Source organism: Macaca fascicularis, chromosome 14, assembly GCF_037993035.2.
Source record: "Macaca fascicularis isolate 582-1 chromosome 14, T2T-MFA8v1.1".
Lineage (NCBI taxonomy): Eukaryota > Metazoa > Chordata > Mammalia > Primates > Cercopithecidae > Macaca > Macaca fascicularis.
Window position 1 is genome coordinate 27310175 of NC_088388.1, and position 144179 is coordinate 27454353.

A 144179-nucleotide genomic window follows, 5' to 3' on the forward strand; every position below is an offset into this window, starting at 1 on the left:
ACTTCGATACACATTTTACAGGTGACTCAGTGCTTGGTGGAAATACAATGCAATTTGGGGTATGTTAAATTTCAGATAAGTTGGAAGACAAGTACTATGTAAATTTGAGTCCTTACATTTATTTAGTTAGCACTAGAAGCTTAGGAAGAAAATATCAGCGGAGTAAAACAATTACAGCATAAGTGCTGAAAAACGTGGTATTTATAGAAGGATAGAAGAAGAAGGTAAAAATGATCAGTCAGAGAAATAAGTGTAAATCAAGAGAAGGTTATGATACCACAGGTATCAAAAAACTGTATTGGGTTAAGATGAAGAGAGTGGCTAATTGTTGCAGGGATGGCAGAGAACTCAAGTATCACTGTAGTTGAAATGTTCATTGAATTTTTCAGCACGGAAGTCACTGGCTTTAGGCTAGCAAGTTTGACAGAATGTGCAAGGCAGCATTTATATTGGAGTAGATTTAACAGTGTTAATAGTAACAGAAGACATACAGACTGCTTGGATAATCCACTTAAATTTTTTCTGTGCCTTGGAAGTGCAAGTTACCAAACTTCATTTTGAACATGGGAGAGGTCATCTCTTCTCAGGCTCCATATAAAATAGCAAAAAACAAATGGTTTAAGAACGTCATCAAGTTGATGAGAACCAATGACAAGCAGTCCTCCAGGCTTAAGATTTAAAGAGATGTTGCCTGGCATGGTGGCTCACGCCTGTAATCCCAGCACTTTGGGAGGCAGAGGCGGGCGGATCACCAGGTCAGGAGATCGAGACAATCCTGGCTAACACGGTGAAACCCTGTCTCTATTAAAAATACAAAAACTAGCCGGGCGCGGTGGCGGGCGCCTGTAGTCCCAGCTACTCCGGAGGCTGAGGCAGGAGAATGGCGTGAACCTGGGAGGCGGAGCTGAGATCGTCTCACTGCACTCCAGCCTGGGCGACAGAGCAAGACTCCTTCTCAAGAAAAAAAAAAACAAAAAAAAAAAACAAAAAACAAAACAGATTTAAAGAGATGCTTGTAAAAGCAAATAGGTAACTAGTTGAGTGACAAGAGTATGCATATGCTTTCAATATGGGCAAACATTAACATGGACTTAAATTCTAGTGTATTTCAAAAAAAAAACTATGCATGTTAGACTTTTTAGTGTAAAGTCTAGAAAACGTAGATTCAAAAAATAAAATTGATCATACTTAAATTATATAGTCCATTTTAGAATGTAACCCTTTTTAAACGTAGTTCAGGAAAGCCTGAGTTCTAGGAAATGAAGGAAGAAAAATTAAGATGGAATTTACAAGGATAAATTAATCGGGAATAAAATGAAATATAAAAACTTTATAATATTTTATCAACATTAAAAAATGTACAGTTTGTATTGAACTAATAGTAGACAAATTCAGAATGAAACTTCATCAAGCATTTGGAGATAATGAAGGAAAAAATTTTAACATTTCTGCTTATGGAGGCTGGAGAAACAATAAAAGAGATGAGAAAGAAGATGGTGTCTACAGAGAGCAGAAAATGAAAATCCAACATTTCTGTCACCAAGAAATTTAGTAAAGTAAAATACTAGTGCAAAAAAACTAATTAAAAGAACATTTGAAGAAATCCTGGTCAGTCTTATTAAGTCTATTCTGATGATTTAAGATTTCTCTTGATATCAAGTCACGTAAAAAAACAAATCTCTTACCTGTGAATTACTCTTTGTTAAATGATGCTTCATAACAAATAATTTCAAAGTCTCAGTGGATTACAACAACATGTATCTTGCTCAAAGGTTATGTTTTTTGTAGATCCTCTGCTATAACTTTTCTGGGGTGTAGAGTGGGTTAGCTCTCTGGCTCTTATTTCTGGCTAAGAAACAGGCTTTTACTTGGTGGTAGGCACAAAAAATATAAGAGCGAGAAGCTGAACCAAATTTCTTAATAACAGTAAAATCCTTTGCTCAGCTGCATCATATATAATATCCTTTCACATTTCACTGATGAAAATAAATTATATGGTCACAACCAACTAACAGTTGGTTATAGGATTATCCCCTCTTTGGGGTAATAAAAGACAGTGAATGTTTGTGAGTGATACACTATATCACATTAGATATAATCCGGCAATGTGTTTGAGTTTTAAATATATAAAGAAGTTACCTTACATATATGCTTTTCTATATATTCCATATTGTATATACACATACATAGTTAATATTGAACTAAGAGTAGACAAATTCAGAATGAAACTTCATCAAACATTTGGAGATGATGAAGTAACAAATTTTTAACATTTCTGCTAGTTAAGGCTGGTGAAACAATAAAGAAGATGAGAAAGAAGACGGTGCCTATAGACAGCAGAAAATATATAAAATAACAATATATACAATAGGGAATATGTAGAGAAATATACATGGAAAAAGTAACATTGAATCTTCACAAAAAAGAGTTAATTTACTAAATAAATGCATATCTGGCCATCTTCAGAATTTACTTACAAAACAATGGTATCAGAATGACATGAAACTGTATATACAGAGTTCCTGAAAAATAATAATTCTAAATTAATTATTTTATTGTTTATGAGAATAAACAGTACAATACATAAAATAGTTTAGATGAATTACTTCTTAAATAATCTTCACAATAAAAATGTTGAAGACATATGTCAGAGTGTATTAAGAGGTAAATTGAAGTAACTTTTGTAGGCTGGCATAAAGGGATCGTTATTAAGCTTTGAAAAATAGCAGGATATGGAATTTTAATTTAGCAGTGCTGAAAATGTAGCTGCAAAACAGGATGTTGGTGAAAATAATAATATAATGGTAGAAATCTGGCTGCAAATTTCATGCTAAGTAAATCAAACCCAGTAATTAAAGGGGGTAGGGGTTAGGGATAGCATAAGGAGATATACCTAATGTAAATGACTAGTTAATGGGTGCAGCACACTTAGATTGTCTAGGGGAAGTAATATTATAGTACATTACAGTTTTAATAATGAATTGAACATAGAAAAGAGATTACTGGTAATTTGAGAATATGAGTTTACTTACAAATCTCAATCTTTGACACAAGCAGACAACAATAATATGCATTACTTTATAAGTAGGGAAATAATTAAGAATACTTAATGAAATTAAAACTAAATGTTTTAAATCAAAAGTTTTTTAAATTCACAATTTTGCTGAGTAGCAGTTTGAAATGAGAGCAGTTGCACAGTTGTTCCAGTCCACATCTCAATTGGCTAAACTTGCTTGAGCTCACTTGGACATCTGAGGTGGGTTGGTTTGGTATGCAGATTTATAATGCCCTCAGTGGGGATTTCTGAGAGAAGAGATCCACATGGCCTTTCAACCTAATGTCCCCAGAAAGTCTCATTTTGTGAGTAATAAATCTTTTGATATGTTCTCGATGAATGTTACAGACTGAAAGTTTGTGTCCTTCCAAAATTATTATTTTGAAGCCCTAAAGCCAAGTGTGGTTGTATTTGGAGATGGAACCTCTAAAGAAGTAATTAAGAAGAAATAAGGTCATAAAGATGGGCCCTGTTCTGACAGAATAAGTGTTTTTCTAAGAAGAGACACCAGACAGCTTGCTCTCTCTCTCCCTCCACACATGAGCAAGGAAAACATTTGAGCACAGGTGAGATATTGACACCTAAAAGCCAAGAGGTAAGTCGCCATTATGAAACCTACCTGGCGGTACTTTACTTTGGGACTTTTCAACTCTAGAATTTTAAGAAATAAATTTCTGTTGTTTATGCCACCCAGTCTATGATGCTTTGTTATAGCACCCTGAGTAGAATCATACACTGAGTATGGGACATCATCAGTCCTGAAATCCAGACAAAATTTTGGGTGAGGAATCTATTATTTATTTATTTTTATTATACTTTAAGTTCTAGGGTACATGTGCACAACGTGCAGGTTTGTTATATATGTATACATGTGCCATGCTGGTGTGCTGCACCCATTAACTAGTCATTTACATTAGGTATATCTCCTTATGTTATCCCTACCCCCTACCTCCTACCCCCTACCCCCACCCCACAACAGGCCCCGGTGTGTGATGTTCCCCTTCCTGTGTCCAAGTGTTCTCATTGTTCGATTCCCACCTATGAGTGAGAACATGCAGTGTTTGTTTTCTTGTCCTTGCAATAGTTTGCTGAGAATGATGGTCTCCAGCTTGATCCATGTCACCACAAAGGACATGAACTCAGCTTTTTTTATGGCTGCATAGTATTCCATGGTGTATATGTGCCACATTTTCTTAATTCAATCTGTCATTGAGGGACATTTGGGTTGGTTTCAACTCTTAGCTATTGTGAATAGTGCCACAATAAACATACGTGTGCATGTGTCTTTATAGCAGCATGATTTATAATCCATTGGGTATATACTCAGTAATGAGATGGCTGTGTCAAATGGTATTTCTAGTTCTAGATCCTTGAGGAATCACTACACTGTCTTCCACAATGGCTGAACTAGTTTACAGTCCCACCAACAGTGTAAAAGCATTCCTATTTCTCCACATCCTCTCCAGCACCTATGTTTCCTGACTTTTTAATGATCACCATTCTAACTGGTGTGACATGGTATCTCATTGTGGTTTTGATTTGCATTTCTCTGATGGCTAGTGATGATGAGCATTTTTTCATATGTCTGTTGGCTGCATAAATGTCTTCTTTTGAGAAGTATCTGTTCATATCCTTTGCCCACTTTTTGATGGGGTTATTTTTTTCTTGTAAATTTGTTTGAGTTCTTTGTAGATTCTGGATATTAGCCCTTTGTCAGATGAGTAGATTGCAAAAATTTTCTCTCCATTCTGTAGGTTGCCTGTTCACTCTGATGGTAGTTTCTTTTGCTGTGCAGAAGCTCTTTAGTTTAATTTGATCCCATTTATCAATTTTGGTTTTGTTGCCATTGCTTTTGGTACTTTAGACATGAAGTGCTTGTCCATGCCTATGTCCTGAATGGTATTGCCTAGGTTTTCTTCTAGGGTTTTTGTGGTTTTAGGTCTAACATTTAAGTCTTTAATCCATCTTGAATTAATTTTTGTATAAGGTGTAAGGAAGGGATCCAGTTTCAGCTTTCTACATATGGCTAGCCAGTTTTCCCAGTACCACTTATTAAATAGGTAATCTTTTCCCCATTTCTTGTTTTTGTCAGGTTTGTCAATGATCAGTTGGTTGTAGATGTGTGGTATTATTTCTGAGGGCTCTGTTCTGTTCCGTTGGTCTATATCTCTGTTTTGGTACCAGTACCATGCTGTTTTGGTTACTGTAGCCTTGTAGTATAGTTTGAAGTCAGGTAGCATGATGCCTCCAGCTTTGTTCTTTTTGCTTAGGATTGTCTTGGCAATGCGAGCTCTTTTATGGTTCCATATGAACTTTAAAGTAGTTTTTTCCAATTCTATGAAGAAAGTCATTGGTAGCTTGATGGGGATGGCATTGCATCTATAAATTACCTTGGGCAGTATGGCCATTTTCACGATATTGATTCTTCCTATCCATGAGCATGGAATGTTCTTCCATTTGTTTAGGTCCTCTTTTATTTCATTGAGCAGTGGTTTGTAGTTCTCCTTGAAGAGGTCCTTTACATCCCTTATAAGTTGGATTCCTAGGTATTTTATTCTCTTTGAAGCAATTGTGAATGGGAGTTCACTCATAATTTGGCTCTCTGTCTGTTATTGGTGTAAAAGAATGCTTGTGATTTTTACACATTGATTTTTGTATCCTGAGACTTTGCTGAAGTTGCTTATCAGCATAAGGAGATTTGGGCTGAGAAGATGGGGTTTTCTAAATATACAGTCATGTCATCTGCAAGCAGGGACAATTTGACCTCCTCTTTTCCTAATTGAATACCCTTTATTTCTTTCTCCTGCCTGATTGCCCTGGCCAGAACTTCCAACACTATGTTGAATAGGAGTGGTGACAGAGGGCATCCCTGTCTTGTGCCAGTTTTCAAAGGGAATGCTTCCAGTTTTTGCCCATTCAGTATGATATTGACTGTGGGTTTGTCATAAATAGCTCTTATTATTTTGAGATACATCTCATCAATACCAAATTTATTGAGAGTTTTTAGCATGAAGGGTTGTTGAATTTTGTCAAAGGCCTTATCTGCATCTACAGAGATAATCATGTGGTTTTTGTCTTTGGTTCTGTTTATATGCTGGATTATGTTTATTGATTTGCGTATGTTGAACCAGTCTTGCATCCCAGGGATGAAGCTCACTTGATCATGGTGGATAAGCTTTTTGATGTGCTGCTGGATTCTGTTTCCCAGTATTTTATTGATGATTTTTGCATTGATGTTCATCAGGGATATTGGTCTAAAATTCTCTTTTTTTGTTGTGTCTCTGCCAGGCTTTGGTATCAGGATGATGCTTGCTTCATAAAATGAGTTAGGGAGGACTCCCTCTTTTTCTATTGATTGGAATAGTTTCAGAGGGAATGGTACCAGCTCCTCCTTGTACCTCTGCTAGAATTCGGCTGTGAATCCATCTGGTCCTGGACTTTTTTTGGTTGGTAGGCTATTAATTATTGCCTTAATTTCAGAGCCTGTTATTGATCTATTTAGGGATTCAACTTCTTCCTAGTTTAGCCTTGGGAGGGTGTTTGTGTCCAGGAATTTATCCATTTCTTCCAGATTTTCTAGTTTATTTTCATAGAGGTGTTTATAGTGTTATCTGATGGTAGTTTGTATTCTTGTGGGATTAGTGGCGATATCCCCTTTATCATTTTGTATTGCTTCTATTTGATTCTTCTCTCTTTTCTCCTTTATTAATCTTGCTAGTGGTCTATCATTTTGAAATGAAGGAAAAAAAAAAATATTAAGGGCAGCCAGAGAGAAAGGTTGGGTTACCCACAAAGGGAAGTCCATCAGACTAATAGCAGATCTCTTGGCAGAAACTCTACAAGTCAGAAGACAGTGGGGACCAATAATCAACATTCTTAAAGAAAATAATTTTGAACCCAGAATTTCATATCCAGCCAAACTAAACTTCATAAGTGAAGGAGAAATAAAATGCTTTACAGACAAGCAAATGCTGGGAGATTTTGTCACCACTAGCCCTGCCCTACAAGAGCTCCTAAAGGAAGCACTAAACATGGAAAGGAACAACCAGTACTAGTCACTGCAAAAACATACCAAATTGTAAAGACCATTGATACTAGGAAGAAACTGGATCAACTAATGAGCAAAATAACCAGCTAACATTTTTTTTTTGAGACGGAGTCTCGCTCTGTCGCCCAGGCTGGAGTGCAGTGGCCAGATCTCAGCTCAGTGCAAGCTCCGCCTCCCGGGTTCAGGCCATTCTCCTGCCTCAGCCTCCCGAGTAGCTGGGACTACAGGCACCCGCCACCTCGCCTGGCTAGTTTTTTGCATTTTTTTAGTAGAGACAGGATTTCACCGTGTTAGCCAGGATGGTCTCGATCTCCTGACCTCGTGATCCGCCTGTCTCGGCCTCCCAAAGTGCTAGGATTATAGGCTTGAGCCACCCTGCCTGGCTCCCTGCATTTTTCAATGCCTCTCAGGTACAGTTTGCTTTCCCTAGGATAGTCCTGAGGAATCTCAACAGCCCTGCTATCACACTCAATCTTTGCAAGCAGCATCTTAACCCCATCCGGCATTCTTGAAAAAAACAGACATGGGCATTACATTCATGTTGTCCTCCTCAAGGAGATTCATTTGATAAACTCATTCAGTACATACTAATACTCACAAATGATCTCAAAAAAGTGGATGGGGTGTGGTTTTGCCCCATGCAGAAGTGCATGTGACTTTCAGTAAATTTCTTGGCATCATTTGATCCTCAAGGGCTACTCCATCTTAGAAAATGTCAAGAAAGTGTTATTGATCTGCTCAGAAATCACATTTTAATTATAATTATAAATTCAATATCTTTGGAAACATTTTGGATTCTGGAGGCATTGCTTTTCCCATATACAAATTTTATGTAATTCTATTATTCTATTACTTCAAATCAGCCCACTTTAAATAGACAACCCCTCAAACAATAGGTTCTAGAATCTGCACATTACAATATAGTAGGCACTCCCTTGCAACACCATAGAAACTTTCATTAGTGACCACCAGAGACTGCTTCACCATACAATTTTCAACAAACTCTCTTCATGCTTACTAACATCTCTAGATCACCTGCAAAGGCTACGAATTGCCCATGGTTCCTATAAAATAAAACTACCCTCTTCAGTCCCACATTATATAACATAGAGTGAAAGACAGCCACATATTGGGCTCTTCTGGAGATGGAGACTCTTGCAGGCTCTTCATTATTTATGGCTGTATTTGGAAATATTAGGTCATAAACTTGTATAACCATCGTAACCTCCTATTCAAATGGAAGTGTTTCCCATAGAATAGAGCCCAACCTAGTCACTCTGGTGTATACCACCTGTATAAAGGGGTGATCTAATCTCTCCTCAGTTCTTTTCCAAATACAATGATGCCAAATGATGTCATTCATTTCCAAGACTCTTTGGCCACCTGTGGAGCCCTTTGAGATCATGAGTGAATAGCAAAGGTAGTTCATACACTTTACAGATGGCAGTGCCACCATCACACATGATGATGCTGAGTGGAGGGCCACCAATTTTTACCCTTTAACTAGGTTAGGATAACTGATAAAGGAAGGGACCCAAGGGTTGGCCTGGTTCCCAAAACTTCAAAAAATCATTTTAGCATTGGATATTGTGCCCATTTTACAGTCTTGAGCCACTGAAAATGGCCCTGTGGTCTGTACAATGGCAACCATTGCTTATCCGGTTTTTCCCCGAGGGGTAAAGAACTCTAAGAATTTATTTCTTCACAGCTACCCAACATATAAATCAATGTTACAGATCTATCTGGGTACACTAAAACCAAAATATAAGGCCTCATCAGGACGGTTCTTACACCTTCTGAGCTTCAAATCTTATGCTATTGTTTATATTTCTTGAGTAAAGAATGCAGTAAAAACTTGAAAAAAAAATTCTCCTTAAATGCACACTCTGTTTTCCCAGTGTCCTCACCATGTTGGCAGGTTCCAGGAATTGTCGTCTTCAAGGAAATTCAAGGCATGATTACAAGAGATCAGTCTCCTAGCAGCAATAACTTTAAATAAGAGCAGACAATCAAGATTGAGTGATTGTGTGGCCGGATCACCTCTTGGATATTGTGCATTACGAGCCAGCAGGCATTTTACCAGCAGAGTAGTCATTCTAATTTCCTGCTTTCATTTTGGAAATATACTTTACAGGATTAGACTCTTCTTTAGTGATTGAACATGATAAAATACCCTAGTGTTATTAGATCTAGATAAAAAAAAAAATACTGTTTTTAAGGAATTTTAGGTAATTAGTTTTATTGAGTATCATGATATCATTGTAGAATCGGCTTTTCTGTGTGACTTTCAAATGTAATTTATTAATATATGGATAAGACAGTATACAATTTGTGTTGTAACTTAATTTTCTCTTATATATTTGTATACCTATGCAGAAAAGAAAATTATAATTATCATTTCTGCACTGTGTATATAATAGAAATAAATATATTAAATAATAATGCTGATATATTATTAGGACCATATTACATAACAGAAAATAAATAAAATAGAGGAAACTCTCTTTTCATTTCTTTAGCCCAAGTTAAATTAGCATCCATAGCTCAGCATTTATGATTGCCATCAAGGTATGTATTTAACGGACTAGCCTACTTTTTCTTTAATTTAACATTACACTATAAAATAGTTCTCATTTATTAGATTTCAGAATTGCCATATAAATTTCTGCATAATATATTATTTATAGAGCTCCTTACAAATATTTTCCTATAATAACACGGCTCATAGAAGTGACAGCTGTGACATACTACCAGCATCACAGGGATTCATTATAGCTGCAATTTTTCAGGGTCGCAGATGTGGTATAGAGATAAAAGGGGGTATAAAATTAGGAGAATATAGCCTCACAGTTTATTTTGATACACAGTTTTATAACAGGGAGTATTTTTAAAACCACTCCCCTACCAATGAGTGTGAGGATGTACTACAATTTTCTCCCATGGATATTGACTTCCAAAATTTTATTGTTTTAAATTCACCTGTTTAAATAGGCAAACACTGCATAATTTATTATTATTATTATTATTATTATTATATTTTATCTTTAATTTTTAAAACAAAACCCAGATAGTCAAATGCTGGGTAAAAATAAACCATTTTGCTTGTCTTGTTTTTGTTTATATTTTTGAGTTAGATTGTTGTCCAGAAGTACTGTACCGATTACAACTCCTTTGATCCAGTTTAATGCATGAATCAACATCAGATAGCTTTCTGGAGGAATAGGTATTAGAAGTTATTATGCTACTTTCTAACTCAGTTGGCAAAATTGACACCCTGGGATAATTTATATTTCTGTGATCACTACTGCTTCTAGGAGCAGAGCACATAATTTAGGCCTAAGCCAAGCAACACACTGTATCACTTATATTCATTGGTTGGTTAAGAGAACAGTATAAAGTAAATCTATCAGCATATATGCCAGTACTATTCACTGGGAATTCTAGACTAAAAGTACTTACTGTTTGTTGTCAGTGACTTGGGATAAATGTAACCACTAGAGCTGCTCTCTGTCATCGAGAGGCTCAAAAGAGAGAGACTTTCTAAACCTGAAGTCAACACACAGTAAGAAGTGCTGAAAAGTATTGAGCAATATATCCTCTGTCCACATGGACCAAAACAAAGCAAAATAAATAAATTACAACTTAATGAGGGAACAATTTCTTGTTTGTTTAAGTCAACTTGAATAGAGTTTGACTTAATGAGAAAATGATTTCTTTGGTTATTTGTTTAAGTCAACTTGAATTGAGTTGGGTAACTTTCAAGTAAACAAGCTCTAACTAAAGTTTACTGTGAAGAGCATTGTTAAGTATCAAGTCAAAAAATCCAATAACTGTACTTGGAAAGAGTCTGATAAATGGAAGAAAAGATCAACTATGTGTTTCACAGTAAGCATAAGGTCAAGATAACCCAACTTTTATAATGTCATTCTTTATGCCCTGATGGAGGAGTAAAAGGGCATATGGAGAGAGCTTCGCTTGGGTATATCATTATGGTCTGCTTTTTCATTTAGCATTATCTTCATGCCAAGATTTTTTTTTAGTGTTCAAAGAAAATGGAATAGTTCCCATGTCCCAATGTAAACATGATTTTTATCTAGATATATAAATAGAAAAAATAGGCCCACCATAATTCTTTTTTTCTTTTTAGTTTCTTTACCATTTAATTTTTCAAGAACGATTCCTTCCAAAATCACTAAGATAAATCTTTTAGAACAAAAAATAAATAGATGCTGTTGTCCCCAAGTAGACAGTTGCCATGAGACATGGACCCAAATATCCATATAAAATAACTGACTTTGGAAAAAATCGACGTTATTTCAATTCAAGAGTGTCATTTATGTTATATCCATCCAAATATCGACATAGCCATCCATCTATCTATCCATCCCTGTCTGTTTGTCTATTATATCTATCTTAATTATACATTTAAATATTTTTATTTAAATATCTTTACAGTTATAATGTTTTTCAAACATTTTAAAATAAGCTTTAGAAGTTAAAATCATCCTCCTTTTTATTTCACTCTTATTTTGTTCTTATTTCAAAGTCTTGATACAGTTTCTAAGTTAATTCCCAAAAGGGATCCTTCTGTCTACTGTGATTTATGTCTTTTATTTTCACTTTAAATGTAGCATCATTTTATTTAGCAGATCTTATGTTCCTGGCACTTCTGCTAACAATTCTCTATCTTGATTTAAAATTACCAGAATGTCAGAAAAATAAGCTGTCTGAAATTTGCACCATTTTTGTTACCTCTCTTCATTTATATTTTTGCCCTTTACCTAAAAACCCACAAAGAATCTGAGACAGAATCATAGCTATATTTTTATAACTAACTTTGGCTAATTTTGAGTTTTATTTTAAAATTTGTAGCATTTTAAACTTTAGAATTGGGTAGAATTGAGAATTAAAAACTGGAATTGATAGACTTGGGTACAAGTTTTTAAAGACAGAAGTCTAAATGGAGTAGTCTTGGCTAAATCTTTCTTTTCTTTTATCAATTTTATAATTATTTAATACCCTGATTTCTCTACAAATAGAGTTTTGGTGTTTTGGACCTGAAGCAGTTTTTATTTCTCTTTGGTTGAGGCTAGTTAAACTTAATCATCTATGCTTATATAGAATAATAGATATTCCTTACCTTATCCCTGTTTTCTTATGCGAGGTTTATTCATGTTATTACTCAAGTGCACAGAATAGAGGAAATTATCTTATTATTTTATTGTGCTAATTGTGACTTTGTCAATCAAAATATACAAAGATTATCATATAAAATAAGAAGTAAAATGTGAGCCGGAAGGGGACACACTAAAAATGACTTTCCCCCACTCTTGATATGCTTATACATGTTTTAGTTGTTAATCCTGTTAATAAGAGATGATAAGACTGATGGGGAGTGTGAAGGGGATTGGAAGCAGATATTGAGAGGAAAAAAGCATCTACTGTTTGTAAATTTGCTAAAAGTTTCCTTATTTTATGTTGTTTGTCATGATACCTCTAAAATTTTCTAAGTTTCAATGATGAAAACCGGTTTCTAATTCTGGAAATTAGCCCCAAGAGTCTGGGACAGTTACAGCCACAGAGAAATGAACTAAGGGTATGTAGACAAATAGGCTGAAGGCATGAGGAAATTTTAAGGAAAGATGAAGAAGATCCCCAGTTGTAAGAACAAGAAAAATAAGCAAGTCCACTTTCTCTAATCTAGATGGATCTGCTTTGAGACAAAAGATTCAAAGGGCATCAGCTTTCTGAAGGCAGCAGTTGTTTCTGTTCATATTTATACCTCTTACATTTAATGCAATGCTACCAAGTAGTAGACACTCAAAAAAAAAAAAAAAAAAAGGTTAGTAAAGTAAGCTATACATGACTGGGTCAACCTGAATATTTGTTCTTTAGATAAGCAAACTGAATTTCAGAGACCAAAGCAACTTGAGGTTTGCAGCAGAGTTGGGACTCCCATGTAGGCCTTCTGACTTTCTGTATGGCTTTCATTCCATTCTGCTTGGAATGTGGCAGGCTCATTCATTTAAAAACTGGAAATGTTATTATATATTTTCTGATGTTGATTGTTACTAAAATGTTCATTCATTCATACTTTCTTTCTCAAAGGCTTTAGACCCATCTAGACAAATCTTTTAAACTGTTCTCTCCTCAATAATCACTGTCAAAATCGTTAGAGGCAATGATGCTGTCCAGGGCTGCTTGCAGTAAAAGGCTTTGGTCAGCAAACACTTGCCATTGTCATACTTCTGAAGTCATATCAGTTAAACATTCAATCTAACTAAATACATTTTTAGCCATTGAATATAAGTATAGACTCTTCTGTAAAATGTACATTCTCCTTGAATTTTGCACTTAATTGCATGATTGTATAAATCTTCTACCACCCTTCCATGTGTGCCAAGATTAAGAATGTCATATATTTACATCAAAAATAAAAAACAGAACCAGAGATATGAAGTGACTTAAATAAATAAAATAGAAGCTAGTACACCTAGAACTGCTTCTTCTCCTCAATTTCATTCCAATTTTTCTTCAAAGTATTAGTTATGATAAAACTTCTGTATATACCCATAGATTGCATAAATATGATTGAATCTGGAACATTTCTTTATATACCATAAAAAGATACAGCTTATCAAATAATAGCTTATCAAAATAATAATGAAGTTATTTATTCTTCAAAGAATTGTCACCTTACAATTTAAAAATGTCTGCATATTTCTCCAGTGTTACAATGTTCTAATTTATTTTTAATTAAAAATATTAAGTATTTTTATTTCACCTAGATTCCTTCGGGTTAACACAAAATAAATCTTTGTGAATGTAAATACTTTTAGTTCACAAAATGTTATTGTGTGATGCTATTTTCTCAATAGACAAAGCTTACAAATACTTTAAAGTTGTTGTTGCCAATTTTCTACAGCATTAAATATTAAAAGAGCTTTAAATATATTTTCATATTTATTTAAATTAGTAAACTTTGCATTTTACATCAGTTTTAGGTTCAAGCAAAATAGAACCAAAAGTGCAGAGTTCCTACATAACCCCTGTCCCCACATATACACAACCTATACCACCATTAACATCCCACGGTGTCTTTTCTATACTTTTGAGTTGGAAAACAATAGTGTTCAAAAATTCAAGGAAACATATAGATTTTTATTCCTAAACATGTGAAAGAAAACTTCTACTCAAAATGTTAGTTCACACGTTCAAAGCAACCCTTACTAAGAAATCAGCACACAGAATCAAGAAGTTTTATAAAATATACAAATCATTTGAAAGGAACAGTCAGGGAAAAGAGATGGATAATTATTAGAAGAAACAATTAGGAGTAGTTAGGAACACAGTCACAACATTGTTTGTCTTGTGCTGAACACTGTTGTAAATTTTCCAATTATACTACATTGCTAAATAGTTACATCGAGACCCGGCTTTACACTTTTTAATACAGAAGGGATATTTTAAACTGTAATTTTGTGCTCCTATTCATCATAAAGTTGTGTTATATGTTTAAATATAAAATAAATCTTATGCCTTCCTAACTTTTACCTTCAATAAGAGAAAAAGATCATTGGCAGTATCATCAATTTTACCTTAACAAAACAAAATAATTCCATATTTCATATTTTTTTCTGTCTTCTGCCTGCTTCTAAACAATCTGTATCCTAATAGCCTTGTGGTCACAGAATATAGGCCCCAACATTTTACAGTATTTCTTTAGCAATAATGTAACAAATGTTAATATATTTTCTGAAAATTAATGAATAGCACATGGAAGAGTTGATATTTAGTGACATACAGTCCTCCATAGAAAGTTTTGTCAAGTGTCTTTCAAAACAGTATCACCCACCTCTGAGATTTAATGCCAGCCTTGAATAAAGGGCTTTTTCGCAGATTACGTCCAAATTCTCAACGTTTCATTGAGTTGTAAAGTACTTCAAATATGCAAACTAACTAATATTTAGAGTTGGTAAAATACAGAGAATCAGAAGTTGGATATGGTAGCTCTGTTGAAGTTTTAGGGGCTAATGAGTGATGCTGTATTTGACCTCTCAAGCTTATAATCCATTGACAGTTTCTAAATTAGGGTTAATAGGTATGTGTGTGTATATATATACACACACACATATATACATATATATATACACACAATAATATATTATTCTGATAAAGTTGATGCTGGTTAATATGACTTACTGTAAACATTAAGTAAGTTTTACAATTTGAAATCCACCCTCCTACTAGTCAAAGGCAGATCAAAACTAAGAAAAAAGGAAAAATAAAATGGGGAAAAGGGCCAAGACATAGTCAGAAACTGTGTTCCGAGACAGCAAGAAGATCTCATTAGACAAAAGGAGAAAGCTCCAAATTACCACTTATTTCCTTCAAACACAAAAGTGTGCTAGAATAATTCACTGGTATAACTGGACGTGGTTATTGTCTGAAAACTATATCCATGGTAGAGGAGGATTTGTAATAAGTTTATGAAGAATGCTTGGATCTTACATAGCCTTCATAGCTATAAACAAGAAAGGAGTTCAGAAAGAGAGGATAATATCTATTTCTTCTATCTCTGTGAATAATTTTTAAATGTTTTCAATAACATGGAATTCTCAAAGAACAACAGACTCATAGATCTGTTTATTTAACATCTTCAATAGAACAGTTAATTGTCATATCAAATTAACTGTCAGAATCAAACCTTTTAGTTTTTTATTGAAGTATAATTTACATAAAATAAAATGTACAGATTTTTTAAGGGTGCATTTGATGAGTTTTAATAACTGTGTGTGTGTATATATATATATATATATATATAAAACCAGTACATTGGTCAAGAATTAGATTATTTTTATCCCATGACATCTTTCAGGTAAGCACTATTCTGATTTCTTATTATTTGTTTTGATTATTTTAACCTGTTCTAGAGCTTCATATTAACGAAATAATGTAACATGCACTCTTTTGTATGCCTTCTTTGACACAACATTTTTAAAGATTTTTCTCATATTATTGAATGCAATGGTAGCTTGTGTCTATTGGCTGCAGGTTAGTATTCCATTTATTGTATACATAACACTGTTTTCATCTATTCACCTGGAAATGAGCACTTAGATTTTTTTTTCCCACTGTCTGTATATTTTGAATGAAGTTGCTAGAAACATTCTTGTAAAAAAATGTGGATAAATTTTTTCGCTTATGTTTAGTAAATAACAAGAAGTGAAATGGCTGAGTCATATGATAAATGTTTTTAAATTTAGAAGATGTTAGATGGAAAAGATTTTCAAAATCTTCTCCAAGGTAGTTGTATCCATTTTAATTCCTACCAGCAAGTCAAGTGGCAGTTTCAGTTGATCCACATCATTACCAGCACTTAATATCAGTCTTAGTTAATTGTAGCCATTCTAATGTGTTGGTATTGTATGCTGATTTAAGTTTTATTTCCCTACTAAGGATGCTGTGTATCATTTCATGTGCTGTTTTTGTATCTTTATTTTTGTGTGTATGAACTTGTGAAGACCTGCACAGGTCTTTTGTTAATTTCATATTGGGTGATTTTGATTTGGTTATATTGTAGATGTAAATATCAGATATACACAATGTTTCTTTCTTCTAGTATGTTATCTTAAAATGTTATTAAGTGAGCAGAATTTTTTGAAGAAAATTAGCCACTTTTCTCCTGGTAATTTTTGTGTCCTCTCTAAGAAATTTTTGCGAACCCAAGTATCCTTCAGTAGATATCTTTAAGGCTTTATAAATTTAGCCCTTTAGTTTTAGTTATTTTTTCCTATAAAAATAATATGTGTGGGGCATAAGGTAGAATAATTATTAAAAGAGTAGTTATCAAAGTGTTCCTGCATTATTCGTTGAAAAGACTTTCTTTTCCTTTTTTAAGTGCTATGACATTTTTGTAAAAGTTAATTCTCTATATTAATGTGGCTTATTTGCAAACATGCCATTCTATTGACTTAGTTCTCTTTTTGCTCCAAGTTTTTTTTGTTTCAAGAATTTTTCCACTTCTTTTGAAATTTTAAGTATATATTTTTAAAAATATGAATTTATACAAAAAATGGGTATAATTTTGATTCAGTCAATGTTAAATATAAAGATAAATTTGGAGAAAAGTCATATATTAAAATACTGAATTTTGAAACAAAGTCACAGCAAACATCATACTGAATTGGAAAAAGTTGAAAGCAGCCCCAGTATGAACTAGAACAAGACAAGGATGTTCACTGTCACCAGTACTATTCAATGTAGTACTGAAAGTCCTAGTCAGAGCAATCAGGCAGAGAAATAAATAAAAGGCATCTAAATTGGAAAAGAGAAAGTCAAATTATTTGTATTCACTAGTTACATAATCTTATACTTAGAAAGCCCTGAAGACTCCACCAACAGATTTCTGGACTTGATAAACAATTTCAATATAGTTTTAGGATAGAAAATTAATGGACAAAAATCAGTTGTATGCCTATACACCAACAACACTCAAGCCGAGAACCAACCCATTTACAATAGACACACACACACACACACACACACACACACACACACACACCCGCCGAGGAATGCATTTAACCAAGGAGGTGAAAGATTTCTACAAGAAGAACTACAAAACATGGGTGAAATAAATTACAGATGGCATAAACAAATGGAAAAATATCTCATGATCATGGAATAGAAGAATCAATATCATTGGCGTGACCATACTGCTCAAAACCATCTACAGATTCAATGCAATTTCTATCAAATTATCATCATTTTTTACAAAATTAGAAACAGCAATCCTATGAAACAAAAAAGAGCCCAAATAGACAAAGGAATCCTAAGCAGAAAGAACTGAGCGGGAAGCATCATATTACCTGACTTCAAACTATACTCCAAGGCTACAGTAAGCAAAACAGCATGGTACTGGTACAAAAATAGAAACATAGATGAAATGGAACACACTAGAAATCCTAGAAAAAAACATGGCATACCTATAACCAACTGATCTTAAATGAAGTTGACAAAAATAAACAATGAGAAAAGGATGCCCTATTAAATGGAACTGGGACATTTGACTATCCACATGCATAAGAATGAAAACGGACCCCTATCTCTTACCATATACAAATATTAATTCAAAATGGAGTAAAGACTTAAATGTAAGACCTGAAACTATGAAAATCTTAGAAGAAAGCCTAGGAAAAACTCTTCTGGGTATTGGCCTAGGCAAAGAATTTATGACTATGACCTGAAAAGCAAACACATCAAAAACAAAAATAGTCAAATGGAAATTAAATGAAAGAGCTTCTGCATATAAAATAAAATAAAATAAAATAAAATAAAATAAAAATCAGCAAACAAGCATCCTACAGAATGGGAGAATATATTTGCAGACTCTGCATCTGATAGAGGATTAATAGTGAGAATCGGTACAGAACTCAAATCAATAAGAAAAAAATTAACATTGTATATCTTCTTTTTGGAAGCTCCATCCCATGTTGTCATGGAATCAACCATGACCTGGCTGATGGGAATCAACCAAGTCATGGAATCAACCTAAGTGTCCATCATTGGTGGTCTAGATAAAGAAAATTTAATATATATACACCATGCAGTCATTAAAAAAGAATGAAATCATGTCCTTTGAAGCAACATGGATGGAGCTTCCAACAAACATATGAAAGCCACCAACAAACATATGAAAAAATGCTCACCATCACTAATCATCAGAGAAATGCAAATTACAATGCAAATTATGTGAAAATGTCTTTTATCTTCTGGTATCAATGTGATACCATCTCATACCAGTCAGAATGGCTATTATTAAAAGGATGAAAAACAACAGATGTTGGCAAGGCCATGGAGAAAAGAGAATGATTATACACTGTTAGTGGGAATACAAAATTTTTTAGCCACTGTGGGAAGCAATTTGGAAATTTCTCAAAGAAATAAAAATAGAACTAACATTTGGCACAGCAATACTACTACTGATTACCTACCCAAAGGAAAATAAATTGTTACATCACAAAGATACCCTCACTTGTATTTTTATTTCAGTGCTATTCACCATAGTAAAGATCAACTTAAGTGTCCATCATTGGTGGATTGGATAAAGAAAATGGGATATATATACACCATGGATTACTATGCAGTCATTAAAAAATAATGAAATCATGTTTGTTGAAGCAACATGGATGGACCTGGACATTATTATCTTAAGTGAAATAACTCAGAACCAGAAAATCAAATACTGCATATTCTCACTTATAAGTGGGAACCAAATAATGGGTACATACAGACATATGAATGGAAATAATAGACACTGGGGATTCCAAAAAGGGAGAGTGGGAGGGAATGAGGGTCTAAAAATTACCCCTTGGGTACAATGTTCACCATTTGGGTGATGGGTTCACTAGAAGTCCAAATCTCACCATTATGCAATATATCCTTGTAACACCTGCATATGTACCCCAGAATCTAGAATAAAACATAAATAAAAATAAGATATTGAGTTTCCATGCATGAACATGGTTTCTCACTCTACTTATTAAAATATCATTTAATCTTCCTATAATATAATCTACAGTTTTAGTGAAGATGAAAATATTATCATCTGTGTTGAATATATTTCTAAGTATAGCATCTTTAACAGTTTCGTTGAGGTACAATTGATATTTAAAAACTGCACTTTTAATATACAGTAGTTCTTCTAATTATCTATGGGGTTATGTTCCAATAAACCCACCATAATTTAAAATACAGTAAGTTGAAAATGCATTTAATACACCTAACTTACTGAACATGATATTTTATCATAGCCTACCTTGTATATGTTCAGAACACTTACATTAGCTTATAGGTGGGTTAAACTACAGTTGGGTGAACTTCTTAACAAATTGTGAAGTCCACAATTATGTATTGCTAAGTATGTTGTACAGAACACTTCTAAAATAATTTATTCATCTCGCATAGATTAAAGTTGTATAATCATTGAGTAAAATTTTGTTCCCCATTTTCCTCTCTTCCCAGACCGCAGCAACCACCATTTTATTCTCTGCTTCTATAAGTTTTACTATTTAGATACCTCATATAAGAAGAATCATGCAGTATTCATTACAGTGTTGCTGGCTTAATTCATTAAGCATAATCTCAAGATTTATCCATGTTGTCACAGATGGTAGAATTTGTTCCTTTTAAAAGGGGAATAGTTCTCCATTGTGTGTATTTGCCATGTTTTCTTTATCCATTTCTCTGTCAATGGACGTATAGACCATTTCCACATCTTGGCTATTTTTAACAATGTTGCAATGAACATAAGAGGGGAAACATCTCTTCAAGATCCTGATTTCAATCATTTTGTATATTTTGTAAATATACTCAGAAGTGGGATTGTGGGATTCATTAACAGTTGTAGTTTTGATTTTTTGAAGAATCTCCATATCATTCTGTATAGTGGCATCACTATTTTTCATTCCTACCAACAGTGTACAAAGATTCCAATTTCTCCACATCATTGCTGACACTTACTTTGTGTATATATGTGTTTTAATAATAGCTGCCATAATAGATGTGAGTTAATATCTCGTTGTAAATTTTATTTGAATTGCCCTCGTGATTATTGGTGTTGAGCATATGTTCTTATGTCTAGTGACCATTTATATGTTTTCTTTGAAGAAATGTCTATTGAGGTATTTTGCCCATTTTTGAAGCTTTTATTTTCTGTTGAGTTGTCATCATTTCTTATACATATTGAATATTAACCACTTTTCAGATCTGTGATTTGCAAATATTTTTCTCCAATTCTGTATGTTAATTGTTCATGGTGTTATCTCGTTTGCAATAAAGAGGTTTTTCTGTTTGTTTTATATAGTCCCACTTATCTATTTTTGCTTTTGTTGCGGGTGCTTTGGTGTCATATAAAAAAACAATTGCCAAGACCAATGTCAAGAAGGTTTTTCCACATGTTTTTTTCTAGTAGTTTTACAGTTTCAGGATTTATGTTTAAATCTTTAATCCACTTTGAGTTGATTTTGTGCATGGTGTAATGTAGGTGTCCAATTTCGTTTTGTTGCCTGTGGATGGCCAGTTTTCTCAATACTAGTTCATGAAGAGATCATAATTTCCCCATAGTGTGTTGTTGACATTCTTGTTGAAGATCAGTTGACTGTATGTGGGTAGGCTTATTTCTGGACTCTCCATTCTGCTCAATTTGTCTACTGTTTTTATGCTAGTATCACACTGCCTTAATTCCTATAGCTTTCTTATATATGTTAAATTCAAAAGTGTGATCCTTCTAGGTTTGTTTTTATATTTCTCAAGGTGATTTTGTTTATTTTGGATTTTTTTGGTTCCACGGAATTACAGGATTTTTCTCGTCTGTTTCTGTGAAAAATGCCACAGGAGTTTTGCAAGACAGCACCGATTTGTAGATTGCTTTGGTATTATGAACATTTTAAGAATATTATTTCTTGTAACGTGTATAAAAGAATATATTCTTATTTCTTTGTGTCTTTAACTTATTTCAAATGTGTTTTGTAGTTTTTAGTGTGCAGGTGTTTAAGCTTATTGGTTGAATTTACTCCTAAGCATTTTATCCTTTTTGATGTTATTGTAACTGGAATTTTTTTATTTTCATTTTTGACAATTTGTTGTTAGTATATGAAAACACAGCTAGTTGTATGTTTATTTCATATCCTCCAACTTTACTGAATTTTATACTAGTACTAAAACGTTTTTGATGTAGTCTTCAGGTTTTTCTACATAAAAGATTATATCATCTGCACACAAAAATATCTTCATGTTCTTCGTTCCAAATAGGCATCTTTTATTTATTTATCCTTCACCTACTTGCTCTGGTAGGACTTCCAGTACTACGCTGAATAGAAGTAGTGAGAGTGGACATCCTTGTCTCATTCCTGAACTTAGAGGAATAGCTTTCAGCTTGTCACCATTGAATATGATGTTAACTTTGAGCGTATCATCTTTGACTTGTATTATGTTGAGGTACATGCTTTCTATACCTAATTTGTTGAGAGTTTTTATTGTGAACATGTTGAGTTTTGTGAAATGCCTTTTCTGGACCTATTGAGATGATCGTATGGTTTTTATTTTATATTCCATTAATGTAGTATATCACATTTTTTGATTTGCATATTTCAAGCTCTGCATTCCAGGAAAAAATCTCATATGGTCATGGTGAATGAACCTTTTAATATGCTTTGAATTCAGTTTGCTGGTGTCTTTTAAGGATATTTATATCTGAGCTCATAATGGTTATTGGTTGGTAATTTTGTTGCTTGTAGTGTCTTTAGTGGGCTTTGGTATCAGTGTAAGCCATGACACAAAAAATGAGTTCGGTAGTATTGCCTCCTCTTCAATTTTTTTGAATCTCTTGTGAACGGTGGCCACTAATTACTCTTTAAATGTTTGGTAGAATTCACCAGTGAGATCAGTCAAGTCGTGGACTTTTTTTTGTTTGTTTGTTAGGATGCATTTGGTTAATGACGGAATCATCTTACTCTTATTGGTCTGTTCAGATATTCTATTTTTTCATGATTCAGTCCTGGTAAGTTTCACGTTTCTATGAATCTGTTTCTACAGTTTATCCAATTTGTTGTCATATAAATGGTATTAGTAGACTAATGTTTATTTCTGTGGCAAAAGTACTTTATTTATTCCATTATATTTATTATTTCTTTTTGTTTTTGAACTTGGTTTTATTTTGCTCCTCTTTTCTAGTTTTCGAAGGTAGAAGCCCAGATCATTGATTTTAAACTTGTCTTCTTTTAAATGTAAGCATTTTAATCTTATAGTTACCTTATGAGCATATTTTAGCTTCATATTATTAACTTATATTTGGTGTTCCTTATTTTTTTATTCAGAACAACTACGCATTAGTCTAGAGACATTATTTGTCCTATGGGAAATTTAGATGTGTTACCTAATTTTGAAATAATTTGGACTATCTTGCTGATGTTCATTCCTTCCTCATTGTTGCTTTGGTCAGAGAACATATTCTGTATGACTGAAATTTACTGAGGCTTATTTCATAATTATAATGTATTTTGGCAACTGATACGCTCTTGAGTAAAAGAGTATACCCTCTTTCTGTTGTTGGAAGTGTTTTCCACATTTCAATTATGTCAAGTTGATTGATATTTTGATCTAAGTCTTTTATATTCTTATTGATTTTAATCAACTTTATTAAAATGTAATCTATATACACTTACATCTACACATTTTAAATATAAATATTTATTATTTTAACAAACATATACAGTTACGATCAAGATATGGTACATTTCCAGAACCTCAAAAACTTCCCTCTTATTTTCTTTAGTGAATCCAAATGCACCTCACTCCCAGACCTCATGAAACCAACTGATCTAATTTCTGTCACTAAAGGTTAGTGATTTTTCTTTTCTACAATTTCACATACATGTGTAAACTTTCTGTAAGATTCATTTTGAGGTTAGTCTATACTGTATTTCTGTATTAGTAGATTGTTTCTTTTTACCATTGAGTATTCTATTATATAAATGATATAATATGTTAATCAATTAATCTGTTGATAGATATTTGGATTGTTTTTAGTTTGGGGCTATTTTGCATAAAAGCTGCTAAAAGCATTTGTAAATTAGTCTTTTTGTGAAAAAAAGGCTTTCATTTTTGTTGGGTAAATACATTGAAGTGAGATTGCTGGGTTCATGCTGGGTTCATATGACTTACAATTGTAGAAAATTTTATCTTGTTTTTAAAGTGCTCTAATAATTAGTACTGTCTTAGAAAAAATAAATTCTATATGTGTGCTCTTCAATAAGTAGCCACTGCCCTCCTGTGGGTATTTGATTTTTATATTTAATTTAATTTTAATTTTAATTAACCAAAATAAATTTAAAATTGAGTTCCCTTTTGTCTTTTCTTTCTTTCTTTCTTTCTTTTTGTTTTGTTTTTTTTTTTTTTTTTTTGAGACTTTGAGACGGAGTCTCGCTCTGTCACCCAGGCTAGAGTGCAATGGCGTGATCATGGCTCACTGCAAGCTCCGTCTCCCTGGTTCACGCAGTTCTCCTGCCTCAGCCTCCTGAGTAGCTGAGACTACGGGCGCCCGCCACCATGCCTGGCTAATTTTTTCTATTTCTTTTTATTTTATTTTATTTATTTATTTTTTTTAGTAGAGATGGGGTTTCACCATGTTAGCCAGGATGGTCTTGATCTCCTGACCTCGTGATCCACCCGCCTAGGCCTCCCAAAGTGGGAATTGAGTTTCTTAATTAAACTAGCAACATTTTAGTGTTCAGTAGCCACATGAGTCTAATTGTAACTATACTGAACAGCAGAGATTATTGAAGAAAATTGTATTGGATGGTTATGGTCTATATAACTAGTTCTTATCATGATATTTAGATTAAGGAAAAACAACCCCATGTAGATTTTTTTTTTTTGTATATTTTAGCTTAATAACATCTGAGTAAAAGTACTCAGATGTTTACTTTTTAACTATTATAATAATATTCAAATTATTTCGATCACCAAAGAAAAAGGTGTTGAGTTATTGAAAACTGTAAGATCTATGCAAATGAAGGCTGGTAACCATGTTTAATTAAAATCATGGATTTGACCATTGGTCTCTGGACAGTTCACGACACACAAGAGCTTGACCCAGAGCATATTCCACTTATTATGCTCTGTCGGTTACACGTTCCATACTCGTAGCCTACAACACTAAAAAAAGACAAGAAAATCATGTCATCTTCTCAGGCTACTGCTTTCCTCCACTCTTAGGAATTCAGGGGTCCCTTACTTTTGATCTCAAGGAGATCCCAGAGGAGTGAATGTGTATGAGAGAACGAAAAATGAATCTTCCCAATGTTTCCCTCAGGTTTTCAACTAAGTTCATCTCATGATCATTTCTAAAGTGTCTGAAAATGTATTTGTATATTTAATTATTATATTTTAACTAAATTATTTTACGTAGGCTCTGGGATCAACTGGTAGGGTTCAAGCCCAGGATACTTCCTTGCAATGAGATTTAGAGTAAGTAATTTGAACTCTCATTGCCTTAGTTCCTTCATTTAATATGAATAGCTAAATAGTGCCCTTCTTAAGGCAATAAAGATTAAGTGGTTTATGCATGTTATGCACTTAAAAATGTGTTTACCACATAGTGATGATTCAATAAGCATTCAATAGCCATAACTATTTTTAATAATATTTTAATTATTTTAGATAGTTCACTGTAGTGGTATGACTAATACAGGATTTAATATTCTATTACATAAAATGTTATGTTTATTATATAGCATATCAATTTAGAGTAATTAATATAAATATATTCATATGTTTTGATTATTAAAGATTTTAACTGTTGTCTGCTATGTCAAATACACTAGAAATTTTATTAATATACATAAAAATGGTTGGATATAGCCTATAAATTTCTCAAACATTGATTTCATACTATACCTGTAGAGAGAAGGTAATTAATTCTGTAACTCAGAGACAACCACTGTCATTTATTAAGACTATCCTACTTCCTAAATATTGTGAAGATTGGTAATGAGAGTCAAAAATCTTGGGTTAGAATCCAAAGCCTCAGATCGTGCTTCTCGGTCATTTCAATTGTTTGAATTTTACTCAACTGAAATAAGGCTCCTCTCCATGTGCATCCCTTTCTTAAGTCTAAGGCTTTAAAACAAAGTTATCCCCATGCTGGGTAGAATTGCTTTCACTCTAAATCCCAGAAGTTACATGATCAGAGCTAAGTTACACGTCACTGAGAAGAGTTTATCTAAATGGATTAAAAAGTAACCTGCACATTACCAAGTTAACATTATTGAATATATTAGTGTTTACAATGCCTTTATTTTTTTTTTTTAGCCATGAAGGGCAAACAGTGCCTTCATTAAATGTGTTCCTTTAATGACATCTTTAATCTACATAATAATTGTTTGCTTCCTTAAGTTTCTTCTCATCAGCTGAAAGTTTAACTTTGCAAATGGAATATTCTCAGAAGAGTGGTACTGTTAATAGCGCTGAATTCCTAACAAAAAGACACAAGAAGATCTTGTGCAAATTAACCAGGACCCAGGAGGAAGGCCATGCTCATGTAGGTACTTAATTGATTTTGTTAATGATGATGATACACTTCATGAGTACAAGCACCAATTAGGGAGAAAAGTAACTTGCCATGGTTTAGTAAGCAGAATGTTCAAGAAAGCAAGGGATTCCAGGGAAGATACCTTAATAGTGCAAACTACCCATTTTATGTTCCAGGAGAGATGTGAATTGGCATTTCCCTTTTAATCATTTACAAGTAACCTTGAAAATCCCAAGATTAAATGCCTAAAGAATCTCTAGATAATGCTAGAAAACACCTGACTAAAAATCCACAGCTAGGTGAATCTCAGGTTCGGGTAATGCTCCCTTGATCCTGCAAAAAGGTGGGTTTTTTTTGTTTGTTTTGTTTTGTTTTATGGCATATTCACCACAGGTTAGCTTTTGTAGGAGATTAAAATGTCTGTGTTTACTAGAGTATCTTCTCTAATTCCATAAAAAATAATTATCAACGTAAATGGGCATTCATTTTTAAGAGAGCCTTAGAAACAAAGTGGTCGTCAGTAAAGTATACTGAATTCAGCACACAAAATGTTTGGGATTTAGTTAATTAAGATTTATTTAGCACTGAATTGAGTACGGTAGATATCCCTCCAAGGCTAAAGCACTCATTCCCCAGTTGATGAAAGTTGATTTGCCAGTTCCTGAAGCCCTTTTCAGGAATTTTCCTTAAGTGGAGGAAACCACCTCACCTAAGATTATGTGCAGTCCCTGGAGTCACCCCATGTCTAATGATTGTTTTATGTAAGTTAAAGACCAGGCTTATTTTTGTCTCAGTTGGAGTATTCTGCTCCCTTTAGGACTGATGAGGCATCTGTTCCAATTTTACCCCAGTTCAATGTATCTGTCTTCCCAATATTATTTCTTATACTATTCACAGACGCTGTTTCCAAATCAATCCCCAATAAAAGTACCAAATATAAATTCAAGACTTTCAGAGTCTGTTTTCTATGGCAACTAATCAACTACTGCATTACTAGGAGAGGTCCTAGGAAGCTGACTTTAACCTGGATTACTTACCTTCTAGTTGGCAATGAAGACTTCATCACGCGCAGTAGGTGAAGAACTAAAAGATCTTGATATGTGATTGAAGAGCATTTGCTAAAACTTTCCATGGTAATGAGCTAGGATTAATACCTGTGCTAAAGAATGCACTGGTAAGTGCAGTATCTCAAGATAAGTTTGGAAGTAATAACAATGAAGTATATTGAATTGCATAGCTGTTTCTAAGGGCCAGTGATGATGAGAGGAGAAAAAAAATTATGAGGGTGATTAACGTAAAGCAGATTGAGAAAGCCAGAGGGCTTCTTAGAAGCATATAAAAGAACAGGGAACAGAAAGAGACTGAGAATCTGGACCAAACCTTAATTATGAGACTACAGATCTCCAAGAAATGTTGAATTGTTAATTCTGGCAGTTCTGCTATACCAAGATGAGGACTCCGATTGAGAAAGGGTAGATACCTAAGGTTTAGGATGAAGCGTATGGATTGATGCACTTGAAAATGGTAAAATCTCAGTTTTTCTCAAACCTTCTGAGATTACAGAAGTTTCTCACTCCTCCCTATTAAAGTGAAGATGTACTTCTTGCTTTAAGATGAAGCAAAGGCTTATCTCTCACACAACACAGGTTTCATTCAGGATCTGGCTCTAACTCCTCTCTGGTCCAACAGATTTAAACTACAGCCAAGTCATTTGTAACTCAGCAGACAAAGTACTGGGCCTCCTAAAGGAAGGAAGGACATTACATATGAAAACATTCAGAAGCTAGCCAGGCAGGGTTTGGGTTGGCTGTGTATTCCATGAAATAGTACATTGACCCCCTTGGCCAATAATCTCATGTTATTCAGACTGTATGAGCTCAGAAGGTGTGGGTAAACACAACATAGTTTCTGTGTTTACCTCAGTGAAATTTTAGATTTCCAGTGGCGTGAGGCATGCTAAAATAGTCCATTAAAGTAACATACACGTTATTGCATTTTGCATCTCTCATCACTAAGAAGGAAGCACGACTTCTAGTAGGCCCATCTGGGTTTCAGAAGTAGCATATTTCACAATGTTCATTGTGCTCTATCCATTTGCCAAGTTACCAAGAAGTCTGTCAGCTTTGATAAGAACCAGATAAGGAAAGCACTCTTCAGCAGATCTGGGCCGTCGTTGTGCAATTAGCCTTAACAGGTTTAGGGAGCTTACACAATTAAACCTTTGTGTCATCACAGAAATGCCAAGATAAGTATTATTTTACTTCTGTTACATGTGAGGAAATTGAGATCCAGTGATAACGAGAAGTGAGTTCATGCCATATTAATATGTATTAGAACCAGGATGTAAACATGTAGCCTTTTTAATGGGAAATACAAGAGTCATGTCACTCTATATTGCTACGAGTGTGAAGTGTGATTTTTACCATGTTCATAGAAAAATAAAACTTCATCTGGAACTCAAAAATGTTGACTAATGAGGCTGATAATACAGAATAAATTAGACCATAGGTCAACTAACTATGGCCCCGGGGACCAAATTCACCTCTCTACCTATTTTTGCAAATAAATTTTCTTTGGAACACAGCCACGTCTATTTATTTATGTATTGAGTATGGCTGTGTTCATACTACAATGACAAGTTGAATAGTTGTGATCTATAATTAATGACCTACAGAGTGTAAACATGTAATAACTAGCCCTTTACAGGAAAAGTTTACCAACCTCTGTTCTAGATCCAGTCGTGGGATAATAATCACAGAGTAGAGGTTGAGTAGAGGGTACTTATGAGAAAATTGGGATATAAAAAATTATACCATGAAATAAAATTCCAAGTATTCTTAGCTCTGTCCCCCCCCACCCCCCCCCAGCTATTTTTGCACAGCTAGCACAGTGCTTAGCATTTAGTACACCTTAAAAATACTTGTTAAAACAGCTGGGGATAGTGGCTCATGCCTGTAATCCCCAAACTTTGGGAGGCCGAGGCAGATGGATCACCAGAGGTCAGGAGTTCAAGACCATCCGGCCAACATGGTGAAACCCCGTCTCTACTAAATATACAAAAAATTAGCCGGTGTCGTGGCGGTCACCGTAATCCCAGCTACTCGGGAGGCTAAGGCAGGGGAATTGCTTGAACCTGAGAGGGGGAGGTTACAGTGAGCCGAGATTGAGCCATTACACTCCAGCCTGGGCTACAAAAGCGAGAATCTGTCTCAAAAAGAAAAAAAGAAAAGAAAAAAAAAAAAACTTGTTAAAACAATGCTAAATAAAAATAATAGAGCTCTGTAAGGGCTTTGAATATAGTAATGCCATGATTTAATAATTATTTTTTAAAAATTATTCTCCAACTATTTTCCTACTTAAATTGCAAAGGGGTGATTTCAGAGATATGAAATGCTTGAAAATTCTTATAATAGTTCAGACAAGCAGTAATAAATTGGTTTGGAATTGGCAGTAAATTAAAGGAAATTAGTAAAATATAACATTTTGGAAAAAAAATAAAGGTCACTTTCAGTTGATTGAATGTGAAAGATATATTCCTGCACTTTTACCTCTAAAGATTTATGATAAATATTTACTGTGTTTCTTTCGATGGTATGACTTTATATTTGAATTTTGTAGAAACTGGCTGTTAGTGAAGACTCCTGTTGTCTTTCTGATCTACTGGGTGTTGCCATAAGAATCCACAGAGTTCAGAAACCACTATTAACAACAATGCAAAATTTTCTTTTATTGGTGACACATAAATTGAATCTACTTCTAGATGGCTTGGTCAGAGACTTCATGGATTCACTTTGCCTTTTTGTTTAGCACTTTCCAAATAATCTTTCTGCTTTTTTGTTGTTGTTGTTGTTGTTGTTGTTGCTCAAATTCAACTTCTATTATTTTTGTAAGATGATCTTCCTGAACCTAAACTTAATTGAATTCCTCTGTGTCTAAAACAAGACTTACAGAGAATACATTTATAGTTTATTGTGTTTAAACAGAAAGAAAAGTCAAGTAGCATACAAAAATCTTAGTATTGAATGTGTGACGTGCTATTTTTTCTTTCTAAATCCTCTCTCTCCAAGAAATATGCAAAAACTAAATAAAATAATAACTTCTATTATTTTGATGATTATGCAGCCTTTTTTATTTTTCTTAATATGTGCTTCTCTTTTGACAGATAGCACATAGAGATTTGCCATGGCAAATGGCATATACTTTTTTTTTTGAGATGGACTCTCACTCTGTTGCCCAGGCTGGAGTGCAGTGGCACAATCTCGGCTCACTGCAAGCTCCGCCTCTTGGGTTCACGCCATTCTCCTGCCTCAACCTCCCAAGTAGCTGGGACTACAGGCGCCCACCACCACACCCGGCTAATTTTTAGTATTTTTAGTAGAGAAGGGATCACACTGTGTTAGCCAGGATGGTCTCAATCTCCTGACCTCGTGATCTGCCCGCCTTGGCCTCCGAAAGTGCTGGGATTAGAGGCATGAGCCACCGCTCCTGGCACTTTTTATCATTATTTGAATATTATTTTCTCAGATAAAAGCAGTGAGTTTTATTTTTTACTTTATTGAGAGAATTTTGAATCCCTAAGCTGTGTACACCACCTTAGTGACTTTATTCAAAGCTTACCAATTCATTTACTCACCAAATATTTATTGAGTTGAGCTCTAGATACATGTAGGATGTAGCAGTTGATCCTATTTTAAGATTTAAATTCAAGAAGAAATGTTAAGGAACAGTTGGACAACTTTTAGGTTTCCTAGGCACATAAACTCTCTAAGAGGAAGGGCTTTGATGAATTGTGAAGCATCATAAGAAAAAAAAGACAGGTTCACAGAGGAACTATCTGAGACATAGTATGTAGTTATAAAGATCTCAGTGTGTTTGGAATTGTAGAACTTTGAAATAAGAACTGAAATAATAGAAAACCATGTCTTAAAATAAATTTTTAAATCGAGTTGTTAGAAGTGGTCCAATGATAACAAAATGAGATTGTGGTTTAAGGCAGTGAATTTCTGAGATTGACACCCATGACCATTGCAGCATTATTCACCATAGCCGAAAAGCAACTCAAATGTCTACAAATAGATGAATGGATAAACAAGATATGATATCCACATACAATGAGATTTTATCCAGTTTTAAAATAAATTCTGATACATGCTACAACATGAATGAACTTAAGCAACATTATGCTAAGTAAAATTAGACAGTTATAAGAGGACAAATGCTGTATGATTCCACTTACATAAGGTATTCAATGTAGTCAGATTCGTAGAGATAGAACATGGAAAAATGATTGCTAGGAAGTTGAGAGAGGGGGATATGTGGATATAGTGCTTAATGGAAACAATGTTTCAGTTTGGGAATATAAAAAAGTAATGGCGATGAATGGTGGTGATGGTTGCACAATTTTGTGAATATATTTCATGACACTGACCTGTACTCTTAAAATTGTAAAGGTGGTAAAATTTATGTTATGATATTTTACCACAACTTAAATATTACAGAAAAAAGTCAATGAAAATGAGCACATTGTGTAACTTCGAGATTCGACTGTTAGTGTTTCATCTTTGTGACAGTTGGGAGAAAAGAAAGAATGTGAGTAGAACAAATAGTTATGAATTAAAAAGGCACTGTGACCAGGAGGTGTGTAAAATTCACCAAGAAGAAGAAGATGTATCTAGATGCTGTGATTCTCACATGAGTTGCATAGAATGATAGTAACGGTCTAGAACCAGCAATATGGTTGAAAGGGTGCACCAGGTGTACCTCCTGGATCGATAATATGTGACATGTTAAAGAAAAAGAAGCTTGCCTTTAGGAGCGCTAGAGGGTATATGAATTAGGAATGGTATAATATAAACTAATAATATAAACATTCTAAGTTACAGTGACTCTACTGGCCAGGGCTCTCTAGAGGGACAGAACTAATAGGATAGATGTATATGTGAAAGGGAGTTTATCGAGTATTGTTCATATGATCACAAGGTGAGGTCACACTATAAACTGTGGGCAAGCTGAGAACCAAGGAAGCCAGTTTGAGTCCCCAAACCTCAAAAGTCAGGAAGCTGACAGTGCAGGCTTCAGTCTGTGGCCAAAGGCCTGAGAACCCCTGTTTTTCTTTTACCTAATATGAAGAGCAGTAGACATCTGAATACATGAATGCCATCCCAAAATCAGACACACTATTTTTCTCAGACTTGGATTTCATCTTCATTGTGCCCACATGTTAATAAAAAGGCACTCAAACTATAGCCATGACAATTACACTCCTAAGATTAAACAGAATCATTCATCTACTTTCTATTAAAACATGTAGGGAAAAGCAAAGTAAATTATAATAAATGGCCAACTAGTGGTTGGTTTTAATGCTTATTATCAATCACTCTTCCCTATGATATTGTTAACAAGTTAACCTTGAGTTGTTGGTTAATATCTTTGCCCTTTCTGATTCTGATTTTTTTCTCAATTTTTAGCACTCTTTAAATTTTTTGCTTTTGACAATCAATAAAATAATATATTATATTGATCACATCTTTGCCAGAGCTAACAAATTAATTTCAGAGAATTTATAATTTCAATTTGAAATTATTCCAACATAGTATAGAAGTATGTTATAGAAAGTTAATGACTCCCAATCTCAGCTTTGCCTGATAAACAACCCCCTCTTATCCTTCCCATTTACTTAAAAAAATTATTTAATTATTAGTTATTTCAACTATCCCATTGTTAAGGTTTCCATCCCTCCCTCTCACTGGATGTATCAGTTTTGATTGCATTAGTTTGCTGGGACTGTCATAAAAAGAAAACACACACACACACACACACACACACAGAATGGCTAGCAAAATTAATAGAAATTTATTTTCTCATAGTTCTAGAGACTGGAATTTCAGGATCAAGGTGCCAGGAGGATTGGTTTCCCCTGAAGCCTCGGCTTGGCTTGCAGATAGCTACATTCTCATGCCACTTCACACAGTCTTTACTCTGTATGTGCACATCCCAAATCTTTTTTGTCTCTTCCTTTTCTTTTTAAGGACACCAATCTTATCCAATTAGGGCTTCATCATTACGACCTCATTTAACCTTAATTACCTCTTTAAAGATCCATTCTCCAAATCCACTTATATCAAGTATTAGGAATTTTAGCATATGAATTTTGGTGAAACACAGTTCAGTTGGTAAAGGTGGTTAAAAGGTGTCTATGGAATAAAAGGAATCATTGCTGGAGTCTGTCAGCTAAATTTTATTATGCATGTCATATACATAATGGTTATTATATCTGCCACTTCTGATTTTTATTCTGAAGACCAAATTTTTCCTTTCTGACTCCTGGGTCTTACTTAACAGTTCTTTTTCTTCTCTTTTTTCTGCCAAGAAAGTCATCATAAGAGAAGGGGAAGGTATGAATATTGGCAGCTCCAGCAAAAAGCACTGAATTAATTTCTGTTGCTCATGGACTATTATAATTTCTTAAAAGTAAGAAACTTACAGAAAATTATTATATGCTGTTATTTTGGAATGTATAGTTTAATAATATACATAAATTTGAAGTTAAAAAGGTTTATGTCTTGCCTATATAGAGGTAGAAATAATTTGATAAAAAATATTTTTAATTAAGATAGATTATCTTAATACATAATATTGAATGCCATTTTTAAAAGCTCATAGCATGAAGAATTTCAGAATTTGCTAAAGTAATCTAAAGTAAATAAAATGTCATTATTACATATATCAAGTTTGTTTGGAAATAAACTTCATCTCTTGTCATGCAATTAAATGGTAAATAACATAATTTATATAATGAATAAAACACCTTAAATAAAAGAGACTTACTCTTTTTTGTCAAATATGTCATCTCATAAGTTTTAAAAGACTGGTGTAATAACATAATTTCTCGAAAATGTTATGTTTGCTAGGAAGTGAAATGCTTAGCCCATATCTGAGAAAGGTGTTAAAAATATTTCTCTCCCACTGTACATTATAGTCTTCATGCCTATATTTCAGAAAACTTTTGTTTGAAGAAATGTCAAGTTAAGGAATCCAGTAAAGAATCATATTTAGTAGAGTCAAAATCAAGAATAATATGTGAAAGCCATCCAATAAATTATTTCTATTGAAGAACTTGATCTTTGCTTTAAAATGACAAAAATATTATGCATTGGATATATATTGATAGAACAACCTCTTTGCCTTGCCTATACCCAGAAACTTTTATTACTATTTATTTAGCAATCAAAGGTTATTTTCGTAGTTATATTATTATCTGAGACTGGACACACATCAAGGGCTGGTTCAAGAGATCATGAGAGACATGTCTGATTGAGCTTGCTACCTCAGGAGAAAGCCAAGACAAATGATAGAAAACAGGAGAAGATGTCAATATCTTGGTTATGAATAAGAATTTTTAAGTTAAAAGAAATTTTTTTGAGGAAAATGCTACAAATATACATGCATTTTGATTTCTCCTCAAACTAAACATCAGTAATCAGAATTAATCAGAATTATAGAGTGCTTAGAATTTACTTCAGAAGCAGTAATTTATTTGGTATCATTGCAAGTTGCATCACGACCAAATTTTTAATGTTTTAAAATTTGGAATATTTTTCTTAACTGAGGCTTGAGTTCACTCTAGATTTGATCAGGATGCAAATATGGAAGGGAATTTTTTGAACTGTTGTGATAGCAACATATACTGTTCTCCAACAGATATTTTAATGACTTCTTTCCATGATTTTTTTTCAGTCAGAAAAGATTTATCTAAAAGCCACAATGAAGAAACTAGGGAAAATGAAATATAGTTGGTACAACAGCCATTTAAGAAACGATAGCATTCTTTCATACTGGTAGACCTCTAAGGAGCTATAAATGTCACCTCTAGCAGAGACACTATTTATTACAATATAAAACTATAGCAAAGACTCCCAAAAAGAAGTTTTATTTTTTAAATTGACACATACTAGAATCTCTTTGCTATGCACATACAATCCTCTCATTACCTCTCTCCCATTGCTTCTCCAGAATCACAGTAGCAGCTTCATAGAATCTCTATTACATTTCCAAAGTATTGTCAAGATCTTTGAACTGGAACTGATTTATCTGAAAGGCATGTTGACATTTATACACCCTTGTCAGTTAAAGAGACACTCAAACTTTTATTGTTTCAATGTTACATTTGTCTTTTTTCTCGAACATTTCAATTATTGAAATATTTTACTTGCAGGAAGAATTCCCACTGACAGTAAAACAAAACCATTGTGTAATTATAAAGAAAAAGACTATCCTTAATACTCTTCACCCAATGCAAATAGGACAAAAACTACCAAAAAATCCAACTTATATGGCCTTTATGCGTTTTTGTTTTTGTTTTGCTTTGTTTTGCTTTGTTTTAGAGATAGGGTCTGAGTCTTTTGCCCAGGCCAGAGTGCAGTGGCATGACTGCAGCTCTCTGTAGCCTTGAACTCCTGAGATCAAGGGTTCCTCCCACCTCAACCTCCCAAGTAGTTAGGACTACAGGCACATGCCTACATGCACAACTACTTTTTTTGTTTCATTTTGTAGAGATGGGATCTATGCTGCCCAGGTGGTCTTGATCTCTTGGCCTTGAGCAGCCCTACTTCCTCGGTCTCCCACAGAGCTGGGATTACAGGTATGAGTCACTGAACCTGGCCCATTTACAGCTATTGTAACTGCATAATCAAGTCATTATTGTTAAATGTAAAAATATAAATAGATATATTCAATTCAAAAAGTAAAATAATAAATTGAAATAGATCATTGATAAATGGAAAAAAATTAATATTCCCTTTGATTTTGGGGGATGTTCTGGTTAAAATATATTTTCCAGAAACCATTGCAGTGAAATTATATTGTTTATTACAAGTAAATATTTGGAGAAATTTTCTTATTACTGTTTATTTTGATCATTGTGTTTTAGACTACAGATTTTTTCAAAATTTTTGTCAAGAACTTAGGTCCCATTTTATTTATGTGATGTGATTTGAAAAATATTCAAAATAATTAATTAAACTTAATTAAACATGAAAGAGCTAGGTTATTTCCACCTATACTTCCAAATTTCCTGACAACTAGATTGAACAAAATGAAGAGATATCATCTTAGATTTTGCATCCAAAATAAGTGGACAGGAAGAAGATAGTCTGTTGCTGGAAAACAGAACAAAATTGTATATTTCTTAGTTTAGTAAGAATAAGTTTTGTGGAGGAGAGTAATAAAAAATAATTTGGGGATGAGTGGAAGGTTGGAATTAATAAATGAATTAAAATTTGAACTCGTTCACAATAAAAATATTAATTTCTATAGAATCGTAACTTTAAGAAGACAGACGACTTTAAGGTTTTAAATAAAGAAGTGAATCCCATAATATTAATAGGCATATTTGTTGTATTAAATGGTATACTTTGAATTACTGATAAATCAAGCCAAAGTAAAATGTGCTTCCTTCAATAATGTTGAATAAATAACACACTACAATTTAATATGTTTTAATTAAGCCATTCTTAAGTTGATTTTAAGTGTCATCAGCAAAGAATTTCCATCAATTTTAGTAAGAAATACCAATTGCTAAGAATTATTAATAATTATTAATATTAATTTGAGAAAAATGTATTTTTAAATCACATATTTTAAATTGTAAGCTTCATATCATCTGCAAACAGAGATGATTTAAATTATTCATTTACTACTTGCATGCCTTTTATTTGTTTGTTTATTAATTAATTTTCATCTACTTATTCTGGCTAGGACTTCCAGTACTATATTAAATAAAAACGGTGAGAATAGCTTTTTGACTTGTTCCTAATCTTAGAGAAAAGTAAACTTTTCAACAATAAGTACAAGGCTAACTGTGGGCTTGTCATATATGTCCTTTACTGTGTAGAAGTATGTTTCTTCAATATCCAATTTTTGATAGTTTTTATCATAAAAGGATGCAAATTTTTGTCAAATGTTTTTTCTCAATCTATTGAGAAGAATGTATTTTTTTCCTTTATTTGATTAATGTGGTATATTATGTTTATTGATTTGCACATGTTGAACCATCCTTGCATTCCAGAGATAAATCTCACATAATCATAGTGAATAATAATTTTAATGTTCTGTGGATTTCAGTTTGCTAATATTGTATTGAATAGTTTTGTATTATTGAAATTTGTAATTTTCTTGTAGTGTCCTAGTCCAGCTTTAATATCAGGGTAATGCTGGGCACATGAAAATAGTTTTTAAGCATTCCCTCCTTTTCAATATTTTGAAAAAAATTTTGGAAAATTAAGGATTAGCTCTTCTTTGAATGTTTGGTAGAATTCAGCAATGAAGCTATCCAGTCCTGAGATTTTCTTTGTTGAAAAGTTTTTTATTACTGACTCAATCTTCTTACTTATTATTTATTTATTCAGATTTTCTTGTTTCTTCATGATTCAGCTTTGGTAGCTTGTACGTGTTCAAGAATTTGTTCATTTCTTCCAGGTTATCTAATTTTAGGGGGTACAATTTTTTATAATCTCCTATTATCCTTTGTACTTCTCTGGTATCATTTGTAATGGCTCCTCTTTCATTTCTGATTTTATTTCAATCTTCTCTTTTTTCTTTGTTAGGTTTGATAAATGTTTGTATATTTTTTAACATAAAGGAAAAACTTTAAATTTCATTGATCTTTTCTATTGTTTTTCTCATCTGTATTTCTCCTTTGATCTTTGTTATCTTCTACTTTCTGCTAAGTATTTGCTTTATACTATACTATATATTACATATATATACCATGTACTATGCTATATTATATATATAAAACTATATGTAGTGTATGTGTGTGTATATGTATACTCTATACTATACTATATACTATATATAGTGTGTGTGTATATATAGTAAGTACTTGATAAATTGATCCTCTTATTATTATAAAATAATCTTTGCTTCTTTTTCCAGTTTTTTTATTTAAAGTATATATGTATTTCTTTCCAACAAAAATATAGATAGCCTAGTTGCCTTTTGGTTAATATTTGCATGGAATATATTTAGTCATGCTTTCAATTTCAGTCTATGTATATTCTTAGTGTAAATTCTTACATCTGGCTTTTAATTATCCCTTCAGCCTCTGTATGTTTTTTGATTTTAGTATTTAATAGTTTTGCATACAAATAGTTATTAATAGGTAAGAAGTTATTATTGTCATTTTGTTAATTATGTTCTGAGTGTTTTATAGTTCCCTTGTTTCTTTCTTCTTCTCTTGCTGTCTTCCTTGGTGATTTGATTAGTTTCTATAGTTATATGTTTTGATTCCTTTTTCCTTATCTTTTGTGTTATTAATATAGTGTTTTGACATGTGGTTAGCATGAGGCTTACATCACATATTTGTAATAACCTATTTTAATCTGATTACACTTAAGCTCAATGACATACAAACTCCCTATCCTTCTGCTGCTTTTGAGGCCACAAATTAAAGATTTTTAAAATATACTGTATCCCTTAAAATCACTTTAATGACAGTTATTTTAATAGTTTTGTATTTTAACACTTATCCTAAAAATGTTATTTGCACAGCACCATTACAGTACTAGTATTTGGAATTTCACTAAGTACTTACTTTTACCAGTAAGTTTTTATATTTCCTTATGTTTTAATATTACTTATTATATTTTTACCAGCTTAAATACTTCCCTATACAATTTCCGAGAAGACAAGTTTAGTGTTAATTAACTGCTTGAGCTCTTGTTTCTCTGAGAAAGTCTTTATCTCTCTTTCATTTCTGAAGGACAGATTCACTTGGCAAGTATTCTTGGTTGGCAGTTTTGTCTTTTTTTTTTTTTTTTTAACACTGTGAATATATCATCTCACTCTCTCCTGGTCTGAGAAGTTTCTTCTGAAAAATCTGCTGATAGTGGATTGTCTATGTTTGCAAATGACATGACTTTATTTAGAGAAAATCCCAAAGACTCCCTAAAAACCTGTTAGAGCTAGTAAACAAATTCTGTATAGCTGCAGTATAGAAAATCAACATGCAAAGATTAGAAGCATTTCTATACATAAACAATGAACTGTCAAGAAATAAGAAAATAATCTCATAAAGCATATAAAAATACTTAGAAGTAGATTCAACCAAGGTGAAAAAGTGTGTACACTAAAATCCCTAAAACATTGATTAATCAAACTGAAGAAGAAACAAATATATTGAAATATTTCTTATTTTATTAGGGTCCTCTAGAGGGACAGAACTTATAGAATATAGGTATACATGAGAGGGAATTTATTAAGGAGTATTGACTCACGTGATCACAAGGTAAAATAGACTGTCTGCAAGCTGAGGAGCAAGGAAGCCAGTCCAAGTCCCAAAACCTCAAAAGTAGGGAAACTGACAGTGCAGCCTTCAGTCTGTGGCTGGAGGTCTTGAGAGCCCCTGGCAAATAGCTGGTGTAAGCCCAAGAGTCTAAAAGCTGAATGTGGAGTCTGACATTCAAGGGCAGGAAGCATCCAGTACAGAAGGAAGATAAAGGCCAGAAGATAAAGGCCAGAAGACTCAGCAAGTCTGCTCATTCCATCTTCTGCCTGCTTTTTCTAGCCATACTGGCATCTAAGGGGACGGTGCCCACACAGATTATGGGTGGATCTGCCTCTCCCACTTCACTGACTCAAATGTTAATCTCCTTTGACAACATCCTCGCAAACGTACCCAGAAACAATGCTTTGCATCCTTCATTCCAATCAAGTTGACACTCAATATTAACTATCAGACTTTTGTTAATAAATTGTAACAATATTTATTATTAAAATGTTCAGACAACTAAAAGTAATCTACAGATTAAATTAGACCCCTATCAAAATTCCAATATTTGTCACAGAAATAGAAAAAGCAATTCTACAATGTTTATGAAATGATAAAAACATTCTGAACACCAAGGCAATATTGATTAAAAATAACGAAGCTGAAAGCATCACACTGCCTGATTTCAAAGTATATTACAAAGCTATAATAATCAATACGTAAATGTATTGGCATAAAAACATACACAAATGCAACAGAGTGGAGGGTACGGAAATAAATACATATATCTAAGGTCAACTGATCTGTAGCAAAGGTGCCAAAAGCATATTCTGGGGAAAGAAAAGCCTCTTAAATAAACGGTGTTGGGAAAATTGAATATACACATACAGAAAAATGAAATTGGACCTTTATTTCTCACCATATAAAAAGCAACTCAAAATGGATAAAATACTTAATGGTAAGAATGGAAACTATAAAACCTTAAAACCTAGAGTAAAATATTCTTGACAATTGCCTTATCAAATGTTTTGTGGCTCCAAAAGCACAAGCATAATAGCAAAATTAGCCAGATAGAATTATATAAAACTACAAAGCTCTGCACCACAAAGAAAACTATCACCAGAATGAAAAGACAATGTATGGAATTGTAGAAAATATTTACAGGCTACACATCTAATAAAGAGTTAATATACATAAAATATAAGGAACAGAAACAATTCAATAGCAAGAAAAACACCTAGCTCTATTTAAAAACATCCTATAGAACTGAAAAGACATTCTCAAAAGTAGAGAGAAAAAAATAGCCAACAAGTATGTAAAAAATACTCAACATCACTAATCATCAGAGAAATGGAAATTAAAACCAGAATATGATGTAATCTCACACCTGTTTAGATGGCTTTTATGAAAAGACATAAGATAAGAGTTTGCTAGGATGTAAAAAAAAGGGAGCACTTGTACACTGTGGGTATAAAGACAAATCAGCACAGCAGTGATGAAAAATAATATAGAAGCTTTTTAAGTAATTTAAAAAAGAACTACCATATAATCCAGCAATTTCAATTTGAGATCTACAGATGGCTTCCCACTTAAAATTATTTAATTTATGATTTTTGTTTACTTTATGTTTGGCTTATCAGGGTATTAAATTCATTTTTAAATTATGATATTTTCAATTTACTATGGATGTGTTAAGATATAATTTTGCCATAAGTCATACAGCATATGTACATCCAAAGCAAATGAAATCTGTATGTGAAAGAGATTTCTGCACCCCTATGTTCATTGCAGTATTATTTGCAATAGCCAAGATACAGAAACAATTTAAGGGTTCACTAGTAGATGAATGGATAAAGAAAAGATGGTATATCTATGTAATGGAATACTGTTGTGCTTTAACAAGAAAGGACAGTCTATCACTTGTGACAACATGAATTAGTCTGCAGGTTGTTATACTAAGTGAAATAAGCCAGGTACAGAATAGACAGAACGGCAAATACTCACTTATATGTTTATGTGATCAGGAACTGTGTCCTGACAAAATCTCATGTTCAACTGTTATCCCCAATGTTGAAGGTGATACCTGGTGGAAAGTGATTGAATCATAGGGGTGGTTTCTCATGAATGGTTTAGTATCATTCCCTTGATGATTTTCTCCTGATAATGAGTGAGTTCTCATGAGATTTGATTGTTTAAAAGTGTGTAACACCTCCACTCTAAGCTCTTGCTTTTGCCATGTGATGTGCTGGCTCCCCCTTTGCCTTCTACCATGATTGTAAGCTTCCTGAGGTTTCATCAGAAGACAAGTGGATGCCTAGTGCCATGCATCCTGTATAGTCTGTAGAACTGTGAGCCAATTAAACCTATTTTCTTTATAAAGCACACCTTCTCAGGTACTTCTCTGTAGCAATGCAAGAATGGCCTAATGAAGAAAATTGGTACTAAGAATGAGTAATTGCTATAAAGATACCTGAAAATATGGAGGCAACTTTGGAACTGAATAAAAGGCAAAGGTTGGAAGAGTTTGGAGGGTTCAGAAGAAGGCAGGAAGATAAGGGAAAGTTCAAAACTTCCTAGATACTGGTTGAATGGTTGTGACTGAAATGCTGACAGTGTTATGGGCAGTGAAGGCCAGAATGTTGAGGTCTCAGATGGAACTGAGATACTTATTGGGAACTAGAACAAAGGGCACTTTTGTGATGCTATAGCAAATAACTTGGCTGCATTTTGTCTCTGCCTTAGGGCTTTGTGGAATTTTTAGTTTGAGAGTAATGATTTAGAGTACTTGGCAAAAAAAATTTCTAAGCAGCAAAATGTTCAAGATGTAACCTGGCTGCTTCTAACAGCCTATGATCATAAGCATGAGCAACCAATTGATCTATAGTTGGAACTTTCTTAAAAAGGAAGTAGAATATAAAAGTTTGAAAAGTTTTCAGCCTGGTCATGTGGTAGAAAAGAAAAACCTGTTTTCAGAAGAAGAATTCAAGATAGATGCGGAATAATCACTTGCTAGAGAAATTTGCATAAGTAAAAAGGAACCGAATGTTAATCACCAAGACAATGGGGAAAAGGTCTCAAAGTCATTTTAGAGACCTTAGCAACAGCTCCTCCTATCACAGGCCTGGAGGGCTAGGAAGACCGAATGGCTTTATAGGCCAAATGGTTTCTGCCCTGTACAGCCTAATGATATTGCTCTCTGTATCCCAGCTACTGCAGCTCCAGCTGTGGCTCAAAGGGACCCAGGTACAGCTTGGAACACTGCTTCAAAAGGTGCAAGCCATAAGCCTAGGTGGCTTTCACATGGTGTTAAGCCTGCAGGTGCACAGTGTAAAAGAGTTGAGGCTTGGGATCCTCTGCCTAGATTTCAGAGGATGTACGGACAAGCCTGGTTGCTCAGGCAAAGCCTGCTGCAGAGGCAGAATCTTCATGGAGAACATCTACTAGGGAAGAGTGGAGGGAAAATGTGAAGTTAGAGCCCCTACTCAGAGTCCCCACTAGAGCACTGCCTAGCGGAGCTGTGAGAAGAGTGCCATTATTCTCCAGACATTGGAATGGTAGATCCATCAACATCTTGCACCCTGCACCTGGAAAAGCTGCAAGCACTCGATGATAGCCCATAAAAGCAGCTCCAGGGGCTAACCATTGCAAAGTCACAAGGGCAGAGCTACCCAAGGCCTTGAGAGCCTACCTTTCATACCAGTGTACCTTGGATATGGAACATGGAGTCAGTCAAAGAAAATTATTTGGGTGCTTTAAGATTTAATGACTGCCTTGCTGGGATTCAGACTTGCAAGGAACCTGTAGACCCCCTTTTTTGTCATTTTGGAATGAGACTATTTACCCAATGCCCATAACCCCATTATATCTTGGAGGTAACTGATTTTTTATTTTACAGGCTCCTAGGTGAAAGAGACTAGCTTACCTCAGATAAGACTTTGGACTTTGAACTTTTGAGTCAGTGCTGGAATGAGTTATGACTTTGGGGATGGTTGGGAAGGCATAGTTTTATTTTGCAATGTGAGAAGAACATGAGACCTGGGAGGGAGGGACCAGGGGCAGAATGATATGGTTTGGCTCTGTGTCCCTGCCCAGATCTCATGTTGAATTGTAATCCCTAGTGTTGGAGGTGGTATCTCCTGGTGGGAGATAATCGTGGGGATGGTTTCTCTTGAATCGTTTAGCCCCCCCATCCCCTTGATGCTGTCCTTGCAATAGTGAAAATATATTCCCAAAGATCTGGTTGTTTAAAAGCATATATGATATGGCTTGGATCTATGTCCCCACCCAAATCTCATGTCTAATTGTAATCCCCAATGTTGGAGGTGGGGCCTAGTGGGAGGTGACTGGATCATGAGGGCGGCTTTCTCTTAAATGGTTTAGCACCTTCCCTCTTGGTACTGTCCTCATGATAGTGAGTGAGTTCTTGTGATACCTAGTTGTTTAAAAGTATGTAGCACCTCTCAGCCTACTGTCTCCCTCCTGCTATACCAATGTGAAGTGGTGGCTCTCCCTTTTCCTTTTACCACAATTGTAAGCTTCTCTGAGATCTCATCAGAAGCCAGGTGGATGCCTGGCACCATGCTTCCTGTACAGCCTGGATAATTGTGAGCCAATTAAACTTATTTTTTCTTTTTTTAATAAATTTCCCAGCCTCACCAGGCATGATGGCTCATGCATGTAATCCCAGCAATTTGGGAGGCCAAGGAGGGCAGATCATGCGAGGTCAGGAGTTCAAGACCAGCCTGACCAACATGGAGAAACCCCATCTTTACTAAAAATACAAAATTAGCTGGGCATGGTGGTGCATGCCTGTAATCCCAGCTACTCTGGAGGCTGAGGCAGGAGAATCACTTGAACCCAGGAGGCAGAGGTTGCAGTGAGCGGAGATTGTGCCATTGCACTCCAGCCTGGGCAACAAGAGCAAAACTCCATCTCAAAAAAAAAAAAAAAAAGAAAAGAAAAGATCACCACCCTCAGGTATTTCTTTATAGCGATGCAATTATGGCCTAATACATGTGTAGAACAGAAAAATGTCTAACTCATGGAAGCAGAGAGTAGAATTGTGGTTTCAGGGACTAAGCATAGGGGAAATGGAAATAAGTTCATCAATAAGAACAAACTTTTAGTTAAGGAGCATAATTTCTAAAAATCTATTATACAGCATGGAGAATATAGTCAATAATAATAAACCATATACTTGAATTTAGCCAAAAGAGTAGATTTCAAATGTATTCCTCACAAAATAGCAGTATGTGAAGTAGTATGTATGCTAAATCACTTGATTTAACTATTCTATAATGCATATATGTATAAAAACATCAAGTTATATATCATAAATAGACACAGTTGTTACTTGTCAATTTAATTAATGTTTTAATGAAGAAGAAAAATATAAGTTCATGAAACCTAAAATTTGAAATCAAGTAAAAATATTTACTCTCACACTGAGTTACGAAAGCTTCTTTAAAACATTATTGCATGTTAAAAATAATCTGAATGTGATGTAGGTGGGCATATCTAAATTCATAGACATTGCTATTACAAGAATGAACTCTCTAATAGGCAAAGCTTTCACAAGATTGTTACATGATTTGAGGTATCTCTCTTCTGAAAATGTTTTGGCAGAAACCCTTGGTTTGTATGCAATAGCATTCCCCAAACTTTTCTCCCTCACCACCTCACCAAATAAAAGCAAGTAAAAACAAAGCTTGTTCTTATATGCTTCTAGTACCTAGAGTATCTATTGTACACTTACGGCCAATGAGATGTGAGGGAAAATATATAAAATATGGTGAGAGGGGTGTAAAAAATAAAGAATATGTAAAGAGAATACATCTCTCTTGCTCTTTCTTTCACTTTCTCATTCTCTATCTCTATATCCCTCCACTTACTCTCTTCCCCTTTTTCCTGAATTTCCCACTGCTTTCTGCCATTGCATACAGTGAAGTATGTGTGATGTCTAGACATCCAGTGGCCACTAGAGCAAATATTAGATCAAAGTTGAAATGTTCAGAGAGAGACTGAACAAGCAATCTTCTATTTTAAATTTATTGTAGGATTAGATAAGGAATACTTCATATTGACATACTGTGGTTCTTCAGATATCAGATACTTTGTTAATTGCCGCTATATCCATTCCTAATATATACATAATTAAGCAAATATTGGATATTGATCTGACTTATTTTTGTTTTTAATGAAAAAAAATTCCCACTGCAGTGTTTTTTATGATAGATGTTACATCCAAAGCTTCCCTTAAATTGGGAATCCACCATATATCTATATACCTATATCAATTATTATATACAAAAATATATACATATCAACTACTGTACATATACATACACCAAAAAACACATATACACATTATATTTCCTATAAGGTGAAATTCTGTGGAAGTAGGCAGTGAAAAATTATTCAAATTAATTATTTTCAAATAGTGCCAGATAGTCATATTAAGTAACTATTTCATATAATTGAAAAATTCCTAAGAAAAATACAAGTCTAAAAACCACAATAACTAAAAAAACTTTTCACATTGACCTTATAACATTGTTAAAATATGAAGAGTTACTTAGATTATAAAAGTAGAACACAGTAGAAAGTTCTAAGGTATTGACTACAGATAGTAGTCAAATGAATGTTCATCTCAATTTTTCTACATTTTCTCAAATTTTTAGCTTTATGAAACTTTCAGAGAAATGTTTTCACTTCTAGCACCGTACCCCCAATTTATTGTGTAATTCCAGAAAATAACCAGATAATTATATGATATTATATGTTTTGTGAAGTTTGATATTTTTTAATTATTTTGCTAGCTGAGTAACAGAAGTTTATACAATGAGAACTATAGACCATTTAAAAAAAATTTCTCTGTTTATTCCACTTAAAATTTTATTTTTGGCTGAGTGCGGTGGCTTACGCCTGTAATCCCAGCCATCTGGTCCCAATCATGTTGAAACATGTTGAAACCCTGCCTCTACTAAAAGTAGAAAAATTAGCTGGGCACGGTGTCCACACCTGTAATCCCAGCTACTCAGGAGGCTGAGGCAGGAGAATTGCTTGAACCCAGGAGGCAGAGGTTGCAGTGAGCCGAGATCTAGAGATTGCACCACTGCACTCCACCCTGGACAACAGAGCAGTACTCCGTCTCAAAAAATTTAAAAAAAAAAAATTTTTTTTGATTGACATTTACATTGATTCACAGCTGACAGTTAGCTGATATACTCAAATTATGTGTAGGTAACTTTAGTAAAATTATTTTAATTAATAGAGTTAAGAGTATTTTATAACACACATGCCCACTAGTACATGCATAGAGCATTTCGGTGCATGAGTCATTGATATCTCTAAAATAATATTTACCTCATAAAGTTGTAAAAAGTAGCATTTTTCAAAACATAAAAAGAGAGAGATACATCATATGAAGATTTTATTGTTTGGTTCATTCTCCCTGACACAGATCATGCAAAAGCGGATAATGTATTATCAGGTAGTTGTGGAAAAGTCCAAATGGAAAACAGCATCTGGCTATATGTATGCAGACCCTACTTTCAATAGCCAGATGCTCGTTTTGTAATGCAATTGGATTTGAGCAAAAATATAAGAAGCCCACACATTCTCCTTTCAGAATTTCATACTTTTATATTAGAAAATAGAACAATTTGTGCTACAATATCCCCTAGATTTTAGGAACCAGAGACCCACTTAACGTATTATGTCTATACTTGTCCAATTTATTTTATAGCTCCCAATTGTCTTAGGGGAACACCCGGTGAAAATATAAATAGAATTGTGAAGTAATCTCATTTCTTTGTACCTTGTAGGCCTAGAATATGTTACCTTAGTTATATAGTAAGTATATCAAATAAGTATATTTTTCAAAATTAGGATATATGTTGACTTTATAGCTGCAACACAAATTCTATGTACAGATTTCAGTGAATAAATAATTAGCACAAATGCAATAAATGAGCAAGGCCCAGTGGAGAATATAAAAGAAAAAAGGATAGATTACAACTTATTTTAAGTGACATCACAAGATAGATAAAACAAAATCGCATCATGCAGAGTAGAAATAGACTATGAATCATATGGAAGGATTCCATTTTCAGCTTTCTCACAAACGAGCTATGTGAAAGTAAACAGGTAAGTTGACCTCTTCAGGCCTCATTTTCCTCTGATCTAATGAGATTGAGTAAAAGGCTACAAACTCTAAGACTATGAAGCTATAACATGAATACCAATGACAAGCTATGAGAGGCAGTTTGTGGAAAGCATTAAAAGTGCACTAAAAAAGTTCGGGAGAAGAATCTGGTGGACATTAAGGAGAGTGATCACCATAGCTCCAGGACCAAAGGATTCCTGATATTTTCCAAAGGTCGTCTTTGGAGCACAGTAGAGAAATCAGGCTAAGTAATAGTATCAGAGTTGGAAATGAGGAAGGAGCAAGGCATTCCAGGAAACAAGAGTAGAAAAAACTGGAAGAGCAAGATACATATTTATTACTTAATAAACAGAACATTTTAAGAGAAAGAAGAAGTTCATCAGGGAAAGCAGGGGGGATAAAGATGGATACACAGACTGGAGAAAATAGTATGTGGGAGGCTTTCAATGTCATGGTAAATCAGCATTTTGAGAAATATCATTAACACTTTCTTGTTTCCAATTCATAGCTGAAGAAGTAATGTACCTTTTACATTATTTTTTAAGGGCAAGATATGTCTTAAAAATCTTGTGTGCCTCTAATTGTTTTTAAAATAATAGGACTCTTCATCATCACAGGAGAGTATGTGAGAAAAATATTGCTTTTATTGTGACCATATCCGCAATTTATCTGGATACAGGGATTATTAGTATTATTCCTTAAATGATACTCAGGAAAAAGAGTCCATAATTAAAACTTATATCTCCTAGTAACAATATTTAACAGTACCCATTTTTTTTCTAAACAAAATCTGTGTAAGATTCCTTTTTCAAGAAATGTCTTTAAAATGTCAGTGGCTTTATTAGAGTCAGAGACTTTGATATGATAAATTTCATAGATCATAAATTAATTTTCTCTCATTGACTCTTATGTTCGATTTATGTAGATGACAAGTACACTAGAAATAGATGGCTATTTTTCAATTTTCTGGATGTCGAAAACCTCAATTTGGAATCTGGGAAAATGTAAACAAAAACTTCCATATTTTCACCTCCCTCTACTTATAAAAAATCAGAAAAATTTAACATTAATTGATAATTTAGATAATGTGTGAGGCAGGCTAGGATTCTGCTCAGTCTGCTATGAATTTTTAGGTCTGCAGTGATGACAATATTTTGTCATAAAAAGAAGCAGAAGAGATTAGGAAACACAGAGACAGCTGATAAAATGGATTACATGGATACAGCTTACATGTAATATTAACCTTTTCTGTTCAAATTGCACCCTATGCTTTTTGATTAGAGCTTTTAATACTAGTGATACAATGGGAAAGGGTGCTGAAATGAAAGATACACACACATGCATAAAACAAATAACTGGTATAATAATTATAAAATGATATTTTCTATCCTTTATCATTAAAATATATATGGATACATTCATAGTTAATGGTAATGGCAAGTTTGTATAAACATGAATTCAAAATAACTTAATACTTTATTTATTTATTTATTTATTTTGAGGCAGAGTCTCACACTGTCACCCAGGCTGGAGGGCAATGGCATGATCTCGGCTCACTGCAACCTCTGTCACCCAGGTTCAAGTGATTCTCCTGCCTCAGCCTCCCAAGTAGCTGAGATTACAGGTGCCTGCCATCATGCCCAGCTAAATTTTTGTATTTTTAGTAGATATAGGGTTTCCCCATATTGGTCAGGCTGGTCTAGAACTCCTGACCTCAAGAGATCCACCCTTCTCAGCCTTCTAAAGTGGTGGGATTATAGGTGTGACCACTGCGCCTGGCGTCGAAATAATTAAATACTTTTAAAAAGTATTTATTCGAGTTCTACTTGGGACCCTGGAAAAAAAAAAAAAGATAATTTAGTCGTAACTTTGAGGTCTTATGACTAGAACTCATCTTACGGGGACAAGACACTGCAAAGACAGTAAAAATGGATGGGAGTGTAGAGAAAGAATCTCATCTGGCATATGGACATTCCATTACTTTATTATCAAAACGGAAATAAGAAATTGGATGAAATTGGCTGGGCACGATGGCTTACACCTGTAATCCCAGCACTTTGGGAGGTAGAGGTGGGCGGATCACAAGGTCAGGAGTTTGAGACCAGCCTGACCAACATGGTGAAACCCCGTCTCTACTTAAAAAAAAAAAAAAAAATTAGCTGGGCGTGGTGGCATGTGCCTGTAATTCCAGCTACTCAGGAAGCTGAGGCAGGAGAATCACTTGAACCCGGGAGGTGGAGGTTGCAGTGAGCCGAGATCACACTATTGCACTCCAGCCCGTTGACAGAGCAAGACTTCGTCAAAAATAAATAAATGTGTAAATAAATAAATAGGACGAAGTCTATACTGGGGAGTTTAATATGACAGATGAGACAGAGGAGTGAAAATGCAGATTGTGGAGGAATATGGTAAATTAGCCAACTACATGCCTATTCACTCTATACTCTAAGTAAGCTAAGGGGTTTGGGTGGAACTGTAGGTGACATTTCAGGAGAAGTCTTAGCATGATATGAAGATTTCAGCCCTCACACTCTCACCCTCTTTACACCACTAAAATAAAATTTGGGTAGAGTTTCCACCTTCAGAGTAGACAGCGAAATACAGCAAGGAGACTAGGCTAAAGTTCAGTTTTATACGACATTTCAATTCAGCAAGCGTATAGTAGAGTTGCGGTGAGATTCTATGGACATATAAGGGCAGGAACCTTAATCCTGGCATTCTGAACACTGGGAAATTTACAAGGCCTACTCAAGGACAACTGACAAACTGATACATTTTTCAGCCTGTTATCTGAAATGGCACAGGAAATCCGTATGGTTTAGCATATCTTTGAAAGAACAATAATGAACCCATCTTTAAAGGGCTAAGCTAAAATGTCTGTCCCACATTCAAATTTTAGGAAGTAAAACAGTTCTATTCCACCAATTTTGAATTGAATGTAATTTCACAGATATTCAGTTATTTTTACTTCTTTTCTGGGCTCACCCATCCACCACACAAATACGCAATAATGTTTATGATTCTGTTGGTGTTCGCTCTCCTTTGATGACCTCCTAACTTCGCCTCCTGTTTGCTTCACTGCAGAGGGCAAGAGCATGACAACAAGAAAAGAAAATAGACTTCAGTGTTAGATAGATTTTGGGTTTGACTTTCAGCTCGGTATTCACAAAATGTGAAACATTATGGAAAGTTAAGAACTAGGCAATGTTTGTTGAGAACTGCTGCCTCTCATTGTCCCAGGTATTTCGTAGAAACAAAACTTACCCTAACAACATTAAAAGGTAGGTGCTATTGTTTCGAAGAAAACTTGGTCACAGAAAAACATCAACATTAAACATTAAAAGATAGGTGCTATTGTTTCTGAAAAAAACTTCATCACAGAAAAACATTAACATTAAACATTAAAAGGTAGGTGCTATTGTTTCTGAAAAAAACTTGGTCACAGAAAAACATTAAGTAATTTGAACAAAGTTAAGCAGCTAGAAAGTGGGAGAGTCAAAATAAAGCCTAGGCCTTTTAAATCTACAGCACCCTTTTTATCACTGACCTTTATTCATTAAGCAATCTGTGTCTCAGCTTCTTGTATACACAGTGAAGATAATGATGATTACCTCCTCAGATATTATATGGAATAAATAATATAATGTGCATAAAATTTACTGGCATGTGAAAGACACTCAAAATATTAATTCATTCTCAATTCTTTCTACCAATCATAAAATATTTAGAAATAAATACAAACTATATTAAGTAATCTGCTATGCAAAGGTATCCAAGAGTACTTTTAAGAGAAGTTCCTATTTTTTTTTTTTTTTTGTGAAGAAGAAAGCTATGCTAGGATAGTATTTACAAGTTTGTATTCTTATGTATTTCATTTTCTTACAGTTTGGTAAAAAATAGCATTCAAATCCTGAGGGTGCTGTTCTTTTACTATTTCCTAAGCCTTGCAACATGGAATATTATTTCAACTGTCCATAGTATTTGTATTTGTTGCAAATTATACACTTTAAAACTTTTTTATGTACCCTAGTTTCTGCTATAAGGAAATGTTATCTGTTCTGATTTGGCAGACTATTGAAATAATTATATTACTTATGCCACAATTATAAAATTGCTCATTTGGGGCCTGTCTTAAAATTTGATATTATTATTGATTGAGGGTACTCCATTGTGAATTCAAAATGCACTTGAAATCTCATTTTATGAAGATATATAATTTTCTTACCTTTTTGCTTCTAGCTATCTGACAGCTTCTGTTGCTTCTGATAATGGCAGGTTTGGGTGCATACCTTGTATTTATTTTTCAACCTGTTACTTTAATAACTTTGCATTTTGTTCCTAGTTGCAATGATTTCCTATGTGCACTCTTTGTATTGAAATTGATTATTTTTGACATGGAAATTCCTTTTATTTTTGACCACATGTCTAACCTCTCTGCATATCAGAAACTGCATCTTTTTATTTTATCAGGTATATTCATCTCTTCAAAGTCACACTTAATCAGGAATGGTAATTAACATAATTTTTCCACTTCTTAGTCCAATTTTGAGTCATTCATGAAATGTCATATCTGAGATTCTTGCAAATTCGATGTTTAGGTGCAAACATGTAGGGAATGGATGAAACAATCATGAAAGATTTTCCAGTTTACGATTCAGCTTTCTGTGCCGTTATTTCTAATTTTGCAAAGTCTCAAACATTTAGGCAAAGAATTAAGATGTTCCTGTCTCCATGAAGCTTTCTAAAATAATGGTGTTTGCTTATATCATTGTAAATAAAACATTTAAGATCCTCTGTTGTATCGTCATTGTGTGAAACTGCATTCTCTCTCTGGAAAGTATACAGAGAGGCAGAACATTCTCTAATGGCTTCAGACCATTTGTTTAGCTCTCTCTGAAAAGTGACAGTCTCTTTTGTGCTTAGAGCAAGTCCCCATCCACATTATTCCAACAGGTGCATTAGTGCTGGAAGATTGTCAGGTGGATAATGAGAATTCAGTGACTTGAGAAGGCATGTCATAGCTCGGAAAATGATGGAAAGTCGTTTTCCTCCCCTTTCCCAGAGTGAATGTCTTATTTTCCTGCTACACTGCTGGCATCACATTAGTCACACATTGCTAGATCTGGTCAAATTCATCAAATGAACGATTTTCATCAATTATGTGACAGTTTATAGTGTCCAAACTTGTCATGAGCCCCGCTGATTTTTCAGCATGTTTCCACAATGCATCCTATGCCCTTAATCCACAACTGCAACTCAGCGAGAGGTGCAGGAGTCATGATGGAAACATTGATACCTTTCTCCCACTTTGTTCCATCAGATGAACTCCTGTTCATTCTTTACATTTTAACACCGGGGGTCAGCCCATTTAGGAAGCTTCGCTCGATTTCTCTATCCATTTCCACCCACACTCTCAGGCTGAGGATAGCTGTTTCTTTTAAAAAAAAATTTACCCCTTGAAAGCACTCTGTGTACTCACCTATCATAGCTCTTTCAACAGTTTGATAACTTATCTATTTTCCAAAGTAAATTGAAAACTCAATGAGAACTTTGGTTCTATATGTAAAAAGAAAATCATCAGAGGTCTAAAGCCATGACATATTTCAAGCTATATTTTATTACAGTGAGGGATTCTTTGAATCCATTTTGTTGTTTTCTGGGGTGCCTGCTTTCAGTGATAAACCAGCAAGTTGTTTAATACATTGACTAAGGAAGGTGCTCATCTTTTACTAACTATTTTTCATTCAGTGTTTCTCTTTATCTTTTACAATAACTTACCTAACTTCCAGTTTTTCTATTGAGTACTTCATTTCTGTCTTGAAAGAAGTGCTTTGTATCCTGATGATTCCTTTTATTCTAAAATCATGTTCTCATTTTTTCTGTGTCATACCTTTTCTTATCTCTTTGACTGAATGTTAAGATTGAAGCAGGAGGATTGTCAGCTGTATGAAGAATGGCATCAATGAAATAAATAGGAAGTAATCTATTAAATGTTATGATCAACAATATGAAACTGTTTTCAGACGTCATGAAGAGTTTAGAGACAATTTGCTGATGAGATCTAAAAAAAAGTGTGAGAATAACAAAAGTAAAATATTAAATATTAAGTGGAGACTTAAGCAAATGACATACTCAGAATGTATTATGCAGCTCACATGTAAATGCTTGCTTTAATAAATATAACACAATATTTAATACATCAGAATGTATTATGCAGCTCACATGTAAATGCTTGCTTTAATAAATATAACACAATATTTAATACATTCTATAATTTAAAAAATTACTGAATATTTATTGTACCAAAATATTAATATGTAATATTAGTATATGGGAATGATTGAGAATATAGATATAAATATGAAAGTATTAATAGAAAAACTAAATTATAAACAGTAAATGAGGTAAAAAATTTTATATTTTTAAAATCAATAAATATATTTTAAGTTTCATATTTGAAATAAAATTATCAATATCAGAAAATAATACTAAAAACTTTTTTTAATTATTGAGAGAGGATGTCTTTGTAAATCAGAGAACTCGAAAGGAAGGAGAGGTGCTTGAAGTTTTGTCAAAAGACTTGCAGTGCTATATGAATATTAATAGAACAATTTATATTATTTGATAAAAATTGACTTTTTTTTAATGTTCCAGGTTACATGTGCAGGATTGTTACATAACTAAACATGTGCCATGATGGTTTGTTGCATCTATCAACCCATCACCTAGGTATTAAGACCCGCATGCATTCGCTCGTATCCCCAATGTTCTTCCTCACCCTGCTGTTCCATGACAGGCCCCAGTGTGTGTTGTTTCCCTCCCTGTGTCCATGTGTTCTCATCCTTCAGCTCCTACTTACAAATGAAAACATGTGGTGTCTGCTTTTCTGATCCTGCATTAGTTTGCTGAGAGTAATGGCTTCCAGCTTCACCCATGTCCCTGCAAGGGACATGATCTCATTGCTTTTTATGGCTGCATAGTATTCCATGGTGTATATGTACCACATTTTCTTTATATAGTCTATCATTGATGGGAATTTGGGCTGATTCCATGTCTTTGCTATTGTGAATGGTGCTGCAGTGAACATATGTGTGCATGTAGCTTTGTAATAGAATGATATATATTCCTTTGGGTACATACCCAGTAATGGGATTGCTGAAAAATTGATTTTCAATTAAAAGTAGGCATCTATTGTCTCTTTCAGACAATATTATTGTCTAATATTTTACATTTTAGTTCAAAATATTAATTTTATAGTAAACTAAGTTATTTTGGTGGTATACAAGTTTTTAAGGTTTATAAGTCTAATTTTTGGAATCTAATATGTGTATATAATCTATTATGTTTAAGTAAATAGAAAACTAGAAGATAAGTTAGAAATAAAACTTTTCTCCCTGTCCCCTCTTATCTAGTAGGATTGCATATATGCATGTGTATATGTTGAGTATATTTTCTGTTAGCAGAAGAGGATGAGCATATAAATATCTAACCAAATATAAAATAGAAAGAAATGAACAAACTATGTCATATATACACGGCAATAAAAAAAATACTTTAGTGCCTATGAAGGCAAACACACTTCTTTGTCTCTTGCTTTGTGCTCAATGTGATGAAAATTTTTTGGTTACTTTTTTTAAATTACATGTCACATGTGTCCCTTGTTATCCTTACAACCAGTAATGCCTCCTCAGGTGAGGCAGATACAAACCATTGAACCAGCTTCTATCCTTCAAGGAATGTATGATATTTGCAAAGAAATTAGCAATATCATGTCATTCAATTTTCCCTCTAATTTGTTTATGGCTGAGTTAGAATGTGTACTCCTTGCAGCTTAAAGAAATGTTTCGAATTCACAGACATTTCCAATAGCGCATGTATTAAAATGATGAAGGAGGAGGATTGGAGAAGTAGGTAAAGGAAGAGGAGGAAGAAGAAAGGAAAGAAAAAGAAACTAAGGCATCATTTTAAATAAGAGACAAATCAAGAGAAAACTGACCAGATTGCATTCCCTAAAATGAGGTTAGTGTTTTATTTGAAAGTCATTTGCCGTGTATTTATAAATTTATTGTGATTCTGGATGCTTGAAGTTCTTCCACAATATCTTTCTTGTCTTCTTTTGGCCACTTCTCATAGTTCTTCTAACTCCCTTTCTTTGCTCTCTCATTCTCCTCCTCTACATGTCCTCCTTCCCATTATTTTTCGCCCTTTGTCTTTGTTTTTGTATCCCGTCCCCTCCTTCTTCCTTTGTAACCCCATGAACACTTCCAGCAGTGATGCTTCCAGACATTATAATAGCAAGAACACCATACATTTTTCAGTTTAAGTTGAGGCAGCCTGCTAAATTGCAACTCTGTGAGAGCTTCTTCCCAGAGAGCTAGTGCAAGACATTATATCCAAATGCTACACACCTGCCATGCTCCTTAGACTAAGTGAAGATAATCCTTCAAATGACAGCCTGTTGATAAGTATTCCCAGGTCCAAAATGCCACCCAGATTCTAATTAACCTGATTAAACCTGTTGTGCATGACTCATTTTTTTTCTTCTTTTGATCAAGTTGTCATTATCTATTTGGAAATTCATCTTTTTTCATGTTATTTACTAGCCAGGATGTGTCACAAATAGATAGAAGCAATACAAGGCATCTACTTTTATGTTTCTATAATCCTCCCTGGTGCCATTACTCTTTTTGTATGTCAAAAGCAATGACATCCTCAACAAGCTTGAGATCTAAGAGTATAATTATGACTTAAGTGTCTAAAATCATTTGTGCAGAATGTGTGGAGATGCATGGTGTTCAGACAGCCAGGATTAAAAAGAGCACACTCTGACTAATGAACATCTTTTGTATATTTTTTCTCATATGTGTGAGCAAAAAAAAAGTTGATCTCATGGAGGTAAATAATAGAGCTATAGTTACCAGTGCCTGGGAAGTTTGGAGAGGGGATAAAGAGAGGTTAGTTAATGGGTACAAACATACATTTGCAAAGAAAGAATAAGTCTTAGCTTTCCATAGCAGAGTAGACTGATTGTAGTTAACAACAATGTATTGTATATTTCATAGTAGAAGAGAAGATTTGAAATGTTCCCTCACAAAGAAATGACAGGTATTTGAGACAATACATATCATAATATTTTGGTTTGATCATTACACATTGTATGCAGCTATCGGAATAACATATGCACCCCATAAATATGTACGATTATTATGTATCAATTTAAAAATTAAAAAAATAAAAATACAAGTTGTCAAATTGTATAATTTACTCTTGTAAAATAAATAAAAAGTGAAAATTAAAAGGTAAAAAAATAATTCACTCTTAATCTTGGCCATTCTGCAGAATATGCTCATAGAAGATATGACCTACAGAGAAGTGCAAACACAAAGCCTTGGCCGTTTGTGTTACTTTAAATATTAGTTTCAGAAACTTAGATGCCATGTTTTTACTGATGCAAGTCATTTATTATTGCCTTAAGTAGTTCAACAATGAAGAGTAGAAAAACTAATGCAAGGTTTAGACTTTTGCTTTCACAGCAGCTTCAACCTTGGTGTTCAAAACATGCTTTAATTGTTTTGTTTTTTGCCTTTTATTTCTTTTTGACAGGGGATCAGATACACAAAAACCTCAGTTATCCTTTGGTAATAATGCAGTATCATAATTAAATTTTGCATATATCTTTTTATTTTTATGTTTAGATTTTCAAATGCATATGTATTTAAATATATATTTATTCATATAATTATTTTAAATATTTTAATGAATAGTGTTGAAATTATTATTCCTCAAACTAACCCATTATAAACAACTTGCATCTAGACATGTATACCTCCATTTTCTTGCCCGCTTCCACCAAGTAGTAACATGAGTTCCTCATTTGCTTATCATTCTCTTGCTGGTTAATGTGTTTTTACCACACACATATATTTCTTGGATCTACTTTAAACATATTTATATATGCTTATATGATTTGCTTGTTTGATGGCCTATCATATGGTCTATCTTGGAGAAAGTTCCATGCACTGTTGAATAGAGTGTGTATTCTGCAGTTGTTGGATGAAATGTTCTGTATGTATCTGTTAAGTCCATTTGTTCCAAGGTATAGTTTCAATCCATTGTTTTTTTGACTTTCTGTCTTGATGAGCTGTCTAGTGCTGTCAGTGGTGTATTGATGTCCCCCACTATTATTGTGTTGCTGTCTATCTCATTTCTTAGGTCTATTAGTAATTGTTTTATAAATTTGGGAGCACCAGTGTTAGGTGCATATATATTTAGGAATGTGATATTTTCCTGTTGGACAAGGCCTTTTATATATAAAGAGGGACATTTTATAATATCCCTCTTTGTCTCTTTTAACTGCTGTTGCTTTAAAGTTTGTTTTCTCTGACATAACAATAGCTACTCCTGCTCACTTTTGGTGTCCATTTGCATTTAGGTAATTTACGTTTGATGTTAGTAGCAAGATGTGAGGTATGATTCCATTCATTGTGCTATTTATTGCCTGTATATCTTGGTTTTTCTTTAATGCACTTTTGATTATTGAAGTTTGTTTTTAAAACTATGCCACCATTTTCTTCTTGTGTTTAGTTTTTTTTTCTGCCTTGATTAAGAAATCCTATTTAAAAAACATAAAAATATATTTTTTTAAAAAGTAGCCATTCCTCATATGCAGTATTGGTTTTTAATAGGGTCATGTATGCAATTCATGGGGGAAGGGAAGTCTTTTCAATGAATAGCATTGACACAATGCAATATTATAAAAAAACAAACCCCTATTTTCCTATCTTACATTTTAAGAGAGTTATTTTGAGATTCATTATGGACATAAACAAAAAAGCCAAGGCCATGTGGCTTCTAGCAGCAAGCAGTATAATAACCCTACAATTTTAGTGTAAGCAAAAATTTCTTAAAGAAACCACAAAAAGCATTAACCAAAGGGAAAAAAATGTTAAAATAATAACGATAAAATTATCATGATTAAATAATATAATTATAATAATTAGAAAAGATGAGGACGCATAAACAATGGTGACTTTAATTTTGTTAATGTAGTTTTCCAAGTAGCAAACTGAACAGCTAGGCAATTGGCAGTACTCCAAGATTCAGTAAAAATATAGTAAAATTCATCAAGGGGAGTGTTGGCGAGTGCCATAAGGACAACTTAGAGTTCTGTCCACTGAGCAGAGCAACAATGTCCATTTTCATTTCTGCATAGCTGGTGCTGGGTTTGAACAGACGCAACAGCCTAGTGGATACCATTGCATTTCAGTTTAGATAAACCATCAGTAAAACAGGCCTAGGCATTTAGGAAAATCTGGCCAGCTATGCTCTCAAATATACCATTTTCAGTATACAAGTGCATTTTGATGCTGGACCCTTCCCATTTTGATAGTCAATAAGGGCCTGGGTTGAGCCACCTCAAAATGGAATATCAGGCCAGAGGCATGGGCCCTCTTGGGACAGACATTCCTTCTAACAAGAGCACAGTAACTATCTAATAACTGTTTTCTGGAGATGTACCTTGTAGCCATGTCATGGCAGGGATGAGTCAAAAGCTCACGGCAGAGACAAGGCAGGATAGAAGCTGATATCCATTGCCAGAGGCTCCACATCAGTCATGAAAACATATTACTCAAAGTAGTAATTGGCGTTGTGGGGATCCAAAGGCAAAAAACATGCTGCAGTTCATTAAGCAGTTTACAATGTAACCTGTGATTTGGTCTCCAATCAAAGGATGCTAATTTGCAGTTTAGCCAAAATAAGAGACCAAGTATTATACAATGCCCAAATGAGTCACAAACTGTCCCCAAAACCTAAAAGTTTAACAAAATGCTGGGTCTCCTTTTGGTCGTGTTGTGGGAACAAGATAGAGCAATTTCCTTTGAATGCTAGAGGAACTAATAGTTTTGAAGCCATCCACATAGTCCCAAGAAAATTTACTTGGTGAATAGGCTCCTGAAAGTTGTCATGGTTTATTAACCACTCCTACGGATGAAGAAAATATAGCACCACAGTCGGGACCATTGGGAATGAGACTGCCAGCTTTCAACCAAGACATCATTTATGCTGTGTAGTTGAAAATGTTGGGTATCATAACTGTAGATATTCATACCAAATCCTGACCCAGCCACAGGTGGAAAATGGCATTAGTTTAGATACCCCTGTGGGAATATTTCAAATGTATATTAGAGGCTTTGTCATATCAATGCAAATTGGTCTTGGTTCTTAGGTGCCTTTGGGATAGAAAAGAAAGAACTGACAATGTCTAAAACAGCATACAAAATGGTACCAGTTTGTGCAACAAATTCAGTTACATTGCAGTATCTTTACAGTCTCAATATTTGCAACAACTAGGACTATGGGTGCAAAAACGGAATTCAATTAGTTGTTATGTACTGTGAAACTCCAGCTCCCTTCACTTTCACAACTGACCACATATGGTTGTATTGAAATATTGCATTTCATACTCTCTGTGATGTGGTTAAGTCCCTAAGCAAGGCTATGATTTCCCATTCTCTTCTTAAGATACTATATTGTTTCTATTGGACCTCCTCCATGAGGACAGTGAGACAGGTTGAGGTATGACTTATGTGTTTTATTAGCAGTTCTCTACATGCCATGGTCACTGAGTAAACAAATCGCTCTTTTACCTGTAAGCATTTGTATTAGTCTGTTTTCATGTTGCTATAAAGGACTGCCCAAGACTGGGTAATTTATAAAGAAAAGAGATTTAATTGATTCACAGTTCTGCATGACTGGGGGGGGGGTGGGGCAGGAAAAGAGGGAAAAGCCCCTTATAAAACCAACAGATCTCCTGAGACTTTTTCACTACCATGAGAACAGCATTCAGGAAACCCCTCCCATGATTCAATTATTTCTACTTGGCCCAGCCCTTCACACGTGAGGATTATTACAATTCAAGGTGAGATTTGGGTGGGGACACAGCCAAACCATATCAGCATTCACAGTGCAATCACGTAAAACATCGACAGAAATAGTATGTGAGAAGTGGAATCACACATAACATAAAACTGGCCCATTTGCTAGTTGGTCACCTTATCGGCTTTATAAACCTAGCAATGTAGGGCAGTATAAGCTTGCATACCAGATTTACTGTTTTCTCAAAATGCTTTTTTTTTTTTTTTCCTTTCTCTCAGGGAAACAATTCTCTTTGAGTGGGTCAAAGCTTCCTTATGGCACCCAGGAAAAAACTGTAAAAACAAAAATAAAAATTAAGCACAATAACAGACAAACAAAAACATAACACTGAAACCTTTTAGTTTCTTGTCCAAATGCATCTCCGGTTGGCATGATAGATTGCAAAAGAGACTGAGTTCTTACTGTTCTTTCCAATCAGGCATCATACACTTCCATCTCTTCATCTTCAAGCAACCTGACAAAAAATTAACAATTGGGGCCCAATATATGTTCATAACTGTTGTGAAAAATGCTGTCACAATGTAGCTGTGTGTTTTTGTAAATATGGTCTAAAATGTGGTGGGGGGTGTAGAAGTATCTGCCAATCTAATCAAATCTTTGTACTAATTATAATAATGAGATAAACCCAAGGATGATTACCAGATCAGTGAGGAAATCTCCTTGCCCAAAGTAGAGTTAGCCCAGTCAGGGCACCAATTAGGCAATTGTCTTCAGACCTCCTTTCTGGTAATCAGCTGCAAGCACCTCACTAGTGTCTCCTTGTAAGCACATTTGTTAACTGTACAATTTGATCAACACATTGCTGGTATTCTGGTACACTTCTCTCAAATCACATAAAAAAATCTAAGCTTCATCTTTCCTTTCCTAGCTTTCTGTATGTCTGTCAACATCTATCCTTGTTACAAAACTACCAAAAACTGTGAAGGGTTTGGTATTTTACCCGACTTGCAAAGTAACAACCAAGTCTGCCATAGTTTTATGTATTCTAGAAAGAAAACAAAAGATTCCTGGGTCAGAGACAAATGACAAGTAATTATTCACAGCAAGATCAGTAGCCACGCAGAGCCCAGCAGTTGTGCAGAACCGCTGAGCCACAGTTTCCACAGGGTGGTGAAAATATGATCAGCTGATCCTTGTACAGGCAGTGGGATACGTTAGAGGAGAAGAACCTTGAGGTTAGGGAAACTGAATTTTAAATAATTAACAGTAAGTTTGCCCTGGAAGGAAACATTTTCTTTATTATATGGACAGGAAGCAAATCTGCCCTTTGCTCTTGAGGTACAGTATCTCTAATTCCCAAGGTTTTTCAATATACATTAAAATGATAGTCCTGAACAAAAGCAGTCAGTACCTCTGCTCCCAAACATCCCAAAATGTGAGAGCCCCGTGGAAAATATTCTCCCAACAAATTGATAAAACTTTTTGAGCATATCTTTTTTTTTGAGATGGAGTCTTGCTCTGTCGCCCAAGCTGGAGTGCAGTGGCATGATCTCGGCTGACTGCAAGCTCTGCTTGAGCATATCTTAAAAAGTTAAACATATACCTTTCTTGTAACCCATTGATTCTCCTCCTAGGTATTTATCCAAAAGAAATAAAAATAGAAGTTTACAAAATGCTTGTACCAAAATGGTTACAGCAGCTTTGTTTATTGCTAACCAAAACAACCCAACAGGAGAATGGATGAAAAAAAGTTTACAGTAGAATAAAGTTCTATAGTAGAGTACTCATCAATAGATGAAACTTAAAACTATTATTTGGAAGGAAAGAAGAAAGAATGAGTTTGTACGACTGCATTTATATGTAGTTCTGGAACAGACAAAGCTAATCTCTGGTAATAAAAAGGCTGTGTTTGCTGGGCGGTTTAATCTGAGGAAAGGGATTAAGGAACTCTCTGCAGTGATGTATCTGTCAAAACTTATCTAACAATACACTTAAGATCTATGAATTTTACTATGTGTGAATTATATCAAATTAGTTCTTGAAATTCAAAATAATCTTTCAAAGTAATTTTTGTGTGCAAAATGTTGGCTAAAATTTATTTTAAAATGTTATTTAGGCTTGTGTTAGACACTGTGGCAATGCTTTACAAATATCAACTAATTTAACTCTTACAATAATATTGCTATTATTATCCCCTTTTAAACATGAGGAGATTGAAGCACAAACTGGGCAAATACTTACTCCAGATATCACAGCTAGCAAGGAGCACAGCAGTGATTTGAAACCATTGATGCTAATTATTATTCTATGTGGATTTATAATGTCATACAGTTATGGTTAGTGTAACTGTGACACATTTGAAGGAATTGATAAACACTTATTAACATGAAAGAAGTCAGTATGTATTGCTCTGAGTTGCTTTTTGGAAGCATTTTTTTTTTTTTTTTTTTTTTGCCTTAAGTATCTTCCCATATCATCAAGATAAATTGTTTATATCATTTAGATCTATCTTGCCCAATAACCAGTAACCACTAGTCTCACATGGCTAGGCTATTTAAATTTATTTATTTATTTTTTTAAATTTATTTATTATTATTATACTTTAAGTTGTAGGGTACATGTGCATAACGTGCAGGTTTGTTACATATGTATACTGTGCCATGTTGGTGTGCTGCACCCATCAACTCGTCATTTACATCAGGTATAACTCCCAGTGCAATCCCTCCCCCCTCCCCCCTCCCCATGATAGGCCCCGGTGTGTGATGTTCCCCTTCCTGAGTCCAAGTGATCTCATTGTTAAGTTCCCACGTATGAGTGAGAACATGCAGTGTTTGGTTTTCTGTTCTTGTGATAGTTTGCTAAGAATGATGGTTTCTAGCTGCATCCATGTCCCTACAAAGGACACAAACTCATCCTTTTTGATGGCTGCATAGTATTCCATGGTGTATATGTGCCACATTTTCTTAATCCAGTCTGTCACTGATGGACATTTGGGCTGATTCCAAGTCTTTGCTATTGTGAATAGTGCTGCAATAAACATACGTGTGCATGTGTCTTTATAGCAGCATAATTTATAATCCTTTGGGTATATACCCAGTAATGGGATGGCTGGGTCATATGGTACATCTAGTTCTAGATCCTTGAGGAATCGCCATACTGTTTTCCATAATGGTTGAACTAGTTTACAATCCCACCAACAGTGTAAAAGTGTTCCTATTTCTCCACATCCTCTCCAGCACCTGTTGTTTCCTGACTTTTTAATGATCGCCATTCTAACTGGTGTGAGATGGTATCTCATTGTGGTTTTGATTTGCATTTCTCTGATGGCCAGCGATGATGAGCATTTTTTCATGTGTCTGTTGGCTGTATGAATGTCTTCTTTTGAGAAATGTCTGTTCATATCCTTTGCCCACTTTTTGATGGGGTTGTTTGTTTTTTTCTTGTCAATTTGTTTGAGTTCTTTGTAGGTTCTGGATATTAGCCCTTTGTCAGATGAGTAGATTGCAAAAATTTTCTCCCATTCTGTAGGTTGCCTGTTCACTCTGATGGTAGTTTCTTTTGCTGTGCAGAAGCTCTTTAGTTTAATGAGATCCCATTTGTCAATTTTGGCTTTTGCTGCCGTTGCTTTTGGTGTTTTAGACATGAAGTCTTTGCCCATGCCTATGTCCTGAATGGTACTACCTAGGTTTTCCTCTAGGATTTTTATGGTATTAGGTCTAACATTTAAGTCTCTAATCCATCTTGAATTAATTTTCGTGTAAGGAGTAAGGAAAGGATCCAGTTTCAGCTTTCTACTTATGGCTCTGAGTTGCTCTGAGTTGCTTTTTGGAAGCATTTTTTTTTTTTTTTTTTTTTTTGCCTTAAGTATCTTCCCATATCATAAAGATAAATTGTTTATATCATTTAGACCTATCTTGCCCAATAACCAGTAACCACTAGTCTCACATGGCTAGGCTATTTAAATTTAAATTTAAAATGAATTGAGTTAAAATTCAGTCATTCAGTTACATTAGACACTTTTCAAAAGCCAAATAGCCATATGTGGCTACTGGCATCTTATTGAACAGTACAGATACAGAACAGTTTCATCATGGCAGAGAGTGCTGTTGATAGCAGTAGGTTAGAATCATCAGATTCAAAGTGTGTACTCAGGCCAACAACTTAGGCATTAACTAGGTTTCCACTAGGTTGTGGATCCCAGAACTACTGAATGAAAATCTGTGTCTTAAAAAGATTCCCAAGTTATTAAAATGCATATTAAACAATGCTTATAATTTGATATCAAAATTCATAGTGATTAAATGTGATTCATGAATGTGATGTTAATCTGATTTTGTAATTAAATTATACTACTGATTAGATGCTAAGTTTCTTATTTTTCTTAGTCTATAATACATTAAACAATCTGATACATATCATGATAACTTGTACATGTAGCAAAACTACATTTTACAGTTTTATCACAATTTTATGACATGTCCATGAAGAATTTACAATTCAAATCTGTATTGTACTTTTATACATGAGAGTAACTATCACACATTTGGTTTTATGTGACTGCTGCTCCCTGACTTCTGTGAGGTGTAGGATTCAGAAAAATGGGATCTGGAAAAGAGCTTCGTTCTTTATTTGAGACAGCACAAAGAAACCAGATGCAAAATTAGCATGGGGTTAAAATTTGATCTCAGATCTTAGAATGCAAGTTCATAATCATATTATATGTACTCTAAGGATAGCCACCTCTATACTTTCATTTACATTGAAAGAAGCTGTTATTTTTCATGCAATTAGTGATATCAAAACAGCAAGCATAAATTCCAAGCATTTTTGTTTTATGATGATACTGAATTTAGTCATTTTTGTCTGTATTAACCATTTTATTTTCTAGTATTTTATTTATTAATATTTATTATACTTTTTATTTATTTATATTTATTATTTTATTTATTTTCTAGTATCTAGAAAGAAGCTTCATCTTTAAAAATCTAAAAAGTAAAAAAGTTTTTGTAGCTTGTAACAAGAATTATATAGATAGAACTGATATTTTACTTTATAGGAAAAGTTTTATACCAGTTTTCCAACAAAATGGTCTTGAATTTAGTGTAATATAATTCACATTTACTGAAATATTCTATACATATGTGTTGCATGATATAAGCAATGACTGGTTAATGTAAAGTCGTTAAGACATAAAATATTTAATAGTTTATCAATACTTCACAAATTGCTATGTTTTGTTTGCATTGCCCTAAGATCCTTAGAACATAATAATATACATTTAAATTACCAGAAATAATAAATATTCTACCAAATCTTTCTTCCATGTTGCACTTCAGACATTTTTCAGATAGGGGTTATTAAATTTTCACACACAAATTACCACGTATGATCAACTGTTTTTCTCTTCTATAATGTTGTATTAACCTGGGCTAGAGCTAGTTGCTGAAGACAATTTTAATTTGAAGCTTTTTTTGTTTGTTTGTTTGTTTTTGGTGCAAAAGGTAGGTAGAGTATTAGTAGGGAGCTGAGTTATTAATAACCTACTGTGTGATAGGTACCTGTCCTACGTATTAATTCACTAAATATTCTCAAAAACCATGTGAAGTTGTTATAATTGTCATCAATTTTAAGATAATATATGGATATTCAAAGAAGTAGCAAAGCCAATTAGTAGAATTTTATAACAATTTTTTATTGTGGAACCATTCTCTATTTTCTATATTTTCCTGCATTTTGTACTTTGCATTTTCCACTAGCATTTTACCACATGCATAGAGAAGAAAAAACATCTCAGAAACTGCATCTTTCAAAAGTAGAGCCATGGCTAATATGAACATATTCAAATCCACAGCTGCACATAACTATAGGTTTGTTTAAAATGCTGAGACTATTTCAGATTTTCATTAAATTACCATCATTATCTTACAGAATAGATGAAGGACTGTTGCTTTTAAGGAACTGATCATTTACTGAGTACATTCCGTTTGCATTATATAAGTTTCTCTTAATATTTTTAAGTGATCTAAGTAATATGCATTGAAAACCTGTTTAATGTTAGACATGGTACTAATTTACACATTTTTTTCAAAATTGTCAATACAAGTGTATTAGTCTGTTTTCATGCTGCTGATAAAGACATGCCTGAGATTGAATAATTTATAAGAAAATGAGGCTTAACAGACTCACAGTTCCATGTGGCTGGGGAGGTCTCACAATCATGGCAGAAGGCTAAAGGCATGTCTTACATGGTGGCAGGCAAGAAAGAATGAGAGCCAAGCAAAAGGGGAAACCCCTTATAAAACCATCAGTTCTCATGAGACTTATTCACTACCACCAGAACAGTATGGGGGAAATGGCCCCCATGATTCAACTATCTCCCAACAGGTCCCTCCCACATTATGTGGGAATTATGGGAGCTACAGTACAAAATGAGATTTGGGTGGGGACACAGCCAAACCATATCATCAAGTTATATGAAATTTAATTCATAATCTCATTCTGAAAATGTTTTGCATATGCTTCAAAGAGTTTAAGTAACCTCCTCAAGTTTATACAACTAGTAAGTCAAAGGCCAGTAGGCAATTGTAACTCACTTTACTGTCAACAAAGAAAAGTCAGACTTTACCAAAGTCACAGAAAGCATGTGGCTTTAATGTGAATACCAGTTATGTTTTAGTTGATTACTCAACTGACCTTGTGTTTTGCCCTACTTTTATAAACCGGCGTCTGTTTATTTCTGAATTTTCTTCCAATTAGGCTTCTCACGAATATCAGTGAAGTGGTTGACAATGGGGAGAAAACCTGAGGAATGTCATTACTGTTCTGCTAGTTTCACCACCTATTAACTTTTGTGAAGGAAAGATCCATATAGATAAGGATATTTGACATAATTGTCATGCTAATATCCTATCTGCACTCATCCTTCTAATTGCTTAAATGATATACATATATATTTGGATCTGATATTTTATTTACTGAGGCTGATTGCTTAGTCTATTAACAGATAAATATTGACAGATGTCTGAGGGAGATAATGAGAAAAGGCATTTCTGAAGTTTCTTGCAATTTCATCTTAACTCATAAAGTCATTTTGTTATTCAGGCTTAACTACTCTACAGAGATAGAAGGGAAAACAAGATGTCTTTTGTATCCATATAATTACTTTCTTTATTTCTATGTAATTACTTTCTTTAAAAAGTACTGCTAGATGAAAAAAGGAGAGATTCTAAATTCTTAACAAAATCTTTGCAACATTTCCAACTATTCAAAGTGAAAATTCCTTAAATGTTTAATTCAGGACAATTTTGTAGTAACTTTGAAGGTAATTCACTTTCATTATAGAATAATTATGAAATAAATACAGATGGACAAAATAACTACAGTTCTACAACTATGACTTAAGGTCATATGTACAACCTTGAACCACAGCAGTACTTCCCCTCTACCAGTGCCTCCCATTCTACTAATGTCATGCAGTCTCCATACTGTGACAAAAAGTATATTTTTTGCTTATATTCTCTTCTTGAGAGATGAGCACTCTGCCTTGAGTGAGCTAAAATGCATATTATTTCATATACATTTATATGGTCATATGTATGAACTTGAGTAATAGTTGTAGAACCATAGTTATTTTGTCCATATATGTTATTGTATTTATTTTTATCTATATGTTTTATTGTATTTACCCTTATCTGTTTTATTGTATTTACTGTTAGCATTATTTTCTAAATGTAGGTAATTTTTTTCTAACAAATAAAAATGGTGATCATTCAATATATATAATTTGCATCCTCTTTCTGTTTTATGTAAATTATACATTGAATACAAGGTTTTAAATGTTAATGCTTTAATGGTTTTAAGTTTTCTTAATAGCCATGGGTCCATGTACAGATTTTGTTGTAATCTTAAAATAATATACATTTGTATCAGTGAAAAAAATTATCACTTACAAAAGAATGTTTATTCTCAAAGTCTAGGTTCTCGGACTATCTACATGTACATTCCAAATAAGGGTATACCTACATGCAGATGAGAAAAAAATACTGCTAATTTTCTCAAAGGCATTTAAGAGGCAACATACACTGATTCTCGGAATTTCTTAAACTGGGTAATACTGGGTTTATTGTGTGCTGATGCTGAGGAAATAAGGAGACTGAAACAACTTCAGCAAGCACCTGGAATTGGTTAGCAATAGGCTGTGTAGTTTTTTCCTACATGGCACTGCCAGCACAGTACAAACCTGCTTACTTGCAATGTTCATTTTCACTTAAGGGCAGTCCAGAGTGGCACACCAAAGTGTTTCTGATGCCAGAACTTCACCATCAGAGACAGCAATGCTCTTCCCTGGCCTGGACAAGATCCCCAAGGTGAGTTCTATGATCTGCATGTGAAATTGGGTATTTCTACAAGCCTCTTTCAAATGAATGGGCTTCAAAGCATTGTAGATGTAATGTGTTTCTAGATTCAGTCCCCACTCAACAGATACTGAGCTCCTTCTATGTTCAAGGCAGAGTGCTCATCTCTCAAGACACAGGTATAAACAAGAAAAATATATCCTGTTTGTCGCAGTGTGGAGACTACATGAAATGAGTAGAATGGAAGGCACTGGTAGAGGGGAGGCGCTGCTGTGGTTTAATCTATGTTGCAGGTAGGGATGGTAGTTTTTTTCTGTCCAACTTCCTTAGATAGAAACTCCCACTAGAATCACCCATGTAATTTATTTTAGAAAAGTAAATTATTCTAATTTCATTAAAAGCAGCCACTGCATTAGGGTCATCTAGAGACAAAGAAGGTATTTTCCCTTATAAGGATGGTGTTAGGTCCATGACTATGCCCAATGTCATGCTCGGGGTCAGGTTTGAGCTCATGCTGAGGTTCAAGCAGAGTGGGTGTGTAGCAGAGAGCTGAAAGAACACTCATGGGGGCTGTAGGCAGGTGAAATGTGGTTTTATTCAGCAGCTCTTTCATCAGCAGCTTTCTTACACTGTCCTCATCTTGGCTGTCTGCTCAGGCTCTGAGGCTCCTCTCAGCAGACGGCTCTGTGGCTGCTGCCACCCCATGCCTGCAACTGCACTCCCCGGTCTGCAAGGCCAGCTACAGGGTCAGCAGCTTAACTCTTTCCCTCTAGGTGCAAGCTGGTTTCCGGCTGTCCCCGACCACCTTCAAGACAACCAGCTATCCCTTACAGGAGTCAGCAGCATTATTCTCTCTTTGGGCACCAGGGGTGCCTAAGACATGTTGAGCCCTGTGCACAGCGTCAGCAGGGCAGTTATACCTTTTCAAACAATAGTGGCTCCAGGGCAAGTATGAGCTTACACAAGCAGGTTATATAACAAGTGGAGGTATGTGCCTGCACCCTAAAGTTGCTGAGTCTAGATGTCTGCCTCGGCCTATTCCTTGACCAAAGCACATCCATGTACCTTACAGATGGTTGAGTTTGCTGGTTAAAAAAAAAATCCTTTTAAGGTTGTGGGAAGAAATGGAAGAAATGCTGCCACTGCCACCTGGGATGATACCTGGAGAGAAAAGGGTTTCTGTGGTTTTGGATCTGTGAAGGGGGCTTCCAGGAGATGGTGATGTTAAAGTATTCACAAAAATATCTTGAAAACAGAGCCACTAAAGCAAGAAAGTATGAAAGCAATTTTATAAAACTGTGAACAGAAATACATCTATCATTATAGGCATTTAAACTTGGAGCCCATTGGAGAATATAAACACATTCTTTTTATCAAAAATATTATAATGATAATGAAGAACATATAAGTAAAAAAAATCTACATATTGTGAAATCAATTATTTTATTTTTCTGTATTTATTTTCTGTATGTATTTTTGGTTGAGGCATTTGGTGGTCAATTTTTGTTTGTTCGTTTTGAGCCTGCACAAACATCTAGTTTTCTAGATGTTTATATGACCTATCAGTATCATCTGACATAATTGATCATTTTGTTGGCCTTGATATTCTTTCTCCGGTCGAAAGTCACCAGTCTTTTTGGTTTTTCTCCTGTTCACAGCTTATAGTCAGCATCCTTTATTGGTTCCCAAATTTCTCCCTAACACTTCAAGCTGTAGAAATACAGAGCTTAGTGTCTGCTATCTTGTCCATATTATTGTCACTTTTCTGTTGAGCTAATTGACCATTCTATAATAAAATACCATTAGTATCTTGAAAACCTCTTCAGTAGATATCTCAGCTCCTCTTAAACATCAAAGTCATATACTAAATTGCATACTTGATTTTGCACTTAGGTATCTAACACACATTTCAAACATAACTCATTTAAAATTTAACTCTTAAATTTCCTCTTCAAATTCTGCTCTACCCTCAACCTTCTCAATTTATCCAATGAGAACTCAGTCTTTTATTTGCTTCCATCAAAAAGCTTGAGCTTATTCTTATTATCTCTCTTTCTCTTCCATACCATATCAAATGTATAAAAAACACATGGTGGCTCATCTTTCAAAATAAATTGTTATTTTGATGTTTTATTGCTAACTTCTTAGCTAGTGTTCCAGCTTCCACCTTGACCACCTCCCACCACACACACACACACGCATGCACGCGCACACACACACATATCATTCTATATTTTCTATGGGGATTTTCCCATATATACTCTGTAATTATGTTTATTACTTACTGTCTTTCTCTGTCTATATGCAAGTTCTAGTATAACTATTGTTCTGTTTTGTTTTATTTGACAATGTATGTCTTGGCCGTAGAACATTGCCTGGCATTTAGGTGTTCAAAAATGATTATTTAACAAATGAATATGGCATGTGATGGTTTTATGAGGTAAGACCCAGAATCAAAGTATAGGTCACTTTTTGATATTTTTCTTTCCAAATATTATAAGGCATCCATTAATATACAAGACATTTTGTTTGTTTGTTTTTGCCTCAGGAAAAAGAAAAAAGTATTTTGTGAGAAGTGGTGATAAATAAGGGTGGTATGGCTTTTATACGAATTTATGCTGAGATAAAAGGATTTGACATTTACTACTTCCATAAAAATAATTTCTCCCTTTTTAAATTTTTAATTTTTTGTAGGTAGATAGTAGGTGTACATATGTATAGGGTATATGAGGTGTTTTGATGCAGGCATAAGATGCATAATAATCATATCACAGTAAAGGGGTATCCATCACCTCAAGCATTTATCCTTTGTGTTCCAAAGATCCAATTATACTTTTAGTTATATTACAATTTTCAATAAATTATATTTGACTGACTGTAGTCATCCTGTTGTATTATTAATTACTAGACTTTATTCATTTCATCTATTTTTGTACCCATTAACCATCCCTACTGCCCCCAGCTCAACTACCCTTCCCTGCCTCTGGTGATTATCATTCTACTCTCTATCTCCTTGAGTTTAACTGTTTTAATGTTTGCCCCTAAAAATAAGTGAGAACATGCAAAGTTTGTCTTTCTGTGCCTGGCTTATTGTACTTAACATAATGGCCTACAGTTTCATCCATGTTGTTGCAGATGATAAGATCTCAGTCTCTTTAAGGTTGAATGGTACCACATTGCATATATGTACCACATTTTCTTTATCCATTCATCTGTTGAAGAACACTTAAGTTGCTTCCAAAGCTTGGCTGTTGTGAATAGTTCTGCAATAAACATGAGAGTGCAGGTATCTCTCATACCATAGAGTGCAGGTATCTCTCATAGTTCAGTAGGAACTTGAGACTTCACGATCACCTGGCACCAATAAGGAAAAATCAAATGGTGGTGAGAGGCAGGGTATGAGATAGTACAAAGCATATTGTTTCACACATTTGTAATATACGTGACTTCTTTTGCCACAGCCCACATTTTTTTCCCGAAAAATACCTGATGATATATTTAAGTGTGTGTGTATTTTGCACATATATTTATATATACACACATGCGCACTCCATAAGGTTATTTTATGCTGTAAGATGTAAAGGTCTATGGGTTCTGACAAATGAATATTGTCATGTATCTACCATGAATTATTATATAGCATAGCTCCACCACTCTGCTCTGTGCTTCACCTATTAAAGCCCACCTCTTACTCCATTAACAACTCGTTTGTTTACTGTCTTTAGGTTTGCCTTTCCCAGAATTTCATAGAGAGAGTTATACAGCATGTAGCCTTTCAGATTGAGTTCTTTCATTTAGCAATATGCATTTAAGGTTTGTTCATGCTTTTGAGTGACTTGAACAGTTACTACTTTTTATCACTGGATACTAATTGATTGTATGGATGCACCACATATTTTAACCCATTCACACATTGAGGAATAACTCAGTTGTTTACAGTTTTTGGTAATTATGAATAAAATTCTTATAAACCCGTGCATGTATATTTTTGTGCAGATCTAAGTTTTTCTACGCACTTGTGTAAGTACCTTGGAGTGCAAGTGCTGGATTATATGGTAAAGGAATGTTTATTTTTGTACAAAACTTCCAAACTGTATTCATGGTGGCTGTACCATTTTGCATTCCCACCAAAAGTGAGTAAGATGTTCGGTTGTTGGCTGGGCGCGGTGGCTCACACCTGTAATTCCAGCACTTTGGGGGGCCGAGGCGGGCGGATCACGAAGTCAGAAGATCAGGACCATCCTGGCTAACATGGTGAAACCCCGTCTCAACTAAAAATACAAAAGATTAGCCGGGCATGGTGGCAGGCTCCTGTAATCCCAGCTACTCTGTCAGGAGTATGAGGCAGGAGAACGGCGTGAACTCGGGAGGCGGAGCTTGCAGTGAGCCGAGATCGCGTCACTGCAGTCCAGTCTCCAGCCTGAGCTACATAGCGAGACTCCGTCTCAGAAGAAAAAAAAAAAGGTTAGGTTGTTCTGTTTCCTCCCAAGCAATTAGAATTGCCAGGTTGCTTTGTGTGTGTGTATTGGTTTTTGTTTTCTGTTATGTCTGTGTGTTTGACCATTCTAATAGGTGTTTTGTGGTATCTCATTATTGTTTTAATTTGCATCGCCCTATGACATGATATTGAGCATATTTTCATATTATGATTGACATTTGTGTATCTTTTTTGCTGCGGTGTCTGTTCAGAGCTCTTTCCAATTTTTTAATTTGGTTGTTTGCTTTCTTTTTTGGGTCTTACAGTTATTTGAATTTTTTAATGCAAGCTCATTATCATAAAAGTGTTTTACAATTATTTTATCCCTGTTCATGTCTGTTTTATTTTTTACAGTATGTTTCACAGAGCAGACATTTTTGCTTTAAATAACATCCAACTTATCTATTTTTTTAATATAATGTATCATACTTTTGGTGTTGTATTTGAAAATCATCATCAAACCCAAGGTGACTTGGATTTTCCCCTCTGTTTTCTTCTAGATGTTTCATAGCTTAGAATGTTATATTTAGGTCTATGATCCATGTTGAGTTGAATTTGTAAAAGGTGTAAAATCTATGTCTAGGTTCTTTTTTTTTTTGCATATTGATACCAAACTCTAGCACCATTTCCTGAAAATATTGTTTCTGTTGTACTATCTTAGTGACTCTGTGAATAATAAGGTGACTAAATTTCTGCAGGTCTGTTTCTGTGCTCTCTATTTGGTTTTATTAATATTTATGTCTTTCTTTTGACAATATACCATTGCCTAGATTCATATGCCTTTATACCACATCTTTAAATTGGTAGTGTGCATACTCTAACACTGTACTTCTTTGTTATTGTGTTATTTTAGGTTCTTTCGTTTTCATATAAAATTCAAAATGAGCTTATAAATATCAACAAAACATCTTGTTGATATTATGAATTAGATTTTATTAAAACTGTAGATCAATTTTGGAAGCATGGGCATTTTGACAATATTGAGTCTTCTAATACACGACCACAAATATCTCTTTTCTAATTTAGATATTTAATGATATACATCCATGTTTTACAGTTTTTTGCATACGAACTCCACACATACTTTGTAAGATTTATACCTGCAAATGTCAATTTTTGTTGTTGTAAATTGTATTGTTGGACAATTAAATTCCTTCTACGTAGACAATAATGTCATCTTTAAAGAAATACTTTTTTTCTCATATTACCAATGTGTATACCTTTTCTTTTTTTCTCTTTTGGACAAAATAGATCTTCCAGTACAATGTTGAATAAGAGTGGTGAGAGAAGATATTTTTAGAACTGAATGAGGACCAAATATCCAGTCTGTTACCATTAAGTGTTATGTAAGCTGTTTTTCTTATAACATTGAGGAATTTATCTTTGTTCCTAGTTGTTTTACCTTGAATTGAAATTGTCAGTGCTTTTCTGCATTAATCAATAGGATCATGTGATTTTTTTTCTTTTTTGGCCTTTGCTATGGTGAATTACATAATTAATTTTCAAATATTGAGCCAGATTTGCATACCTGGAATAAATTAATTTATTTTAAAGAATTGAAAACTAACTGCACATTCTCATATTCATACCTATTAAGGTTAACTGAAAGTCTAAATCTTTAAAATATCATTATATTCATATATTTCTTATTATCCAGTATATGTCATGTTTTATACAGCTTCAGCTTCATGTATATGTCTTCTATATTCTTTCAAGTTATATTGAGTATGATAGAGGCTAAGGAAATCTTCAATTAACAGAATTCTTTTTTGGTGCATTTTCTGTCACTTATTATGTGTATGAAATTAGAGAAAAATGTTATCCCACTAAACTTCAATACATGGAAAAATGTATTTGGTAAATATGAAGGATTCTATTAATTGTAACTGCTGGTACTAATTATTTTTATAAATCAGTTTTTAATTTTCTAATAATGCTTGAACATAACCTCCTACCTCATTTTTGTCACCTTATTAACAATGATATCTGAATAAGACTTTACAATACTTTGAAGTCATAGTGCACTCACTATGCAATTCCTTTGATCTCTCAATGAAGGATATAAAATGAATTTTACAAGACATATTCCTTATGAATTCTTACAAACCTTCGATCTCTGGTTTTCTGTTTAATGTTTTGGATTGTTGTTGTTGTTGTCACAAATCATCTCGTTAGTAATTTATACCTACAATTAAAGTTAACAACTCACTCACCTAATGAGTTTGATATTTTCTTTTATAGGGGGAAGTTTTCTATATTTATAATATCTTTTGGGTTTTCCTGCATTGTTTGTTTACATTTTGCTGAACCTGTTATAATGAATCAAGGAAACAATGCTATACATATATTTTTGTTATCAATGACATAGTAGTATGTAAGAGGAGCTTTGTCAGAGGCTGAGCAAGAAATTTACAGAATATTTCTGTCTTTTGAATGTTTCAATCCTTCTTCCACAAGTATCATTATTTTTTTCACTAACATAATTTCCAAGCGATCATTAAAATTACCTGACAAGTGTACTGAGGTTTCTCACATTTCGCCTTTATTATTTTTCCAATTTTCTGTCCCTTGAGAAATCATGTTAAGTAGTTTAATGAGTGCTGTTTTACTACTGGCTATAATCACCACAATAAAATTGCTCTTTATTTCAGATTCACTGCAAAAATTAACTAGATTTTTGTTTTCCTTACTTCTTATTTTTACATCTTATAGAGGCTGCTAGGTCTTTTGCTTCAATGCATGTAATTATTTATATCAAGAAACTTATTAAGATAACAATGGACTAGAAAAGAATATGCTATTATCTCCACATATTACCGTTTAAGATATTTTGAAGAAAATATGCACACTCTTATAGATATTTACATTATCTATTGAGAGAGAGAGGGAGATATTCTACCTTCTTATTCATTCCCTGCTGAAAGAATATCACTATTTTCATTTACTTTTTTGATAGAAGAAACATAATACTCTACGAATAGGGAAAAAAAAAATAATGTTCCTACCTCCAGTATGATTTCACTGTTACTAGGTTTTTCTAGAGATGTAATGTGTAAAACATTCCAGATTTGAAGTTTAAAATTTTATTTATTCTGCGACTGTTTTAAGCATAGACAAAGAATTGAAACCATTTGAATGAAATTATCTGTGTCTAATGCACTATATCTTTACTATAAAAGCCCCATTTTTGTTCACTTAATATGCCTAGCCTGTCACTAGGATGCACTTGGTGTCTGTGAAATGCCATTTCTTGTCAATTTTGGCTTCATTGCTAGAGGAGAAATTACTATTTTCTTTTCTACAAGCTAGATGCTATTTTGACATATTTTTAATGCAAATGCCCTTTTTTCTACTCTATATATTTAAAAATAAGAAATTACAAAAGAAATGTTCTCCAGACATCCCACTGCATCACACTTCCATTCCTAAGCTACCTACTGTTCTCTCCTCTGCCAAAAGTTAGCCTTTAAAACTGAATTCCTGTTTCAACCAACTCACTCATACTGCATTCTCTCATTGTATGTTTGGCTTATTAATTCTTGTAAATTTGTGAGACCTGAATTTGTACCATAATTGCTCCACATGTTTTTCAATCCACTCCACTAACCTTTTCCTTATCTTACTTATCCTATCTGTCATCCTGGAGGTCAATTCAGCACTTGAGCATTTTCAGAATTTTTCCAGTCTCATCTCCCTATTTTTCTCTGAAGGATGGCTACAACCTCTGAATTTCACCAATAACGATGAACTCATGTGTCTAAAGTCTCACGTTCAGATATTAGATTATCTCTCTCTTTGTAAATTGTACGGAAGAATGCTGAGAGATTTGGGATCGTTGAGCATACTGAAATCCATTTTCATGGTCAGGAATATGAAGAGGTAAGGGAGGACTGGGAAACTACTAATGTGTCCACATGTCTAGACAAATATTAGGGATAAGGAGACCTTTAAAAGATCCACAGAAAGTTTTTGTAATGTCATTCTTCAACATTTTCAATTTCTTTATGTGTAAATTATACAATCACAATCGTTTATTTTGACATAGTCCCATCAGTTGCTTCTTGGGAATGTTTTATTGTTGACTTTTATCCTTTCCTTTATTATTATTGTTTTTTGACATCGTGTTGGGAACGCCCAGGGCGATCCCCAAGTTTGATGATTTATTAGGAAGGTTCACAGGACTTAGCATACAGAGGTCCTCTTGAATAGGATTTATAAAAGGATGAAAAACACAATCAGCGAAGAAAAAAGGCACATGGAGCAAATGCCAGAAGAAACCGAGTGCCAGGTTCCATGTTCTGAGGGTTCTCTCCTGTGGTGTCATGTAGGACACGCTTAATTCATCCAAATTCCAATTGTGACAATGTGTGTGAAGTCTTGTCTACCACACAAGCTCTGTTTAGAGACTCAGTGCCTGGGGAACTTACTGGGGGCTTGTCCAGTAGGCACCCTCCCCCTCACACGTTTCAAAATCCAGATTCCCCGATGAAAGGCAGGTGTCCAGCAAAAACCACGTTGAGGAGTCTAGGCATAGTGTGCCACTCTCATCACTTAGGGAAAGTATTATATCCGTGTCGGAAATTATTTAGAATTCATATCTAAAAATTCGGCAGAGGAAATTTCATGAGATTTTTGCCTGTTTGTTTTTCCAAACAAACAAAAATCTACCAAAGGTTATTTCAGAAAATGGAGAGTATGTTATTTTGAAACAAGCAACGGCTTTGATGTCAGAATGACTTGATCTTGACTCCACGGTTCTTCACTCCTTGTTTTGTGAAAATGAACAAGTTATTTTACTACCTTAACCCTGCTTTAAGTCCCAGTTTCATCATGTGAAATATAGAGTAAAATTCACACCTTATTACTTTGTGCAAGAATTAAATAAAAATAAATGCAAGCAGTACAAAAGGAAAACATAAGTTTCCCTTTCTTTTATCTTCTACTTTGTTTCACTTCATTGTACTATTCTGGACATTTTTGTACCTAATTCTATTTTATAGTCAGTGAGAAAATGGGAAATAAAGAAAATCAAATAGAAAAATAAAAGAAACAGAATCAAATATCATTACCTTATAAAATGAATAATAGTAAAGCCTATTTTAAAGACTTAGTATTTGATATGCAATTTTACAGAATATTAAAATCATTATTACATTTACCCTGTCAGGACTTACATATCAGAAATAAAACCTTTGCCATTTATATCATTATTGAATAATTTCAAGATATTAATTAAACTTTAATTTCTATATTTCTTAAAATAGTAAAGCCAACTATTTAATACAATCACAATTTATTGGACACTTCACCAAAAAATATGTTTGGAGATCAGGAAATGAATAGAAAGATATTATAGGAAAACCTCAATATTTAATAATTCACTCTTGTTCATTTTAAAGACAACAAATCATGTGTTATTATGATAGCACTATTATAATTAAATCTAGAATTTTTATTTTATTTGAACAGACCAAGTCCACTGTAGCTCTACTTTTCAGATGGTTGCTGTACATGAACTAAAGAGAGGCAAAACATGCAAAACTGCCATTGCCAAAAAGGCAGTCTTCTGAGGGACCCATTTAGTTATTTAAGTCTTGCTTAGTTTGCATCAATCTGATGAATTCACAGCCTGAGATATTTGGCTGGAGGCCACATTAGATAATATTTCAAAATTCTTCCATCCAACTTCTTTCTTTAACCTATTTAGCAGCAAGAAACCCAAAATTGTCTGTGCTACATATAATTAGAGGTTTGATCTCTGCATGAGCTTTCAATTTTAATTTTTCTTCTATTGTAGATGTTTTCTTTGATAAGTTTGTTTGAAAATTGCCATTATGTGGGTACCTGGAATCTTTATTAAATTTAGAGAATTCATGAGGTTGCTGGAACTGTACTTAATATTCTAGGACAAATCACCTATTAATGAATCAAAAGAGAACTAATTATTAAGAATGTATATTACAAGAATGTATATTACCTCTGTTGGCTATGAAAAGAAGAAAAATAATTCAAAAACAAATTCGTTGTTTGTGTGTGTGTGTGTGTGTGTGTGTGTGTGTGTCCTGACCTTGGCCCTGCTAGTCTGTAATTTCCTTTTCTTTTAAGTGAGTTATTGGGAATGATGCTGTAGTAGTCAGTCTCCAGGGTGGCCCCCAGTGGTCTCTCCTTCCTGGTACTCATACCTTTTGTATTCCCCTTCTGCATTGCTCTGACAACATAAGCCTGAAGTTAGGTCATCATTTACTTTTAAGGTGCAGTTTTCATTATAAGCACGTGCTCACTTTCTATCTCTCTTGCTCTTGCTATGGAATCACTTGTTCTGTGAGAGACTCATGTGAGAGGAATTGAAACTCCTGCCAAAACCACATGCATGAACTTGGAAAAAGAACTTCAGTCCCCCACCGCCACGTCTTTAAAGACTATTGTCCCTGTCAACAGCTTTTCTGCAACCTAATGAAAAACACTAAGCTAAAAAAACAGCTAAGTTGTTCCTAGATGCCAGAAAAGTGTGGAAAACCAAAAGAAAAAAAAAAAAGAAAGAAAGAAAGCTGATAATGAAACCCTCAAGGATCCCTATTATGTGCTTTTTAAACAAGTTACCATAATGACAGATAAGCATAAATATGTGTTCTTGAGAGCCTGAGTGGTATAAACATGTCCCCTGACACAAATAGGGAATTCCCTTTGGTTGTATATTTTACTCTTTATAACACATAGGAAACTTTTATTGAACTTAATGATATATAATGATTTGATGTAACAAATGCAAATTATTTTGTTGTTAAATTACATGCTTTTTCTCCTTCCAAAATATAATTTAAATGTACATTTCCAGAGCTGGAACATGTTTATCCTCTTGCTTAGAACTGATGGATGCTGTACCTCAGATAGAAATTTTATGGTATAAAAGATAATAAGGTGAAATATGTCCCTGTATCTTAATACCCAAGATTTACATTTCTGATCATTGCAGAATATTTATTCTGACTCACAGCAACTTTGTAAAACTTTGTTTCCCCTTCAGTATAGTTTAAAAAATGTGGCCTAATAGCTCTTTCTTTTCTTTTCCTTTCTTTTATTTCTTTTTCTTTCTTTTGTTCATTTGTTCTTTCTTTCTCTCTCTCTCTTTCTTTTCTCTTTCTTTCTCTTTCACACATACATATACATACACAAGTGTCAATGTTACATATTAAATATTTTTACAAGCTCAAAATGTTAGCATTATAAATACAGAATAATATAATGATTTACTGATGGCAATAAAAAAAAAAAGAAAAACACTAGCTAAGAAAATGACAGCTGAGGATTTTCTTAGGACTTTGTCTGTCCTGCTCAGAATTACTAATAAATTATTGTAGCACAAAGAAAGACTTATCAGCCCTCAAAAATAGCACTTTGTGTTTAATGGGGCCTTTAGAATTCTAATACCAGGATTAGATTAAATTCATAGGAAAAGCTGTACAAGGCACTTCAGTGACTGTTAAATAGTTGGCAAATTTTGTTATGGATACCTTCAGGGAAACAAACAGGAATTTAAGGCCTGATTATAGAAAACATGCACAATCAAACAACTCTTGAATATTTGCTTGTAGCTCAAGAAAGACAACGGGCAATAATCAATCAAAGTAGCTCTGTCTTCGTAGTTCAAGATGAGTGCATTAAAACCAATATAAATGCAACCCAGACTGCAGTAAACCTTTTGAGGGTTATCATGGTCATAAACTGGGGTGTCTTTTAGGCCCATCATAAATCCAGCAAAGGCAACCAAACCTTAGAGATCAGTAAGGTATAGCCTGGTAGTTTTATGACCAGAATTCTGCTTTCTGACAATAAAGTGCTAATATAAAATTGTCTTGCAGATGTGCAGATTAAACCCTAACAAAGCAGAGTGTATTACAAATTAATGTTACTAAACATAATATTTTAAATATACCATATAATTGGCAGTGATGCATGTGGATAGTGGTGTTGGGATGAGGAATTCCCCTCACAACAATGGCCAGAGAATCACAAACTTCCAAAGTACTGGTTACCTTGAATAATTACTCTTTCTTAAATTAAACTGACACTGATTATATACTTCAACATACTTTTAGGATTCCATCAATTCATAAGACACATGAACTGTTTGTTTGGCTGATGAAGTCATGTATCACACAACCAATCAGTGCAATGACTGATACTATCCTGTCCTGTTGCAATACCGACATAAAGCCTTTGCTTTTAAAATAGTTTACAGAATGGATGGAACTTTGTCTTTCCAGTGTTTTTTTCAGTATGTTTTGCTAATTGATTTCATTGCTCTACATTTGAATTTCTTACTTCTTTCTTCTGGTACGTTTCCTTGTGTGTCAGTGAATATTCTAGTAATGGTTTCAGAGAAGATTGTTCAGTAAATAATTTTCTTGGGCCTTGCACAACTGAAAAAAATCACTTTTATTAGTTTATCACACATAGTTTATGATTTTACATAATTCTCTTGTTGAAGCCATATGGAAAATGTACATATCTTAAAAATACAATGCTATATGTTTTCATATAGAACCACTATACAGATGAAGAAAAAGAATATTTTCAACATCCTATAACCTGCCTCATGCTTCCTTTGAGTTACAACAATACCTTGGGCAATCATTTTCTTGATATGTAATATAATACCATATGTTAGTTTTTAAAGTTTATGCAAATAAAATGACGAATGTACTATTTTGTGTTTGGCTTTTCTAATTCAGTGGTATTGTTTCAGAAGTACTTGTAATTTTTCATTCTCAATAGTGAATAACATTTTATTATGTGACTATATTACAATTACTTTATCCATTCTGATATTGATGGATATTTGGTTATGTTGCCATCTTGAAGCTTTCACAGCACTATAAGCATTTTTATAGATATTTTCTGGTACACATTTTATTGGGAATATAGCTAGGAATAAAATTGTTCATGATGGTATATGCATTTTTTCAGTTTTAGTAGACATTGGTAAACAGATTTCCAAAGCAAGTGTATCATTTTATGTTTCCATTTTTTAATTTTTTTTAGATGGAGCCTCACCGTGTCGCCCAGGCTGGAGTGCAGTGACGCGACCTCAGCTCACTGCAAGCTCCGCCTCCTGGGCTCACGCCATTCTCCTGCCTCAGCCTCCCGAGTACCTGGGACTAGAGGTGCCCGCCACCACGACCGGCTAATTTTTTTTTTTTTTTGTATTTTTAGTAGAGATGGGGTTTCACCATGTTAGCCAGGATGGTCTCAATCTCCTGACCTTGTGATCCACCCGCCTTGGCCTCCCATAGTGCTGGGATTACAGGCGTGAGCCACCGCACCCGGCCTACGTTTCTATTTTTAACAAAAGGAAGTTCTCATTGCACCATATGTTTATCAGACTTGGTATAGTTGGTATTTTTTAAAATATATATTTTCATCTTAGATTTGAGGGGTACATGTGCATGTTTGTTGAGTATTGTATACATAATGATGGGGATTAGGCTTCTAGTGTATCCATCACCCAAATGTTGGACTTTGTACCCAGAATGTAAATTTTTTCAACCCTAAGCCCAGGATAGTCAGTCTTCTTAAATGTAGCCATTCTTCTGGATGTGAGGTGATATTGCATTATGGCATTTATTTGCCTTTATTGATAACAAATAATATTGAAAACCTTTTCATATGTTTATTGGCTATCTTGATAAACTCTATTGTGAAGTGTCTTTTAAATAATTTGTCCTTTGAAAATAGGTTGTATGTCTTTTTCTTTTTTATTTGTAGGAATTCTTTATATTCTAAAAGTCCTACAATATTCTAAATATTCTAAATTTTGACCTTCATTATATTCTAAATATCAGTCCTTTGTTGCTTATGTATAATACAGATGTCAGCTCCCAGTGTGTGGTCTCCCTTTATGCTATCTTAATGGTGTTTATTCTTAACTATAAGTAAATTTAATTTATCAAGTTTTCTTTGGTCCTAATTAAGAAGGTTTTGACTACATTATTATGAAGACAATTTTCTTCTGTAAGTTTTATGGTTTTACTTAACCTTATTATTTAGATCTGCTATACATCTGTAATTGTTTTTAGCATGATAAGTATTAATAATGTTATATATGTAACTATATATATAGCTCTTATATATATCACATAGGTATATTATATATAACTATATATGTACATGTGTGCATGCATAGATAGATGGCCAGCAAACCCAGTACATTTTATTAAACAGACCATCCTTTCAACTGTGCTATAAGAAAACTTTTGCCCTATATTATCTAATCCTACATTTCTGTGTCTCTCTCCTAACTATTCTCATCTATTGTTCTACTTATCTCCCCATGTGCCATTACCATATACTTACATTCATAGATGAGGTATGCGATACTGGCAGCTAATCTGATAGCCATATTTTTACCTCTTACTAAGGTGCTTCAGGACCTTCTGGGCCCCTGTCCACCCGAGGTAATAAATAGGACAGTATAAGTGCAATCTGGGCAATTATAACCTCTCTTCCAGAGAAAATGACCAAGGGACTCTAACATGTTTTAGTCACCATAGAAACCTTTCTTCTGATGTTCCTGTTATAAGAGATAAAATATCTTATTGTTTAAGGCTTTTAAAGTCATGTATTTAGTTATTCATAGATTTAAATATGTTAACTGATACTTATAACAATTAATTCATGTTTAATTCTCTCAGGATTTTGCAGAAATTGTTTTATTTTCTTCTTTAATTTGGCAAGGTAAATTTTAAAAATATCAAGTCAATTTAATCCTCATTTATTTTAAGAAATGCTGTTTTAGTGTGGGTGTGAGTGTGGGTGTAGTTCTCTTTTCTACTTCTGAATGGTTTGAATGCTTTTTCTTATCTTTGATGTTGTAAAACTTAACACTTAAGGGTCTGTCTGATTTGGAAACTCCTAGCAATTTTTCATTCTGGACAGTGTTCCTCCAGTGTGGTCCCTTGTTAATAATTTCACTGTAGCACATATGGTAATAGTAAGCTTGGTAAACTTAGGTTGTGTAGACAGCTGAATAATGGCTACCCAAAGACAATACGTCCTACCCCCCCGGAACCTGCAAATGTTACCTTAAAAGGAAAAAAGGTCTTTGTAGATGCAACTAAATTAAGAATCTTGATAGAGCACTATTATTTGGAATGATCTGATGGGCTCTAAATGCAATCACATGTAAAGGAGAGGCAGGGGAAGATATGCTGTAGACAGAAATAAAGAAGACAGATACTCAGAGGAAAAAAATGATGTGAAGATGGGGCAGAAAGAGATTTGAAAATGCAGGTCTTGATCACAAGCCAAGGATGTTGGCAGTCACCAGAAGCTAGAAGAGGCAAAAACCAATTTTTTCATTTTCCTGGAGCCTCAGAAGGAGCGTGGCCTGACAACACCGTGATTTGGGCCTATCAATACTGATTTCAGACTTCTGTGTCCCAAAACTGTGAAATCATAAATTTCCGTTGCCTTAAGCAATGGAGTTTGTAGCAAGTTGTTGTAGCAGCTACTGGACACTAATATATGTTCTTATTTGCTTTTTGAATCTACACCTTGAGCTATTAAGCACTTTTGTGCTTTTACTTTCCTGGTCTGTAACTTCCTTCTGAAATGTAATTCTGATTCTTGCCTTTTAGAGATTTATGTGGTTTCAAATCAACCAAGTTTTCTTTGTCTGTGTTCTACCATTCTTACATTTTTATGCCTTTTTGCCAAGACCAACTTGGTCGGGGAGACCCTAACCCAGTGGCACTAGAGGAATTAAAGACACACACACAGAAATATAGAGGTGTAAAGTGGGAAATCAGGGATCTCACAGCCTTCAGAGCTGAGAGCCCCGAACAGAGATTTACCCATATATTTATTAACAGCAAACCAGTCATTAGCATTGTTTCTATAGATATTAAATTAACTAAAAATATCCCTTATGAGAAATGAAGGGATGGGCAGAATTAAAGGAATAGGTTGGGCTAGTTGGCCACAGCAGAAGCATGTCCTTAAGGTACAGATCACTCATGCTATTGTTTGTGTCTTAAGAATGCCTTGAAGCTGTTTCCTGCCCTAGGTGGGCCAGGTGTTCCTTGACCTCATTCCCGTAAACACACAACCTTCCAGCTTGGGCGTTAGGGCCATTAGGAACATGTTACAGTGCTGCAGAGATTTTTTTTTATGGCCAGTTTTGGAGTTAGTCTATGGCCAGATTTTGGGGGGCTTGTGCCCAACACCTTTTAATGAATGTAATACGAGAGAGGGAATTTAGAAGGAGTGTAATATCATTGTCTATTTTCTTTTTCTACTATTTTTCTTCTGGTGTTTACGTAGATGCACGAACAAAAGATATTCCGGGCCGGTCGCAGTGGCTTACGCCTCTAATCCCAACACTTTGGGAGGCTGAGGCGGATGGATAACAAGGTCAGGAGATTGAGACCATCCTGGCCAACATGGTGAAACCCTGTCTTTACTAAAAATATAAAAATTAGCTGGGTGTGGTGGTGCATGCCTGTAATCCCAGCTACTGGGGAGGTTGAGGTAGGAGAATCGCTTGAACTAGGGAGTTGGAGGTTGCAGTGAGCCAAGATCACGCCATTGCACTCCAACCTGTGCAACAGAGCGAGACTCCGTTTCAACAACAAAAAAAGATATTCTCCATGGTATTAAGTTCTTTTCTTTCTATTATTTTGACTCTCAAGTTTATGAGATATACATGTGTTTACATGTGCACGGATGGGGTATATGTGCATATATGCATATGAGATTAACCTAAATATCATAAAGATTATTTGATACAATTATATTTTATTTCCCATTTTTATCCCAAAAGAAGCTACAAAACTATTCTTGATCCCTGAACAGTAAAGCAAGAAGTAATCATAACTATGATTATTATTATAAGTTGCAACTGCAAGAACAGCAAATTGTTTAAGATTTATTTTGGTCAGAGTATAGTATATCTGTGACACTATTTTCTGCTTCACACATTGGTAATATGGGTAGGTACTATTTGCCTATTTATAGATTATTAAACTGAGATTCAGAATCCTACCCAAGCTAACAAAATGGTGAAATATAAAAATTTAGGTTCATTCCTTTACATTTTATTTCCTCTCTTACTTTAGTATTTATTTAGAACCAAGAAGAACACACCCATAAAAACAAGGAAGACTTTCTAATTCCCTCCCTTCTATACATTTCTGTGGTTTAATATCTTAGGTTCACTTTCAATTTTGATACTTTCTCTTTTATAGATATAAATCACATTAAACAAGTCATATCCTTGTGATTTGCTTTGAGTATAAATTGGTAAAATGTAGCTTTTTCACTTCTGGTTTCCTGAATTTTTTTATTTAATAGCTAAGATTATTGTGGTTTAATAACCCTCATCCTTACTAGGATCTAGCATTGTCCAAATATATTACAATCTCCCATTTATTAAAGAGAATTGGGTAAATTTGTCTCTACATTCCCTCTTATTTTTCTATACAAAATTCATTGAGACAAAGGTTGTTAATTAAAATACTGTCTCCAACAGCTGGTAGCTTCTGGGAGTTATAAGCTAAATGTATTATTTTAGGAAAATTATGCATAATTGAAACATAGACTAACAACAGCAATTTTAAAATCAAATGTGAAATACAGCTTTATTCACAGCTTGTACACACATGTCACTTGGAAGTTAAACAGAATTTCATCAGTTTTTTCTTGTTTTTATCACTCTCATCTACTTTCAATGGTCCTAGATAATGAGAAGTTTCAAGCCTGAAGCATAAATCAGCCCCTGTTTTATAGAGTAAGAATAAAAATGTTTTCTTCCCATATACTGTTTCAATATCTTATCCAGATTAATGTACAAGAATATCTAGATAAAGAATTTAATTTTTACTTTTCTCTACCATCAGTTTACCAACCATCTATGATCAATTACAGATGTAGATGATTATCAGCGAAGAAGAAACTCACCAAAAAGTTCTCAGTTCCCAGGTCATAGCATCCAGCACAGTCCTGTGTTCCCTGTGAACATGTGTAGTCCAATTATCTTAAGCCAGAGAATGGGTACAACTCTACATTAGCAATTCCATTGTAAGTACCATATATTTATCTTCATAGAGGAGGTATGCGATGATGGCAGCAGATAGTACTTCTACCATACAAGAAACAAGAAAATTACTTCTACGGTATAAGAAACAACTATAATTTTAAATAGAAAGCAAAAAGTGTGTGTGTGTGCGCGTGCGTGCGTGTGTATTTGTGTCTGTAAAATCAAACATCAGGAGGTGTCTGAGACACATTTTATTTACAGAATAAGCCCTACAGGTCCAAGGAATCATGAAAAGAACTATATAATATAAAACATCTAATAACTCATAGGTTTTATACTTTATAAAACCTATAAGTAGGTTTTATACTTTATAAAACCTATAAGTAGGTTTTATACTTTATAAAACCTATAAGTAGGTTTTATATTAGAGCCTTTGGTGTAGATGAAGAAATTCACCCCAAACCACAATTGTTCTACTCCTGTTCCTATCCATCAGCTTCCTACTCTGTAAAATGAGTATACAAATATCACTTTACTGATAGAGTTTGTGGCTCATTTATCCATGCAAAATGCTTAGAAGAATGCTTGGAATCTATTATAATTTAATTATTATTATTGCTGTTATATTTGTTATAGTTATTTTATGACATAAGAAGTAGATATTGATGCTTTAATCTTACTGATGAGACTCAGAGGTCTTCATGGACTTACAATGCCCCACAATGAAAAGACAGGAAAATAGTAATATAAAATATTTCTCAGTCTGATATTAAAGTCCCGTTAATGTACTATACCGTCTCCTATGATATCAGCAAAGGGGTATACGTATGCTATCGGCATGTATCCATGGAACTGATATTCATTACCCCACATATGTTGGGCTATCTGAAGATCAGATTTCTAAAATGATGAATGGAAAATGATGTGTAAAATGTGTAAATGATGAATTGGAAAAAGAAGTGACTTTTTTCCCCCCCTCTATGGCATAGAATAGTACTTTTCATTTAGTCAAACAATTCTAACTAGTCTGTCAAAGTTCATTTTATATGTACACTTTTAAGCAGCTTAAAAATTCCTTTATAAACTCTCAGCAGTAAAAATATTTTTTGCTAAAGGTCTTCACTTGATTAGTCTTTATACTGCCTTGAAACATTCTGTAGTAGTATAGAGAAAAATGAATATAGCTTCCCTGGGAATCACTGAAACAACCTGTAATTGATGTTCAAATTGGGTAATTTTTACTCATTCCATGTAAAGAAAGAAAAAAATTAAGGAGAATTGTTGGTACTTGGAGTTATTTCTTTCTTAAGCTGAAGGAAGGGAGAAAAGATCCACACTCTAATTTTTTATACAGAACTCAAATTAGGCTTAAAAAGAAAAGTGCTTCTTTTCTGTGTTGGCAGCTCCTTGATTTTGTTAAGTTGGCAGTTGTTCTCTCTTTCCTATTAAGCCACTCATCAGTTGGTAAACTGGGGCTTATTACAGACATATCAAGTGAGAGCAAAAACCTGAAGATGTTATTCAGGAACCTGAACATAGCAATGGATCAAGCAACTTTGCAGAAACATATTCTCATGAGGCACAGAGGGGCCAGCTAAATACCACTCTAGGTGGCCATACAGTTCTGAATTTATTTTTCCTCTTTGACTATTTTAAGTAATATGTAGGTACCTCAGAACACTCTGAAGTTGGGAACATACTTTCTTATTATCCCATTTTTAATTATGGAGAAACAGAAAGAACAAACTTATCATTCACATAAAAATGAGAGCCACGGAGCCGGGTGCAGTGGCTCATGCCTGTAATCCCAGAACTTTGGGAGGCCAAGGTGGGCAGATCATGAGGTCAGGAGTTTGAGACCAGGCTGACCAACATTATGAAACCCCATCTCTACTAAAAATACAAATATTAGCCAGGTGTGGTGGCACATGCCTGTAATCCCAGCTACTCCAGAGGCTGAGGCAGGAGAATCGCTTGAACTCAGGAGGTGGAGGTCGCAGTGAGCCAAGATTGTGCCACTGCACTCCAGCCTGGGCAACAGAGCGAGACTCCATCTTAAAAACAAAAATGGGATCTATGGCAAAGAGGCATGGTTAGGTACATCCCTATGATATAAGCAAGGGTACTCCTCATAAAGGGGACTGGACAGCAGTCCTTATGTTTCACTAAAGCGAACTGCTATTAACATAATCCATTTTCAAACTGTTAAATACAAATATAAAAGGTACAGTTCTAGTGGGCCATGAGGAGGGCTAGGGATGATACACAGAAAGCTTGAGAATACAGGTTCTAAAAAAAAGAAATTCTTTCATCCCTGGACAAAGAGGCAGAGTAAGATAGCTAAATAGAAACATCCAGTGATCATCCCTCCCCACAGTAACACCAAATTGAACAAAAGTCCACAAAAACGCACCTTTATGAGAAGGAAAAATCAGGTGAGGACTGAGGAGAGTAGGCACTGAAGAGAGTAGGAAAGACAGTTTTTAATCACCTATACTATCCCTCTCCCACACCCAGCAGTGGTCACATGGCACGGAGATAAAAATCTGTGTGTATGAGGCAGAGACAGCACAGTGATTATGAAATCTTGCATTGGAACTCAGTGCTGCCATGTCACAGTGGAAAGTAACACAGGGCAGAACTCAGCCTATACCCCTGGAGGGCGTTTTAGACCAGCCCTAGCCAGATGTAAATCATGTATCTCAGTGGTCACAACCTGAGTTCCAGTAAGCCCAGCACTATGGGCTAAAGTGCTCTGGGATTCTAAATGAATTTGAAAGTCTGTCTAGGCCACAAGGATTGCAAGTCCAGGGCAAGTCCTGGTGCTGTGCTGGGTTCGAAGCCAGTAAACTTAGGATTCACACAACCTAGTGAGACACCAGCTGGGGCAACCAAGGAAGTGCTTGTGCCATCCCTCTTCAAACTCCATGCAGCACAGCTAGCAGCTTCAGTAGAGACTCCTTCTCTCCTCTTGAGCAAGGAGAAGGAAGAGTAAAGAGAACTGTGTCTTACAACTTGAATATCAGCTCAGTCACAGAAAAATAGGGTACCAGGCAGATCCTGAGGTCCCCATTCTAGCCCACAGCTCCCAGATGATATTTCTAGAGATATATTGGGCCACAAGAAAGTGCTATGCCTTGAAGGGAAAGACTCAGTCCTGGAAGGATTTACTACCTGGGGACTAAAGGGCCCTTGGACCTGAACAATCAACAGTGGTAGCCAGGTAGTACTTGCCACAGCATGGTGTGAGAATCAGTGCTATTCTGGCTTCAGGTGGAACCCAGCACATGCCAGCTATGGTGGCTACAGGGAGAGATCCCTCCTGTTTGAGGAAAGTAGATAGTACTAATCTGTCTATCTTTAGGAGTACTAATATGTCTGGCAGCAGACTTCTCATTTGAAATATAGGCCAGGAGAGAGTGGCACGAAATACTTAAAGTGTTGGAGGGGAAAAAAAACACCTTATATAATAGTATAATATACAATAGTATACAATATACAATAGTATATCCTGCAAAAATATTCTTTTAACATAAAAGAGAAAAGGAGACTCCCAAATAAATGAAAGCTGAGATATTTCAAGACGAGACCTGCCTGCAAGAAATGTAAAAGGGAGTTCTTCAAACTGAAAGAAAACAATGTTAATGAACAATAATGAATCATCTGAAGGCACAAAACTCACTGGTAATAATAAGTACACAGAAAAACACAGAATATCAAAACACCGTAATTGTGGTATGTAAACTGTTCATATTTGAGTAGAAAGTCTAATAGAGTAACCTATCAAAAGTAACAACTATAACAACTTTTTAAGACATAAACCAGATAAGACCAAATATAGACCAAATAAGATATAAATAGAAACAACAAAAAGTTAAAAAGCAGGGCATGAAATTAAAGATTAGAGTTCGTATTAGTTTTCTCTTTGTTTATACAATCCATTTTAAGTTGTCATTGGTTTAAATTAACAGTTTTTAAGATATTATTTGCAAGCCTCAACCTCAAATCAAAAACATGTAACAGACACACGGAATAGTTTTAAAACGTTAAAACTTACCACTAGAACAAATCACCTTTACTATAAGGAAGACAGAAAAGAATGAAAGAATGAAGAGAAAACCACCAAACCACCCGAAAACATAACAAAGTGGCAGGAGTAAGTCCTTACTTATTAATACAACATTGACTGTCAATGGACTAAACTGTCCTATCAAAAGAGACAGAGTGGCTGAATGCATAAAATAAATAAGACCCAATAATCTGTTGCCTATAAAAAACAGGTTTCATTCATACATATAACATAGACTGAAAATACAGGGATAAATAAAGATATTCTAGGCAAATGGAAACCAAAAAAGAGCAAGAATAGGTATACTTATATCAGAACAATAGTTTTCAAGTCAGAAAAAAAAAAACTATAAAAAGAGACAAAAATTGTGATTATGTAAAGAGTGCCAAAGGGGTCAATTCTGCAAGAAAATATAACAATTGAAAATATATGCACCCCACATTGGAACACCCATATACATAAAGTCAATATTTGGAGAGCTAAAGAGAGAGATAGACCTCAGTGTAATAATACCTAGGAATTTTGTCACCCTACCTTCAGCATTGGAAAAATCATCAAGACAGAAAGTAAATAATGAAACACCAGATTTAATCTGCAATATAGACCAAATGGACCTGCTTGATATTTACAAAACAATTTATTCAGTGGAAGCAGAATAAACTTTTTTCCTCAGTACATGAAACATTCTCATAGGTAAACCATATATTAGACCATATAATGTCTTTAAATTTTTTTTATGAAATTGTATCAAGTATCTTCTCTGATCACTATGGAATAAAACTGGGAATCACAGCAAGAAGAATTTTGGAAATTATCAACCACATAGAAAATTAAACAATATTCTCTTTCTTAATGGCCAGTAGGTCAATGAAAAAGTTAAGAAGTAAATTTTCAAACTTCTTAAAACAAATGAAAATGGAAATAACATAACAAAGCCTATGAGATAAAGTGAACACAGTACTAAGAGGTACATTTATAGCAATAATTGCCTAAATCAAAAAATATAAAAACTTTAAACAAAAAACCTAATAATGCATCTTAAATAACTAGAAAAGTAATAGCAAACCAAACCCCAAATTAATAGAAGAAAAAAAATAAGTATCTAAAGAAACAAAAAGAGAAGGTCCAAATAAGTAAAATCAGAGATGAAAAAGGAGACATTACAACCAATAACATAGAAATTCAAGCAATCATTAGAGGCTACTATAAGCAACTACATGACAATAAATTGGAAAACCTAGAATAAATGAAAAATTCCTGGATGCATACAACCTGACAAGAATTGAACCATCAAGAAATCCAACACCTGAATAGCCCAATAACAAGTATTGCGATCACAACCACAATACAACGTCTTCTAGCAAAGAAAAGCCAAGCATCCAATGGCTTCACTGTTGAATTTTACAAAATATTTAAATAAGAAATAATACCTCATACTCAAACTACAAAAACTAGAGGAGGCATACCTCCAAACTCATTCTGTGAAGCCCGTATTACCCTGATAACATAACCAGACAAGGAAACATCAAAACAACAACAACAAAAAAAACCAGAGGCCATTATCCATGATGAACATTGATGAAAACATTCTCAACAAAACAGAAGCAAACTGAATTCAACAACACATTAAAAAGATCATTAATCATGACCAAGTGATACTTATGCCAGGCATGCAAGAATTGTTCAACACAGGCAAATCAATTAATGTGATACGTCATTCAACAGAGTGAAAGACAAAAACTATATGATCATTTCAATGGATGCTAAAAAAAAATGTGATAAAATTCAACACTCCTTCATGATAAAAAAAAAAAAACCCTCAAAACACTAGGTATACAAGGAACCTACATCAACACAGTAAGAACCATATACAACTTCCCCACAGCTAGTATGATAGCAAATGGGGACAAACTGAAAGCCTTTCCTCTAAGATCTGGAACATGGCAAGGAGCCCATTTTCACCACTGGTATTCAACATTATACTGAAAATCCTAGCTAGAACAGTCAGACAAGAGAAAGAAATTAATGCACATTCAAATTGGAAAGGAATAAGTCAAATTATCCTCGTTTGCTGATGATATAATCTTAAATTTGGAAAAACCTGAAGATTCCACCAGATTATTAGAACAGATAAAAATTCAGTAAAGTTGCAGGATACAAAATTAACATACAAAAATGGGTAGGACTTCTATATGCCAAAAACAAACAATCTGAAAAAGAATTTTAAAAAGTAATCCAATTTACAACAGCAACCGATAAAATTAAATGCTTGGGAATAACCTTAACCAATTAAGTAAAAAAAAAAAAAAAAAAAATCTCTAAGTAAAACTGTAAAATGTTAAAGAAAAAAGTTGAAGAGGACACAAAACTATGGAAAGATATTCTATGTAAATAGATTGGAAGAATCAATATTGTTAAAATGTCCGTACTATGCAAATCAATCAACAGATTGACTATAATCCCTGTCAAAATACCATGACATTCTTGACAGAAATAGAAAAAAAAAATCCTAAAATTTATATAGAACCAAATGAGACCCAGAGTAGCAAAAGCTCTCCTTAGCAAATAACAAAACTGAGGAATCATGCTATCTGACTTCAAATTATGCTACAGAACTATAGTAATCAAAACAGGATGATACTGGCATAAAAACAGACACACAGAACAATGGAGCACAACTGAGAACACAGAAACAAATTTGTATATCTACAGTGAACTCATTTTTAACAAAGGTACTAGAAACATACCCTGGATAAAGAAAAGTCTCTTCAATAAATGATGCGGGGACAACCAGATATCTACATGAATAAAGAAACTATTCCCCTACATCTCACTGTATGCAAAATCAAATCAAAATGGATTAAAGACTTAAATCTAAGACCTCAACCTTTATCTTTTAGTCTAAGGACTAAAAGAAAACATTGGAGAAACTCTCCAGGACATTACTCTGAGAACAGATTTATTGAGTAATACCCCACAATCACAAGTAACCAAAGCTACTACAGACAAATGGAATCACATCAAGTTAAAAAGCTTCTTCACAGCAAAGGAAAAAATCAATAAAGTGAAGAGACAACCCACAGAATGGGAAAAAATATTTGCAAACTATTCATCTGACATGAGGTTAACAACCAGAATATATAAAGAGCTCAAACAGCTCTATAGAAAAAAAAAAAAAAAACAACAACAACGAATAATCTGAATAAAAAGTGGGCAAAAGATCTGAATGGACATTTCTCAAAATAAGAAATACAAATGGCAAACACATATATAAAACAGCAATCATCATCATTCATCATCAGAGAACTGCAAATAAAAACTACAATGAGGTATTATCATACTGTAGTTGAAATGGCTTTTATCCAAAAGATAGGCAACAATGAATGCTGGTAAGGATGTGGAGAAAAGGGAAACCTTGTACCCTGTTGGTTGAAATGGAAATTAACATGACCATTATAGAGAACAGTTTGGAGGTTCCTCAAAAAACAAACAAAATAGAACTACCATCTGATCCAGCAATTCCACTGCTAGGCTATTATTTTGTTTAAATTAAGTGTTCTTTAATTTCCCCATACTTGTGTATTTTCCAGATTTCTTTCTGTTATTGATTTTAAGATTCATTTATTTTGGTTCAAGAAGGTATATGCTATGATTTTAATCTATTAAAATGGATTGAGATGTATTTCATGGCTTAACCTATGGTAATAACTGATAAGTTCCAAGTCAGATGAAATAAAGGCAAGCACTTTATCTGGTCCTTCAGGAAACCATTGGCCAGGTCAAAATAAACCAACTGATCCCTCAGGTATTAGGTACATATCAGGAATGAAGGCCGTCCTCAAGGCTGCCACAAAGCTGGAAGTGGAGAATGATACAAGGGGAAGTCAAATGACCTCAAACCTCTCTTATCAAGAGTCAGCTTTTTTCCTTGATTTAGAGTTTATCTCGTTATTGTAAGCTTTCGATTAGACTCCAGATTTCTAACAAAGGTGATTCTGACAGTTTTTACCTCTGTTCATTGCTTTTGTGGAAAGATGGACTTTCAGAATTTTCTCCTTTACCATTTCTACTAACGTCATACTGTTTTTCAGTACTTTTGAGAATTTTTTTTTTTTTGACAATTTGAAGTCAAATTTATCAATTTTTCCTTTGATGTTTCTTTTTAAGTTTTGGCTTTTATGCACATTTAGAAATCTGTGACTACCTTAAAGCAATAAAGATATTCTCCTACTCTTTCTTTAAGATAACTTATAGTTTTAGTTTCCATGTTAGAATCTATGGTCTAACTCACTCTATGATCTTCAGTTAATGTGCCCCATTGCTTTTTTGTTTCTTTATTCTACTATCTTTAAATTAATTGTGTATTATATACTATTTTATATATTGTATATCGACTTCTGGAATATTAGTTATAGGTCCATATTATGTGTTTTCAGTGTATGCTATAGGGAAGAACTTCTGAGATTATGTATCACTTTGTTCTTTTATGTTTTTTTTAAGTTTTAGCTTTTCTATGCTCTCAGAAATCTGTGACTACCATAAAGTGACAAAGATATTCTATTACTCTTTGTTTAAGTCTACTTAATTTTAGTTTATAAGAATCTATGATCTGTCTTGGGTTAATGTACCCTATTGCTTTTTCTCCTTCTCGTTTTTTGTTAGATTAATTGACATTCTATTGTCCAATATCAGAAAACAGCTATTTGATGTGTTTCATCCAAACTTACAGTTAGTTAATGTGGGATAGCTAATTCAAGAGTAAATACCACTTTTTAAAAATTTAATAACTTATTTTTTTAGGTCCTGTTCCCCCATGTAGGGCTATGTTTATATTTCCTGGTAGATATAATCCCACCTCATCTCCCTAAGGAAACCTAGCCAACTAGTATTGAAAACGTTGGCTTTCTCATATCTTAATTCTAAACAAAAATTTCCCACATATCTAATTATGATTTAAGTAACATAACTGGAAATGTAATATTGGTCACCTGGTCACAACTCTCACATTATTGCCTTACTTGTGAAAGGGCATTTGCTATGATTGATACCTAAGAATAATGTTGTATTAAAATTCATTGTTATATTTTAAATATAAAATAAAACAATGTTATATTTAAGAGAGAATAGGAAATGGGAGAATATGTTAATTATTCCAAAATTTTTTAAAACCTAATACCAGTATTGACCATCATTCTAATATATCTGTTTCATTTCTCATTATATCTGGACACACATAGTATAAAACAATGATTAAGATCCTGAGTTCTGAAGTTAAATAAATTAAGGTTAGAACCAAATTATTGCTTTTATCAATTGTGTGGCCTTGACAAATTATTTTATATTTTTAATAATACTTTTCTGTCTTTATAATGTTGATAATACTCTTAAATATATTGTAATAATATAATTAGATTATGTATATAAACTTTTAGTACATTTACAACCATATAGCAGAGACTTAATAAATTGTATCAATTTTAATCCTTTACAGCCTTGAGTTTAACATTTTACCTCAGTAAAGACACTTGAAACAAGATCTGTTTCTATTAACAATGCTTTAGGTTGTTTAAAAATAGGGAGTGGTGGCTCACGCCTGTAATCCCAGCACTTTGGGAGACCGAGGCGGGTGGATCATGAGGTCAGGAGTTCGAGGCCAGCCTTGCCAACGTGGTGAAACCCTGTCTCTACTAAAAATACAAAAATTAGCTGAGGGTGTGGCACATGCCTGTAGTCCCAGCTACTCAGGAGGGTGAGGCAGGAGAATCGTTTGAATCCAGGTGGCAGAGGTTTCAGTGAGCCAAGATCGCATCATTGCACTACAGTATGGGCGACAAAGCAAGATTGTCCCCCCCCCCAAAAAAAAAAAAAAAGCTAAGAATTATTATTCAGTAGGAGGGGAATAAATAAGATGATGTAAAAATTGGCTTTTTTTCAGACATGGAAATAACTTCTGGTGTACACACACAAATACAAGCAAACAAACAAGATCAGCCTTGTTTCTATTGCTAACAACTCGATACTCTAGAGATTTCAATAAAAAAGATTTCTTATAAAAAGAAATAAAGGCATTTGGCAAAATGTCAAATTTGTTCATTTGGTGCATTTGTATTAATTTCTAAGTCACATGAAAAATCAGTAAAAAACTAGAAAACTCTTTAGGATAAATAACTAGTGCCTCATGTACTTGACTTCCGTTCTGACCTTGATTTTTGGAATATATTTCTCATATATTGATATGTGATATTGATAGTGAAACTGTCCTTGATTTTTTTGAATATATTTATCATATATTCATGTGTGATATTGATAGTGAAACTGTCCTTGATTTTTTTGAATATATTTCTCATATATTGATATGTGATATTGATAGTGAAATTGTCCTTGATTTTTTTGAATATATTTCTCATATATTCATGTGTGATATTGATAGTGAAACTGTCAATATTTCATGCAGCTTACCTTTTGTAATCCAAGTGTGGTTTTCTAAACAGATATCGACTGTGATTTCCCATATTTGGTGGGAAAGCAAACATGATCTGATAGAATTTGTATTCCTAAAACACTAATGAATATATTGTGAGGAAATTATCAGCAAGAGCATATTTGTGGCTATGATCTTCCAGACCCCTTTAAATTAAGTGTTTTAAAATGAGACGCCCAAATTTGCAATGTTAAGTTATAATTAGCCCCATCTCCCAACTATAATTGAATACACATGGGAAAATCATGGGATGCTGATTACAGTACCTGGTAACCAGCTTAAGCGGTCTGCAGCTAATAGGAGTTATTGGAACCTGCCTGACAGCTGCCAATTTGAAAGTGTACTTTACTTCAAACATACCATTAAGTTAGTGGAAGTAGGGTAGTGAAGTATAACTGATCACGACAGCTGCCAGAGTCCATCACTGTGAATTTGACAAAGATCTTTTAAGAGGGATATTCTTATTCCCTAAACAAAAGAACAAAGAGAAACTGGATCTTCAGGGATAAGCGTTATGGACCATTTAACTTTATGAATAATATAATTTTTTAACTTTTATTTGAGATTCAGAGGTACATGTGAAAGTTCACTACATAGGTGAATTCATGTTATGTGGGTTTGTTGTAGAGGTTATTTAATCACCCAGATATTAAACCCAGTATACAATGGTTATCTTTTCTCCTTCTCTCCCTCCTCTCAAAGCCTCCACCCTCAAGTAGACTCCAGTGCCTATTGCTCCCTTCTCTGTGTGCATCAGTTCTCATCCTTTAGTGAAAATATGTGGTATTTATTTTTCTGTTCTCAGGTTAGTTTGCTAAGGATAATAGCCACCAGCTCCATTCATGTTCCCACAAAAGACATAATCTTGTTCGTTTTTATGGCTATATAGTATCCCATAGTATATATACACTGTATTTTCTTTATCCAGCCCACCATTTATGGACACTTAGGTTTATTCCATGTCTGTGCTATTGTTAACAGTGCTGCAATAAACATTAGCATTCACATGTCTTTACAGTGAGAGGTGAAGCCAGCTGGGCTTCTGGGTCAGGTGGGGACTTGGAGAACTTTTCTGTCTAGCTAGCTAAAGGATTGTAAAGGCACCAATCAGCCTCCGTGTCTAGCTAAAAGTTTGTAAACACACCACTCAGCACTCTAAAAACGCACCAATCAGCACTCTATGTCTAGCTAAAGGTTTGTAAACACACCAATCAGCTGTAAAAATGCACCAATCAGCGCTCTGTGCCTAGCTAAAGATTTGTAAACACACCAATCAGCAATCTGTAAAAATGCACCAATCAGAGCTCTGTGTTTAGCTAAAGGTTTGTAAATGCACCAATCAGCACTCTGTAAAACTAGACCAATCAGCACTTTGTAAAATGGACCAATTAGCACTCTGTAAAATGGATCAATCAGCAGGATGTGGGTGGGGCCAAATGAGGGAATGAAAGCTCACAGGCTCCAGCTGTGGAAACCCACTCAGATTCTTCCATGCTGTGGAAGCTTTGTTCTTTTGCTCTTCACAATAAATCTTGCTGCTACTCACTCTTTGGGTCTGCACTAACTTTATGAGCTGTAACACTGAAGGTCTGCGGCTTCACTCCTGAAGTCAGCAAGACCAGGAACCCACTGGAAGGAAGAAACTCCGGACAGGTGGCAACATCGAAAGGAACCAACTCTGGACACACCATCTTTAAGAACTATAACGCTCACCATGAGGGTCCATGGCTTCATGCTTGAGGTCAGCGAGACCAAGAACCCACCAGAAGGAACCAATTCTGGACACAATGGTACAGTGGTTTATATTCTTCTGGGTATACACCTAGTAATGGGATTGCTGGGTTGCTTAGTGGTTCTGCTTTCAGCTCTTTGAGATTTGAGAAACTGGCATTACTGCTTTCCACAATGGATTAACTTACATACACTGCTTCCAACAGTGTATAAGTGTTCCCTTTCCTCTACAACCTTGCCAGCATTTTTTTTTTTTTTTTTTTTTTTTTTTTTTTTGATGGCGTCTCACTCTGTCGCTCATGCTGGAGTGCAGTGGCATGATCTCTACTCACGCAAGCTCCATCTCGCGATTCAAACGGTTCTCCTGCCTCAGCCTCCCGAGTAGCTGGGGTTACAACCATGTGCCACCATGCCTGGCTAATTTTTCGTATTTTAGTAAAGACGGGGTTTCACCATGTTGGCCAGGATGGTCTCAATCTCCTGACCTCATGATCTGCCCGCCTCGGCCTCCCAAAGTGCTGGGATTACAGACATGAGCCACTGCACCCGGCCCATCTATTTTGTTGTTGTTGTTTATTTGTGTGTGTTTGTTTTTACTTTTTAATGATATTCTGACTGGTGTGAGATGCTATCTCATTATGATTTTGAGTTGTGTTTATCTAATTATCAGTGATACTGAACTTTTTTTCATATACTTGGCCACTTTTAAAAAGTCTAGAAGTTAAAGCAGAAATCAAGAAATGTTTTGGAACTAATGATAACAAAAATAAACCCAGTATCTCTGTAAACAGCTAAGGCACTGTTAACAGAGAAACTTACAGCACTGAATGCTCACATCAAAAATTTAGACAGATCTCAAATTAACAACCTAATGTCATAACTGAAAGAATTAGAGAAGCTAGAGCAAATCAACCCCAAAGCTAGCAGAAGTCAATATACAACCAAAATCAGAGCTGAACTGAAGGAAATTAGAAACACACACACACAAAAAATTCAAAAGATCACCAAATCTATGAATTCATTTTTTTAAAAAATTAGTAAGATAGGTTGCTAGCTAGACTAATAAAGAAGAAAAGAGAGAAGATCCAAATAAACACAATTAGAAATGATGAAGAAAATCTTATTACTGACCCCACAGAAATAAAAATAACCAACAGAAACTGCTACGAACACTTCGATGTTTTATTTTTTAATCGCAATAAAAACATTTGAGACCTACATATGGGCTTACATCCTTGGGAGCATATATTTTACATTACCTTCTTGCTTATCAACCTAGAAATGGGCTGTTTATATTTTTCCAATAAGTTTAGATGCTGCTTTCAACTTCTTACATAAATGAAATTTCCACAAGTCAAATAGAATTAGATAATGTGAAATATTCATCACCATTTGATGCACTCCAAAGTTGTGTCAAATTGAATATACTTTTCTGCTCTAGTTCAAACTATTAAGATTGTATGCAGCTATATGAGATAGGTATGTAAAGAAAATTTATTATTTTTTAAAATAGCAAACTTAAAATATACCTTCACCTTGAAGCAGGTCTCTCACTAAATATAAATTGTGGACAGTGAGAAGTTTTATTTATATATTACTAAAATACTAAAGGCAAACTGCAAATCACTTTTAGGCAGACAGTCCATCCGTTAGTTTTAATCCTACTCTCTCTAAATAAAACTAGGAAATATTTTTGTAGGAAAATACCCCTTCTATTTGAAACTCACTCCTAAGAATTTTTTTATGTTCAAATAATGCAAAATGTAGAGGAAATGAGCTATTTTACATGATATTCTGTTTATGACCCTTAACGTTTGCAGAAGGCAGAATAGTACTTAAGTTACGCCATAATGAGGCGCTGGGAAACAGGTTGTTTCATTGAATAGATAAATGTGCCTGCAGTAAAATAAAACAAATAAAATCAACCAAACATATAAAATAACACAATGAGCTTCAGGAAGAATTGCAAATTAACAAACTATTCCTTTCTGCCTTCTGTGGTTTTTTTTGTTTTTTTTTGTTTTTTGTTTTTTGTTTTTTTTAGCTTAAAATGGCTTCCTTTACTTTTGAGTCTAGGACGGTTTACCACAATTAATTGTCAATATTCTTTTATTGTATAAGTTCTAACTCAAGAGAGGAATTCACATGGAACAGTTAATCATGTTATTCTGGATTAAGGAATAATAGTTTTCTGACAGGCTCTGGATGATATTTTTTTCAACCTGATTCCACTCTATCCCATTGAGCATCAATTGAGATGTAGAATCATTTTGTATGGTCTCAGTTATGAAGGTGTACATCATACACAATGAAGCACTAATTTATAGAAGTGCATTCTCTAAGAAGTGTGTGTGAGCAACATAGTTCAATGCACACTTAGGACATATTTAAACAACAAAGTAATAGAAACAAGTAATCTGGCAATAAAGAAATATTAAAGAATGCTACAAATGTATAATAGAAAAACGTTTACTAGCAATACCAATTATAAATACTGTGAAGAAACATAGACAATTATTTTTGGCTAGAATGATCTAATATCCCAGTTTGACAAGGATAATAACCTAGATAACCATATTTTCCTCAGCTTGATCAAATTTTAAACAGTCATCTTTCTGACTTTAAGCCCCTGATTTCCCTTCCCATTACTTTCAAAGTAAAGCATTTACTTTAGGACAGTTCTAATTGCAAATTCCTTCTCTGAAACTTTGAGATACAAATCTTTTTAAAAGCCCTTGCCATATTTCTCAAGGAACAAGGAAACATCCTTTTGAAATATAATTGTCAAAGAAAGTAATGCTTCTCTTTCTCTCCGTGTCTGTAGGAAAGAAGAACTAACTTAGGTAGGTTCCCTGCTCTAAGCTGTATAACTATCTCTGGTCATGAAGTTATAATATGAATTTTTTTTTGCTTTGGTTAAGGGCAATAGCAAATATAGGTGGCCTATGATTTTCCTTGTTTAAGATTGTAAAATCTCTCCAGCACTTTGTTTCAGTATTGTTCAGTTTAGACTCAGTTTGGCCTTTCTCTCCTATTGCAATAGCTTTGAAAGAGGTCTTGCTTATAAAGGACTCTCTAAATTTCTTCGTCTTTTAATTTAAAAATTGTTGGAAATCTTACGCTCAAATATTCAACAAATAGAGTACCAAAAATTTTGGCTTTGAAGATTTAATTAACAAAAATTTAAAAAGTATGTCATTAAAATTTATACTCACTAAATCAATGTAGGATGTGAAAAATATAGAAAAATCAAATGAATATACTTTTTATTTTGAAAATTTAAAATATATCTACTTGTAGGAATAATCTTTTAATGGAGCTACTATTTAAAATTAAAGTAATTTAGGGTTTTTTTCCCCACATAATTATATAGAGTTGGAAAACTAATTTTCAGTAATAAAGTTTGGTAGAATATTTAAAGTCGTAAATAGAGAGTACTGATTTGATGAGTTTGTCTTATGAAAATATATGTAAAAGAAATTTTAAATGAAGGCAAAAATCAGTATCCATGAAAACATTTGGGCTGAAATATTTACACATTTCCATGTGAAAGGAAGTAGAATTGAAAATATTATCCTGTTGGCAAAATCAAATCAGTGCTTACAATGTCCTGCATTAATAGCACTGACAGTATGTTTCCTATTAAAAATAATATATGGTTTTAGCAGTAATTTCCAGTAAGCCACATCAACCACAAAGTGGATGCCCACTGAAAAAGATTTTCAGATCTTTAAGCTTTGTAATAACAGTATGGCTAGAAAACTCTGGCCTGGGTTTTTCAAAAATGTTCAGGGCTAAGACATTTATGACTAATTAAATTCACAACCAAAACCCTAGATAACATATCACCTTATGTCAGAGGAAAATTATACGTTTCCAATTTAATGGTATTTTAATTCAGCTTCTGCTAAATTAGAGTTATTAAAATCTTCCGATTGATCTAAAATAGAAGATAACATTGGTTTGTGACTCCACAGCTCTTTTGTACTCAATGTCAAATATATAATAAAACATCATATACAGGTAAAGAGTAGAGACAGAGATTTAGAATCAATAGAAAAAGTGAACAACAAAAAATTCATATATTAGAGAAAAAGATTTGACAACGAACATTTTAAATATGATACAGAAATAGAAGAAAAATAAATGGAAACATATAAAATGCTACTAGAAAGTTTAAACTTTTTTAAACTATTAAAATGGAATTTTTTTTTTTTTTTTTTTTTTTTTTTTGAGACGGAGTCTCGCTCTGTCGCCCAGGCTGGAGTGCAGTGGCCGGATCTCAGCTCACTGCAAGCTCCGCCTCCCGGGTTTACGCCATTCTCCTGCCTCAGCCTCCCGAGTAGCTGGGACTACAGGCGCCCCCCACCTCGCCCGGCTAGTTTTTTGTATTTTTTAGTAGAGACGGGGTTTCGCCGTGTCAGCCAGGATGGTCTTGATCTCCTGACCTGGTGATCCGCCCTTCTCGGCCTCCCAAAGTGCTGGGATTACAGGCTTGAGCCACTGCGCCCGGCCTGAGGGGTTTTATTGTCAGCAGCCATGCGATACAAAATGGAAAACGATTTTAAATAATGACATAGATGTGCCGAAGAAAATTTTGTATCAGACAATACTAAATCAGCAATGCATATGCTAATCTTTAGAGTTGCTATTAAAGAGATAATAAAACAGTCAACAACAAATAGAAGAAAGTAAGAGAGAATCGCAAAAATGTTTAATCTAAAGGAAGGCAAGAAATCAAAATCAAAGAAATGTAAAATATATATCTATACAAAATGAATAATCATATCATGTATGTTAACCTAACTACATCAGTAATTGAAGTAATTAAATTATATGTAAATGTGTAAATGGACTATGTCTTTGTGTATACATAGATATAGATATGCATTAATATGCTGTCATCCCTGTGTTAAATACTGTATGTGTTCCCAATGTTGAATTTCTAATGAATGCTCACACACTGTGAGTTAGGGATATTACCAACGTGTTAACTATGAAAAAAGCAAAGTTCAAAAGATCAAACTGTATGCCTGTCTGAGTTTGTTTGGGCTACCATAACAAAATACCATAGACCAGATACTGCTAGACCCTGCATTGAATAAGGAAGAAATATTTTTGAAATCTATGGACTACTGTTTATTTCATGGTGTCCTTTAATTTCAGATTTAATATAATCCAAAAAGTTCAGGTTTAACAAACACTAAAACATTATTTACTATGTATATAATGTGTTATAGTATATACTATATATATATAATGTGTTATATACTATATATAATATGTAAACAGATACATTCATTTTAAAATTTATAATTATATTTGGGGGAATATTTTGATATACATTAAAAAATTTGTCCAAAGCATAGCATCAAAAAATTATGAAGGTTTTGATTAATAGTACCTTTCAGCTGATTACTTGAAAAGAACTTCATAATTAACCCATTGAAGGATAAAAATGTCTGTATACATTATGAAAATATAGACTATGTACCTTCTTGACATAGGAAGAAATAAGAATGAATACAAAAAATGTAACATCCGAACCTTCTAACCTCAGGTTTGCTCGGGTTTCTGTAGAAACCAGAGATGAAGTCAAGAGATTGCATGCATGTAACTTACTTGGTGAAGTAATTTCCAGCAATGCTGAGCAGTGTTCCCCCACTGGTCCAGTACCTCCTTTCCAAACATCATGACTGTGTGAATGTTGGCAGTTTCCAGCAGATGTCTAGTCTACCCAAAGTGAAGCATCAGAAATAACCTGGGGCAGATAAAGGAGGTTCAATCAAACCAAGATGCTCAGGTCACAGCTGGGTGAAACCAGCTACAACAAAAATAAGCAAAGTAAAAGACAAGCTGTGAAATTGGTGGGGAGTGAGCAAGAACTATGTGACACATCCCATAAATATGTAAATTACCACTTAGTAATTCATGCCAACTCTTTCAAGTAAAATTTATTTTAAAAAATGTCTTTACCCTAAATGAACAATCATACATTGTTGCAAATAAACCCTAAGAATAAGATTAAATTTCCTCTTTAAATACTTTCAAGTTGTTAGAAAAATATCTTGTGTACATTTACAATATTTGCATCCATTTTTATAAGAATTATGAAGTTTCTCTTTTAACTTCTCTTTCTTAAAGAACAAAGTATAATTGAATATTAAAATGTAAATATTCTTATAATAATGTGTATTTAAAAAATGAATGCAAGGTATAGATCTGAAAAATATCACCAACTACTGGCTGGGTGCTGTGGCTCAGGCCTGTAATCCCAGCACTTTGAGAGGCCGAGGTGGGCGGATCACGAGGTCAGGAGATCTAGACCATCCTGGCTAACATGGTGAAAACCCAGCTAACACGGTGAAACCCTGTCTCTATCTGAACCCCAGCTGAAAATACAAAAAAATAGCCGAGTGTGGTGGTGGGTGCCTGTAGTCCCAGCTACTCGGGAGGCTGAGGCAGGAGAATGGCGTAAACCCGGGAGGTGGAGCTTGCAGTGAGCAGAGATAGCACCACAGCACTCCACCCTGGGCAACAGAACGAGACCTTGTCACAAAAAAAGAAAAACAAAACAAAACGAAACACAAAACAAAAAAACTACTGTGTGTCCCTCAGAGTTACTTATTTAAACTCAATCTCCTTTTCTATACACTTTGGTTATTCCATTCAAATAACATACTGTAATGGTTAAAGGGTGACTCTGGGGTTGAACTTGTTCAAAAGCTCATTTCATTATTAGAATTAAGCTTTCTATCAATTGTATGATCCTGGATATGTCCCTTAGACTCTGTGACTCAGCTTCCTTATTTAAAAATAGAGAAAATGATATCTGTTTAATGCTTGCAATGTGCTTAGAACACTCGTTTAAATGGTTTTGCAAATATATTTACTCAAAGAGATTAAGTAATTTGCCCTAGGTCACATCACTTCTGACTAAATCAGGGGACTAGAGCCCTGATTGTTAAACTTTCATTCCACCCCATGCCATTCCCCACAGTGCCTAACACGATGGCTTTTGTGATGTCTTTTTGTCTCGAAAATATATTAATTCTATTCTTTAATGAAAGAAAATTAGTATTTTAAATTACATAATGAGCTCCTCAGTAATCACTAATCAAAAAGTTTAGCTAATCACTACAGATTGATTGGTTTTGCTTTTGAGGTATTTGAACGATATCTAGATAAATAAATGTCTTTTTTTTTTAGCATTTATTGGAAAATATATGAAACTGCCTGCTCTTAAGGATTTATCCTGATGCTTTTAGAAGAATTGGTATGTTTTAGAAGCTCAAACCTTATCTGGTTTGGGAAATAGAAAAGACTGACAAACTGAATCTTCCAATAGATTCTCTAATACCTTTCAGTGATATGCAGCAGAAAATGGGTTTATGATGCACCATAAGACCAGAAATCAACAATGGTAAGCCAAATAGAAAAGTCAAAGAGAATGTCCCTGGGGGCATCACTGTGGAAACCACGGAAGCTCAAGTTAGCAGTACAGGAGAAAGAGAAAGTGCCGGACAAGAACAGAGCCCCAAACAAATTAAACCAAAACCCTGTTGTTGCAGCTGAAGCAGTATTTATAATCCTTTACAATGCATGCATTTATTTCAAATTTCTTTTCCCATAATGGTGCTAGGCTCTGTAAACAGCCATGGCCAGCAAGATCAGGCATTTCCACTCAAAATCACTACTTCATCATAACAAAACTTATTTCAAGCTACATTAGGCTTCCCCAGCTGGGCTAAATACAGCTGTAATATAATGTTTGTTTCTAAAATATAAGGGAGGAACTTTCATTCGGTCGCCAGTGAGCTGAGACTGCTGTATCTTAAAATTTCCAGTGAACTTTAGAGAGATAAATTAGGTCCTGGTCTTCAGAGTTATAAATTAGACCCTGGTTTTCTGTCTGCCTTAAGAGAATTTAGGGGGAAAGACTCAAATAATTTCAAGGAGTTTTAAAGAACAGCCACCCTTGAGTAATGTTTTGGGAAAGAGTGGATATCCAGAGATATTGTAAAGAGAAAAAGTTTTGATTTTTGAGCTTCAATGTATATAAGGTCATGTTAGTTCCATTTGCGGGTCTTTTACATTACTTTCGGCAAGTTTCATAATCTATATCCTAAAACATGTATATTCTATGATTCTGTTAGTTCCAGGCTGTAAGGTATATTGATGCATAATGATAAGAGAGGATCAAACACTAAAGTAAGTGCAAACCATAAAATATTTTAACACACTTTTAACACTTAAAACTGGTGACCAAAGAATTACGGGAGGAGTATTTTGTGTCTCATTACATATACCTGCCTATAGAATTTACATGTTTCCTTCTAATTAAATTCTTATTTTAGTTACTTGTATTTATTACTCATATCTCTCTTGCTTGCTCTTTTATGAAATTAATACTGGTCTACATTTCCTTCTGATAGTATAATTTTAGGCAATCTGAGACCATCAATTGTAAGTTGTTTTGAGCTTCAGAAATCTTAAGATAGTCAGGACCTCAAGTTCTTCTTGCTGAGTGATATTTTTTGGCTCTATGTTCCCATTCAGATCTCACCTTGAATTGTAATAATTTCCACATGTCAAGGGAAGTACCAGGTGGAGGTAATTGAATCATGGGGGCAGTTTCCCTCATGCGGTTCTCTGATGGTAAATGAGTTCTCATGAATTCTGATGGTTTTATAAGTATCTGGCATTTCCCCTGTTGGCACTTCTTCTTTCTCCTGCTGCCATGTGAAGAAGGCTGTGTTTGCTTCCCCTTCCACCATGATTGTAAGTTTCCTGAGGCCTCCCCAGCTATGTGGAATTGTCAGCCAATTAAACCTCTTTTCTTTATAAATTACCCAGGTTCAGGCAGTTCTTTATAGCAGCACGAGAATAAACTAATACACTAAGCGTGTCACAAAGAATATTGCATGTCAGAAAAACATGGTGATATGGATTGACTCTGTGTCCCCATCCAAATCTCATGTTGAATTATGATCTTCAGTGTTGGAGGAGGGACACTGTGAGAGCTGATTGAATCATGGGGTGGATTTTCCCCTTGCTGTTCTCATGATAGTGAATAATTTCTCAGGAGATCTGATGGTTTAAAAGTTTGTGGCACTTTCCCCTTTGTGCTCTCTCTCCTACTCCACCATGCTAAGATATGCTTGTTCCCCCTTCACCTTCCACCATGATTGTAAGTTTTGTGAGGCCTCCCAGCCATGGTTCCTGTGCAGCTTGTAGAACTGTGAATCAACTAAGCCATGTTTTTTCATAAATTACCCAGTCTCAGGTAGTTCTTTATAGCCATGTGAGAACAGACTAATAGATAAAATTGGTACCACAGAAGTGGGGGCATTGCTGCAAGAATACTTTAAAACTACTTTAAAACTAGATAATGGGCAGAGGTTAAAACAGTTTGGAGGGATTAGAAGAAGACAGGAAGATGTGGGAAAGTTTAGAACTGCTTAGAGACTTGTTGAATGGTTCTGATGAAAATGATATTGACAGTGAAGTCCAGGCTGAGGTGGCCTCAGACGGAGATGAGAAACTTATTGGGAACAGGAGTAAAGGTCACTCTTGCTATGCTTTAGCAAAGAGACTGGAAGCATACGCCCCAGCTGTAGAGATTGTGGAATTTGAACTTGAAATAGATGATTTAGAGTATGTGGCAGAAAATATTTCTAAGCAGCAAAGTATTTGAGAGGTTGCCTGGATGCTTCTAAAAGCCTATGCTCACTTGCATAAAGAAATGACCTGAAACTAGAATTATATATGTAAAGTGAAACAAAACATTTCAAAGTTTGGTAAATTTGGAGTCTGACCATGAGGTAGAAAAGAAAAAAAAATTCTGGGGAGGAATTCAACTCAACACTGCAGAAATTTGCATAAGTGAAGAAGAGCCAAATATTAATAGCCATGATAATAGAAAAAACTGCCTCCAGGGCATTTCTGAGACCTTCGCTGTGGCAGCCCCTCCCATGACAGGCTTGGAGAGCTAGGAGAGAAAAATGGTTTTCTGGGCCAGGCCCGGGGTCCTGCTGCTCTGTGCAGCCTTGGGACATGGTACCCTGCATCCCAGCCACTCCAACTCCAGCTACATGTAAGTGACCAAGGCTCAGCTCAGGCCATTGCTTCAGAGGGTACAAGCCCCAAGCCTTGGTGGCTTCCACATGGTGTTTGGCCTGAAGGTGCATGGAAGGCAAATGTTGAGGTCTGGGAGCCTCCACCCAGAATTCAGAGGATGTAGGAAATCCCTGGATGTCTAAGCAGAACTCTGCTGCAGGGGTGGAACCCTCATTGAGAACATCTACTAGGGCAGTGCAGAGTAGAAATGTGGGGTTGGAACCCCACAGAGTTCCCACTGGAGCTCTGCCTAGTATAACATTGAGATGAAGGCCACCATCCTCCAGATCCCAGAAGAGTAAATCCACCAATGGTTTGTCATGCCCCTGGAGAAGTCACAGGCACTCAATGCCAGCCCATGAGTGCAGCCATGGGGGCTGTAACCTGCAAAGCCATAGAGGCAGATCTGACTGAGGTCTTAGGTGCCCACCCCTTGCATCAGTGTGCCCTGGATGTAAAACATTAAGTCAAAAGAAATCATTTTGGAGCTTTAAGATTTAATGACTGCCCCGCTGGATTTTAGACTTACATGAGGCCTATAGCCCCTTTGTTTTGGCCAATTTCTCCCTTTTGGAATAGGAGCATTTACCCAATGTCTGTACTCCCATTGTATCTCAGAAGTAACTAACTTGTTTTTTATTTTACAGGCTCATAGGCAGAAGCAACTAGCCTTGTCTCAGATGAGAATTTAGATTTGGACTTTTGAGCTAATGCTGGAATGAGATAAGAGTTTGGGGGATTGTTGGAAAGATATGATTGTGTTTTGAAATTTGAAAAGGATGTGAGATTTGGAAGGGGTCAGTGGCAGAGTGATATTGTTTGACTCTGTGGCCCCAGCCAAATCTCATGTTGAATTATGATCATAAGTGTTGGAGGAAGGGCATGGTGGGAGGTGATTGGATCATGGGGGGAGATTTTCCCCTTGCTGTTCTTATTTTAGTGAGTGAGTCCTCATATCTGGCCCTTTACAAGTGTGTGGCACTTTCCCCTTTGCTCTCTGTTTCCTACTCCACCATGATGAGATGTGCTTGCTTCCACTTCGCCTTCTACCTTAATCCTAAATGTCCTGAGGTCTGCCAGCTATGCTTCCTGTACAGCCTATGGAACTGTGAGTCAATTAAACCTCTTTCTTCAAATTTAGCCAGTCTCAGTTCTTTATAGCAGTGTGAGAATGAACTAATGTAGTTGGACAGCAAACCATTCTGCTCTTCTATGACTGAAGAAAAGGGGATGTCCTGTAATCTAAATAAATCTGAAGAGGACTTTGCTTTCCATGTTACCCTGGAATCTCTGTGGACCACTGATAACTTACCTCGCAATACTCCAAACTGTTACATACTCAGTAATGCCTTCAAATTGGAGTCATTTCTAAACTAATGAGTCATGCAATTTAAGAAACAATAATAGATAATATTGTTGTTTTGGAAAAGCCCTTTCTTTTCTTTTTGGGCTGTCTACACTAAATATTTATTGGAACCAGTGACATATAAAAGACTGGTACTTAGATGTGATCTGTTTCAGTCTTATGATTTAGATGTAACATGAATTTAACATAAGTATTCAAGATTTTTGAGCTACTTTTCAGAATCCTATTGAGATGGTATTGGGCTTCTGAATTCTCTCTGTTGAAAGCTATATGGTTATATTAGTTTCAAAAATGAAAAGAGAGGCCTGTAATCCCAGAACTTCAGGAGGTAGAGGTGGGCAGATCGTGAGGTCGGGAGATCGAGATCATCTTGGCTAACACACGGTGAAACCCCGTCTGTACTAAAAATACAAAAAAATAGCCAGGCGTGGTGGCAGGCGTCTGTAGTCCCAGCTACTCAGGAGGCTGAGGCAGGAGAATGGCGTGAACCCGGGAGGCGGAGCTTGCAGTGAGCCGCGATAGCGCCGCTGCACTCCAGCCCGGGCAATAGAGCGAGATTCCATCTCAAAAAAAATAAATAAAATAAAATAAAATAAAGAGAGAAACACTAAGTGAAAACATAAGAAATACCATGGCTCCAATTCTTGCTGAGATTTATGTTTTTATTCTGTTTAATGAGCCTTTATCATAAATGTATACGTGTGTGTGGCAGAGAGGGGGGATCTCCAGGTATGAGAAACTAGAGATATATCCTTTCTAGAGAGAGAATCTGTATATGCATGCATATATACAAAACAGAGACCTTTGTATGTCATATTAAATTTCAAAATACTCTGGTTGATTACGTATTGTTCTTTTATAGATCTCTCAATCAAAAAGTAAACTGAGGAAACAAAGAAACAATGATCTATGAGAAAATAATTCTACATTCAGAACTTGCCATTCTATAGATCTACCAGGATTTTAAAAATGTATTTATTGATTTATTAACCTATTGAAGGACATATAGTTGCTTCCAGTTTGGTGCAACTATGAATAAAGCTGGCATGATATTCATGTGTAGGTTTTTGCATAAACAGAAGTTTTCAAATACATTGGGTAATACCTATGGTATGACTGCTGGATTGTATGTAGGACTGTGTTTAGCTTTGGAAGAAACTGCCAAACTTTCTTCTAAAATGGCTGTAATATTTTGCATTCCTTTCATAGACAATCATGTCATCTGTGAACAAAGATTGTTTTATTTCTTCCATCCCGATATGCATACATTTTATTTGCTTTTTTGGTCTTCTTGCATAGTTGAGGAAAGGGATTCCCAAGATGGTAACGATCTGTGGTCTGTTAGGAACATGACCACACAGTAGGAGGTGAGTGGTGGGTGAGCGAGCCTTACTGCTTGATTTCTGCCTCCTGTCAGATCAGTGGTGGCATTAGATTCTCATAGAAGCACAAATCCTATTGTGAACTGCACATTGAGGTGTATTAGTCTGTTCTCACACTGTTATAAAGATACTACCTGAGACCGGGTAGTTTATAAACAAAAAAGGTTTAAACAATTCACAGTTCTGCATTGCTGGGGAGGTCTCAGGAAACTTAACAATCATGGCAAAAGGCAAAGGGGAAGCAAGGCACATCTTACAAGGCAGCAGGAGAGAGAGGATGCAGGGGAAACTGCTACTTTTAAAACCATCAGATCTTGTAAGAACTCCCTCACTATTAGGAGAACAGCATGAGGAAATCTACCCCCATGATCCAATTACCTCCCACCAGGTCCCTCCCTCAACATGTGGGGATTACAATTTGAATTGAGATTTGGGTGGCAACACAGAGCTAAACCATATCATGAGGTTTTGCACTCCTTATGAGAATCTAACACCTGATGACCTGAGGTGGAACAGTTTCATCCCCAAAGCATTTCCCCCAGCACTGTCTGTGGAAAAACTGTCTTCCACAAAATAAGTCCTTGGTGACAAAAGGTTAGTGACTACTGATCTAGGACTTCAAGTATGATATTGAATAGGAGAAAAGCATACAATGTCTCAAAATTAATTATTATGTTAGCTGTTGGCTTTTCGCTTTTTTTCTTAAGATGTTCTTTATCAAGTAGAAAAAGCTTGTTTCTATCCCTAATTTGCTGAGGATTTTAATCAACTATGGATGATATTTTTAAGCGCTTTTTCTGCATGAATTTATATAATCGTATACTTTTTTCTCTTAATCCCTTTGAAATGGTAGGCTACATCAATTAATTTTTGAATATGAAACCTACCTTACATATATGAAATAAATCCAACTTGGTTGTAGTGTACAAATTTGGTACAGATTTTTTGATATAATATGATATAGTATGATTGATATGCTAATATTGGTTGAAGATTTCTGCATATATATTTATTACAGCTATTGCTCTATAGATTTCCTCTTTTGTAATACCTTTATCTGCTTTTGGATAGGATAGTGCTGGCCTTATAAGAATAAGTAGAAGGTGCTGTTTCTGCTTGTGTGTTTTGGGAGTGAATTTGGAGAATAGGTATCATTTCTTTTTTAAATATTTTGTAGAATTTATCACTGAAATTGTTTGGAGTTGTTTTATTTATTGGAGGGTTATAATTATTCATTCAATTGCTATAATACATATAGGTCTTCCTGGTTATTGATGTTTCTTTGTGTGAGTTTTTATAGTTTGTGTCCTTCAAGAATTTTTATTTCATCTACATTACAAATATATGGTCATATATTTGTGGAAATCATTAGTTTCTTAACCTTTTAAAGTCCACAGGATCAATAGTGATGTACCTTCTTTGTTTTGATGTAGACAATTTGTTTCTCCTCTCTTCTTTTTGTCAAATTGATTAATCTCTGTACAGATATACCAATTTTATTCATCTTTTTAAATAACTGTTTTAGGTTTTGTTAATGTTCTTTATGATTTTTCTGAATTCAGTTTTATTGATGTCTGCTCCTATTAAGTATTTTGTTATTTTCAACTTGAACTAGGCTTAAATTGTTCTTCTTTTTATAGTTTTATATAATTAAAACTTAGGTCAAGAAGAAATTGTCTGACTAATTTTATTTTGGCTCCAACTCTGAGCATTTGAATTGAATGGCTAAGGCTGTTTTAACCACACTAAATTTGACATAGGTAACTTTACCTACTGCCCCTTAACAACGTGATGGAAAATAATATGTATAGCAACTTGGGCTAAACATTTCATAATTTTATCTGAATAAAGTAAGGTTGCTGTCATGCATCTTTGCAGTTTGGCGTTAGTCTCCGTATCTTCTGAACCACTGTGTGCCTCTAGTACCTTAATTCTCTCATTTCTAGGTTATGCTCAGAGATCTTCAGAGTTAAGCCATGCTTTGGGTTTAACTGCCTATTTACCAGCAAAAGTACATACTTAAAGAATGAAAAGAGGAAGATAAAGAGGAGGAGCAATATGTTAGAGTAGAACACTCAAAAGTTTGCTCCCCCAAAGAAGGCCTAGGTTCAAACAAAATAAAACTACCTCTTGATATATTATAAATAAACTATTAAAGATCAAAGACAAAAAGTTAGTCCTGGAAACAGCAAGATAAAACAAACAAATAACATCAATTTGAATAACTATTCATTCATAAAATATGTTCACAAGAGCTCCAAAAAACCCAGTGAGAGATCCCATTACCTGGAGTTAGCATAATAAGAAAAGATGCATTGAAGCGGGTCAAAGGAACAGTTTTACATTAACCATATCACTTCTTCCACAACCACAGGCAGCATAGCACAAAGGAATATACCATTTACTTGAAGGAAGCAAAAGAAAGTAAGTGTAGGACTTTGCCTTGCAACTAAGTACTGTACCCACCCCACTGAAACCCAGCAATGAGTAGATTCCATGGCCCCTGACACCAGAAGGTATCCACATTTGGGGGATCTTGACCTGGCCTAATACCAAACAAGAACCCATGGCCCTGGCTAGATGGACTTGAGATCGATCACCCATCATTGCTGGTTAACTACAGCAACCTAGAGTCTTGCATAAGCCATGGTAGAGAACAGGCTGCAGCAGCTGCAGGCCTTAGGTGTGCCACAGTGCTATGGTGTTCTCTGTAGTCGTAAACTCTGTGACTAGCCCAGTGCTTTGTCAGCCTCAGTGGCCAAAGGATTCCAGCGCAGTAGTCCTCAGCTTAGGACATCCCCTACTGCTGCAATGACTGAAGCAATTTGCAGGCTTGAATACCTAATCAGTCAACTTGCATGAAATGTCTGAAAACGTTTACTGCTGAAGAAAGATCCCAACAAAGCCAAACTAGGAAGACTGGATTAGATACCTATGTCAATGTGCAGACTTCGACACACAGCCACAATGATCAAGATTAATTTCAAAAACATGATGTCACTAAGTAGACAAAAGAAGTTGTCAGTGAGTGATCCTCAACTGGCAATGAGATAACAGCTTGATGAATAATTCAAAATATTGAATTATTTTGAATAATTCAAATAGCAGCTTTACGGAGGCCCAGCAAATTTCATTCAAAATACAAGGAAACATTGGAGATATTTATCAGATAAATTTAACAGAAAGATTGAAATTCTTAAAAAAAAATTAAACAAATCCTGGAATTGAAAAGCACAATAAAATAAATTTCAAAAGAGAGTATAAATAACAGAATTGATCAAGTAGAGGAAACAATCTGTGAACTCGAAGGTAGGTTAATTGAAAATATACACTCAAAGGAGAAAAAGGAAAAATGAATATAAAATAATGAAGAAAATTTACGAGATTTATGAGATAAAGTCAAAAGTGCAAATGGATAAGTAATTGATGTTCAAGAGTGTGTTGAAAAAGGAAAAAGAATAGAAAATTTATTTCAAGAAATAATAAAGGAAAAAATGCCCAAACCTAGAGGAAGATACAAATATCCAGATACAGGAAGCCTATGTCTCTAATTAGATTCTAATCAAATAAAACTACCCCTTGATGTATTATAATTAAGCTGTTAAAGATCAAAGATGAAAAGTCAATCATGAAAACAGCAAGAGAAAACAAATAACGTATAAGAGAGTACCAATATATCTAACAGCAGAATTCTCAGCAGAAATTCTACAGATAAGGAGACAGTCCAGAAAATAAAAAAAGCACAAAACTACCAATCAAGAATAGTACTATATCCAGGAAATCTGTTCTTCAGAAATGGAGAAATAAAGACTTTTCAGTTTACAATACAAAATCATTAAAATAATTACAATCATTTGTTAGGAAATGTACAATTTAAAAAGATATAAATTGTGACATTAAAAATACAAAATGTAGACAGGAAGAAAAGATAGAGTAGACTTTTTTCCCAATCATTTTTTTCTTATTTTTTATAATGAAAGTTAAGTTCTTGTCAGTTAAAATAACCTGCTATAACTGTAACTTACTTTTTGAAAACCTTATGGTAACTCACCAAAAAAAGGCTAGAAAAGATGCACTTGAAAAGAAACAAATTGGCCGGGCGCGGTGGCTCAAGCCTGTAATCCCAGCACTTTGGGAGGCCAAGACGGGCGGATCACGAGGTCAGGAGATCGAGACCATCCTGGCTAACATGGTGAAACCCCGTCTCTACTAAAAAAATAATACAAAAAACTAGCCCGGCGAGGTGGCCGGCGCCTGTAGTCCCAGCTACTCGGGAGGCTGAGGCAGGAGAATGGCGTGAACCCGGGAGACGGAGCTTGCAGTGAGCTGATATCTGGCCACTGCACTCCAGCCTGGGCGACAGAGCGAGACTCCGTCTCAAAAAAAAAAAAAAAAAAAAAAAAAAAAGGAAAGGAAAAAGCATACGACTAGAGAAAATCACTTAATCTCAAAGGTAGATAGTAAGAGAGATAGTAAGAGCAAAGTAAAGAAGAAAGGATCTGTAAAACAACTAAATTATTTGATTAAATAATAATCAAAATGGCAGTACTGAGTCCTTACCTACTAATAATTACCCTAAATATAATGGGATTAAATTCTCCAATTAAAAGACATAGAGTTTGAGAAACATTCCAGGACACTGGTCTGGACAAAGATTTATTTAATAAGAACTCAAAAACACGTGCAACCAAGCAAAAATGAACAAACGGGATTATATCAAGCTAAAAAACTCTGCACAGCAAAGGACTAAATCAGTAAGGAGAAGAGATAAACCGCCAAATGAGAGAAAATATTTCCAAACTACCTATCTGAAAAGGGATTAAAAGCCAGAATACATAAGAAGTTTGAACAATTCAATAGAAAACAATAATTTAATTAAAAATGGACAAAAGCTCTAAATACACATTTTTCAAAAGAAAACATGCAAATAGCCAACAGATATATAAAAATGCTCAACATCACTAATTATTAGAGACATGCAAATTAAAACCATAATGAGATATCATCTAGTCCAAATTAAAACGACTTTTTTCCAAAAGACAGGGAATAACAGAGGCTGATGAGGATGTGAAGAAAAGGCACCCCTCATACACTGTGGGTAGGAATGTAAATTAGTACAGCCACTATGGAGAAAAGCATGTAGGTTTTCAAAAACAAAACAAAAGAATCAAACTACCGTATAATCTAGAAATGTCAATGCTGGGTATATATCCAAAAGAAAGGAAATCAATATGTCAAAGAGATATCAGTACTCCCATGTTTATTTCAGCACCATTAACAAGATGCGGAATCAACCTAAGTGTATATTAATGGATAAATGAATTAAGAAAATATGGTACATATTATATACCTAATAAAATATTATACTGCTGTAAAAAACAATGAGATCCTCTCATCTGCAACAAAACGGAAGGAATTAGAGGACACTATTTAAGTGAAATAAGCCAGGCATTGAAAGACAAGTATCACATATTCTCACTCATGTACAAGCAAAAAATTTTAACTCACGGAGTTATAAAGTAAAATAATGATTACTGGAGGCTAGAAAGGGTAGTGGGGAGGAAGGTGATAAAAAGACGAAGAGGCAATGATTAATGGGCCCCAAACTACTGTTTTTTGAGACAAATAAAAATGGTAATGCAACATAACAAAACCTATGAGATACAGCAAAAGCAGTTCTTAGAGGAAAGTTCACAGCAATGCCTTTGTCCATTTGCTTTGCTATAAAGGAATAGTGGAGGGTGAGTTGTTTATAATGAAAAAAGATTCCTTTAACTCATCATTCTGTGGGATGTACAAAAATCATGGTATCAGCAACTGCTTATGGTGAGGGATTCAGGGCACTTCCACTAATGGTGAAAAATGAAAAGGAGATGCATAAGGAGCTGCATATCACATGGCAAGGCAAGAAGAGAGAGAAGATGAAAGTGCCAGCCCCTTTTTAACAGCTAAATCTCAAGGGAACTAACAGTAAAAACTCACTCAATCTTAGGAGAATAGCACCAACCTTTTCATGAGGGACCTGTCCCCAAGACACATTGCCTCTTGCTAGGCCCCATCTTCAACACTGGGGATCAAATTTTTACATGAGATTTGGAAGGGACAAAGATCCAAACAATATCAAGCAATAAATGTCTACAAAAGAAGAAGGATCTCAAATAAAAGACCTAATATAGCACCTCAAGGAACTAACAAAAAAGAACAAACTAAACACAAAATTAGTAGAAAAAAAGACATAATATCAGAGCATATACAAAACATAAACTAAAGAAACAAAACTCAGAAATCAACAAAACGAAGAGCTACTTTTTGAAAAGATAAAATTGACAAACCTCTACCTAGACTACTTGAAAAAAAGAAGACACAAATAAAATCAGAATGGTATAGAAGAAATGAACCTCAATACATGGAAAGCCATATATGAAAAACCCAACGTCATTTCAATGGGAAAAAATTAAAAATATTTTCTTTAAGGTCTGGAACAACACAAGAATGTCCACTTCTACCACTTTAATTCAAGATAGTACTGGAAATCCAAGCCAGAAAAATTAGGCAAAAAAGTAAACAAATGCCATTTAAATTTAAAAGGAGGAAGTCAAATTGTCTCTATTTTAGATGACATAATCTTATATCTGAAAACATTAAAAACTCCACAAAGTAACTTCTATAACTCAGTATATCTAGTAAACTTATAGGGTACAAAATTAACATACAAAAATCAGTAGCATTTCTATATACCAAAAACAAACTATCCGAAAAAGAAATCAAGAAAGCAATCTTATTTACAATAGAACAAAAAGTAAGATGCCTAAGAATAAATGTAACCAAGAGGGTAAAAGATGTCTACAATGAAAACTATAAAACATAGTGAAAGACAATGAAGAAGACACAAATCAATGGAAAGATAGCCCATGTTCATGGATTGGAAGAATTATCATTATTAAAATGTTCATACTACCCAATGAGACTACAGATTCAAAGTAATCCCTACCAAAATACCAGGGATATTCTTCAAAGAAATAGGAAAAAAAAAAAAAAAAAACCTTAAAATTTGTATGGATCCACAAAAGACTCCAAATAGCCAAATACATTTTGAGCAGAAAGAACAGAACTGGCTTTGTCACTCTAACTGACTTCAAAATACACTGCAAAGCCATAGTAACCAAAGAGCATGATACTGTAAGTTACTACCATCATTATGAAAAACAGTAGTTACTCAAAAAACTAATAATAGAACTAACATATGATCTAGCAGTTCCACTACTGGTTATATATCCAAAGGAAGTCCAATCAAAGAGATGTCTTCCACCCCGTGTTTCTTGCAGTTGTATTCACAATAACCAAGATAAGGACTAAACCTAAGTGTCCATCAGTAGATAAATGGATAACAAAAATATGGTGAGTATACACAAGGGAATACTGTTTAGCCATAAAAAATGAAATCTTGTCATATTTGCAACATGAATGAACCTGGAGGACATTATGTTAAATAAGCCAGGCACAGCAAAACCAAAACTGCATGATCTCATTCTTGTGTGGAATCTAAGGAAATTAATCTCATGGAGTAGAGTTAGAATAGTGATTAGCAAAGCTTGGAAAGGGAAGAAAACAGGCACACATTGGGAGAGATTGGTCAACGGGGAAAAAGTTAAAATTAGATAGGAGGAATATGTTCTAGTGTTCTACTACACAGTGGGGTGACTATAGTTAACAATATTATAGTATGTATTTCAAAGTAGCTAGTAGAGAGAATTTGAATGTTCTCACCACAAAGAAATAATAAAAGTTTGAGGGGATGGATATACTAAATATCCTGATTTGATTATTATACAATGTATACATATATTGAAACATCACAGTGTATGCTATAAATATGTACAATTATTATGTATTATTAAAAATGAATAAATACATAAATAATTTTTAAAAAGAACTCTCAGATAAAAGTATTATTTTAATTTAATTTCATTTTGTATTAATTTGATATAACATTAAGCTATATTTCAAATAGGATGAATGGCCTCAACATTAAAACATAATTCTAGAAAGAAAAAATAATATTTAAGCAATTTTTTTTATTTTGGATGAAGAGAATTTCTGTAAAAGGATTTCATGTTTGAAATTATAGTGAAACCAGTCATCACCACTTTGAAAGTCCTTCCTAACATGTTGGGAGGCAGTTCTCATGGGTCTCTTTCATTTCTCTATTTCTAGCAATTAGAGGCACTGACAGTTGTTTGTTCTGGACCATCTTTTCAAGGATATTTGCCTTGGAAGATAAAAATAGTGTCTGTGAAGCAGAGGTCAATCAATCCTACCTATCTATCTATCTATCTATCTATCTATCTATCTATCTATCTATCCATCCATCCATCTATCTATCTGTCTAATAAATCATCTTTCTATCTATCAATCTATCTATCTATCTATCTATCTATCTATCTATCATCTATCTGTCTATCTTTCTATTATCTATCTTCCCTCCATGGAAAAGTTTGCACAGGTGCTGGGAAGGTTTGTTTGCAGCTCAATAAAGGGATTAGAAAGGAGGCAACCCACTAAGAAATAGCATATGCATCAATGGAATTACGTGTTCCTTGAACGTCTAGTTGTGCTCATTTGTTTAAGATTTATTATTTATGTATAATATATACACAAATCAAAATGACTTTATCTGTAGGTAAATATATTACATGGTTACATTTCTTAGCATGGATTAGTAAGTATATATTATTTTATATAATGGCTATTTTTTAAAGTGCTCAAAATTAGCAAAAATAATTACAAAGACAAAAATGTTATATACATTTTGAATGTACTCGTTTCTACAGAGATGTTAGCATATTATAATTTTGAAATTATGTGCTGATTCTCCTTTAGCTTTATTTAGTTAAAAATGAATATTTTTTGGAAATCACTTTGTCTTGCAAATATCTTAATGTCTGAGCTATGTAACTCTCATTTAAAAGGATAATGACTTGACTTAGAATCAATTTTTATTGCCTGCCGTATTATTTAGGGAAGTCTATCAAACAATCTCAATTACAAAAAGGTAAAAAAAGCAGCTGTGTTTTACCATGTTAGTTTTTTAACATTCAACAACTGATTCTGCAGGGCAAATTTGCATTAGAAACCCACTCAGTAGGCAGAATGTTACTTGAAAACTATTTTCTTAGCATTCCACAGGGGATTATCAGCTTTGACCTAGCTATCCCCCTTGTTGTTTTGCATGTAGAGCTATTCATAACTCCTCCAATTCATAAAAAGTAGAAAGTGTGTGTGTGTTTGTGTGTGTGTGTGTGTGTGTGTGTGTGAGATTTACATGATGTCTCTAGTTTCAAAGATACCACAAACACTTTTGGTTACAGTTTTCAGTTGGTTATTTAAATCCTACAGCTGCTTTTGTATCAATTTCCTCCTTGATAATTTGATTTCTGTATAGACATTTGAGTAGACCCCAGGGTCATCCTGCCTTACTTTTTTTTAATTTTTATATCATTATCCTCCACCTACTTCAATACCATATTAGTTTTAAACATTTATTCATACTGAGAAAATTTAAATATGTATAAACTATGCCTGTTTCACAGGTACACATGGCAGATATGTGGAAGTTAGTACAAGAAGACTTTTGTTTTGGTATAATTATATTTATATAATTGACATACTCCATGCATTCTGTATGCCCAGGACAGTACTGCTAGTGTAATGTTTCTGAAATACAAATTGAATTGTTCTACTACTGAGAAAGCTCTGAAGAAATGACACACTAGCACCAATGAGCATATACAGCATATAGGTACTGGTTTCTAAATACCCTCCTCCTCCAAAGGAACAAAGCTTCCAAGCAATAAAACGTCCTAAATTAACAAGAGTTGAAAATGAACACTAGTATTTAAGACTTTCAAAATGGAAAGAAATCTAATCCCAAAGATCACATGAAGGATGTGGAGATAAGATTCTTTCTTAAGAACTCTAACTATTTAAGGTTATGCATGGTAGAAAGTCAGTGACCCAAAAAGCACATCTAAGAATATTAAGAGATGGGCAGATCACGAGGTCAGGAGATCGAGACCATCCTGTCTAACCCGGTGAAACCCCATCTTTACTAAAAGATACGAAAAACTAGCCGGGCGAGGTGGCGGGCGCCTGTAGTCCCAGCTACTAGGGAGGCTGAGGCAGGAGAATGGCGTAAACCTGGGAGGTGGAGCTTGCAATGAGCTGAGATCCGGCCACTGCACTCCAGCCTGGGCGACAGAGCGAGACTCCGTCTCAAAAAAAAAAAAAAAAAAAAAAAGAATATTAAGGGCATTCCCACAATAGTCTGTCATGTTGACTAACATAGAGATACTTGTTTCAAAGAGAATCATAGGGTAAACTTTTGTCAAATGAACTTACCTATCATTTATAAATAGAAGCCCTGCATTTTAAGGGTGACATATCATCAGAACACCACTAACAGTTGATGAAAAGAACCTGAGACTTTTTAAATTTTCAAAATGCTACTGGGCTTCCAAATTTCTAAGGCAGGAAGCAGTCTCACTGGGAAGACCTGGGAAAAGAAACCATTATTTTCTAACCTAGCAAGTACTATCTCTGGCACTTTCAACATTCTACCTGAAAATCATCTTAGAAAGATCTATAAGTACATTAAATACATATTCTGTCTTCAAAATTCACGGAGGCAAGAATTTTGCCAATATTTTTACACTATTATATGACACAAGTTACTACATTTCCAGCATGCTATATCAGCTTCTTTCTGAGTTTTCCAGCCTCTGCTAATGCTGTGCTTGCCTTTTTTCCAGTCTTTGGCAATGGTTTTTTTCATTGCTTTTACAGACACTGCATGCTGATCAGTCCTGATTTAGCTTATGATTCCTGTATGTTCTATATTTAGCTTATGATTCTATATATTGACTGATTAGATCTTTGGATCTGTGTCAGGTAAGTTAGTGGCTCCATAGTCTGTGACGGCATTATTCATATCTGGTGGTTATTTTTTTACTTGCAATGACAAGGGCAATTGGGCCATCTATCTCTTCATACATATCGCTCGTCATCCAGTAGACTACACTGAGCTTTGACACATGGCAGCAGTGTTCCAAGAATAGCAAGAATTTAAGTCCCTATGTGCAAGTGCTTTTACAAGCTTCTGTATGCGTGACATTTGCTTATACAAAATTGGTCAAGGCAAATAATAAGGCACTCTTAGTATAGGAGGGAATTATTAAATGGGATATATAAAGATAATTCATTTGCATTTTTCAATATATGCAATTTCATAATCTACAAATACTGTTTTTATTAATTTTCTGATGAAAATTTTGTTAACTTTTTTCATTATTCTCTTACATGAAGAGTGTCATTTTACTCTGGCTGATTGTAAGATTTTATCTTTATCTTTGTATTTCAGCATTTTGGCTATCAAGTGTCTATCTGCAGTTATCTCTGTTGGTGTTTGCTGAGGTTCTTGGCTTCATGCATTTAATACTTTCATGAATTTACAAAATCACTAGGCAGTATTTCTTAAATATTGTCCTCTGTCTCAGACGTTTTCTGCTATTCATCTAGTATTTGATTTAGATATGTGTCAAAAGGCTAAATCCTTGCCCACATGCTATTAAAGCTCACTTTCACATTTTCAATCTATTTGTAAATCTGTTTGCATAATTTCTATCGCCTTGTCCTTCAGTACACAGATATTTTACTATGCATTGTCTAATTTCCTATTAAGCCCATTCATTAAACTATTGGTTTCAGGTATTGCATATTTTCAGGTTTAGAATTTTCATTTTATACATTTTTTAACAGTTTTCATTATTCTGCTGACATTTTCCACCATGTGGAAACTCTGACCTCTTAGTCCTCAGCCCATTAAATTAGCCTCCTTCTACTTGAGCTCTTACCGCTCATTAGCTTTGTGGACTGTGGAGTTCCTTTAAGGGAAAAGCAAGATGAATGTATATTTCTGTGTTCCCCTGGTTTCAAGAGCCATCTCACCTCCAGTTTCTGCCTGCTTTGTTTGCTTCCCAGTGTCTTCAAAGAGTTGTTAGTGCATTTGATTCTTTTCCAAAGTTTATACTTTTTACAGGCAGGAGGGTAAATCTGATATAAGGTTCTTCTTGGAAGCTACAAGGTTAGGGATGAATGTATTTAATTTCTACCAAAGTATTGAATATTAATTTATTGCATTTAACTGATATAAATAAATATTATATGCAAATGTTGGCACATTTATCTATATGCAATTTCTGCTCACTTCATAGAACATAACCTAGAAAGGGAATGTGATGGTTAATGTGTGTCATCTTCATTGGGCTACAGATGCCCAGATATCTGTTTTAAATATTATTTCTGAATGTGCCTGTGAGGGTATTTTTAGGAGATATCAGCATTTTAATTGATGGAGTAAGTAAAATAGATTGCCCTCCCTAATGTAAGTAGGCTTTTAATCTTTTGAAGGCCAGGAATTAGAACAAAAAGGTGGAAGAAGGCAGAATTCTGTCTCTCTGCTGGAATGCATAACCTGAGACATCAGTCTCCTTCTGCCCTTGGACAAAGATTTACCCCATCAGCGATCCTGCTTCACAAGCATTCAGACTCAGACTGGAATTTAAACCACTGGCTTTCCTGGGACTCCAGTTTGCAGATGATAGAGCAGAAATTCTCAACCCCCGTAATTGTGTGAAACAACTCCTTATAATAAGTTGTGAAGTTTTTTCTTCCTCTCTCTTCTCTATCTCTCTCTATATACATATGTATATATTCCTAACATTAAACGTTGCTAAATTTTTTTGTAGAATGAATTTATGAATTTACGTTATTCAACAGCGGCATAATGACAGCTTCACCACATCCTCATTACATTAAGTATTGTTATTACATTACTCTTTTCAGAGATGGTAGATTAAATTATCATTGGATATAAAAATTGGTTTGATATTCAATTTTATTTACTTTATTATTAATAATGTGAGGTTGCACTAGCCTTCATTTTCTATGGATTGTCATTTGGCTAGTAGGTTTTCTAAGACAGTAAAAACTGATTGGCTAAACTAGTTATTTCATTCATATGTTTGCATTGGACAAGTCATGTAGTTTTTATCTTGTCAAAATTATAAAATTTTCATAATCAGCCCAGCTGACAGCATTTCAACTTGGGATTCTAAGAAGGCATTTTATGATGGGAAATCATTCAGCAACTCTAACCTGACAGCTGCCATTAGGTCATATAATTGGAACAAAAAAGTGACAGAGTGATGAAGCAAGACCAAAGCTGCTAAAATAGTTACTCATATTTCCACACCTGGTTAAACACAGTAAAATGGAAGCAATGCTTTTGATAGAAAGTGTGCAAAAAAAGAAGACGTAATGTGACATTTTAACTACCAGATAGGATTGAATTTGCAGAGGACAATTATTTTTCTCATGAATTATACTTCACATTTGGTTGGTTGCCAGTATATTGCAGGAAGCTTTATGTTGCAGAATACGGATCAGGGAAATGAGCACAGTTCTAGGTAAAAGAAGCTGAAATAATATTAAAGTAACTCTTTATCCTTAGTTTCATTAACATTAAATTGTAATTACTTTAATTCAATGACAAAATACTGAACACCCATGTGTCCAGCACTTTTGTCCAGAGATTTTCTATGTGTGTCTTATTTCAATCCACACAATTGGGTAATTATCATTCTTATCAGTATTATTAGTGCCTATGTGCAAGGAAAGAAACTGAGGACCTAAAGTGCACAGTCACCACAGTCACACAGATGATGTAAGAGCAGGATTGCATCTCGGATCAGTAGTCTTTAAATTATAAACCAATAGCAATTTTATTGTGTATCACTAATAAAAATATATAGAAAGACAACTCTGTAGATGTAGACTGAAGCTGTTTCACATTTTACTATGTGTCAGTCTTTGAACTTTTCCTGTATGCATGTATGTATAATTATATATATTTACATATATATACATCTATTCTATGATTTGAATGTGTCCCCTTCAAAATTCAGGTGATGACAAAGTGATAGTATTAAGAGGTGGGGCTTTTTTTTTTTTTTTTTTTTTTGAGATGGAATCTCGCTTCTGTTGCCAGGCTGGAGTGCAGTGGCTTGATCTCGGCTCACTGCAATCTCTGCCTCCCAGATTCAAGTGATTCTCCTGCTTCAGCCTCCCAAGTAGCTGGGACTACAGGTGCACGCCACCACATCCAGCTATTTTTTTTTTTTTTGTAGTTTTAGTAAAGATGGGATTTCACCATGTTCACCATGATGGTCTCGATCTCTTGGCCTTGTGATCCACCCACCTCTGCTTCTTAAAGGCTGAGGTGTGAGCCACTGCGCCTGGCCAAGGTGGGACTTTTAAGACATGATTAGGCCAACAGCACTCCTACGTTGTGAATGAGATTAAAGCCGTTATAAATGAGGCTTCATGCAGGATTCAGTTTAGTTTGTTCTTCCACCTTCTGCCTCTTGAAGGCATAGCATTTCTCCCCTCAGGATAATGCAGCCTTTACAAGACAAACAAATCTCCTGCAGGCACCTTGACCTTGGACTTCCCAGTCTCCAGAACAGTGAGATATAAAAGCCTGTTTTTTATATAAATAACCAAGTCTCATATTAAGTATTTTGTAATAGCAGCACAAATGGATGAAGGCCTTTTACGTATGTATAACTTACATGTGTTAACTTCAACTGCCGCCCAGCTGCGGCTCCAGATCCAGGCATCCCTGCACTCTCAGGGGCCCAGGAAGCCCCTGCAGGCTCAGAAGTGAGGAAAGCGGGGCTTCCTGGGCCACTGAGAAGGGGCTCTGCTCCTGCTCTCTGGCCTCTCCCTGCTCCTGGCACCTGCTATGATTTCGGAGCAAAGTTGAAACTGAGCCCAGGCACTGTCATGACCCAGCCAGGTATGTGCACACTTGGAATCACTGACATGCTAGACCCCTGCTGACTTGACCCTCTCCAGACTTTGGGTGCTGACAAGCATGGGAGGGATGCTCAGGGTGCTGAGGGTGGCTTGGCATGGGCCCGCAGGCACTTCTTGGCATGAACAGCCTGGGTGCTGTGGACAGCATGTTGATGGTGGCAGGAGACAGACAGGTTCCTGGGTGGAAAGGAGAGGGTGCCTGGTGAAGCCCCATCTTCAAGGTAAGTATGACCTGAAGTCTGGGGGCCAGACTGCCAGTTCTGGGTGGAGTCTGCAGCCCAGAATGAGAATTTATGGTCCTTCTTCCTGGCCTGCACATGGCTGCCTATGAATCAGTCAGCACACACGTCCTCCTTTCTGAGCCCATAAAAACCCCAGACACAGCCAGATTCACACAGACATTGGGACTAACAGTTGTGGGAAATAGTATCCCACTTCAGGTCTCCTGGACATGTCAGGATCACCTGCCTGCAAAAAGGAGCTACCCACTATGGGCCTCCTCTCTACTGACAGCTGGACACTCGTTGGCACAACCTGCCTGCAGAAAGGAGCTATTCAATTCGAGTCTCCGGAGAGCTGTTCTGTCAGTAAAGCTCCTCTGCCTTGTTCATCCTCCAGTTTTCTGCATACCTCATTCTTCTATGACATGGGACAAGAACTCGGGACCTGCCAAATGGTGGGACTGGTAGAGTTGTAACACAAACAGGGCTGAAACATGCTACCCCCACCCCCACTTCCCATGCTGTGGGCAACAAGAAGAAGAGAAGAGCTGTGGCCCTTTGGAGATCCCAGACTTAGAGAGTCTCTGAGCTAAGGCTTTGAAACCCTCTTTGGAGGTCTGCAGTTTCTGCCATCTCAAACGCTTCTGGGTACCACCTTGTTCCCTTCACCCTGATGCAGGTGCCCACAGCAGAAGCCACTTGTGGTGCATCTGATCCAGCTGCAAGCTTGCATGGAGGTGCCCGCCCCACCACAGCAGCCAGTGTGCCTGGTTATCCACAGTGGCCAGACTCCATGCTCACTTGCTCACACACCCCTCACTGCTCCAGACCTGTCTCGCCCTTGGCAGGCATGGGATCCAAGCCAGTAGTGCGAGCCAAGCCAGCCTACTAGACTGAGTGGATGGAACAAGCCCAGTGGGACTGAGCAAAACTCGAGCAAAGGCTTCACTGGTCACAGAGGTTTCCAGCTGGAAAAGTGACACCCTAAGGATTCTGTGGAAAGTGTGGTGGTTTCCATCACATATATGTATATGAGGGTATTAATGTCACAGAATTTTGTTTCAACTCAAATTCTCCGAGGTCTGTTAAGCTATCATTATTAAACTCATTGACACAAATAACAACACATTTGTAATAATATCCAATTTTGAATGGTTTAGAAGCCTTCATCTGCATTACTACATGACTATAGTTCTCTTTCCCCCAAAATATCTGAAGGCCCTAGGAGAAGTCTCTCTTGTCCTCAGAAATGACTTTGCAGGTGCCAAGTACTACTGTTCCCTATCCTGCATCCCCGGAGAATCTTCAAGCTTTTTAGGACACTCTGCCTTGTCTGCTCACTATGATTGCTGCTTACTCTTCATCTCTTAAAGTGAAGAAGTCTTCAAATAACAAACAGACCTATATTTTCTTCAGTACTTTCTGCTTTACCAAAGTTGTGTCATTTTACACTTATTATAATACACTGTTCTGCTTTCTTCAGTTTCCTCTTTCTTTAGATGTTCTATATTTTTCTTACCATGAACATAAATATAATTACTCTTATATTTTCTCCTTTTCCTCTCCATTTCCTCCCTCATCCAGTCTTTTAAAATGTTATTTATCTTAGTTTTTGCCTTTGTGCTAATTCAATATGCAAGAAATTTCCCAGTAGTTTTCTTTTCTTTCAACTTCAAATATTTATTTTCAGCTGTTATACATCAGGCAATTTGTGAGCTATTGTACATATGATCATCTCTTCCTCTTTCATACTTTGTAAGTTACATTTTTTTTTATCTATTTGAGGCTATATTATATTTTTGTTCTATCCTACTAACCTTATGGTTACCATTGTTGTTTTTCTTACTTTTAGATTTACATTTAAATACACCCAATGTTTACTATTACCAATATTTTACCAAAGTTTTTCTTGTCATACTTTGATTAATTACAATTTGGCCTCTAATAGTTTTATCAACAATAACTCATGAGAATTACATTCTTCAAGCTCTTGTATTTTAAAAGTGGTTTGTCAGTAGCTTTATCACTTGAAGGTTAATTTTGTTTGAAGGTTAATTTTGTTTAATTTCCCTGGCTCACACAGTCTTTGTTGTTCATCCTTCTCATGTTTCAGCACTGTGAGAATGTCTGAGGCTAGTCTGATTTTTTAATCCCTAAAAGGCAAGCCACCACGTAGCCTGATTTATGACTGATGTTCATCATAATTATTAATAACATGCAGTATTATTGTCAAAAGTTTCTCAATTAGATGAAAAATAATATGATTATGCCTATACCTATGTAAGTATAGGTACTTTACTTATTTTACCAAAATTCTGTTTGATTTTTACTCTGATAGTGTTTCTTAAATTAAGGTATAAATCATATTACTAACATATTTTCTAGTGTGCACTCTTCTGAGTCTCATTTGGTAAGGATAAGCCTACATTATGCTGCATTTTCAAGTTTTATCCTATAGTTTCTGTATGTTTTATATTGAGATTACCACTAAATATTTTTATACATTTTACTATTGTAATTTTTTCTTCCACAACATTGTGTAACTATTGTTTGTAAAAATAAAAATATTTATCTTTGTACAATAATTTTGTTTCCTTCTATGCTATTTAATGTCTGTATTTTGTATGTTAGCATTTTTTGTGTTTTTCAGATGCACATAATTATGGAATGCAAGTAGAGATAATTTTATCCATTTTCCAATTATTATGCCTCAAGTTTTTCTCCTGAATAATCACACTAGCTAATATACAACGCTGTATTCAATTGCAGTACACAGTAAAATCTTTGTCTTGTTCTTGACTTAGTAGAACTGTGATGGTTAATTATGTGTTAACTGTCTAGGCCTTGATAACAAGATATTTTGCCAAACACTAGTCAAGACACTGCTGTGAGTATTTTTTAAAAGAAGATTGACATTTCCACCGTAGACTCTAAGTAGATTACCCTCTTTAATGTGGGTGGTGGGTAAGCCACATCTAATCTGTTAAAGGCCTTAACGATAGCACTCACACATACAAACTGAAGTTTCTCCAGAAAGAAGGAATTCTACGTGCAGTCAGTCTTCAGACTCAATCTGCAAAATCAGCTTCTCCATGTATCTCCAGCATGCCATCCTACTGTGCAGCTTTTGAACTTGCCAAACCTCACAATCACAAGAACCTATTCTTACAAATAAATCTGTCTCTCCTCTCTCTCTCTCTGTGTGTATGGATATGTGTATGTATAGATATATCTATCTATATTTACACATGTGTATGTGTGTATATATCCACACATATAGATATATCTATATGTATCCATATACATGTGTGTATACATACACAATACACATATACATACATGTATGTGTATATATACACATAGACTTGCATATGGTAGTTAAAGCAAGAGAAAGGTAATAAAATCTAAACAGGAAATATATACCTAGACTAGGACTGGAGAATGGTCGACAAGTAAATCTGCCTAAGGAATACAGATATATCTCTTGGAATTAGCAAAATGTAATGTAATTATACATTAGCAAAATGTATATGTGTATACACGCACATACGTGTTTGTGTGTGTGTATACACACAGAAACACACACACACACATATATACAGTAGAGGATACGATAATCACACACACACACATACACACACAGAGACATATATATATATAGAAAACGGTAAGGTAAAGTGCAAGAAAGGTAGTAAAGTCTAAATAGGAAAACATTCACCGAGACTAGCACTGGCGGATTGTTGACAAGTAAGTCTTCCTAAAGAATATGGATTTATCCCTTGGAATTGACAAAAGGTAAAGGGACCCACTGCAGAGGAAACTCAATTATCTAGCAGATGCGTATGACTAATTTAGTTGGTATCAGTCAGTGTCTTTTCTCAACCTCTTAATGTTTGCTCTCTGGGCTTAAAAAATTTGGAAGGAAGATTGGAAGCAAAACTCATATTTGTATTCGGGCTACTGATAGCAAATGAATGGGTTTCAGCAGATGTGAGATTTTGCACAAACAATTTTTTTTTTTTTTGTAAATTGCCTGATTTAGTGATTGAGTATGCTGAGATCATCACTTATCATCCCCTAAAATGTACCTGTAAATCAGAGATGAAATAGCAGTTTTTACATTTATTTCTTCTGTCTTTCAATGTCCTGAAAACAAGTAAATCCTTGTAATAAATCCTTTTCTGTTTGAAATATTTGGAATAGGTATTGTATTTGTGACTGATCCATGTCTGATTTGTATCCTTATCTATAGTGATATACAGATATAAATAAATATGTATATTGTTTAAAGATCTCTATATATGTATATAAACTTGATCTATGACATCTAGAACAGTGCTAGATTCATATTAGATACTTAAAATTGTTTGACTCTTTGACTCACCAGAAAAATGCCCAAGACAATGAAACAAACAACATACTACATATCTGCTGAATACCTTTGAGTTGTAAGTCAAAGTTACCAAACTCTCTTTTAAACCTTGTGACAGTTGCACAATCTCTCTGAAGTAGTTTCCTTGTGTGTAAAATAAAAAGTTAGACTACATGATATCTGTAGTCTGCTTTATCCTTTACTATTTTCTGATACCTTTCCTATTTTTCTGATTCCTTCACTGTTCTTTATAAGATTTAATAAAGCTACATCAAAACAAAAATACAACTCAATAATTTGGGATATTACTCCAGTTTCCAGATCCATGATATCACACTGCTTCCTTATAGTGTTTCTTTCACAGATTAAATATTTCAGTCTTCATTTAGGTTGGGTTTTACACACAAGGAACCAAATGATTAGCAGTCTTAGAACAGTCAAACGGGCCATATGTATAGGCCAGCAATTTTAGGTGATAAGAAGAATTTTCCTTGCAGTTATAGTCCTTTCCTTAGCAGATGACTCATAAAGAACTGGGGCTGGAATATCAATATTAAGTGGAAAAACACAATCTTCAGTGTGAAAATTCTGATACCAATTTATTTGATGAGGTTGGAAAAAGTATATGACTTTTCTCCATCCTAATTGCCATTCTGTAAAATTGCATGCTAAGAATATCAATGATGGGATAGAAACACTGGCTCAATGCCTGACATATAACAGAAAAGGTATTTTCTGAAATAAATATTCTATTGCATGATGTAAAGAAATTTCCAGAAAGACAGAAATAAAAGAAAAAATATATTTAAAATGAAATGCTTATCTTGGATTTGTTTGAATAATTCTAGAATAGACAATATTGTACCCATTAAAGCATGGACTAAGGGAAGAGCAACATTCATTCCCCAAATTCTCACTGTTAATAGCTTATGCCTAGTTTAAACCAGGATCAGTTTTTTCTACATTTTCCTTTTTCTTTCTTAATGTAGAGAAAAGTACAGAAAGGATTAATGTTGATGTCAAGTGGTCAAGATAATATCTAATACAGCCAGACCTTTAGATTTCCACTTCCTATAGAAGTTCAGTGTCTGTCCTTTGCTAATATTTTTTGACTTGATAAAGAATCCAAATCACAAAATTTTAGGAATTGTGGAGAAGAAAATGATGTAACTACAAAAAGAAAATTGCATTTGTGGTTGCTGGAAGGAAATCTAAGAAGTGAGTAACAGTGGCCAGAACAAAAATAAATTGGGAAATGCAGATGAACTTTGATGTTGCACTCATGATACTTGTTGGCTTTGTTGAGGCAGAAAAGAGAACAAATAAGTATTATGTATCAAACACCTTCAATTGTCAGTCAAAACCCATATTACACTGACTTATAAGCCAAGGAAAAGACATAAAAATATAGTCAGAAAAACTTGGTGTTTTTTTGGGTTTTTTTTTCTGAGTTGGGTATGTCTCTTTAATGAATTGGACCGGAAAATGGGAACAATATTATAAATGTCTACCCACCCAGCTCAGAGAAAAGAAAATGAAACTCATTTATCTCAATTATTTGATAAGCCAGAGATGTTTTAGGCAGAAGTTATAAACTCCTGGGATTTTTGTTTATCTGATGTGAATAATAAAAAGAAAATCCTAGATGCCAGTTTGCATAGAGACAGCAAACTACATTTGTCTATTAACAAGATGGATAGTGGCAGGATTTTAAAACACATTTTTTTAAAAGAACTACTGTTTTCTGTGAAATTAAATAAACCTGACTGTTGGAGGTAAATAATTTTTGAAGTTAGTGGGAACAATTCTTATTATATTGCATAACAAGTGTGGATAAAATAATTAGTTTTGTTTTAGGACAAGCTGCTACAATATAGTTTTCAGTGGTTTTAGAGTTCAGACTGATATTATATAAATCTTACCAATCCTTCAAGTGGGAGGTACAGTCACACCTCACTCCTGAGGGAGCTATTTGTGTTAAAAAGGATGTGCCTTCTGGGTGACAAATAATTTATTCAACGATAAAAAGTACTTTCTCCTTTTAGAAATACCATGCCATTAATTTAATTCTGTTTATTAAAGAAGATCTGAAGAGTGAACATTATGAAAGATTTCTATAAATGAAAAACCCTAAGGTCAAATGATTGCAGAAAACATTGGACACTCTACCCCCAGTGAAAGTCACATTTGGACTTAGAACATTTAATGTATTCTAACATATCTTCTAGTAAGTATATCTAAAGTGCTTGTATAAGATATTATCGAAAGAACATCGTTTTTAGAAAAATGTTTGTGTATGGTGTGTCCATAGCACAATTCCAACACAAGCCCCTTTTACAAAAACAGTATAATTAGATAGAACACAAAAGAATACTTAAATAAACCATCAGTAGATTTGAATATAGAAGAAAACACCTTTTATTTCTTTAAGATAGATACAAGAACGAGTCAGGAAGTAATTAATACATGATAAGAGATGATGGAGATAGAAAGAAGAAACTCAGAGGACAAAAATAAATGCCTTACCACCACCTTGCACTAATGTGTCTTCTCAGGCAGCCAGGTTAGTGTTTTCCATTTTTTTAAGAGGTCTGTTTATTATAGCTAGCCTATGTGGCTTTTGGAATAAAGTAACAGCTAGAAGAACCGTCCTTGTCTATCAAAAGAGAGATTGAAATTAAATGTCTATTAAAAGTATGCTCTTAAAAAACAGGCAAAATAGTTTGTTGTAAGTTACAAAATGTGCTGAAGGGCTAAAGTGAATTAAATTTTATATCTTTTAAGAGAATAATTAAATATGAATTTATTTTGCAATGTAAGATTGCCAAATCTTTCTAGCTAGAGAGCGAAACATCAGTGAATGGAACAATCTTTTTTAAAATAGAATTTATAGTTTTTGAAGAGACACAGAAAATTTCTATAAATAAGTAAACAAAATGTACAATGAATATGTGATCATTCAGTACATTTTATGGTTGAATAGTGATAGGTATTTGAAGGAAGGATTTTTAGAAGAAAATAGTTACTTTAAAAATGTAAGGTGCCTACTAGGTAGATATTATAGTTTATTAAGTTGCAAGGTCTTTTAAAATAAAACTTATAAGCTCATAAGTTTAACAGCACAGATTAAAATTCTAAAATGAATAAATGAGGCTTAAGATGTGTTCATATTTCTGTATTGTCCATAATTAACAACTGTTCTTGAATTCATGCATGAACTAAATTATCAAATTATATTTTGTGTTATAGATTTGTGTAAGGTATGCATAGACAGTACTTTAAATTTATCATGGATAAATCTGACACTGAAAAATGTATTCGGTTGATTAAATTTATATGATGTACCAGTTATGGTAGGCTAGATTATGTTGCAGTAGCCAATGGCTACAAATGTGAATAGCTTAAAACAACTGAAGTTCTCCTCTTGCATCAGCATGTCCTGAATGTGAGACATAGAATCAAAAGAGATGACTTTGGAACTTTAAATTTTGATGTCTCCCTTGCTGGATTTTGAACTTGCATGGGGCCTGTAGCCCCTCTGTTGTGGCCAATTTCTTCCATTTGGAATGGTAGCATTTATCCAATGCCTGTACCCCTGTTGTATCTTAAAAGGAAATAACTTGCTTTTGATTTTACAGGGTCATAGGCAGAAGGGACTTGCCTTGTCTCGGATGAGACTTTGGACTTGGACTTTTGGGTTAATGCTGAAATGAGTTGAGATTTTGAGGGACCTTTGGGAAGGCATGACTGTGTTTTGAAATGTGAGGAGATAAGATTTGGAAGGGGACAGGAGTGGAATAATAAGGTTTGGCTGTGTCTTCACCCAAGCCTTATATTGAATTGTAATTACCATATCCCCACGTGTTCAGGGAGAAGCCTAGTAGGAGGTGTTTGAATCATGGGGGCAGATTCCTACATGCGGTTCTCATTTTAGTGAGTGAGTTCTCACAAGATCTGATGGTTTTATAAATCAGGTTTTCCTGTTCTTGCTCACTCTCTCTCATCTGCCATTATGTAAGTTGTGCATCTTCCTCTTACACCATGATTGTAAATTTCCAGAGGTTTCCCCAGTCATGCAGAACTTTGAGTCAATTAAACCCCTTGCCTTTTAAATTACCCAGTCTCAGGTATGTCTTTATTGCCATGAAAATTGTCTAATACAAAAGGTAATTTATGTAAATAGAATCAGAATGTTTACAGGTAAAAAATATAATATCTAAAAATTTTAAAAGTCCACTGAAATTAACAGCTGATTATACATAGCAGAAAAGATTGGTGAACTTGACCACATAGCAATAGAAATGATCTAAAATGCAATACAAAAAAATGGATGAAAAACCCTGAACTTTGTGAGCCAATATCAATGAGGTTACATATATACACCATTAGAGTTGCAGAAGAAATTAGAAGGAAAAAAAGATAAAATAATGGGAAAGAAAAATGTAAAACAATGTTTAAAATGAAATGAATGAAAAAAGAAACAGCATATAGTATAAATATATAATCAAAAAAAGATGGCAAATTTAAATAGAAGCATATTGATAGGAAAGCAAGATCCACCAATATGCTATCTACAAGAAACATTTAAGAAAAATACTGAAAAATAAAAGTAAAGTTAGTAGAAAACCATTTGAACATTAATTTTCTAAAAGCCTGGGCTGTAATATTGAAATAGACTTCAGAATAATGAACATTTCCTAATGATAGAAAAAATAAATTCATCAAAGCACATTAGAAAAATAAGTGTATATGCATCTAACAAAGGAAATTCAAGATACAAAAAAAAAAAAAAATGAATAAATAAATAATGAGGAAACTAAAGAGGGAAATGAGAAAAACCTTGGGTAATATTTTGGGATTTCCAGCAGAACCTTATAAGCCAAAAGAGACTGGAGGTCAATATTCAACATTCTTAAAGAAAAGAAATTCCAACCCAGAATTTTGTATCACCAAAGTAGCTTCATAAGCAAAGTAAAAATAAGATTCCTGTCACACAAGCAAATGCTAAATAATTCATTATCAATAGACATATCTTAAAAGAGCTCCTGAAGGAAGCACTAAATATGGGAAGGAAAGACCACTACCAGTCACTACAAAACACATTGAAGTACACAGACCATTAACACTACAAAGCAACTACACAAACAAGTCTGCATAATAACCAGCTAACATCATGATGACTACATCAAATCCTCTCATGTTACTACTAACCTTGAATGTAAATGGGCTGAAAGCCCCAATTAAAAGGCACAGAATGGCAAGCTGGATAAAAAACCAACACCCATTGGTATGCTATATTGAAGAGACTTATGTCATATGAAATGACAACCATAGGCTCAAGATAAAGAGATGAAGAAAAATCTACCACACAAATGGAAAACAGAAATCAAGGATTGCAACAAAAAAAGATATTTAAAAAAAGGGGGCAGCATTACATAATGGTAAAGGGTTTAAATCAACAAGAAGACCTAACTATGCTAAATATATATGTACAACTAACACAGGAACATCTAAATTTATAAAGCAAGTCCTCAGAGACCTTCAAAGAGACTTAGACTCCCACACAATAATAGTGGGAGAGGAGACTTAAACACCCCACTGATAGTATTAAACAGATCATCACGACAAAAAATTAACAAAGATATTCAAGACCGGTTCTCAGCACGGGATCAAATGGACCTGACAGACATCTACAGAACTCTCCAACCCCCCAAAAACGGAATACACATTCCTCGCATTGCCACGTGGCCCATACTCTAACATCAATCACAATGTTGAACATAAAACACTCCTTAGCACATGCAAAAGATAGTAACAACCACTCCCTCAGACCACAGAACAGTCAAATTAGAAGTCAAGGCTAAGAAATTTGCTCTAAATCATACAATGATGTGGAAATTTAAAAACCTGCTCCTCTGTGACTTTTGGATAAATAATGAAATTAAGGCAGAAATCAAGAAGTTCTTTGAAACAAATGAGAACAAAGACAAAACATACCAGAATCTCTGGGAGACAGCTAAAACAGTGTTAAGAGGAAAATTGATAGCACCAAATACCCGCATCAAAAAGTTGGAAAGATCTCAATTTGACAATGGAATATCACATCTGAAAAACACAAAAAACAAAAACAAAAGGCTAGCAGAAGAGAAGAAATAACAAAAATCAGAAGTAAAGTGAAATAGAGTGCAGCATGAAAAACCATTCAAAATATTAACAAATGCAGGATTTTTTTAAACTAATAAAACAGGTAGACTGCTAACTAGATTAATAAAGGAGAAAGGGGAGAAAATAAAAATAAACACAATTAGAAATGACAAAGGGAATAATACCACTGACCAGACAGAAATATTAATAACTATCAGAATACTATGAGCACCTCTACACATATGAACTAGGACATTTAGAAGAAATGAATAAATTAGTGGATACACATACTCTCCCAATACTGAACCAGGAAAAAAATTGAGTCCCTGAACAGACCAATAATGGGGTGCAAAATGGAATCAGTAATAAATAGCCTACCAACTCCACAAAGCCCAGAACCAGACAGATTCACAGCTCAATTACAAAGAAGAGCATGTACCATTCCTACTGAAATTATTGCAAAAAATCAAGGAGGAGTGACTTTTCCTTAACTCATTCTATAGGGCCAGCATAATCCTGATACCAAAACCTGGCAGACGCAAACAACAACCAAAAAAAAAAAAAAAAAGGAAAGAAAGAAAACTGCAGGCCAATATCCTTGATGAATATCAATCCAAGAATCATCAATATAATATGGCAAACCAAACCTTGGAGCACATCAAAAATTTAACTACCACAATCAAGGAGGCTTTATCCCTGGGATGCAAGGTTGGTTCAACATATGCAAATCAATAAATGTGATTCATCACTTAAACAGAACTAAAGACAAAAGCCACATTATTTTCTCCATAGATGCAGAAGAGGCTTTCAATAAAAATTAACATATCTTTATGTTAAAAACTCTCAACAAACTAGATAATGAAGGTGCATGCCTCAAAATCATAAGAGACAAAGCCACTGCTGATATGATACCGAACAGGCAAAAGCTGGAAACATTCCCCTTGAGAATTGGCACCAGACAAGGATGCCCTCTCTCACCACTCCTATTCAATATACTATTGGAAGTCCTGGCCAGACCAGTCAGGCAGAAGAAGAAATAAAGGGCATCCAAATAGGAATATAGGAACGCAAACGATCCCTGTTAGCAGACAACATAACCCTACATCAAGAAAAGCCCAAAGTCTCAGCCCAAAAGCTCCTTCAGCTGATAAAAAAGTTCAGTGAAGTCTCAAGATACAAAATGAATGTACAAAAATCACTGGTTTTCCTATAAACTAGTAATAGCAAAACTGAGAGCCAAATCAGGAATGCAATCTTATTCACAATATTTATAAAAAGAATAAAATACCTAGGAATACAGCTAACCAGGGAATTAAAAGATTCCTACAAGGAGAACTACAAAAAAACTGCTCAAAGAAATCAGGGATGAGACAAACAAATGGAAAAACATTCCATGCTCATGGATAGGAAGAATTAATATTGCTAAAATGGTCATTATTCTGAAAGCAATTGATAGGTTCAATGTTATTTCTATTAATCCACCAATGAAATTCTTCACAGAACTAGAAAAATCTATTTTTACACACTTTCCAGAATGCATTTTTTTATTAAACATAATATTGCTCTTTAAAGTTTGAAAAACTTCAGCAGGATCAACTTTATTTTTTCAAATAATTCTAGAACAATTTGAATTTTGCCTAAATACGAAACCACTGACTAACCTTTCTAAAGATTTTCTCGATATGAAATTATGAAATAGATATCATTTCCTAAAATTTACAATGATTTTAGAATATAAATATGTACAGCTATTTTAAGTGAAAACCAAATTATAATATTTATGCTTATATAAGAATTCAGAAAATTATTTAAAATCTGAAAGTTTTGCCTTGTTTTGTTTTTCTTCAGATTGTCCCATGAACCTAACAGATCAACTACCTGAAATATATTACATTTGATCAAAGTTGAAAATATTTCATGTTTTTATACCTATTTCATTTTTCATCACTACAATGGCTCCTAAGTGTGCATCACTGCTGTTTTATAGAACCAAGAAGAAGTCAAGGTAAGGAAATCATCCAGTGCCAGAAAATTCATGGTCTGAAAGTCTAGAGCAGGATGGCAAAATCAATTCCAACTTCTTAGGTGAAAAGAAATTGATGTCATCATGTTCTTTCTATAAAGCCAAAAAGATTCTTCATTAGCAATAAAATGCACATGCTCACAAACAGAAATTCAGATGACCTCTAACTATATACACTGCTACTTCCCTGGTTCCAAACCTTAAATTCTCTTATAGGATGACTGAATTACTCATCTTATCTCTTTGCTTCTCCTATGTTCACCCTTATCTTCCTCCAATGATTGATTAACAGAGAAGTCATGAATATACCATAAAAGTGGAAGTGAATCCAGATCACTCCTAATCTCAAAATCTCACTTCTTTTCATTTCATTCAAATTGATGTCAAATCCCTTACAGGGGCTTACAAGGCCCTGCCCACTCTGTGCCCCATCCTTTCTCTCTCTAACACATCTTCATCTACTCAACTCATTCTGCTTAGGTCACATTTGCTTTCTTGGTATTCTTGCAACTCACCACATCCCCTCCAACCTCAGAAAAATTTTATAAGGTTTTGTTTCAGGCTGGAATCCATACTCCTCAGATAGCAACACTTTGATCACTATCTCCTCCTTCGTAAGGTTAAATCTGACTACCTTAATGAAGTTACACCTGCACCCAGGCAATGCTCCCAATCACCCTTCCCTTAAGACATTTTCTTTCCTCAAATTTTTTTTTAGTTAACAAGGTGGTTGCAGTATAATTAAATGGCAAAAATTTACCTAAGTGCACAATTCAATGATTTTTAGTACAGAGTTGTGCAACTATGAACACTATCAAATTTGAAAACATTTTAATAACATTACAAAGAAAACTTATCCCCCTTTACAGTTATTTTCCTGTCCCAAATCCATCTCTAGGCAATTACTAATTTATTTTCCATCTGTATAGATTTTCTTTTTGGGACATTTAATATAAATCCAGTGTTAAAAAGGGGCTAATTTTGTGTGGTTTCTTTTACTTAGCATGATGTTGTTGTGTTTCATTCACATTATATCATGTATCAGTATTATTTTCTTTTCATTGCTGAAGAGTATTTCATTATATGGATATACCTCATTTTTTGTTTACTCATTCACTAATTGTTGGACATTTGTGTTGTTTCCACTTTCTGGACATTATGAGCAATAAAGTTATGATGTTTAATTTGCAAGTTTTTGTGTGGACATGTGCTCATTTTTTCTATACCCCATTTTTACAGCATGTATCTCCTTCTTACATAACCATAAATATACTCTTTATTCTGTTAATTACTTGTTGCCTTCTACCAAGTGTCAGATACAAGAAAAAGTTTCTCTTCAAAAGTTTAGCTTGTTTAGTTTCTTTGTTCTTTGTTCTCTACTTTCAAGGCCAAACTTCCTTTATCTCTGTGCCTCCCTGTCTTGGTTTCAGTAAACAACTCTCCTGCTGGTCCTTATCTACAGAGCCCAAATCTGTTACTCATTCTGTAAATTATCCCTCCTGTCGCAACAGCCCTTCCTGCCAAAACTGTCCTTCCCACCAGTGCAACCGCATTCCTGCACTTTTCAAGTTAGCCAACTGGGTTTGGGTTCAGCTTAAATTGTGCAGTCCAACTCCAGCCAATAGAGGCAGGACACAGTAGTAGGGACAAGCTGCGTTAGAAATAAAAACCCCTTCCTTCTTTTGTTTGGTGTGCTCTTGGGGTGATCAGAACTGTAAGAAGCACCCTTCTGCAGAAGTAAATTTTCCTTGCTGAGAAATTCTTTGTTTAAATACTCATTTTCTTTGTGACTATGAGTTTTACTTTCAATAATTTTGGGGGCCCACCCAGGATCCCATTCTCCTCTGGGGAGGGGTCTCTGATCATCTCTTGTGAGGAGACATGTCCCACTGCCTCGTTGCAGTGGCCTCAGGGGTAAGAGATTGAGACCCATCTGGCATGATGAATAAACCTGGATTCTCAGCAAGGTCGGAAGAAAAGGCCTACAAATAGATAACTCAGAGACCAGGTAACTCTGTGCACAGACCAAGGTAAGAAAAGTGCGGGGGCAATGAAGTATTTCTTGGTTGTGACTAAGGTAAGAAAAGCTGCAGGGGTGGCTAGCTTCTATTGACAAGTATCTCTGCCCCTCTAGAATAAATAAGACTTCTGACACACTTGTATCAGAAGTGCATTAAGCGCTGGATGGAGGTTCTGTTGTGACTGGGGAGATGTAATCTGGACCACCAAACATCAGGACTGGACCTCTCCAAGAGGAGGCTACATTGATCTAAAACCCTAAATCCACTTTACCAAAAAAGTAACTCCCTCTAATTGTCAGTTTCAGCAGTGTAACATCTCCAACTCTGTCCCTACCTCCACCTACACTAACTCCACTCTAAGTCGCTTCTATGGCCTAAGAGCTAATTTTCATTCCGTGACAGACCCAATAGGAAATTTTGAAGTGTGCTTCATTGATCCTCCACCCCCTTTCCTTTATTCTTCCCTAAAACCTTGTCTCGATCAAACTGGTATTCTTTCCAATAACAAAGCCATAGTCTAGATTGTAGAAATTACAGATTTAGAACAAACTTTGACAGTGCTAACAAGATACCAAGATAGAAATCACTGGTTGAAATGGATTAAATATTATATTTATACATTAAATAAAAGTGACGGTTACACTTGTGCAGCAGGCAGACCAGAAGCTCAAATAGCCCCTTTCCCACTTGGATGGTCCTCTGACTGATTGGGCATCAGCTGCATGGTGAGTCTCTTTCAAAACCCCACAGCCTGGGGCAGTAAGGCATGCAAGACTCTCTCACTACTATTCCCTGAAGTCAAAGGCTTTGTGGGTCAGCACCCAAGAGCCATCCAGCCTTCGGCCTCAGATGTTAATTTTACCTTGTGTCTCTTATGGTAGGGGGAGAAATTGATGTCTCTTGGAGACCTAAAAGGGTTCAATGAAACTAAGCCTTTCCGAAAGCTTACCAGTCAATCTGTCCTTGTTCACTCCCAAACAGACGTATGGTAGTATTATGGGAAACTACCATTGAGTTATCTGCCAAATAACTGGAGCAGCACTTACACTCTAGTCCAACTGGCCATCCCTTTCACCCTGGAATTCCTCCAACACAGTAAGCAAAAAATTCAAGATTGAGTTAGAAGAAGCACTCCACCCAGATCTTTTAACCCTCATGTTTACACAAATGCTATTGGAGTCCCACGAGAGGTACCAAATGAATTTAAAGTTCAAAATCAAATAGCTACAGGGTTTAAGTACAACAAGAAATATAAATGTAGATTGGATAAATTACATATGTTACAATCAACAATGATTTGTTAATTATGCCAGGGATGCTATTAAAGGAATAGCTGAACCATTAAAGCCCAACAGTCAAATGGCTTGGGGAAACAAAATAGCATTAAACATGATACTAGCAAAAAAAAGGTGGAGTCTGTGTTATGACCAAAATCCAATGTTGTACATTTATCTCCAACAACACAGCCCCTGATGGAACAATTACCAAAACTTAACAAAGTCTCAGCTCACTATCAAATAAACTGGCCAAAAATTCTGGGATAAATGACCCCTTCACAAGTTTTATGAAAAGGTGTTTCAGTAAATGGAAAGGGCTCAGTCTTCAGTACTAACATCTCTTGCAATTGTCATAGGTGTATTTGTTCTCATAGGATACTGTATCATACCCTGCGCCCGGGGATTAATACAAAAACGTATTGAAATAGCTCTCACCAAAAACTCCCATAATTCCCCCGCCTCCCTATTCAAATCAACTTTTTCTTTTAAAAGGTCAAGCAAAACAACAAAGTCAAGATATGTTAAAAAGGTTTGAAGAGGAATACTTATAAACATTTAAAAGGGGGGAGTTGTCAGATACAAGAAAAAGTACCTCTTCAAAGGTTTAGCTTGTTTAGTTTCCTTGTTCTTTGTTCTCTACTTTCAAGGCCAAACTTCCTTGCTCTCTATC